Source organism: Homalodisca vitripennis, unplaced genomic scaffold, assembly GCF_021130785.1.
Source record: "Homalodisca vitripennis isolate AUS2020 unplaced genomic scaffold, UT_GWSS_2.1 ScUCBcl_124;HRSCAF=1272, whole genome shotgun sequence".
In the NCBI taxonomy this organism is placed as follows: domain Eukaryota; kingdom Metazoa; phylum Arthropoda; class Insecta; order Hemiptera; family Cicadellidae; genus Homalodisca; species Homalodisca vitripennis.
The window spans coordinates 164,350-308,528 of record NW_025776283.1 but is presented as its reverse complement, the minus strand read 5'-3'; the positions used below and the strand labels follow the sequence as shown (position 1 = coordinate 308,528).

At 35.1% G+C, this 144,179-nt stretch overlaps 1 protein-coding gene across 1 annotated transcript; it reads left to right on the top strand.

Moving 5' to 3' along the window:
- The first annotated feature begins 59,155 nt into the window (after nt 1-59,155).
- LOC124370415 lies at nt 59,156-59,848 on the top strand. Its single transcript, XM_046828699.1, has one exon. The coding sequence runs from the start codon at nt 59,156-59,158 to the stop codon at nt 59,846-59,848; it is 693 nt and encodes a 230-aa protein (XP_046684655.1).
- The last annotated feature ends 84,331 nt before the right edge of the window (nt 59,849-144,179 follow it).

The following is a 144,179-nucleotide window of genomic DNA, read 5'->3' as shown; positions in this document are numbered from 1 at the left end:
CATGTCCGTTCTGCAAAAGAGAAATTTTAAGAAAAAACTATGATCGCCATTATAATTCTAAAAGTCACGAAAAAAACAAGCAAATTTACGATAATGAACTAAATTATTTAAGACAATGGGCTAGAGAAAATAAAATTGCCGATCACGAAAACATGTTTAATATTGAGAAATTACGTGAATTAAAGAGAAATTTCAAAGTTGAAAAGAAAAATCTCGACCTATTTAATGATGAAAAACTTCATTCAATAGCTGAAAAGTTGGCTATCGGTACTAACGATAAAACCAAGTCTGAAATCATTGAAAACATTGATAAAACTCTTCACGAAAAACCTGAAAATATCATAGATGTTGAAGTTTTATCCTCTGTGAAAGGTCTTTTCAAGCAATACATTTTAACGAATTTGAGCGATAATTTTATGTCAATTTACAAATATCTTTCAATTATGCGCCCAGAAATTAAAGATTTAATAGAAAAATTTCAAGAAAATGTTAAAAATATGAAGGGCTATCTCTCTTTGGAATGTGAATACGAACGAACTTTAGTGAATGGTGAACCGCAAACATGTCCAATGTATTTTACTATCAAAGCAGACGAAATCTTTGACGTAAACGACTTTATTACTAAGCAATTTAATAAATTAACACATCGAGAACAAACGAATAATCCAAATAAAGGTTCCGGATGGACATTTAAAAGTTGTAAACAACTAGTTTTGAGCCTTAACAAACACGAAATGATGAATGCAGGATCATACATCGATTTACCAAAGAATATCAAAGATAAAAAAGCTTGTATAAATATAAAAAATAGAGATGATTTTTGCTTTATTTACTCAATAAGATGTGCTATTGAAAAACCAGAAAGAGACTGTGAACGTGTAAAGCAATACGAAAAATTTGTGAATGACGAAATATTTTCAGGTTTTGAGTATCCAATGTCTCTGAAAGATATACAAATATTTGAAAAACGAAGCTACAATTCCAAGTATAAGTATCCAACAATGTCTATCAATGTCTACAGTTTTGATGAAAATATTAACATTGTTCCGTTACAAATTTCTGAAAAATATGACGCTGAAACAAACATTGATTTATTGTATGTTAAACAAGATGATAAATCTCATTATGTTTTGATAACCGATTTAAATAAGCTTGTTTCTTCGCAGTTGTCTAAACATAAAGAAAGAAAATTTTTGTGTAGAAGATGTTTAAGCCATTTTTACAAATCTGGAGATTTAACAGATCACTTAGAAATTTGTAAAAATCATGAAGTTTGTAAGCCAATTATGCCATTTCCAGGTCAAACAACTAAATTTACTAATTATCAAAAGAAATTTAACCATCCGTACGTAATTTATATGGACTTTGAGAGCATATTGGAAAAGATTCCGACATGTAAGAACAATCCAGAAAGATCAACTACAACCAAGATTCAGAAGCATATTCCTTATGGTTTTACTCTATATTTAGTGTCGAATGTGACCAATCGCATGTACAAACCGATATGTTATCGTGCCAAAACTGAAGAAGATTTGAAAAACGTCCCGACAAAATTGTTTGAAGAACTCGATAAATTATCAAAGTACATAGCCAAAAAATATAATTCAAAGAATACGAAGCCTATGAAATTGACAGAAGAAGAAGAAATTTCATATCAAAATTCAAACGTTTGTCATATCTGTGAATGGTCTGCTTATGATATTGGGTCAGTTCAGTATGGTTTTACTCCTGATAGTTGAAAAGATAAGAGTTATAATAAAGTAAGAGATCATTGTCATTTAACCGGCAAGTTTCGAGGCGCAGCTCATGCATGTTGCAATCTGAATTTGAAATTTCCACAAAACATTCCAGTTTTCTGTCACAATATGAGTAACTATGACACACATTTGTACATAAAAGAATTAGCTAAGAAATATGGAAACGTTGATTTGATCGCAAACTCAGAAGAAAAATATATAAATTATTCAGTAAATTCTGGATATGGCTATGAGTTCGACAATTATAAGCCAAGAAAGTTTGTAAAGTTTTCGTTTGTAGATACATTCAGATTTATGGCCTCATCTATTGAAAAATTAGCGAAAAATTTAAAGAAAGAAGACTTCAAACATACAAATCATTTTATACAGGATGGATTGAATGAAATTATAGAAAGACAGCCAAATGACGACGACGAGATTTTTAAAATATTGTCTGGAAAAGGAATATTTCCCTATGAATTTATCGATAATATTGAAAAACTTGATTACAAAGAAGAGCTGAAAATTCAAGATTTCTATTCACTTTTGACAGACGAGAGCATATCTGAGAAAGATTATCAACACTACTTAAATGTATGGAACAAATTAAAAGAGAAAAATCTAGGGAATTACTCTGATTTGTACAACATTCAAGATGTTTTATTGCTTGCTGATATATTCGAAAATTTCAGAAACATTTGCCTTAATTGTTATAAACTCGATCCGGCACACTATCTAACAGCTCCCAGTCTCGCATGGGACGCAATGTTAAAATTAACGAAAATTGAGCTTCAGCTAATTAACGATTATAATATGTATTTGATGATTGAAAAAAGCATTCGCGGGGGCATTTCTCAGTGTATTAAGCGATATGTTAAAGCAAATAACAAATATTTGAAAGATTTCGATAAGACAAAGCCCGAAAACTATTTGTTATACGTTGATGCTAATAACCTTTATGGGTATGGCCTAATGCAAAAACTGCCGTTTAGTGATATCAAGTGGATGGATCCAAAAACTTACACAACTGCAGAATGGAAAGAAACAATTTTGGAACTCACTGGCGACGAAGATTATGGCTATATTCTCGAAGTTGATCTTGGATATCCAACGAATTTACACGAACATCACAAGGATTTACCTCTTGCTCCAGAACATTTTAAAAACAAACTTTGCACAACTCTACTGGATAAAAATGAATACGTTGTTCATTCGAGAAATTTGAAGTTCTATTTGGAACAAGGTATGATTTTGAAACATGTGAATAGAGTTATTGCATTCGATCAGAAGCCTTTTATGAAAGAGTACATTGATTTTAATACTAATATGAGGACCAAAGCTACAAGTGACTTTGAGAAGGATTTTTATAAGCTGATGAACAACTCAGTTTTTGGAAAAAGTATGGAAAATGTGCGAAATAGATGCGATATTAGACTAGGAAATGAAGAATTTTCAATGAAACAGGCCAAGAAAACGAACTTCAAAGCTTCACTATCTTTGACGACAACTGTATAGCGAGTCACATGTACAAACAGAAAGTAAAATTTAACAAGCCGATTTACATAGGGTTTTCAGTACTTGATTTGTCAAAGTTGTTAATGTATAAATTTTATTATGAAAAATTAAAGAGTTTTGATCCAGATTTGAATCTGTGTTACATGGATACAGACAGTTATTTTCTAGAATTGAAACGTGATCCTTACAAAATTATTAAAGAAAATATAGATGACTTTGATACAAGCGATTTTCCAAAAGATCACGACTGTTTCGCTACTAAAAACAAGAAAGTTATTGGAAAATTTAAAGACGAGCTAAATGGCGAAATCTTAGAAGAATTTTGTGGATTGATATCGAAAATGTACTCGTACAAATATCTAGACAAAAATCCAGTAAGATGCAAAGGGATTAAGAGAAGCGTTGTAAATAAAACAATAAATATCGAAAACTTGAAGAAATGTTTGTTCGAAGATAAAGAAGAATTTAGGGAGATGACAGTAATCAAAAGCTACAAACATGAGTTGTACACCGTCACTATAAACAAGTTAGCACTGAACGTTAAAGATGATAAGAGAATTGTCCTAGAAAATAAGATCGATACAGTACCGTATGGATATAAAGGCGAAATTAAAACAGATATTTTAGATGAATTAAATAAACTTGGAAACTTTGATATATAAATGGAAGATGATTTAATACATTGTCACAAGTGTAAGAAAAAAACGAAAAATATCGATGCTAAGATTGTTCAAACTCAAAACGGATTGTATAGAATTGCAGCAAAATGTTCAAAATGTAAGACAAATAAGAGTAAATTTATAAAGAATCCTTATGAAAAACAAGTAAAGAAAGAATTGAAGAATAAAGAAGAAATAGAGATTGAAGCTAGAGAAATTCATGCACCAGTACGAAAAAAGTTTAAAAAGAGAAAAAATTATAACTTTAGGAATTGACGATTTATGGGCAGCAGATTTAGTAATAATGTCTAACTATTCGGATCAAAATGATGGATTCAAGTATATGTTAAATGTTATTGATACTTTCTCAAAATATGCTTGGTCAAGAGCTATCAAAAGAAAAAACGGTAAAGATGTTTCAAAAGCCTTCGAAGATATAGTAAAAGACGCGATAAAGATCAATCACAAACCACCAAATCTACTTCATACAGATAAGGGTTTAGAGTTTAAAAATAAAGAATTTAACGAAGTTTTGAGAAAATACAACATTAAGATTTATCATACTGAAAACGAAGAGAAATCAAGTATTGTAGAGAGATATAACAGAACTCAAAATGAAAGAATGAAGGTTCTTTTTGAGATTAATAAAAACTTTAAATGGATCGATATTCTTCAAGAAATCGTAAAGAAATATAACGATACTGTTCATAGCACAATCAAAATGAAGCCTAAAGACGTAGATAAAGATGCAGAAAAAGAGTTATTAGAGTCGGTTTTTAAGTATGTTCCACCAGAAATTCACACGAAAACTAAATTTAAAGTCAATGATCATGTAAGAATTGTTAGTAAAAAACAAACATTTTCGAACAAATATAAGAACAATTGGTCAAGAGAAATCTTTGTAATTTATCAAATTAATAACACAGATCCTGTAACTTATAGTATAAAAGATTTAAATAATGAAGAAATAACCGGAAATTTCTATGAATATGAATTGAGAAAGTCAAAGCTGTAATTTTTTCTATATAAATGGAGTCTCAAAAGAAATGTACACAGTGTCAAGAATTTAAAGATTTTGAAGCTTTTTATAAAAATAAGAATAAAAAAGAAGGATTAGGGTCTATGTGTAAGGATTGCCGTAGTAAATATGAGAGAGAATTATACGAAAAAATAGAAAAATTAACGTTAGAAGAGAAAAAATGTTGCGTTTGTAAAGAAATTAAGAATATTTCAGAATTTCACAACTGCATTATAGTAAAGATAAAAAACAAGCTTTTTGTAAGGATTGTGCTATAAGAATTTTCCGAGAAAGTCAAAATAAACCGACTCATTGCGAATGTGGAAGAGTTCTTCAATGGTTACCTAGTTATGCTAAACATTTACAAACAAAATATCATAAGTCAAGAGTTTTTAATAAAATTTAGTAACATTTTCATCGTGTAATAATTTTTTCTATATAAATGGAGTCTCAAAAGAAATGTACAAAGTGTCAAGAATTTTATAAGGAAAAGAATAGAAAAGACTGTTATTGTAAGGAATTATATGATAAAATGAACAAATTAACTTTAGAAGAGAAAAAGTGTTACTTTTGTAAAGAAATTAAAAATATTTCTGAATTTAATAACTGGCAGTATAGTAAAGATAGAAAAGATGCTTTTTGCAAAGATTGTGCTAAAAAAATTTTCAGCGAAAGTTATAAAAACGAAATGCCTTGTGAATATGAAAAAAAATTCTACGATGGTTACCTAGTTATGCTAAACATTTACAAACAAAATATCATAATTCGAGAGTTTAACATTTTCATCGTATAATTTAGATATTCTATAAATCAGTCGAGATTCTGCCATATTTGTAGTAAAATGATTTCCGTTGTATAAAATATTCAAAGATTCTTTCATTTGGTTGTAGAGATTTATACTATTTGGATCTCCTTGTCTTAATAAAATTTCCATTTCTGGGTAATCAATTTCAAGTTCTTTCAATCTTTTCGGTATTTCTCTCTTTTGAGCTCTGATAACGTAATAAGGATATTCCCACATGTGATTCTTCTTAATTAATACAAAAACATGGTGTTTTTTCTTAGCAAAATCTTTACAAACAAGGTCTGGTTTCATTAAGTCAATTTTTACACTTTGTTTTGCGATTATTTCCGTTTTTATTTCATCTTTAATTTGCAAGTGTTTAACTTCGTCCTCTAAATATTTAATCTTGTTTTCAAGTTTGTACTCACCAAATTTACGAATACTTGGCAAAACTTCTTTTGTAACCCACTTTTTAAACAATTTCGATTCTGGCTTATTAGATCTCAAAATTAAAGAATATAAACCAGATTCATTAACGAAAATAGTATGTTTTTGAATATTTTCTCGGGGTCTATGGGATAGACTCCTGTAATTTATACATTCAAAAGTTGTTTTATCGTCATTATCGACATTATTTATGATAGCTTGTCTCGTATTTTCATATTCTAATACTTCTGCAACATCTTTAGCCTTAAACCAGATCTCATTATTTTCGTCAACAATCGTTACAATGTCTTTATTATTGAATGTAAGTTGATTATTGAGTAGGTCTACAACTGACTCCATTTAGATAGAAAGAAATTTAACTAGTTACTTGCAATCTTAAATAAATTGTTGTTTTACTCTCATTTTTCAATAGATTTCCTTCAGAGTCTTGAATAGTCAGAACGATTTTTTGAATTCTTGTAATATTTTTTCTAATAGGAATATAATCGATTTCATTTGGTTTTTCACTGATTTTTGATCCATAAGCAACATTTGGGAAAAAAGTGTACAAAATTTCAGATTCTTTGTGTAAATGTTCGGTATGATTTTCAAAACTAGGTTCAACGAGATTGCAGTGCACTTCAATTACATCGAAAGGTCTAAATTTTGGCGTTTTATTTCCTAAATATATCTGATTTGGCTCAATAGTTTCTTGAACAAACCCTAATAAATCTACAATAATTGCTGAAAACATTATTCTTACTGGTGATTTTATTTGAATTTTATTAGAGAGATAATTTTTTTGCATTTCAAACTTGTTTTCGTCAAAGTTTAAAGATTTATCTGATTGTTTGAATGTTTTTAGATAATTTTTAAGGGAATTTTTTATTTGATCGAAGGTATAATATCCTTTGTTTAAACCATAATATTTTGTTATGTTCTTCTCACTAAATCCTATACAATAAGGAGAACTTTCACTAATATTTATTACAAAATTGTCAGAATAAAAACCGCTTAAACCGATAAAATAATTTGATTCTTCCTCTAAGTGTATAGGATGTTCCAAGTTTAAAAATAATTGAGAGCTTTCTGAAGTCAACTTGAACAGCTTCATTTTCGCTATTTAAATGGAGAAATTTTTAAAGCAAAAAGATCAGATAAAACTTCAAACGTTTGAAGAAAATAAGAAAGATCAACCAATCAGATTGTTAATTGTTGGTTCAAGTGGATGTGGAAAAACAACTTTATTATTGAATTTTATCTACAATAGGTTGATATTCCAATTTATACGTCTTTAGCAAGTCTTTGGAACAAGACGCATATAAAAAATTACAAGAAAGATTTGAAAATATTGAGAAGAACTTAAGTAAGAAAATATCATATTTTTATAATGCTTCCGAGGACATAGTTCCATTAAGCGAATGTAAACCGAATTCTTTAATCGTTTTTGATTATTGTATTTTGGAAAATCAAGACGTTATCAAGGAATATTTCGTAATGTCTCGTCACAAAAATATATCCTGTATCTATCTTTCTCAATGCTTTTCAAAGGTTGATAAACAAGTTATAAGAAATAATCTGAATATGTTGTGTATTTTTAAGCAAGATGATCACTATTCGAGAAAGATTTATAACAATTATGTGGGATCTGATATGAGTTTTAACCAATTTAATGAGCTATGTGATAAAATTTGGAAGGAAGACTACGGATTTTTAACTATTAACTAGCTGTTTCCCGCGGCTTCGCACGCGTCTCTTAAGCTTTGCCCGTATATTTCTTTGCCTTCAAATAGTGTTTGGATATTTTAATATACGTAACTACTGTGTTGTAATTGCAGTTTATAATGTGCAGGCGCTTTGATAACTTTTATATCTTGCAGTACAGCCTGGTGGTTAGTTACATCAATGGGCATTGCGTATAAACCTTCTACATAGAAAAATACAAATTTTCATAGTGATCGGTCCAATAGTTTCTGAGTCTATAAAGGACAAACACACAAACATTCACTTTTATATATTATGATTGCAGAAACAGTTTAAACAAAATTTGTCGTTTCTCTTAAGCTTACTCTATGCTTTAAAACTATAAGTGTAAAGAAATTTATATATAAATATATTTTTTGTCGCATTATATATGTTTACAAAGAACAGCTGATTAAAAATTTGAAAAGACTCTTTCACTTAATAACATATGTTTGCTGCAATGCATTTCTTACGGGTATTTCTGTAACCAGTGGGGCGGAATCCTGAATCGGGAAAGGGATAAAAAGTATCCTATAACCTTCTACAGATCAAGACGAACAAATTAAAAAAAAAATTAGGCGAATCCGTCCAGCCGTTTGTGAGTGATGCTGTTACACACGAACAGTTTCATTTTTATATATATAGATCTAACTTTGAAGCCTAAAAATGGTAAATATTTGAATAAATTTTCTAATATAAATGCTGCTCAGTGGTCTACTTGATAAAATATTTGTTATAATTATTTTTACATTATCTTTACTTTTTATTTACATTATGAAAACAGCTGAAAAACGGTAAATCTGTTCACGTTCATGTTTCACGTTCGTGTTTACGGTTCACGTTCGTGTTTACGGTTCACGTTCGTGTTTCACGGTTCGTGTTCACGTTTTACGTTCCACGTTCATGTTTTACGTTTCGTGTTCACGTTTTTCTGCTATTTTCATGTTTTACGGTTCGTGTTCACGTTTTATGTTCCACGTTCATGTTTCACGTTTCACGTTCATGTTTTACGGTTCGTGTTCACGTTTTTACGTTCCACGGTCATGTTTTACGTTTCGTGTTCACGTTTTACGTTTCGTGTTCACGGTTTTACGTTCCACGTTCACGTTTTACGTTCACGTTTCAAAATTTTTCTTAATAAATGGCGAACGTAACTTCTGAAGAGGCGAAAAAACTTGATCTTAAATATAAAAACTTGATATATATATATATATATATATATATATATATATATTTATGTATTATGAAAGAGCGTTACTATAGTGTAACACTGTGCAGCAAGAGGGTAGTAATAGAATCACTGACACTGTCACAGTTTTATGTTTTTATACAATATTAAATTTTTAATAACATACAATTTCAATAAAAATTCGTTATGTGTACTTACTGTAACTACATATAAGAATGTGTCCCAAAAAATTTAATTCTTTCCTTTAGTAAAGTGGAATTTTATCTTTTTTTATTGAATTTTCGTTGGATCCGACAAAAAGGTGCCAGTTGCGGATTAATATAGAATTCCTCATCCTTTCAGGAGAATAATGGGGAGTAAACTGAAGCATGAAGAAATTCTTCGCTACATAGAAACTGAGCCAATTCCTTCTGACGCCGAATCAATTGACGGCTTAGAAGATGAGGAATCATCACCATCAAACCCAACTGAACCGCCTGATCTTGATGAAATTTCTGATGTTCTTCCACTACAGAATGATTTTTCTCTAACTGAATTTCATCATGACTATTGTCTTATCCCATCTCCGATGGAACTTATAGGTTTTGGGGCAAGTGAGACCATCTCAGAATCAACCACTGTTATTATTGAAACAGTGACTAATGAAAGATCAAGTTCATTAGAAAGTCCTATTCGCTCAAAAAGCCCTACATACCAGGATAATGTTAATGAACAGGATGAACCCGCTCATATTCTTATTGAAGTGCCAAGCTCAGATTCTCTTCCTTCTACAAGCTCAGCCGCATGTCAGGAGGAAACTGTGGAGCAAAGTAAACTTACACCAAATCCTGCCAAAAACAAAAAAAGAAATTTAAAAAAGGTGGCTTGTAAAGTGAGTTTGCCCGAAGATGTTCCTATGGCTAACTCAATGCTTAGCTTAGCGTCAAGTCCTGCCCTATGTACAAACTCTGTGCAATCTCAGGAAGGTACTAAACAAAATGGGGCGGGTCCTTTACCCCCAAAAAGTAAAAGGGCAAAAAAAGGAACTGTAAATAGGCAACCTAAAATTAAATTCGGTTCTGCAGTTCGCCCACCACCTACATGGCGTTTTTCAGATCAAAATAAGCCAACTATGTCTGGATCAATGGGTCATAATTGTGGACCTTCTGAACGTATACAGGCAATGGAAAACCAATCTCCAATCTGTTTGTTCAAAACAATGATTTCAAATGAAATGATTGAGGACATAGTTTTCCAAACTAATCTTTATGCAGAACAGTCTGGAAAACGGTACACTCCAACCACCAAAACTGAAATGGAAGTATTCTTAGGTATTAATATCCTTATGGGTATCAAGCGTCTACCCAGATACAGGGACTACTGGTCGTCAGAACCTGATTTGAATGATCCCTTTATAAGTAAACTGATGCCTGTCAACAGATTTAGTTGGCTGTTGGGTAACCTTCACTTAAATGACAACGCATTTTTGCCCCGAAAAGGAGATCAAGATTACGATAAACTTTATAAATTACGTCCATTCCTCAATGCAATAGCTGACAATTTTCGGAGTAACTTCATCCCAGGGCAAGTAATGGCAGTCGACGAATCAATGATCAAGTTTAAGGGGAGGAGTTCCTTGAAACAGTATCTACCCAAAAAGCCCATAAAGAGGGGGTACAAACTTTGGATTCTTGCAGATAAATCAGGTTATATTGTTGAGTTTGAAGTTTATACTGGGAAGCTTTACCCTGACATTTCACAATCTAATATAAAATTAAGTCCCAATATTTCGATCCCAAAATTTTTATTTAATTTAAGTTAAAAAAAAAATAAATCAATGTAGCTTTAAAAACGCTACAGACCCGTGCAGTAAACACACCACCCAACTGGAAAAATCGAGTACCCGATGCTATACGAAAGACCGGTTCTTCTCACCAGCCTGTAAAAAGTACAAGACGTCGCTGTGGTGTGTGCAGCACCAAAAAGAAGCAAGTGTTGACAAGCTGGCTTTGCAATGTGTGTCAAATACCACTGTGTATAAAGTCTCAAAAAAACTGTTTCCGTGTCTTCCATGAAAAAAAGTGAAATATGCACTAAGAATGGTCTCAAGACTGGACTTTTAGAATATAGAATTTCTTATAATAAGTTTCAAGATTCAATATGTACTAAATTTGTATATTACTAAGACTCCATTTATTTATTTAATCCTCACTTTTACTTATTTTTTAAGATTATGGTGATCCAATGAAAATAAACCCCCTGCTGCACGGTGTTACAAATATGTAACACCCTCTTATCAGTAAATGATAAAAACTAAAATATTTATTTACGTGTTCTCTTATGGCCTAGGTGTTACAATAAATTATAAATGTATTGTAAACTTGGCAATTTCAAAAAAAAAATCTTCCATGCAGGTAGGGGTCAGAGAAAACGGATTTTCCCGTGCAGGAAAGAGTTAAGGTAAACAATGTTAGACCTTTTACCTGTATAAAGTAAAATTATGCCATGAAGTGATACTGCTTACTTCAGAAACCCATTTGATACTGCTGGTCAGTTTCAGGTAATGTTTACAAATAAATATTAAATGCACTTCAAACGTTGAAGCATTGTTCAATATTAACTATCTTAATTGTCAGGACCCAAAGTACAATATGTGATTTTGTTAACATTTACAATTCCATTCATCCCTTTGACCATTTCCAAGTACACTATTCAGTAGTAATCTGAATTTACAACATTATCAGGATCTTTATAAGGTAAATAATGTTAGACCTTTTACCTTTATAAATTAAAATTATGCCATAAAGTGATACTGCTCACTTCGGAAATTTATTTGATACTGCTGGTCAGTTTAAGGTAGTGTTTACAAATAAATATTAAATGCACTTCAATCGTTTGGGTTTTAAGATAGTTTACACCTTTTATGGTATTCGTATTATTGATTGTAGAGTCACTCTTGGAACAATTAGCCTCAATACTACATTGTATAATCAAGTTTTGTTTTGCATTGTAGCAATTCCAGTTTATTTAAAATAATTTCACCTCGCGAACTCGTGTTAACTTTTAAGACAGAGTCTTCAATATTATCATCTTCAGAATTAGGATTTACAGGAATGGAGTTAATATTTACAAATTTTTCTGCAAGGTCAATATCATTTTGACCCTCTTCCTCACGATTTTTGATTGGATTTGTGTACTGAGACTTGGTTTCTTCTTTTCAGAAATTTCAGCGTTAGTTTGTTCAATGTCTTCAAGTGTTAGTGGTATCAAATAAAGACAGTCCACATTAGCATCAATATCTTCTTGTGGTTCATTATTTTCAAAAAGTAGGTTACAGTCGGGGTCTTCAAAATTACCATCTTCTAGATTAGGATTTACACGAATGGAGTTATTATTTAAAGGAGATGAGTTTAGCACCCTCAAAGATTTATCGGCGTTACTCTCAGATACATTTTATAAATTGTTGATATTTACAAATTCATCTGCAATGTCAACATCATATTGACCCTCTTCCTCACAATTTGGTGATTGGGTTTGTGTACTAAGAATGGATTTCTTCCTTTCAGAACATTCAACGTGAACAATAGATCCAGGAAAGTAGAGTTTAATATTTTCTATGATGTCATCAACGGAACTTTCATCACTGGAGCTGTCCCTTGGATTAAATTCTTCTTCTTCTTCCATTTCTTGCCTGAAAAAATCGTTGTTTTGAAATGCAGCAATAAAGTATGATACCTCACAATTTGGTGATTGGGTTTGTGTACTAAGAATGGATTTCTTCCTTTCAGAACATTCAACGTTAACAATAGATCCAGGAAAGTAGAGTTTAATATTTTCTATGATGTCATCAACGGAACTTTCATCACTGGATCTGTCCCTTTGATTAAATTCTTCTTCTTCTTCCATTTCTTGCCTGAAAAAATCGTTGTTTTGAAATGCAGCAATAAAGTAAGATACCTCATGTGTCTGTGTGATTGAGCCATTTATATTATATTCATTAATACGTGAAGCAAAAACTTTGGATCCCTTTTTACGAAAAATGCGCGGACCGATTTTTATGGTTGAGGTGTCTATGAAAACGTTTTTATGCGTAGGTGTGAAGAAACACATTTAAATTTTGATTTACAGTAACAAAAAGCAAGGAATCGCACAAAGTCTCATACATTTTGCCTTATTAACATTGACATATTGTTAATATTCTAAACAGCTGTTTTACAAATTGCAGAACTATCAAACATATTTTCAAACTTAAACTTTAAATGAATTAGCATTGAACTTCGACCACCTGACGGCCTCTACTGATGGCGAGAGAAATGAAGAGACCTGGCCCGTGCCGGCGCACAGCTGTGTACTAGTGTGTTGCCGCGCGGTAATTTCAGGCGCTTCGCCCCACAGCCAACCCTGCGAATTGATTATCATAGCAATGGAACAGTGAAACAATAATGGAATTACGAAACAAGGCGCGGCAACATACTAGTAGTAGCGCCTGCAAATTTCAGATAGGCCAGAATCCAAGTCTCTTCTTTTCTCTCGCGATCAGTAGTTAAGGTTTAAATGATAGCAGGACAATCTTAAGAAAATTGCGATTTATAAAATAAGCCATCTAATCATAACAGGTCTGTATTGTGATACCTCGTTTATCTGAAGACATCAATTTTTGAGACCACGTATGTCAGTTACACATTTTTAGGTTAGGTTATTTCACTTATTAAATGTCTAGCGTAATGTCTGTATTAATCTAGCAATGCTTTATATTTAGGTTAACTAATTAAGTTGTAATTTATCTTACCTTAGTTTAATAATAACAATTAAGACACTCAAACAAACAAACAGTACAGCACAACGTGACTAAGACTATTATCACCACTACAAGACTGACTTAACCCTTTTGAGGCCAGCTCCGCCCGCCCGGGTACTGCGCAACACGGCCAGTGCCGCTCGCGCGGGTACTACCCAAAAGAGCCAAGGCCAAAAGCACTGTTTTCGCACTCTTGTAGTTAAAGCATCATAACTTTTTTGTTTATCACCCAATCGTAATGGTTTTTTTTTGTTTATTAGCCTACTAAATAGCGCTTAGTATTTTGGCAAAGAAATTGCACTTAGATTGCAAAATATTGTTGTTTAACAAGAAAAGCAAACGTATTTTTAGTTTATGTATTTAGTCTTTTTCACTTTGAGATATAAAAATAGGATGAAAGAAAAATATTTTTGCTGTGGGAAACAATTTTAATTTGTTACTCACTTATATTTGTATACACACACACAAAATTATATTGTTATATTAAAAAAAGTTTTTTACATTAATTTAAAAAAAAACTGTTAATATCTAAAAAAAATATTTTTTTGGAAACTGTTTATTCACACATTAGTTGTTGACAATATTTTGTTTTGACTGACTATAACTACAAACTATAACTAATATAAACATAAAAGCAACTTTAAAAACTACAATCTATATTTTACTATGGAGAAAGACAATAATAAAAATGAAATATAAAAAAGAACTTAGGCTACAAATTTTGTGTTTAGCAAGTATGTTTAAGAAGACACAAAGGGTGTACACCCTTGTTACACTTTTTACAAATAAATCGGGTCTTTTTTCTTGTCCCCCCTTTGCTTGTGCTTGCTTTGCTGCATACAGCACAATTTCTTTCCTTTTTGTCCGGCAGTTTTTGTAAAGGCTCATCACCAACGCCCGCTCTCTGCCTAGGGAGTGCCGCTTGGTCACCAAGCCACTCAGCTGCAATACCGTCAACAATGGACACAGTAAACTGAACTCTAGACATGGGCTTGTCGGTATTCTCTTTGTAAAGTATGTACAGGTTTACAATCATTCTGCCAATTACATGAAAAGTGACCTTTTTCCAATACTTCAAAGTACGGCGTTCGTCTAGATAACAATAAAGCATCTGGTCAGACGAGTCTACGCCACCCATGTATGAGTTGTAGTTGCGAATAACCGACGGTCTATTTGTAATAAAAACCTTGTTTCCTTTTTTCTTACATTTGCGATCGCTTTTTGCCAAAGCTTTTGTCGAAAGCAGAACAACTTGTTTCTTTTGGGACTTTTTTAGGCGGCTACCAAGCATAAGCATGAATTCTTTTCTGCAGTACTTGTTAGTACCAACATTTAGTTTTTGTTTCATTTTTGCTGGTATGCCTTTTCGGTTCAGACGTATAGTACCAGTCATATTTGTCTGTTTTGAATACAATTCTCTGGCAAGGGGGATGGACGTAAAATAATTATCAATAAAAACGTGAAACCCCTTTTTTAATAAATTGCCCATTTCTAACAGTTTCATAACAACATTATGGCCTAGCCCTTTTGCAGTCTCTTTGTTTCCATTACCCTTCGCTCCCTTGTAACAAAATAATTGTAAGCAGTAATTCGATACACTATCGCAAAGGAGCCACAATTTTATCCCCCATTTATGATGATGTTTATTGGGCATGTATTGCAATAACTGAGTATGATTTTTTGTACCCACCAAGCTCTCGTCAACTGATATATGTTCATGCGGTGTATAATATCGCTTGAACACTTTATTTGCATGGTCAATAATAGGGATGAATCTACTGCAAGGATCATAGCCAGGCTGTTTAGGTTTTGGTAAATTTTTTACATCTACCAGATGAAAAAACCTTAGAATTGCCTCAAAACGATTCCGTGCAAACATTTTACTAAACCAGGGAACATGTTGGGAGTCAGATTTTGACCAATACATGTCAATGGTTGGTTTTCTGTTCAATCCCATATTGATAAGTACTGCCAAAAATCCTTTTATTTCTAGATAACTGTCCGGTCTCCAAAGTCGATTTCTGGCTTGGGGACCCAGTCTGTTGTTATTCTGTTGAATGAAGTTTCTAGCGTAATTATTTGTATGAGTAACTATCAGATCTAAAAACGCTAAGGGGAAAAACAGATCGAAGTATGAGATGGGAGGAGAATTTCGAGGTGGGCAATGTTTTGGACCGGGATTCTCTTGGTAGCTAAATATATGAGCGAATCCGGCCGGGGTCATTGTTCTCCAAAATATCGTCCCACCCGTCAATTTCGTGATTAGAATCTGAAGACGACTCACTCAAACGATGATCGTCAGGAAGATGGCCTCGTCCTCGTCTTTGCCCACGTCCTCCAGTAGCCCGTGAAGTAACTGCAGGAGAGCCGTTGTTCTCAGCCAAGTCCTCATCCTCATCAGAAGACGATAAAACTGACCTATTGACTTCACGACTTGTAGCTACATAACCAAGGAAACGTCTAGGCCTACGATCGCTATTTGGGTCGAATGAAGGGTCCTGGTCCGTATCATCGGCCTCACTCACACTTGAATAGTCAGTTGATTGATCCGGAAGCTCGGTTGCTGAGATATTTACATTGGAATTATTTACAGAGCTATTTACACTATTGGTTACACTTGAGGTAAAATCCCCAATTCTCAAAACCGATTCATTTTCATCACTGTCATTTTCTGATGCCGAACTCGGGATGACGTTCAACTCACTATCTAGTACGGTGTAATTAGACCTAAACCTCAACATCCAAAGTAAAAGTTTTCCTCCAACACCAAATTGCTCTACATAGTCCCCTTATTCTATGGTAAAAAGTTACACCATTTTGAGCGTCGGGTTTGGGGGTGAGGGGGGGGGAATTTGAAAAATCACTAGTTTTTTTAGTTTTTCATAAATATTTCAAAAACTAAGCGGTTTATCCTAAACATTGTTATATACAAAAATGTTCTACGTTAAATTTTAAATAAGAATGGTCCTTTTCATAATCACTCTAAATTGTACGGTTCAAGAGTTACAGACGGTGTAAATGTTAACTTTTTCGTAATTTTGATAATTTTTTTAAAAAATAAGCTTTGTAAAAGAATGTTGCTATTTCAGTGGCCTGTGGTATGTTAGTGATAAGCCCTTGAAGGAACGACAACCTCACCACCTTATCAAGGGGCACTCTTTTTTAAGGGAAAAGAGGCTTCCACAGGCCTAGGCCATATAAACCTGTGGTACGGAGAAACCCACCCTGAACTTTCTACGAACATTGCAACATAAATTCACTTCTTAAGCATAAATATCTTTCAAATTTGGAATGTTCAATGTCTTTATTAACTTCACTCATCCTCCAGCACATTATCCTCCTCCTCTAGCTCGTCGTCTAAGATGTTATTATTGTCCATGTTATCACATGCTTGGCCTGAGCAATTGCTGCATATGCTAGTGCAGTTTAGACCACTCCTTCTGCATTCACAATTACGAACGCATTCATCTTTGCAAGTACACATTATAAGGGACAGTAATTCCTGGGGGGCTGCAGGACGTGCTGTTGTAATTGGTGTCAGGTGGTCGCCAATCTTCTTCCAACCCCACTCGAGTGGATCCTTATCTTCATTCAGCCACTGTTGTACCTGGTGGTAGGTCCTAAATGAATGCTTTCTGGACGCTCCTGAAGTGGGGGGTAGTGCATCCAACTTCAGTAATGCATGTATAGGCTGTTTTGCAATCGCTTTCAAGTAGGACTGGTAGCGAAGACAATCTAGATCTTCAGTGTTCTTGGCTCCAAACATTTCAAGTAGGAAGTAATTTCCTGCCTCAGCCACTGCACTGGGGTCGGCTTTGGGGTTGTTGAAGACCAGAAGTTTTTCACGAAGAACGTTGTTGGTTTGAACTTTCCTATAAGGTGCAATTTTTCCCTTCTTATAGACAGCAGACACAGTGTCACATCCTGTGAAGGCGTATGTAACCAGAAGTACATCTTTCATATCCCCAATGCCTTGCTGAATGCCAGAAATAATGTACACTTTTTCCTGGTGATTTCCTTTTTTAGGTACGACCATTTTCAGTTTATTCCCTGAAGGTGCGTGGACAGTCAACAGTACTAATAAGTCCGTGTCATCACCAATAACACACGTTTGAAAATCTTTCTTCGCTTCATCAATAGCTGTTAAGACTACTAATAGGTCAGCATCACCCGATGCTTGAAGAACTGTGCAACCACATTGTTGCAAGTGCGATGAAAGGAGGGTTATTAGACCCATCTTGTTTTTAGCACTAGCTAAAAATTCATTTTGATTTATGTTGACATGGATTGAGTCTTCCACTTTGACCACAATGTTGGAACGTGATCTTCGTAGGTGTTCTTGATCCTTTGTGTTACTTCGTTCGTAACCATAAAAAACAACAGTCGCTTTTCCATAATGAGTACATACGTAATCACTATATTGCTCGCAAATCTGTTTAAATGTAGCAGGCTGTTGCCAGACAACACGATGTAGGAGGTGGCCTCCGTCAATTATATAGGACACTTTCACTGGGTCATCGATGTTTGATGATTCTTTTGAATCTGAAACCAAAACCGTCACCATTAATGATTTTTCCCCCTTCCTCATCAAGCCAGATTCGTCAAACAGTGATGGAGGATATGCACAGAGTTCAAACTGAAAAATTTCCTCTAATTTCTCATCACTCCTTACTGTACACACCATCCGATGTAAGAGAGTGTTAGGATTTACACATACCATGTCGTTGTTAATTTTCACCGACTTCGTTATAGAGGCTAGAGACTTGACAGCAAACTTTCTTTTCATGTGTATTTCTTTAAATGTTTTGTTTTCAATAGCTTTGATGGATATGGCTCCTATTTCAAATGCTTTATCGGTGCAGAAGACAGAACCGCCATTGGTTGCGGCCCGCGGTCCAAGGTCACTATGATGGCGGCCACGCCTGCTTGTACTACCACGTTTCTCCTAACAATTATTTTTACTTTTTCAACCTTCTATGGTGCCTCTTAGCCACTTTTTGACTATAATACTGTAGTATATTATTACTCTTTAATTAAATCATTTACTTATTTCTATATAGCTTTATTTGGAAAAAAACCTTAAAAATTATATCATTTTTATTTTTACACCGTCTGCAACTCATGAACCGTAAATTTTACAGAGAATATGCATAGGACATTTTTTGTTTAAAATTTCATGTAGAATATTTTTGTATATAACACTCTTTGTGCTAAACAGCTTAGTTTTCAACCAATTTCCAAAAAACTAAAAAAATACTAAATTTCCTACTTTTCCTCCCCCTCCCCCCCAAATCCGACGCTCAAAATGGTGTAACTTTTTACCAAACAATAAGAGGGTTATATAGAACAATTTGGAGTTGGAATAAAACTTTTACTTTGGATGTCAAGGTTAGGCCTTTTTTTAGGTTAATAACACCGTACTAATCACTAATATAGTTAGGGTCGTGAAGGATAACGTTTATAGTACCTTCACTTAATGGTGATCGACCCATAATGGAAAAAGCACAAAAAAACACGACGCAACTAGAAGCAGCGACAGAGCATGACTAACAGGTTAGGCGGAAGGAGGCGCGCGCAGTGTAGCCACCACGTGTGTCAAATCAGCTGAGTCCCGCCAAATAATCAGCTGCACATCAGTAGACATTTCTACCAACTGACTAATGTAACTGAACACTACTACTTTAGTTCCTCATAAAACTATTTTATAGTTTAAATAGTATCTAAATGTTTATTTTCACCGTTTAAACATACTTTTTCTTGACGTCCGATGTAACGGACGTTGGCCTTTTTAGCGTGGTTTTCAGACGTCCGATGTAACGGACGTTGGCCTTTTTAGCGTGGTTTTCGGACGTCCGATGTAACGGACGTTGGCCGCAAAAGGGTTAAATACGTGGTCTCACCAGAAATAAGCCAATGCCATTACAATACTGCACTTACGAGGTATCACAAGATAAATGCGCGATTTTTTTCTGAATCCATAGATACCAATACTGTAAAATTTAAAAAAAATGGAGATACGAGGTATCACTTCTTAAGCGACGATAAGCCGATTCAGATACGAATATCAGACATAGAGTAAGTAACAATACACCATTTTACTCGTCAATTCACGTAGAACGTCATAATCCCGAATATTTTGGCTTTTGGTTTGTACTAAGCCAGCGAAATAAAAAAAGTAACATCCTACTTAATCGGATCCGGAGGTTTTGGCGAGAGCCGGTCGATCCGATCTAATCGGACGTCGGAGTTAAAAGCGTATTTCATATATCCGATATTATCGGATGTTGGAGTTAAAAGGGTTAAAACAAGAACTGCCAATTCCACCCGGTATTCTTCGGCTAAGGGTGGGCTTCTAATGAAAACCAAGAAAGAAAACTAACTAGCATTTAAACTAAACTTAAAAACAAAATATAAACTATAATGACTGGCAAAAATAACAAAGAAATAAATTAAACAAATAGCAGCGTATCATAGATGTTGACTAGTGGTATATTCATCTCATTATGGAGGCCATTTTTTAGAGAGCAGGAAACCCCTGGAATCTGGTGTCTGCGACCACCCATGATGAAAAGGACAGCAGGAGTTAAGAGTGCCTCTCCTGGACCCTGAAAGCATGTTTCAGTCTAGTACCCTTTTATATGCTTAAAAAATTAATAAATATTATTTAAATAACTTGTTCCAAAATTAATTAGTATAATAAAACTTATTTGTTGTCAATTAATTTAAAATCAAAATTACCAGCTAAAACAAATTATAGTTTTTTATACATATAGAGGAAAAATAATAATTTAAATTAAATTTAAGACCTTAAAATAAATATTTATAAATCCTCTGAAATTAACTAAATATATAATTGGATATATTATAACAGTTAACTGAAAATAAATATTCAAACATTTCAAAATAGAGTTTAAAAATTCAACAGCTCACAGAGATTCCAACTATTGTCTAAAAAAGAGATAAGCCTTACTAAAAGAAGCCGGTGACATTGAACAACACAAATAAGCTAAATATAAAACTTAAGAAGACTAAAACATTGGGTTATTTTGATTTTTTATAGAAGGTATATATGAAGGGTGCAGGAGAAAAACCAACTTTGTCCAAAAAAAATCGATTTACAGATTATGATGCCATTCGATAGTCTGTGGTCCATATTTTAACATGCCAAAAGCTGCAGGAGAATAACTAACTGAGTTACAAGATACAGCCATTTAAAATGTTGTAGCCGCAGGGGAAAAACTAACTCAGTCCCATCTGGTTCAGGGGAAAAAGCAACTGAGTCCACAGTCAGCTGACCTTAGCGCATGCGCAAACAATCCATACTCTGTGGTTCAGCTGTAGCAGGACTAAACAACAACACTCCTTATTGTCTCTGTTGTGTGTTAGTTTGTACTGTTGAAGTTGAAGTTTTAGGTTATTAGTGTTTATTTGGTGTGCGTATTTGAATTAGCGTTGGTGAATATTGTGTTTAGTGCCCATATCACTTGAAAATGATTGACGGTGAGCTGCAAAGTGAAAGTGATGATGAAGCCCACTAGGGTAAGTGAAGTAAAAACTACGAAAAAACGAAAAATAACTGGGAGAGTTTAGGGATGTCGCCAAAAAGCTACGGGCTTGCTCATATGAAACGGGTGAAGATTGCCGTTGTAAAAAACGATACGAATGTTTCTTCAACAAGTTACACCAGAAGAGAGAAATTCCTTAATTAAACAATTCAATGACATAGGGCGTGAAGGAGGTACCAATGCTTCAAAACAGCTACTTGGGTGGGGACTAATTGCGTTGCATCCTCTGTTTCTCGGAGGAGACCTCGGCTAGCGACGAAAACCAAGCTAGAATGAACGAAGGTTCTTTTTCATACAAAGTTAGAGTTGTGAGAGATGAGTCTGCCGTTGAGATCCCTGTTTTGTTTTAAGGCCTTTCAGTCTCTTTTGGTGTTAAAAACCTTTTAGGCTACACAGAATCAAAGCAGTCAATAATGACCACTGGTAAATCTCCCGTAGATAACAGAGGAAAACATTTTTAATCGACCTCGTAAAGTCCCCCAGAGGCTACACGCGAAGCTATGATGAGCTTTTTTTGTTCTTTAAAAGGTAGACGGGCTCATTACAGCCTTCATGACAGTACCAAAGTGTACTTACCTGAAAATTTAAATGTCAAGGAGCTTCTGTCAATGTTTTTTTAAATAAGAACCCCAGCATGGAAATTTCCTACGAGACATTTCGACAACACCTTTGTCACTGAGTTCAATAATCGGGTTTGGATACCCAAGAACTGACACATGTTGTTTTTGTGACGAAAATAATGCAAAGGTTTCAGGAATTGAAAGAAAGATTGCTGCAGTGTCAGTTGAAGAAAAAGAATCCCTACTTGAAGAAAAGAAAAAACTGGAGGAAGAGCAAAAACTGCATATTACTAAGGAGCAGATTGGTTTTACAAGTTGAAACGTAAAGCCAAAAAATCAGCAAAAAAACTACGCAATGAAGTGGAAGGCTATTGCGATTGATTTCGGGAAGAATCTACCGACCCCCAACATCTCCACTAGTGAAAGTTTATTTTTAGACGACACAGTTGACATTTTACATCTTCAATGTACACATCTTGTCCCACTGGGGAATCCATCATTGTACACCTATGACGAGACTGTTGGTAAGAAGGGATCTGATGATGGTTGCCTCTTTTTTGTACGATTTTGTCCAAAATTACCTGTCAATGGAAAGTGAAAACCCTCTACATCTTTGCTGATTCATGCGGAGGTCAAAATAAGAACCACACTGTAATGAAGATGTTGCACTACCATCACAACTGAAGAGAAACGGTTTGACAAAGTTTATAGTGACTTTCCCAGTAAGAGGACACTCTTATATGGAAAATGACAAAAATATGGGATTAATCCCTAAAACAGCAAAAGCTGAAACACCTGACGGTTGGAGATCTGTGTTGGAGAACGCTCGAGTAAAACCATCACCCTTCACAGTGGTTTCTTGCCAACAGAAAATGTTCAAAAAATGGGGAGTAGTTTTTTGGCATCCAAAGACTACAAAAATAAGTTTCTCTTTGCCGTCAGACCGGTAAAACAACTTAGATTTTTCCAAGATAAATGTCTCAGCTTAGAATATCGGAACGGATACAATGGGGCCTTTTTCACATCATCCATAAAGAAGAATGATAGAGAGAAAGAAAGAGAAGAAAAAACAAAGAAAAAAGAAGAACTTGCCTAGGCCTGAGCATATGGCTGAGCCTGAACAATCCTACAATGCACCCTTTAGCACTGTCAAAGGAAAAGTGCAAACGACCTAAAAGTCCTTCTAAAGTTTTTGCGAAGAAGAAGGTTTCAAAGGAATATTACATGAACCTTTTTGTGGGAAATGAAACAGCGATTGAGGTTCCAGCCGTTGATGTAGCCGCTCATGAGACTGCAGAAGCTAACTTTTAAAGGTACGTTTTGAAATCTATATCTTATTCAAACTGTTTTACTATTTTTTCCAATAACTTTCCGTTTAGGCAGTGATTAATGAAATAATTATGTTCCTAAAAAAACATTCTAACACAAAATTATTTGTGAAAAATAACAAACCTAAGATACTTTGTCTTTGCAAATATTGAATTATTCACAATTTTCTTTTGTTAGTATTTACAGTTGTGAGGATTAAAACTATATCCTATTAGTTGGATATATTATTTGGTTTTTTTCATTGTGTTTTAGGAAGAAACCTCAAGTGAAAATGTAACCTAAAGTGGAGGTAACCAAAAGTGTGTGGAGCTAACTAAAAGAAAGACGTTGGACCATATCCAATGAAAATGACAGACTTTCACAGTTTTTCAAATATTTACATATATCTAAGTTTTGTTTTGTCCTTTTTTCAATCAAATGTGATAATAAACCAGAAGTTAAAAAATATTGACTAGTTTGTTTCATTATTTACAGGGGAAAAACCCAATTGAGTCCATCGTGTGCAGGGGAAAAACCAACTAAGTCCATGGCGTTGTTACCGGGACAATTTTTTAAAAATTAAACTAATTGTTGCAATGAGCCTAATTTTTTTATATTTTATAAAAAAACAGTTATACTAAACCTAGATCCAGTTTTTAAGGTCAAAAAGTTATGTTCTTTTTTTACAGACCGTTTTGAAACTTTGTTTTTGCTCTCCTGAAAAATTTTAGTTTTGTGACTAAGTTGGTTTTTCTCCTGCACCCTTCATATTGTAGCCTAAAATACAGAAACAATTTTGTAAACATTAATAACTCAAGAAGTTACTGACAGAAAAGGTTCGAATTTGGTGAAAAGCAGGGGATAGGCACCTTACAACTAAATTATTAACCCCACCCCAAAATAATAACCCCAAAGGAAGTTAGCCTTAAAATCCCCTTTGCCAAAGAATAAAGCGCCTAGGTACTCTTGGTGAAAATTTTAAAATTAAAATACAACAAAAATCTGGTGGCTAAAAGGTGGCAAATGACCTCTTAATAAGCTAGCAAACTTCAAAAATAAGTTTTAAGACCTAATTACACTACAGGAACATTTATCCCTCAAAAGGTTCTAAATTTAGCAAAATGAACCTTCAGCAGTCTCTCTGGGTTTGTTTTCAAAACAACATAAGTAGTTACACATTAATAAACATACATTATTGGCTTCAAAAGGAAGTTAAACATAGCCTTTAAAACATAGCCTAGAAAAAACTCAGTTATTGACAGAAAGTAATACGAAAATCGAAATTAGATTGGTGAAGGCTTTTAATAGAATAAGAAAAATAACTTACAAGCCATATTAATTCCAGTTTAGAGCCAAGAGTTCCAAAATATCAAAAGAAACCAAGATTAGCATGTGCTTAACCTTCACATACTTTTAACACTAAAATTAAGAGTGAAATATAAGCTTACTCGTCAGTGATAAACGTAGAACTTACGCCAGCATGTTAGTGGGAAAATTGAAAACGTAATAACATAAAATAATTTGAAAAGACAAAAGATTTACTACAAGTCCTTTCTCTAACAAGCAAGAATGTGAACCGGCTTACAAGGCAGTAACTACCATGAGTGAGTTGAAAAGGGGTAATATTCCAAAAACTAGAATTTTGGCAAATCTAAAAATACTTTATAGCTTTTTTGGTTTTAAATTTAGAAATAAACAATCAACAGTAAAGTTGTAGCACATATTATGGTGAGTTAATTTATAAATTGTATTACAAAATATGTTAAAAAATTCTAGTACAAATTTAATTTTATATTGTTGGAATATTTCCTTTTTTCAACTCAATTAAATTTTGTTGGTTTTTCTGAATAGTAATCTTAACCTTAACAGAAAAAACACCAAAAGTCTGTCATAAAACATATTTTATTGTTACTTATGTCAAAAACACATTATGGAAATGATAACGAAAACATCGCTGAAATCAAGTTAATGAAGCTTTGAGATTATTTAGGCATCCAAGTCATAATTGTCTGCATCATTGCTGGTGGGCCAGGCCAAGCGCTCCGTATAGAATTGCCTATGTTCAGGACTGAAGAAACATAATTAATTTTCTTTTTCTTTATTGGAACTTGTCCACAGTATGCATGTGTAGTAGGAAGTTGAACAACATCTACACATGCTTATTTATCTTGATTGATCTTATTGTCTTATGCATCTTGAATGATACAAAAACTGCTCCATCTATGAACTCAGAAGTCTGTACATAGCCTCTTTGCTTACTATTATAAACAATATGCCTGTATTTGCTGATGGTAAAGGCCTGTTTGTTACTGTCAGTACTGATGGAGGTTTTCTTAAAATAATGGGGCCACCACTCTTTAAAATTTAAAATATCTTTATTTTGGACATCAACAACTTCATAACCAGGATACTTTTTTTTTGCTTTGCATATGATCACTTTGTAGTGCTCTGGTGAGTATATACGATCATGCTTCTTTACTGCTTTTTTTCAGAACACCAAATGTTCTGTCACAGGGCATAAAGCTATGCCCTCGAATAGGGTAGTACTGGTTGATGGTTTCAAAGCCTACACCTCTTTTGAGTTTAGCACTCTGTATGTCATTTGGGACATTTTTCCTATCGAGGCGCAAAGTCCCGGTGCAATAGGTATTCCGTGCAAGGAGTTTTGAGGCCAGCAAGTAACTATTGTAAAAGTTATCCATGAAAATGGAGTGGCCATTATTTAATTTTTCCTGTAACAAATACAAAACAACCTTCTCTGTGTGACCTTTCCCCCCTACTTCCAAATCTGATGAGCCACCATATACGTGAAATTTTAGAATCAGTCCAGAGTGTTCTGTCAGTGAGTACAACTTCACAACATACTTATGGCGCTTTCCTTTTATGTACTGGCGAAAATGTAGACGGCCTCGCCAAAGAATCATCGCCTCATCTAAAGAAAGTTCCTTTTGTGGATAGTAAATGTCATTCATTTTGTTATTAAAATGACCAACAACAAATTTGATTTTATCCATACTAGTTTCTTCCTGGTGGTTAGGATTGTGAAAATACAAACATCGTAGAATATTCAAAAATCTATCCCTTGACATCACATGGCGGAAAACTTGTAAACTAAACCAGCTTATCAGTCTTCCAATAGTCCTGGAGACGATTTAGTCGAATTGTTCCAGTGTGCAAGAGAAGTCCGATAAAGTGCAATAACTCGTCCATTGTAATGTCTTTCCATTTGTTTATTCGAGAATTTGGTGTCAGATCTGGTTTTTTGAACACTTCAAAGGCATAGGCATTTGAAAACTTGATTACGTTTTCTAAGAAAATGTCATCAAGCAAGAGCCTAAAATAATCTATTGGTTTACCTTGGCCAGGACAAGGTACTAGAAGTCCAGACAGGCGGACAAAAGTAATGGGTCTCAATCCGGAAGTTGTCAAAGCCCATACAAGGGGGGCTGTGCCAATGTCTAGGTCATCATCGGAACTATAAGACACATCAGAGGATTCACTTGACAGATCATCAGAATCACCATCCACTAAATTCTGAATAGGATCCAAATTTTGGTTTGCGAGAGGCACTTCATCGTCACTGTCGTCGGCAGAGTGTGCACCACTTTGTGTCGAAGTTCCAGGAAGATCCATTTTCAATGAAGTAAACAATTCTAAGAACTATATTTACACTCACTAAGCACTCAACACTTCACTATTTCAAAGAGAAAAAGAAAAGAAACGGCGGTCGCCGGTGACCGCACCGCACTATGCCCGAAACCGAAACTAATACGTCCACTGACACGACCCGATGTCTAACTGAGAAGCGACGTAGTTTCACCCAGCTCAAACGAGTGGCTGAACCACACTGAAACTACAAACAGAGAGCGGTGCGCGCGGTCGCCGGTGACCGCCGCGCACTCTAGCGAGGGTATTTGGCGGTCACCGGTGACCGCGCCGCACTCTATGTGTTAAAATATGGTGTCACGTTATCAGTACAAAGAATAGACAGCGGATCGCTGTCAAAGAAAATTATCACATTAAGACAATATTACAAAAACAACAAGCAACAGAGGACTAAAACTAAATAACAAAAGTAGCCGAGAGGCTGTAAAGGGGCCCAATAGTTAAATATATCAGATAAAAAATAACGATAATAAATATAACAAATATTTAATGCTAAAACCAGGTAAGTTAATGAAGGTAGGTTGTAAAGGGCCCACCCTCACCAATAACAAATAAATAGAAATAAGGCAAAAGACACGTTGGTCATCAGTGCCCGTTACCTTACGTGACACCTACATATTAAGATAGTGGTGTCTCTTACCTCACAGAAATTTTTAACTGTAAAGGGGCTTACCCTTGATTAAAACACAGAAATTTTTCTAACAGAATTTAAAAGATTGCACTTAGGCGTTGCTAGTTAAGAGTTTTAAAACTAAATAACAACTCAGGGGTGAACTGTAAAAGGGCTCACCCTTGCCTAAAACTAGCGGTTAAAATACGTTTACTAAAACTAATCAGGTACTATAGGACTCATATTCTGGACATTAATTTGGTGCTCTCCAGAAAACCAAAGAGCTTTGTTAAAACATCTTCTTTGTCACCAAGCAACTCATCTAACCGGCCTGGCAAACGATGTGCTCTCCTCTGCCCGGCGTAGAGGCGGCAGCCTATCAACACGTGGCTGACGTTTAGCGCCATGTTACACTCCGCACACAGCGGTGGATCACCACGACTCATTAGGAAACCATGAGAGAAGCGAGTGTGTCCGATACGGAGTCGACACAGTACAACTTCCTCTCTACGGTTAGTGCGGTAAGCAGTACACCAAGGCTTTACTGTGTATTTAATCTGCCGAAGTTTGTTATTGGCCATTTGATCCCACGATATATTCCACTGATGTTGTAGTCGTGACTTTACAATCGGCTTTAGATCGGACGCGATTGATCGCCTAGTACATGGAGTCAGAGAGATTGCCTCCTTTGCTGCCCTATCTGCGATCTCGTTACCAGGTATTCCGGTATGTCCAGGTACCCATAGTAACGTAATTGCGATACCCCGCGACATTATCTCGCTTAAAGCGTAGCGGATCTTACGGACCAGGACATGTTTGGAGTACATGTCCTTGATAGCCAGCAGACCGCTTAGCGAGTCCAAGCACACTACCACCCTATTTGTTCTTGGACATACAATATTTAAAGATTTCAAGATAGCAGTTAGTTCTGCTGTGTATATTGAAGATTCAGGAGTGAGGCAGAATTTGTGCTCTCTATTGGAAGTGACAAAGGCACAACCCGTTCCTGCCTCACTATTTGAGCCATCCGTGTAGATGACATCGCAGGGTGAACAGGATGACAAAATTTCTCTACAGGCGCTTGTGGACAACAGTGATGCGTCTTGCTTGTCCAACTGTAATAACGACAGTATTACATTGGGAGTTCTGACTGTCCATGGTGGCCTATCCATCTCGTGACATACTTCAACATCAATCGCTCTCATGTCCACTTCTGCGAGATGTAACAGGATTCTAATGCCAAAAGGTGCGGGGGAGGACGTGGTGCGCCTATACGATGGTGATGTTTGTCTTCTTGGTGATAGCGCATACGGAATTACTCCTTGGTTACTGACTCCTTTTGACGAACCAAGAAATGCAAAAATGTTCCCAATTTAGTAATAAGTTGTGCAGTGCTTCACAATGTAGCAAAACATTTACATGCTTGGGAATTGGAAGAAGAAATCTAAAATGATGTGGCTTAAGAAAATGTACCTGTATATAATTTAGATCGGAATGAAATTAGAAATAGACGACGTGGTCAGCATAAACGATTGGAAATTAGTAATAATCTGATTATATAAATACAAATTTTTGACATGGAAATAAATTTAATCCTATTTCCTTTACTCCAATTGCAATCCCATATGTGAAAAGTAAAATAAAAAAGTAATAAAAAAATATTAAAAAAACTAAAATATGTTTAACATGGCCTGCTGGAAAATCAAATGGACATATACCACCAGCCTATGAGTCCTCCACCGGTCAAGCCATACCTGACAAACTGTGTACGGCTGCGTAGGCTAACACGCACTACAACGGCCGCGGCCACGGCCACGACAGCGGCCAGCCGCTCGCGGCCAGTTTAACATTAAGAACAATGTAACAACACGCACCAAGCGGTTGCGGCCACGACGCGGCCACCTGGCCGCCGCGACCAGAATTTTCTGTCTTGGCCGCCGCGGCCACATGTTTTTACGCGGCCAATGAAAACACGCAGTTAGATGAGACAACGCGCACTGTCAAGCGACCAGTGCGCGGCCAGATACAGTCGAGGTGAGTCTTGTTTGAGGTTAAGTTTTAGATTTGAAATGGCTGAGGTTGAATTTGATACCGAAAGGTTCATTTTAGCTATTAAAGAAAGGCCATCTTTGTGGAATATGTTATTAGACGAGTATAGTGACAAAAACATAAAGAAGAAGATGTGGGAGGAAGTTACTCTTTTGTTTGGGGGCAGTGGGTGCTCCAACACAACTGAAAAAAATAAACTATGTAAGTAAATTTTTAATTTATTACACATCACTAAAACAACTTAACATTGTGCCTATTCAAATGTAATAATTATAGTATATTAATTAAATAAATAATATTATGTGGTGTAACAAGACAGTTGGTACCCTGTATGTCAGTACAATAATTTAGTTTTATGTTGTTTCACGTGTGGCAATATGTTTTGCAAGTTGTATGACGTAGAGGGTGAGCTGATTCTAATAAATGGCTCTGGTTGGTCGGCTGGCATCATACCACCTCACCTGATGCTCGTGTCCAATCCCACGCCTCAGCCCCTGCTACCTTTGTATCGCCCCAGTCCTCCCCAGACCATGAAAAGATGCGGTCGGTTCGGCCAGTGCGTTAACTTTCAAACATGTGTTTAATTTACCAGCCCGGTTACCTCTAGGCTATGTTCCGACTACCACCGTAATGTCGAATCACGACATTACAAACTGGCGACGAGGCAGTTTAAAGAAACGCGCAGCAAGAAGACATTGATCATTCGGGAGTGCAAAGATGTCGGTGTAGACAGGTGCACGGACGCTTCAGTGTAGTAAGGTACACAAGTGCGGTGTAGGAAGGTACACACAACAATTGATTCGCATCAATTTCAGTGCAAACATTAATGTCGGATTGTGTTAGTGAAATCGCGCCTCTTTTCATAGACAGTTTATTTAACGGAGATCCTGAGTTCAACATGGCGACCGGAATAATAGGCTCGTTGGGACCCTATGACAGTGCGGAGGAATCTTGGTCATCTTATGTCGAAAGGTTCGAACTTTTCATAGATTGCAATGACATTAAAGCTGAAAAGAAAGTGAGTACCTTGTTAACAGTCATAGGTGTTAAAACGTATAATTTGTTAAAGGATTTGTGTACGCCGAACAAGCCTAGTTCTAAGACATTCAAGGACATTGTGCAAATTCTACAAGATCATGTCAGTCCTAAACCGTCGTTCATTGCGGAACGGTACAAATTTAGTTTACGCAACCAACATGAACATGAAACAGTTGGTGAATACGTTGTGCAACTAAAAAAACTATCAACATACTGTGAATTTCAAGACAAGTTGCCGGACTACTTGCGAGATCGCCTGGTAAGCGGTCTGCGGAGTGATACTATCAAGAAACGCCTGATTGGAGAAGTAGACTTAACCTTCGACAAAGCGATGCAGCTGGCCCTGTCCCTGGAGGCGGCGGAGCGGCAGACGACGTCCATGGCTTATACCAGCAACATGGCGGCAGGGATGAAGATGCAGCAGTTCAGACCATCTCCACATCAACATCAACATCAGAGGAAACGTTTCCAGCCTAGGAGGGAGGAGAATGTGTCAAGTGATAAAATGTGTTGGTGTTGTGGCAAAGGTGGCCACGTCACAAATGTGTGCAGGTATAGAAATTACAAATGTAATTTTTGTAGTAAGATGGGTCATCTGGAGAAAGTGTGTAAATCAAAATTAGGCCTAAATTCAGGTAAATCAACCACTTCAAATTTTAATAGTAATAAGAAGTTTCCCCAGCACAAAGGCAAAGGCAAAAAGCAGAATTTTCAATATAAGCAACATTATGTATCAGAAAGTACACCTAACCCTAGTCAAATTACTGCAAATGTAAACTATGCACAATGTAGGCCTAATGTAAATGATGAAGTTTATGATTTAAGTAACTTGTTTTCTATACAAGATAGGCCTAACGAGTTTGTAAGCCTAGGAAGATTAAATCATGTGAGAGTTGATCCGATCAAGGTTAACCTCAAATTGGAACATAGGTTAGTAGTTTTCGAGGTTGATAGCGGAGCTTGTGTCAGTGTTGTCTCTGAGAATTTTTATAAGGCTAATCTTAATCACATTCCGCTAAAGAGTACCAGTCTAATTTTAAGTTCCTACACGAGTGAGCAAATTCAACCCTTGGGTAAGTTATTAGTAAATGTTGAGTACAACAATGTTAATAAAGCTCTAGAACTCTATGTAATTGCAAAAGGTGCAAACCCGCTTATGGGGAGAGATTGGATCAGGGATTTACAAGTATCAGTAACCATACCTCTTAATGTAAACAGTCTAGTAGGACAGTATAAGGAAAACAATGTACATGTAAACAAACCACCTATCGATAGGCCCAGTTCCGACAATGATATTGTCATGAGTTTGTATCAAGAATTTCCAAATGTGTTTACTGAAAGCTTAGGTTGTTATACAGGAGACCCAGTTAAGCTTAATCTTAAACCAGAGGTAAAACCAAAGTATTTTAAACCAAGACCAATACCGTTTTCACTAAAATGTAAAGTGGACAAGGAACTAGATAGGCTAGTTGAGAATGAAATTTTGACACCTGTAGACAGTAGTGAATGGGGTACACCTATTGTCCCTATCTTAAAGAAAAATGGACAGTTACGCATATGTGGTGATTTTAAGGTATCTCTTAACCAATACTTGGAAATAGACAGATATCCAGTACCTAGAATAAAAGAGTTGTTCACCTCTTTACAGAAAGGAGTAACCTTTTCTAAATTAGATTTATCTAATGCTTATCAACAAGTCAGACTGGATGACAGTTCTAAGAGGTTATGTACCATCAGTACACACCGAGGTTTGTTTGTTTACAATCGTATTCCGTATGGAATATCTTCTGCACCTGGTATTTTTCAACGTATCATGGAACAGCTATTGGCAGGTATTGAAGGAATATCATGTTTTTTGGATGACATTCTGATAACTGGTAAAAATCAAGCTGAACACTTAGCCAGGTTAAAGGCTGTTTGTCAAAGGTTAAGTGAAAATGGTTTGACAGTGAGCAAAGATAAATGTCAATTTTTTTGTCCATCCATTGAATATCTTGGTCATGTGTTGAGCAAGGAAGGTCTTAGCACCTCTCCAGCTAAAGTTGAAGCAGTCTCAAAGGCACCTGTGCCTACTAATGTCACTCAGCTCAAGGGATTTTTAGGATTAGTTAGCTATTACTCCAAGTTTGTGCCTAACCTGGCAACCCTGGCAACTCCAATGTATCAGTTACTAAGGAAAGACACACCCTTTGCATGGAACGCAGCCTGTAAAAAATCTTTTGATGTAATTAAGCAAAAATTAATTTCAGCTCCTATATTAGCTCATTACAATCCTGATTTACCTTTAAAGTTGTACACAGACAGTAGTTCATATGGGTTGGGCTGTGTCCTAACTCAAATCCAAAGTGATAACAGTGAAAAACCTATTTGTTTTGCATCAAAGTCGTTAAACTCAGCAGAGCTCAAGTATTCTGTCATTGATAAGGAAGCACTCGCAATAGTGTTTGGAATTAAGAAGTTCAACCAATACTTGTTTTGCAGAAGGTTTACTCTCGTCACAGATCATAAGCCTTTGATATCAGTGTTTGGTCCCAAGAAAGGATTACCAGCGTATGCAGCTAGTAGGCTACAACGCTATGCCTTGTTTTTATCTGCTTATGACTTTGATATTGAATACATCCGTTCCAAGGCTAACGGACATGCGGACGGTTTGTCAAGGTTACCTTTAAATGTAAATGACTTAAGACAAAACCTAGAGGAACCAGATCAAGTAAGCTACATAGGTACTTATTTACAATATATTGAGGAAAGTGAAATACCCCTTAACTTTAAAGATGTTAAGCGAGAAACCCGTTTAGATCCTGAATTAAGTAAGGTTTTAAATTATGTTTGTCATGGTTGGCCAGAGAAGGTAATTAGTGAACTTAGTGCTTATGCGCAAAGACAAAATGAGTTAACTATAGAACAAGAAATATTGATGTATGGTCATAGAGTTGTAGTACCGAAAGTGTTAAGAAAACAAATGTTGAATGAATTGCACACAGGTCATCTTGGTATTGTAAAGATGAAGTCCATAGCTCGTGGTTATATGTATTGGCCAGGAATAGATAAGGATATTGAGTGTCTAGCAAGCACGTCCTGGGTATGACGTTAAACTGCCCACACCCACCTAACCATTTCCTTAATTCCTACCAAATCCCCCTCCAGGGTCTTTTAAGTACCCGTCCTCTGACCGTTCCAGTACATGGCTCGCTGGGAGTGCTTAAGCCGGCACTAGGTGCCCTATCTGGTGTCGGTGAGAGCTGATGTGAGCTTGTCTCTGCCGAGGCGTAAGTCATGTACTGGTTCAGAAGCCAGCCACTTCGGTCCTTGGTCAGGAAGTGTTCAGTAGGCAGGGGTGTCGGAGCCCCTGTTGCCACGTGCGAGTCCAAGTTGTGCGCGTATTCCCGGCTTGGTAATCGATGGAAACCGGGCCTCGGGGAACTGAGGTAGGGTTGTCCCCCAAGCTACGGTTTGTGGGACACCCGAGGGCATGCCCGCTCCCGGTGAATCGGCCCGCACTACTAAACACGATGCGCTGGTGAACTTATCTATGGATATTCAAAACACCCCACCCTTAGGGCAAGAATTTGGAGGAAGAGACAACGATCCAGAGAAAAAGCGACAGTTGTCAGATTCTGAAAATGAATCGTATATCAAACAAAGGAAAGTGGAAGAAAAAGTAAGAGCTGAAAATATGAGCATTCCTACTCCACTATACTTAATCGTGAGTCATAAGGATGAGGGCAAAACTCTTACGAAGGTTAGTCCTTTCCTTATTAACAAGGCTTTTGTTTCCTCAGGCGGTCAGCCTAAATCCGTAAGCAAATTAAGGAATGGAACTATCTTGGTGGAGGCTGCCAACCACATCCAAGCCAAGAAATTCCTTCAGATGACAAGCTTTTTTGATCAGGTAGAAGTCGTCGTTCAACCGCACTCCTCACTGAACACCTCCAAGGGGATCGTTTTCTGCCGTGACCTGATGGAGTGTAGTGAGGAGGAGATCAAGGACGAGCTGCAGTGTGAAATGGTGACCGATGTGGTCAGGATGCTTCGGACGGAGAATGGGAGAAAGGTTCCTACTCCTGGTCTAATTCTGACCTTTGCATTTCCCCAACCCCCAAAAACTATTAAGGCTGGGTACTTGTCCCTGACTGTACGGCCATACTTCAAAAATCCGCAGCGGTGTTTCCGTTGTCAGAGATTCGGGCACTCTACTAAGACGTGCTCGGGCCCTGAGACTTGTTCCCGTTGCGGCGATGAAGGCCACCAAGAGGAAGGTTGCAAGAACGACATCAGATGCGTGAACTGTAAGGGCAAACACGCCGCCACCTCGAAGGAGTGTAGAGTTTACATAGAGGAAAAGGAAGTATTGAAGATTGTCACTCTTAACAAACTCTCCTTTAATGAAGCCCGAAAAGAGTACAGGAGAAGAATCGCTCCAACCCCTAAAAAGGGAGTCTCGTACTCCGAAGCTGCTTCAGCCCCCGTCCAATCCGCGCAGTGCCCGTCATGTACTGCTTTAGAAGGTATGGTACTCAATTTAACAGAGCAGGTTGCCGCTTTGGTTAAACAGCTTGCAGCCGGTACCGGACAACATCCGTTGGCATCCACCAGTAAGCCTTCCCAAGCAGTCCACACGCCCCTTAAGTCCAACACACAGACTCAAGCTCGCCCAACAGCTACTTCTACTTTCAGGGATAAGGTGCAACAAAATACGAAACCCACCTTATCTTTGGAAGAGAGGAAAAAACTCGCCGACAAACTAAAAAAGAATATCCAAGAAAAAGCAGAAAATAGATCCAAATCCCTAGTAAAAAAGACTAACTCATCCTCGTCCAGATCCTCACAATTATCACTTGACGATGATATGGTTGAGGACCCTTTGGAGATGCAGACGGAGTTCCAAACTGTTCATGGTAACTTCCGTCCTGTATCTAAACAAAGAAAAAAAATTACGATGAACTAGCACAAAATAAAATATATAATATAATATAAAATGCTGTTACAATGGAATATTAATGGTTTGAGAAGCCACTTTGAAGACTTAAAACTACTTATAAAGACAAGAAAACCTAAATTTATTTGCCTACAAGAGACTAAATTGTCTCCTCATACTCATTTCAAACAAAATGGTTATGACATCTTTCGCCTAGATCATCACCAACAAATTGCCTGTGGAGGTGTGGCTATTCTAGCAGATTCTTCTGTTAATGCTAGAGCTTTGAACATCGTCACAAACCTCCAGGCAGTAGCAATATCAATCGATGTTCCTTTTAAATTAACCATCTGCTCCATATATATTCCACCTCCCCCTTTTGATTTATCTCTTGATGATCTACGTGATCTCTACAGCCAGGTCCCGTCTCCTTTCTTGATGGTTGGTGATTTTAATGCACACCATCGCTCTTGGGGTTCCAGCCATTCTGATCGGAGGGGTAACATGGTTGCGGGATTGTGGGATGAAGTGGCAGCGGTCGTTCTCAATGACGAGTCGGCCACTTACATGTGCCCTAGGACTGGCATATGGTCGGCAATCGACCTGTCAATCTGCAGTCCGGTCGTGGCAACTCGAGTGCATTGGTCCGTACTTCCCGACCTGTCAGGGAGTGACCATGCGCCCATTGCCGTGGCTTTTCAATCCTTTCCGTCTTTGACAGGCAGGTGTCCCAGGTGGAAAATTAAGAGGGCTGACTGGAACGAGTACAAAAAGAACATAGTTTCTCAAACTACTAATATCGAATTAAACGACATAAATACAGCCACTGAATTATTTACATCTAATATTATAACATCCGCAGAGCGAAGCATTCCAAAATCCTCAGGTTCACCAAACAAACGCCAGGTTTCTTGGTGGTCTGAAGAATGTTCGGCGGCTCTAAAGGAACGTCGAAAATGTTTAAGACAGTTCAACAGATCACCGAATGAAGAAAATTTAAGTAGGTACAGAAGAGCACGGGCAAAAGCAAGACAGGTTTTTAGACAGAGACGGCGGCAGTCCTGGCTGGACTACACAGATCAAATAAAACGAACTACTCCTGCATCTGATGTTTGGAGGAAGCTTCGATCTGTTTGCTGTAAGACCTCCCCACCTTCTCTTATTGCTCTGAAAAATGGTACCGATGTGGTAACTGATCCCTTAACAGTTTCCAATTTACTCGGCTCACATTTTGCGGAAATTTCAAAAACGTCATCTTACAATAGGGAGTTTCAAAATTTCAAAACAAATACAGAAAGACATCCTCTAAATTTAAATATTAATAACAACTCTCCTTTAAACCTTCCCTTTACCATTGATGAACTTGATTCATCACTAAAGGCGACATCAAATTCTGCTCCAGGTCCCGATAACATACATTATGCCATGTTGCGGAACCTGACGGAGGATGGAAAACAAGATCTTCTGAAATTATATAATAGAATATATTTAGAAAACACATTCCCTAATTCTTGGCGTCGCTCTCACATTATCGCTCTCCAAAAACCGGGCCAAGATAGAACTTCTCCAGGAAGCTATAGACCAATTTCTCTTACTAGCAGTCTCTGCAAAGTATTCGAAAGGATGGTCAACAGACGTCTTGTTTGCTTTCTGGAGAAAAATAATCTTCTTTCACCTTCCCAGTGCGGATTCCGACAAGGCCGGTCTACAAGTGACCATCTACTTGCCTTGGAATCGGCAATCCTGAATTACTTTATTAAAAGAAAACAGTTGATCGCGGTATTCTTTGACATTTCCAAGGCTTATGACAAAGCTTGGAGAAGGGGGATATTAAATGCTTTAATATCTTGGGGTGTAGGGGGCCACATGGTTTCTTTCATACAGGGCTTCTTGTCGGAAAGAACCATACAGGTCAAACTTGGGACAACCATTTCCGATTCATTCACGCTGGAAAATGGTATTCCACAAGGTAGCGTTCTAAGCTGTACTCTGTTTGCCATTGCAATCAATAACATATCGTCTTGCGTTACCCCTCCTGTGCGCTGTTCTTTGTTTGTAGATGATTTTTCTATTTACATTTCTACAAAGAAGCTAGCGGTGGGGGAGAGAGCTTTACAGCTTACCATCAACAGGCTTGAGCAGTGGTGCGGAGTTACGGGTTTTTCTTTTTCGCCACCTAAAACAAAAGCCATCGTTTTCTCCAGAATGCGTACCCTTGAGCAGCCAACGCTCTCTTTGCTGGGTCAGACAATCACTACCTGTGACAATATCAGATTCCTGGGTCTCACATTTGATACCCGGCTAACTTGGGTGCCTCACCTGAAAGATCTAAAAAATCGATGCATGAAGCGCTTGAACATACTGAGAGCTTTAAGCGGAACAAAATGGGGGGCTGACAGGACATGCATGCTCAGGTTCTACAAAGCCACCATCCGTTCCTGTCTAGATTATGGATGTCAAGCATATGGGTCCGCAAGACCCAGTGCTCTCAAAATGCTTGACCCCGTCCATAATTCTGCTTTAAGACTGGCCACTGGAGCTTTTCGATCTTCTCCTATTAACAGTCTTCTCGCAGAAACGGGAGAACCCCCTCTTTCGCATAGACGACAACAACTGTCCCTAAACTATGTTCACGCTCTTTCAGGGAAGCCAGAAAACCCTGCGTTTGAACCGGTCCTGCGAAATCCACTCTATAATTCTTTCCTAGCGAGACCAAATCTTCCTTCACCCTTAGGCGTTAGGGCCAAATCCTACGCTTATGAAATAGGCCTAAACGAATACCAGTTTAAAGTCGTTCATCAATGTGATATCCCACCCTGGAGCGTCTCAATGCCAAAAATTATTTTAAATCTCTCTAGGTTTAAAAAAGTCTCCACTCCAGAAACAGTCTACCAACAAGAATTCCGTCAAATATTAGGCAGCCTCGCACCTTGCGATGTTGTCTATACTGACGGGTCAAAGGAACGTTGTAGAACTGGATGTGCTTTCGTCACTGGGGTAAGACGATACGGATTTCGTCTCCCCAACGACTCTTCTATTTTCACGGCTGAATTAACAGCCATCCAAAAGGCCCTAAATATAACGTTTTGTATGACTAAAAAATTGGTTATCTGCAGCGACTCCCTTAGTGGTATACAAGCCATCAGCGACATGTTTTCAAAACACATCATCATCCGCGAAATATGGCACTCTTTGTCTTCCCTTCAGTCCGAAGGTGTTGCTGTCTTTCTTGTCTGGGTACCTGGACACATTGGAGTATCCGGAAACGAGCTGGCAGATAGAGGAGCTAAGGAAGCATTACAACTCCAGCCTTACACCGCACGGATGATTTCTTCCGACATTACCCCGGTAGTGAAGGCCAAACTGAAAGCCAAATGGAATAGCGATTGGCGGGCAGTCGTCAACAACAAGTTACGGCTTATTAAAGACTGCGTTGGACTCTGGGAAACAGCGAACCGCCTGTCTCGTCGTGAGGAGGTTGTGTTGTGTCGTCAGCGGCTAGGCCACACGCTTCTCACACATGGCTTCCTCATGAGTAGAGATGATCCTCCGGTCTGCAACACATGTGACACTGTCATTACTGTCAAACATGTGCTTGTTGACTGCCCTCGCTATTCGGTACATAGGCGCAACTCGAATCTGCCGGCTTCGTTGAACGATATTCTTTGTGATGACGAGACGGCAACTCAAAGATTGCTGTGTTTTCTGAATGCAACGTCGCTGATTAATAAAATATAATTTAATGTTAAACTTATTTATTCAGATTATCTATTGTTGTTAATATTTATAAATTTTATTATTTATTTTATGTATCATTTATCTTGACAGCTGCCAAATTAGCCCCTTTACAGCTAACTTGGTGGCAGTAAATTGTGTTAAGTTTTTACAGTTTATTTAATTAATGTTATGTACCTTGTCCTTATTTATGTTCTATTTATCTTTTAGTCCTTATATAGGTTAAGACCTCTCTACAGTCTTTCCCTTGTTATATTTATTGTTATCTAGTTTTAAGTATAAATTATTTACTCACCTACTTGTTGTAATTCCTATTTTGTTATATACAATGTAATCTGTATGCACCTAATTGACACTACCAGATACGAGTAGGTGTCAATTCTTTCTTGAGGGCAATGATAACCTCAGCGTTTTTTGCCCCTTATAAAAAAAAAAAAAAAAAAAAAAAAAAAATGTCTAGCAAGCAGTTGTAAACCATGTCAAAGTGAAAGGCAAAATCCATCAAAAAGTGTATTGCATGTGTGGGAGTATCCCGAACATCCATGGCAACGGATCCATTTGGATTTTCTTGGTCCATTCAATTCTAAATTATATTTAGTAATAATTGATGCACACAGTAAATGGCTCGAAGTCGAGGAAGTCACTTCTACTTCCGCTAAACAAACAATAAACAAGTTGAGACCTATGTTTGCGAGGTACGGTTTACCTCAACATATTGTATCAGATAATGGCCCACCTTTCATTTCATTTGAATTTAGCCAATTTCTGAAGTCAAATGGAATTCGGCATACTTTCACACCACCTTACCACCCAGCCAGTAATGGTCAAGCGGAAAATTCAGTTAAGACAGTAAAGAAAAGATTGAAATGTGCTTTACTTAGCAACGACAATTCTGAATTAGCTTTATGTAAATTTTTACTAGCTTACAGAAATTGTGTACATAGTACAACCAATGAGTCACCAGCAAAACTTATGTTTAATCGTAATTTACGAACAAGACTAGATTTAATCAAACCTAATTTACTTGAAATTGTACACCGTAACCAAGAAAAACAAATTGTAAATTTTGGTGGAAGCAAAACTCGTGAATTATTGGTAGGACAGCCAGTACTAATCAGAGATTTTAGAAGTAAGGGTAAATGGACGGAAGGTAGAATTCATAAAAAACTAAGTCCTGTATCTTATTTAATCATACTAGATAATGGTATTATCTGGAAACGTCATATCAATCAATTGCTAGGAATGCAGACACAGTTAGATTTAAATGACAATGAATTAAATCCTAGAGATATATATTTGCCAAGTACAGTGACTAGTAAGAATCATCTTGAAGCTGGTAGTCGACAGTCTATGTCACCCCCTGCGTTATTTTCGCCCAGACCAGGTAGTAGTTCCGAAATAGCTGGCACCCCTCCATCGAGTCGGAGTGTGACCTTGTCACCCCCGCACCGCCTGACCTTGTCTCCAGCCAATGAATACAAACCTTATAAGAAGCGCAAAGCCAATGTTAAAAAGTCTGCCAATTTTTATTTGAATTTGGCAAGCTTAGCGCGTCCACCGCTAGGCAGCGTGAAGGGCGCTCGTGGCGTGGCGAGCTAGAGTGAGACAGAATACAGAGCGGGAGCGAATGAGAAGACAGCGCGCGGCCAGTTAGACAGAGAGAGAGAACAAGCTAGAGCGAGAGGGAAAGAGGGGGAAACAAGCGCTCCTAGCGGCGGACGCGCTAAGCTCGTTTTGGCGGGAAACCAACTTGGCAGACTATTCTCCATAAGTTTTGCGCTTCTTATAAGGTTTGTATTCATTGCTCCAGCTGAGGTACTACCAGCTGATCGGTCACAACAAACCACACCTGTCATACGCCGCTATCCGGCTAGGCAGAGAAAACCCGTAAGCAAACTAAACTTATAATTATTCAAAAATGATTTTTATGATATTATGTGAGTGTATATCTATTCTGATTTCTATGTATTCTTATCTTGATTAATTGATTGAAATGGGGTTTATTGAGGATACAATAATTATCCATGTTTTGATATTTTATTAGGTGTGCTATTATTACGTTATGTACTTGATTTCATTATCCGTATTCATTTCTACTTGTGTGTAAATTGTGTTTCATGACTTATCATATTTCTTTTATTACTTGTATTCATGTTGTATTATCTTTCAACTTTTAGGGGGGAAGAGTTATAGTATATTAATTAAATAAATAATATTATGTGGTGTAACAAGACAGTTGGTACCCTGTATGTCAGTACAATAATTTAGTTTTATGTTGTTTCACGTGTGGCAATATGTTTTGCAAGTTGTATGACGTAGAGGGTGAGCTGATTCTAATAAATGGCTCTGGTTGGTCGGCTGGCATCATACCACCTCACCTGATGCTCGTGGCCAATCCCACGCCTCAGTCCCTGCTACCTTTGTATCGCCCCAGTCCTCCCCAGACCATGAAAAGATGCGGTCGGTTCGGCCAGTGCGTTAACTTTCAAACATGTGTTTAATTTACCAGCCCGGTTACCTCTAGGCTATGTTCCGACTACCACCGTAATGTCGAATCACGACATTACAATAATATTAGTTAATTTCCACTGCTCTTGAGTGACATAGAAGTAGTTTTGCGATGAGACTGTCCTTCTCACAGATAGTTCTTTTGCCACGGCACTGCTCCTTCATTGACAAAATATTCAGCTAGGATGTTTCTTGTGTTTGAGTTGTACTGACGATTGCGATGTGTACTTTCAGAGTCATCGTTGTCAGTTGGGAATTTGTACAATGTGTCCACAAACTGTAAACCATCCCTACTTCGTACATAATTGTGCAAAATACAACACGCTTTAACAATGTCTATAGCCAAATCAACATCCACATTCAAAGGCCTGTGAAATATGCGCCATTTATTGGCTAGTATGCCAAACGTACACTCAACATATCGTCTGGCTCGACAGTGGCGATAATTAAATGTCCTTTTAGTGTCATTGAGCTGTTTTCCAATGAAAGGGCACAACACTCTGTGTGACAATGAGAAGGCGTCGTCGGCAAGAAACACAAAAGGGATGGGTGTAGACGACGAACTTGAAATCGCTCTGTCCTCTGGGAGATCAATGGTATCAGCAAGTATTCTTTGGTGTAATGCAGATTGTTGGAATATTGTAGAGTCTCCACACTTTCCATAAGAGCCAACATCTATAAAAACAAATTTATAGTCAGCATCTGTCACTGCCATAAGGACGATGGAAAAGTAATGTTTGTAGTTGAAATACAATGATGCACTATTTGGGGGTTTCACAATCCTTATATGCTTTCCATCAACCGCGCCTAAACAATTTGGAAACAAAGTTTGCTCGGTTTTCAAATTCTGAAGCAATTCTCAACCAGTCTTCTTTGGAAGGTTCGGGTAGGCATTCATTTTTGAGAACATTCCATAACGCTGAGCAAACTCTTGCAACAATCTCTTTTATGGTAGTAGCTCCAAGTCGATAGGAATGGTTAAAGTCCACAAATGAATTTCCAGTGGCGAGATACCTTGAAAAAAATACATATACAGTTATTTTATGTAAAAATCAATGCTACAAAATGTGGCAATAAAAAATATTGAACACCTACGTGTTGATCTCTGCTTGGTAATTTTTAATTTCAAATTTCGCAATGGATTAAATTGAAAGCACCAACTGCTTTGGCCCCCACTTCTAAATGGTTAATTTACAAAATTGGAAAAATCGAAGTGTTTTTTTATAATTTAAAAATTTATTTTTAAGCAATTTTCTAAGAAAAATATTTTTTGCTGATTTTGTAAAACGCGTTTTTTAAAGAGGTATTAAACACATTTTTTTCATTATTCAGTGAACTTCGATTAATCGAGCTTCTTTCGACCGAGACTTCTGTTGCACCGAGAGCCGCCAACAGTTGGCCTTGAGTAGCGACAGAGTATAGAGGGGAGGGGAGCTCCCTTAACGTTGGGCTGCTACTTTCAATTTTGAACCGTATAGTTTAAAAGTTGTATTGTTTCAATTTTGAAAATTCTTTCAACTAATGTGATTTATTTTATTGTATGTGAATTTAAAACATCAAACCACTTTATCAATTCTAGTACCCAGTAAATTCTTAATTGCAGAAATTTAAATGTTTATTACATTTACTACTCAGTCTATTAGTTTCAACTATAATGTTTCTATTAACCGAGATTCTCATTATCCGAGATTACTACAAGCCTGTAATCCCCGGTTAATCGAGGATCTACTGCACTTGTGTTATTTACTTATTACCCTTCTTATAAGATTGAAAAGAAACAACCAAATTGTTTTATTACAGGTATGACCCTTCAGAAGAAGTGGAAGAACATCAAAGATTCATACGCCAGAGAGAAGCGGAGGCTGAGTGGAGTAAAAAGTGGTTCGGCTGCTGAGAGGAAAACACCTTACGTGTTTTATAATACACTTACATTTTTAAACACCAACAATCCCCCCACAAACACACATTCAAATGTTGATCGTCAGGATCCGGATAATACAGATCTTTTACATTTAGACATTGAAGCCCCTGCCGCGAACCCAGATCCAACCGGGCCGTATGAAACGCGGGTTTTAGCAAAAAAACGTAAACCTAAAGACGAAGTGGGACAACAATTGGTAAAAATACTCAAAGATTCGGCTGAGGAACGGCGTAACCGTGAAATTGAACTGACATCTGATGAGGACAGGTTGTTCCTCATGTCTCTAGTTTCAGATTTAAAAAGAGTTCCTGAACACTTAATACTATCTGTTAAACGTCAGCTTATGGCAGTTCTGGAACAAAATCAGGTAACTCCAGCAGGAAGAACTTCATATACAGGGTACGCACAAAATCAAAATTACCAGTACCCGTCTCACTCGGGCAGTAACGCTCAATTCGCTCCAGGCTACTCCACAACCCCATATGGATATCCTTCCCGCCAACACACTTCAACCCCATTATCATCTGGAGCATCTAGTGAATACAGTGGAGGTGACATAAACAGTGCTGAGTCTCCAATATTCACATGTTTCGATGCAACTGAATAAACAATCACACTTCAGTTTGGATTTACTACATAGTTTTTGTATAATGATTATCTCTTGGTTTTGTCATTTGTTTTATTACATAATCATTAATTTGTATTAATTAATATAAATAAACATACCTTAATGTAACCAGTAGTTTTTCTTCAACTCCTATGCATGGCCGCATTGATGTGTCTGTTCCCCTTATACTATCTGCAATCTTGTTGAGTAGCTGATCAAAACTAGCAACAGACATTCTTGTATAGTTGAAAAATTTCTCTTCATATAGCCGTAACTCATAAAAGAATGTAAAAAACTGTCCTCTTGTAGGCCTTGATTGCAGCATAGGGTGTATCCAATACCTCCTTCTTCTACGTTTAATGTAGTGCCTGTACACATGCACTGTTACGGCTATCTCTTCGACGTCCATTAACGCAACTGGGACACAGCGGCCAGAGCAGACAAGGAGAACTACTGGCCGCGCGGCCAGCCGCCGTGTTGGTCGCTGACACTGGTCGCTGGTCGCGGTCGTGGCCGTGGCCGCGGCCGCTGTAGTGCGTGTTCACACTAAGGCGCATTTCCACGGTCCGTGGTCAGGCCAGACGCTGTGGGCGGGGCGAGGCCGAGCCACCACAAGCACTACGATTCTTTGATCTTTACCGCTCCTAGGGCGCAGTTCCGTCTGATCAGACCACGGGCCCTGGGAATGCGCCTACGTTAACGCATTTAACCAAGCCGTTTGGTTTCATACCTACATCACGTATACGCGCACATGTGACGTACATCATTTACTTATTTTATTTCTTATTTTTATTTATTTTATAATTTTTTTAGTTTTTATTTTAATTTTTTTACATAAAAGGAATATTTTAGGAAAGGAAACAGGATACAATTTATTTCAACAACAAAAATTCCTTTAAGACATCGTCTTCTTCAACCACAACGCGTTGTTCAACGGACTCCGTTCGTTGTGCAGCTCTTAGGTTCAACTCCGTTATCATCATTTGTTCACGTTCAGCCTGAAGTCTTGTTAGCTTAATTTGTTCAAGTAATAATAAACGCTGCAGTTCACCAGTTGTCAACTTTGACGTCTCTTCAGTTTCAGCTGAGAGTTTTAATTTTTTTTTCAACTTCGTCGCACCGCTGTTACGTTTGCAAGTCACTGGTGTGATGGGCTGGTTTGATGCTAACATGTCAACGGGGTCATCTTCGTCTTTCCTATTATCATTCTCCTCATTGAGTTCAGGCAATGGCGACGTAGAACTTGCTCCCCAGTCAGTTTCCTCTCCCCAGGTTGTTGAACGATTGATCACAGAAAGACAAATTACTTAGTTCTATTTTATTAACAATGTTGAAAACTTGCGCTTTCACTTGGGCAATCTGTTGAGGTGTGAATTTCTTCACCGTTCCTGCCATCGATTTAAAAAAACAAATCAACTTCATCTTCGGGAATTGGAGGAACCTGCGGTGTCATGAGTTTTTCTACACATTCAAATAATTTTTTTGTCCATCCATTCTTTCTTTTATCATATTCACAAGTGTAGTTTGGTTTTTAGTCTTCTTGCCCACTTCTTGTGAAGACTTTTTCACCTGTTGTTGGGGCGGAGGTAGAGCTGTTTCATCCAACTCAAAAGTCTGTCCAGCTTCCAAATCTTCATCTGATCCACCATCACTTTCCCCTCCAGATGTAGTGTGACTGATAGGTACTACATCTTCATTATCAGTAGCAGTGATTGACTCCGCAATTGTATTATCAGTAGCATCTGCGTTCGTCAATCCCCTGAAAATTACCGACGCCACGTTTACAATATTGCATTAGCATGTATACAAAGAAAATCAAATTAATGACTCTATCAGTGTGTTTATAATGTATATTGATGTTTTAAATGCATGTTACTTACTGTCTCTCTTCTTCCATACTGTCCAGGAAGCTTAACGTTTCCCAATATGCAGCCCTTTTCTCCTTAGCCGCCTTTCCAGTTCCAGTATGGTTTTCTTTTCGGCTGCGAATAAAATTGTCACGAATACTTTTCCATCTCTTCTTGCATACACCTCCTGAAAATGTTCGAAGTGTTTAGTTCAATTTACGTAGACGACATATATATATATATATATATATATATATATATATATATATATATATATATATATATATATAATTTGATGTTGTAATGTAGACCTACTACGCGCTTTGTAGCACATGGGATGCATGATTGTATTTAAAATTACTGTCACAAATAAGGAATTTGGGAACTTGAACTCTAATTGTTATAGCCGTGACAGTTTCTTTATATCTGTCTCACGACGGCTGCAATATATTGTTACCTAAGTTTACCTAGATTTTTATGTTATTTTGTCTAAATGCGTGGGGGTTTTCTTTTGTTCCAGATTTTTGGCTACAGGAGAGTCTTTTAGATCACTTGCTTTCCAGTTCAGGATATCACCAAGTGCTATATCATGTTTCATACCTCAGGTGTTAGTTTCAATGAAAAATAAACTAGAAAAAGATCATCTTCCTCAGTCGACAACTATTGATTGGGAAAAGAAATTAGAGGAATTTTGGGAGCGATGGGATTTTCCAAACTGTGTTGGCGCTATCGATGGGAAGCATGTGAGAATAGTATCACCTAATTCTTCCGGTAGCCTTTTTTTACAATTTTAAAAATTTCTTTTCAACGGTTCTTTTTGCATTAGTCGATGCAAACCGTAAGTTCCTTATGGTGGATGTTGGTGCTTATGACAAAGAAGGAGATGCAGGAATATTCCAAAAATAAAAAATGGGTAAACTTATCAATGAAGGTGCCGTATGCCCACATCCAAAAACACTGCCTTCTGCGGATATGAAGCTTCCACATGTCATAGTAGGGGATGAAGCGTTCAGGTTAGACATGTTATGAAACCTTACCCTCACAAACAGTCCCTAGAAGATAGGTATAAAAGACAATATAACTACGTTTTAAGCAGATGTAGAAGAGTCACGGAGAATGCTTTTGGCATTATGTGTTCAATTTTTAGAATATTCTTCACGCCTATCAACTTGAAACCAGAAACCGTAGACTTAGTAATATTTGTATGTTGTTGCCTTCACAACATGTTAAGGGATGACTTTTTGGCCTGTAATCTCCCTACCTCTGAAGATACAGCCAATGTTAAGTGGGAGATGCCTGAAAAGAACATGATACCTATAGCCTGGGTTGGTGGTTTCGCTAAAAGTGAAGGGTTTCAAGTAAGGAGCAGTTTCACAGAGTATTTCAATTCTCAGTTCTATAAACAAAGATTAAGTACTGTACTGTCTGCCAAGAAAAAAAGAAAAACAAAATAACAGATGTTAAAGAAAGGTGCAACTTGGGTGTTTAAAACGAAAAATTGCAATTGCACCCATGATAAGTACAATGTTAAACTCGAATTATTTAATGCGGGCCCATTTGTTTAGATTTATTCTGTTTAAACGAACTTGAAAGTTTGAAAACATTGTTCTTATGATGAGAATCGCATTTCTACACAACTCCACAGTTCCGGGTGATGAATTCTTAAACTTATGCCACTTTTTAAAATCTATATGTGTGCATTCGTTTGTAATTTATAATAATTATTAATACAGTAACTGTATTTAGAACTTATAAACAAATATTTATTACCTGTCTTTGATAGTTTCTTCCCTATTAACTCCCACTCCTTGTCCTTCTTCAACACATTCTTGTATTCTTTTTGTTGTAAACTCCACAATATAGGTCTTTCTTGAACTTCAAACACTAAAAGTTCGTCTTCTTCCTCGGAAAACTTAGCCGATTTAGCACTGGACGGGATGGTCTCCATGGTGTTGCGCGGCGCAATGAAGGTGACTGACTGCTCTCGGAGCAGTGGTGTGGCGTCGTTGCGCGGCGCCGTATATCGCGCCGACGCAGTGACGCGCCTAGGAAAACAATTCCACTTGATTCTGTACAAACCAGTGCTTGGTTACGCGACGCAGTTAGATGCGCGGCGCAGGATAAGGCTGGTCGTCCACTGGAAGCGTATTCAAGCGTCTTCACGCTCGCGCGATACAAGCGTAAACAAGCGGCTTCGCGCGACAGATCCCACAACCATGAGTCAGGTAAAGCCGCGTCCACTGCAGGCGCCAACTCCTGCGCAGCTACAGGCGTACTCACGCTCGCGCTACACATCCCGTCTGGATGGGATCTGTCGCTCGTACACGCTAGTACGCCCAGAGTCCAGAGAGAAGCCAATCGTCCACTGTGTGTTTGATTTTGTTTTTATTTATAGATTGTTATATTTTGTGTGTAAAGCCGCGTTTACACCGGAGCTGACAACATTGCTGCCAGCAAAAGCTGACAACATTTACAAAAATCGTACTTTTAATTCCGTCAACATTTGCTGCCAACAATGCTGTCAGCACCGAAAAGTGTTGGCAGCATTTACCCACCAGTAGTCGGTAAAGATCAAAGAATGTTGTCAAACATATGCTGGCAGCAATGTTGACGGGACTAAAAGCGACCGTCAACAATGTTGGCAACACTTCCCTTAGCGCACGTGGTTGGCCGCCATGTCGTTCCGACAGCGTCAGTACTACTCTAGTTGCGACTGTTGATGGTAGTACGTCTGTGTTGTTTGGTGTCCGTGTTTCTCAACTCAATATGAACAGCGACAGCATTGAGAGTGAAATTGATTGGTCCCGTGAAACAGTCATGCAATTGATTGACCTATATCGAGAGCAACCAGTTCTTTGGAATCCGATGGACCCTGATTTTAAAAATAAAAACCTAAAGAACTATGCATGGAATCATGGGCGTCATTTCAGCTTTTTTAACTGGGGTGGCAAGATCTACTGGGGGGTATGGAATACCCCCCAGGTGGAGGGGGGTCCGGGGCCCTCCCCCGGAAAATTGTAAGAAACTGGCTTTAAATTTGTTAGTATTTTAAGCTTTTTCAAGCTATTTTTACAAAATTTTTACTGCTAACAACTTAGCCTAAAACAATAATTTTTAATGAATTGAGTTATTAACTAAACCACAAGGTCCACAAGTGAGGTAATTATTGTTCACACACAACTCAAAAGTGTGCCCAATTTTAATTTATGTGTGCCCAGCCCGTTTGTTTTTTATATAAAAGGAAAAAATCAAGTAAACATGATCAAACAAATTTCACTTTATTCTATGTAACCAGACTGCATCCCACAAGTTAGTTTTAAAACAAAATGAAGCCTTCTCTTCTGGCTTGAATTGAAGTCATCAATTACTTTTGAAAATGTCTATTTCTACACTCCTTTCAATAGCCAAAAAGGGCTAACGAAGACAACCTCTCCTGGCCCAATAGAGTTTCTAGTATATGTCTTTAACCGCCGTAAGCATGAAAAAGGATCTCTCACACGATGCCGAGTTCATTGGAATTGTATAGTACAAAACGAAAAAGTTCCAAAAAGCATAGGGAACACACTTTTCAAAGATGTTTGTACAAAAACGTCAGCTCTTTCTTGGATACTTTTGCTTCTTGATTCCTCCGTTCTGTTAAAACAGTTTAGTTCAGACAGAAGAATGGCATAGTCTAAACTATAGTATTTACACACATACTGTTACACTGGCTGTGTCTATATCACTTCCACCTAGAACTTTTGCTTAAGTGGTTAAGTACATCTAGGTTGTTTTCTTGAAGCCTGGCCTCTATCTCCTCGCTTAGGATATCAATAACTGGCCAGAGGATTGAAACTTTGTAGTACTGTTGTACAGATTCAAATGGAGCTTTTACTCCCACCCCCGATTTTTGAGGGAATTTTGCCCTTTCTTGGCAACTCGGCAGCTCTAAACCCGCACGTGTCAGCAATTTCTGTGCAGTGATTTGAACAACTTGGTGAAAAACTCATCTGTTCTGAAGGATTGCAAAACTTCAAGTGTGCTGTTTTTTACAGATTTCACAACTTCATAGGTCACACTGCTTGACTGAAGGGTCTTTGACAGTATGTCACATTGTGTTAGAACTCTCCTGAGTAATAGAAGGTCAAATACAAAGTTGAAGTCCTCCATATTTTTCAACAAAGCATTGGCTTGTCCACCACTGTCAGGGTCTGTTTCAGAAATCTCTCGTAGTGTCGTAAGAGTGGCATCAAAAATTATCTAACAAAGAACGCACTGCTTCGACACACGGCAAGCCCATTCTGGTATCACTCAAAGACTTCAATTGTTGCTGTTCCACCACTAAAGCTTTTTGCACTTTTTTGAATGTTTTCAAAAACAGCATGTCTTTTAGTTGATTTCTCAATGAAGTTGTAAAGACTTTGAAGCACAAAGAAGGTGTTTCTTATTGAATTCACGCTTGTGCAACAGCTTACAATGCACAAGTTCAATATATGTGCATTGCAGTGAATGTACATTGCCATGGGGGCTTCTTGTATAATTCTAGCTGCCACTCCTTTGTAGGGACCCCTCATGTTCGAAGCCCCATCATAGCACTGAGCACGCAGATGTTTAATATTCAAGTCCAGTGAAATCAAAACGTCCTTAAGTACATTTGCCAGTGTATCGCCATCAGTTCTTCTAGCACGGTAAAACCCCACAAACGACTCATGAACTTCTAGTTTTATCATTAACATGTACTCAAGACAATAGCTACTTGCTCGTGCTTTGCTATATGTCTTGGGTCTCATCAGCTATAATGGCAAAAAACATTTGCATCTTTAACTTCTTTGGCAATGTGCAACTTAATTTGTTCCCCAATTATGGACAGAAGCTCATTCTGGAAAGTCGCTGAAGTATATTGAAAATTTTTGCGATGCTCTACAAAGAATTTGTTTACTAAACTATTATCTTTGGAAACGAAGCCTCATCAGCTCCAAAAAGTTTCCTCTGTTTTTTGAATCTGTAGATTCGTCATGACCTCTTAGAGCAATAGATTGTCTCCCACAAAATATCAGGGATTCACACAAAGCCTCTAAGTACAATCTGTTTTCTTGTACTTCTTCTGAATACTTTTGATTTACTTTTTCAATAACAGTGCCACTTTTGTCGGCTTCTCTTAAAGAACTGAGTTTAGTGTTACTACTTCGATGCGAGTTACTCTTTTCATGATTCTCAAATACTTTTTACAGCTTTCTTCCATTTGGAAAACCCACTGAGTGTAAATACATTTTCTGCATTTTTTTCTTCTGGGCTGTTAAAACGAACGGCAGGCAAAACAGAACGCTTTGTCAGTTAGAGGACTGTATTCCAGCCAAGGATACAGTTTATACCACTCTGGCCTAAATTTCCTACCATCCGTTTTTAGGGAAATTTAATTCTCGTGGTTGGAATGAGCCTTCCCTAAAAAAACGCCTTAGCCAAACCTGGGCCATGAGCAGGATCACGTTTATTAATTAACAGTGATTGTCAATTGGTCAGATGAACTAGAGGAACAGCTAGGACTCTGCACTTCATCTGTAGGAGTAGTTTGTGGTATCTTCATTTGTAGTTGTGGTTGTTAACTGAGCCGATGACGAATCTAAAACGTCTACTACAGCCGGTTCTGGTTCATGTTCCAAAACAACTCCTTCTGGTTAGTTCATCTTCTAACCGTTTCTTTTTGTTTGCTGGGCCTGAGCTAAAGTAGGACAGCAACGAACTGCTGCCCTTTTTTTGTTCTTCTGAGCCTGAAAAAAACCCCATTAAGAATAGCAAAAGAACATTTAAAATAATGGCAAAAATGCTACTAGGAACACAGAGTCCTAAACCTAAAATTAATACAAGTCTAATATAACATGCATAGGCTTTGCACAATTTTTTTGATTTTTGGGCGCTATTGTGTGTGACACTATTTCTCATCTCTTTGTTTTGACATCGTACCATTTGATAGGGGATTGAAAGGGCAACAAAAAAAGATGCCCTGACATTTGACTTCAAGTTTATGGTTTTCATACAATTTAGGTTAAGAAATTTTAAATGGCAATCATTTTGAAACTAATGATTGAATTAAATTGGTAATTCTTCTGAATATGGATATTGTATTAGATAAAAACCATGCCAAGTTTGAGTTAAATTCGGTCAAAACATTCTCGAGATATAAATAAAAATTTAATAAAACAAAATGGTAGATATCTCAAAAACGGTGTTTTTTAAGAAAAACCATTATTCTTCATTTTTACTTTATTTTGATTTATCTACCAAAGGTTTTGTTTTGTAATTTTGGGAAATTTTGTGTAAAATTTGTATCGGAATAAACACAGCCTAACAGCCAATGAGTAAAAACAGTCATACTTTTTATTTGCATACTGTAAACTGTACTTAAGAAGCTGTAGGCGTACACGAAAACCCAAGTCTGCCTACATTACCAGGTTTCGAAATAGTTTAAAATTTGCTATTAATCTGGTATTTTTATTACACATAATCCTTTTTTTGCCTAAAGATAAAGTTCATTTAGTGCCTTACTCTACGAGTTGATTGTAAAAACATGTATTTTAAATAATTGCAAGACCATAAAAGATCTGGATGTTTTACTAATTATTTTGTATGACCTTTTTAGTCATTTGGCTCTTCGACACAAACGTCTGCAGCCTGACAGCCACGGCATTGCAAAAAACAGCTGTCAAACACAGGAAGGCGGGAGTTATTAAAATGACAGTAACATAACCTAATTAGAGGTATAAGCTGAAATTACTTTAATTTCAGGTGATTGGATGGTATCGTTGTTATTTTTTACATATATAGGTTAAAGTAGTGTTGCGTTAAATGTGAGGTTATATGACATCGGTAAAAGCATTTAGGTGGCCAAACAAACAAAAATAAACCTAGTATTCCATACCGTACTATAAAACAAGCTACTTCCCTTATATATGCAAAAACTTCTCCTATACCAACCAATTACACCTATAAAATGTTTAAACAACAACTAAAACCATAACCGTAACAATGCAGAAACTAACTGGCAGAACTAATAAAGTTAGAAGTTGAGGTTATGTTTTTTGGGGGCCATTTATTGAAATCTAGTCAGTAAAAAGATTTTCTATTTTTCAGCATTAGGCCTAGTTGGATGTAAACAAAGATGGGGAAACTCCAGAAACTGACCAACACCTAAGTTTAACCTACGAAATAAGAAAATAACTGAACTAAACTTACCATCTCTTAGTCCATGCAATCATACGACGGTTCACTTGAAATGTAATTCACATCGTACTGCAAACTGCACTAATCGAATACATCTACTGAGGAGTAAGGTTTAAAGTAGGCAGGCGACACGACAGACGTTGTCTGCTTCTAGCTGTAAAGACAATTTACTACAACAGGTGCCCTGTTGCCAAATCTCCCTCGCCAACTGTGTATTACAGAGTTGCCGTTTCCAGACGGCAGACGAGAAGCAGCCTACATTGCTCATTCTCGCTCTTCACGCATTTAATGTTCCTTATTTCATTTCGTAAATTCTACTACACCAATATTTCATTTTAAGTTTATGATTTACAAGTTTTTAAAAGACGTGCTATCTTTCTGTGCTAAACTAAGCAAAATTAATGGAGAATTGCCTTCAAAATTCTGGGGTGGCAAAATACCGGGCTCCACAATTCTGGGGTGGCAACTGCCACCCCTTGCCACCCCCAAAATTACGCCTATGCATGGAATGACATTTCGCGGGAAATAAAAGCCAGTAATACGGAAGTACAGGCAAAAGTGAAAACATTGTTGGCACAGTTTCAAAGAGAACTTAAGAAGAAGAAGAGTGGTTCGGGGGCAGACGAGTATAAAAGCAAGTGGTGTTATTTTAAAGCGATGCTGTTTTTAAAGGATAAAACTACTGCACGGAAGATTAAAGAAGCTGGGATTGCCACTGACGACAAAGAGGCTGCCGATGAAACAGTGCAGGCAAGTAGTTAACAAGATTATTTTATCAAATTGTCACATATTTTAATGTCACTTTTATAGGTTAAAAAAGTTAAACATAAACACAACGGTCTAAAATTTGTTACAAATTATATAATGTAATTAACACTACTTTAATTGTTACTTTGTTATTGTTGTAAATTCAACTATACGTTATAATATGTGCAAACGTCCTTATGTACATTTGTATTTTAGGCCTAGTAGTTGTTTTGCCATGGCACTGAACCCTCGTCACTTTGAAAGTAAACACTGATTTCATCACGTATTTGTTTGGCCAGCTGGGAAGGTTTTTTTGGAATCTTCTTTAAACGAAGTAGAGTGTCTCTAGGCATTCCATCAACTCTCCATTGTCCTGGCACTAATGATCCTGTAGCTAGGTCCTCGACATCAAAAGCTCCGGGAGGTGTATACGTTGAAGCTGATGACATACTTCTTCGCAAAAAGGTAATGCAGGTGACAGCAGGCTAAAACAACTGTGTCTGCCCGCTCTGGTTCCAATAACATTGGTTTCCTCAACACACGGAAAATAACACTCAATATTCCGAATACATTTTCCACTACTCTACGGCCCCTGCAGTGGCGATAGTTGAAGACACGTTTTACACTTGCCTTATCATGCAATCCAGGAAACGCCTTCATGATGTTAATTTTTAAAGGAAAGGCATCGTCAGCCAGGAAAAAGTAGGGTACCGGTAAGTACTCCCTTCCTGGAAGGAAACTTGGGTCGGGAAGATTCAAAGTCTTATTTTGAAGGTGTTGTTTTAAGGTACTATTGCCAAACACTCCACCATCAGATAACCGTCCTTGGCAACCAACAGAGACGTAAGTAAAGCAATAATTTGCATCAACAACAGCCAGGAGAACAATGCTGAAATAACCTTTGTAATTGAAATATTCACTTGATGTGTTGATGGGTGCCTGTAGCATCACATGTTTCCCATCCATGCTTCCAATGCAGTGCGGAAAATTCCATTGCGAGTTGTACTCTTTGGCATGATGTAGCCATTCTTCTTTAGTATTCGGCAACTGCAAAATGAAATGTATTTTAAAGAGGTCAGTGATCCATACAGTCAAGATATAAGTGCCAATTAATATACTTAATACAATAAGGGTTTTCTCTGTTACGTCCCTTTTTTTATGTGATAACGTTTTTAAATGTGATTGTAATTTAACAGCTGATTACCTTCAGATGAATTTGTAACTAAAGTCAGATTGTAAACAGAAATATATCGTTTATAAAATTTTTCATAAAACTTTGTAACTGTGAGTTTAAAATCATATAATCTCTTCGAATTGTAGGTGAGTTTCTCATAAACAGAAAAAAAATTTAAATGCGCAATTTGCGCACAGGCCCCCTAGTATACCATAATCTTATAAAAAATAAACGTTTATTTCAGCAAAAGATTTAAAACTAGTGATTTTTACCTACTCTGTCAACTCAAGGTAATGTCAACTGTAAAGTAATGTGGTTTTATTTTTAGGAGGACATTGCAGAGGAGGGCAATGACACATCAATCACAACTGCCGACAACACACCTAAAACAGGAACGGATCCTCCTCGAAAATTGACGAAGAAGAGGAAAGCTTCAATTGTGGATGAAGCTTATCAAGTAATGAAAAAAGTGTCTAGCCAGTTAAATCAGCCAGGAATTGAAGACGAGTTTGATATCTTTGGAAAAAACGTTGCGTGTCAATTACGAAAACTTAAAAACTCTCGGGACCAAGCACTTGCGAAACACAGGATTAATACCATTTTGTTCGAAATGGAACTTAAACAGTTACCGATGGGTCCAGAGCCATCAAGATCAACCAGTGCATCTTCCTACATTCAGTCATACGATCCATTAACATCTAATGAAATCCAATCATCCATCAACGCTGCAAGTCCCATTTCTGCTGAGTGGGCTCCTCAACATGACGAGTACAATGATGCTTATTGTGATAAAATTATTCAATCTATAGGTTTATCATCAAAAAGTAACTAAATTTCTATGGAAATAAAGCTGTTTTGATTTTATTTGTATTATTTATGTATGTAATTAAACTTTGAGTGAAATATTCACTAAGTTTCTTTAAACCAACCCATTTCCAAAACAACTATTATTACTAACAGCATAATATAACCAATCACATATGTATTTGATTTTTGGATATGGAAGGAGGCAATCATGGGACACTTGGTTATATACAAGTATTCACTTACCTTTATATTATCCTTCAACTCATCAATCAAAGCTGCACAAACTTCAGGTATTATTCCAGAAATTGTAGATTTTGACACTTTAAACAGGTAACTGAGACTAGAGTAAGAGTCTCCACTGGCCAAGTATCTCAAGGTCACTGCAAGTCTTTCTCGTGCAGGTATTGCTAGCCTGTAATTGGTGTCTTGTCTCGCAATTTTAGGTCCAATAGCTGTGAGAAGGTTTTCAAAGTCGTTACTTGTCATCCTCAAGAAGTTTTTAACGCTGCCGTCACACCTCAACTCTCTTGACAATGGATTAATATCGTCCTGATTTAAATCTGAAAGTAAGTCACTTCCACTATACACAGATCTGGCCCTAAGGGAAGGCCTTACCCAATATCTCTTTGGTCTTTTCTTTTTACCTATGATGACGCACGCTGCTGCTACCGCCGCAAGTTGCTCGAGTGTTGACATCTCGGAATGCAGAATGCAACTAAACGCACCAAAGCGCAAAAATGTTGTCAACACATGTTGATCAGTTTCGGAATTCGCCAACATTTGCTGCCAGCATTTGTTGATAGCAATGCTGCCAACAAAAGCTGGCCAACATTTGCTGACAGCATTTGGTGTAAACGCGGCTTAATAGTGGTTTTATTACAAAAATGGAAGACAATACCGACAAGTTTATTAACACAGTAAGATTGTTTACACCGTTGTGGGATATGAAGGACAAGCGGTATCATTCAAGGGATATCCAAAGAAAGCTTTGGGCAAAAGTAGCTCAAGAAGTTGGAGAAGAAGGTACGTTTGTTGACTTTAGTATTTAGTAATATATAAATATACTGCATGCTGCATCAATTATAATAACCTTAGATTTGCCTATGTTAGGTTAAATAAAGTTAGCTAGGGTTTTGTAAACCTAGCCTACATTATTATAAGTACATTATATCAATAATGTAACAAAGACAGTATTAGTAATATTATAGAATGATAACCTAACCTAACCGCCACAGTGCGAAGTATAATAAAATTTTAAAGTTTGCTTTGTATTTTAAAAGAAATTCAATTAATTGCAATATAAAAAATATTATCGATCCAAAACGTGTCATAAATGATTTTGTATAAAATATTTTACTGTATTATAAATGCATTATTAAGATGTAATACCATGAACAAATTGTGATTGTGTACTGCTTAACAACATTTACTTCAAGCAAATTCATTTGGTAAAATAAATAATCAAATTTTTTTATTATTTACAACTTTATTTTATAGTACAAGTAACAGTATGTAAAATACTCCTAATTCACAATGTGCATTAAACTTTGTCACCACTTTATACAGTTTCCAACTCAGAAAAAAAAGCCACGAACTTGTCCCTTACTGTATAGGCTGCGTTAGAGCCCCTATTTTCACCCAAAGAAGTAAATCTAACAGGTCTGCTAGTAGTGTTGTCATCATTACTATCTTCTTGGCCATGTGGTAATACTTGTTGTTCGCCTTCTTTGTCGATGACAATGTTATGCAACAAGCATATGCATTGAACTATGGTGTCAACAAAGTCTGGCTCCACTTTAATGCCTTTCAGCAGCAGTCTCCATTTGTTGCTAATTATACCGAATGTGCATTCAATAACCTGGCGAGCTTTAGAGAGCCGCCTGTTGAACAGCCTTTTAGCCGGATCCAAATTGTCTCCTGGAAACGGTCGCATGAGATAAGTGGGTACGCTTCATCGCCAAGAATAACATGGGGAACCTTTATGTTCGTTCCTGGCAATGGAGCGAATGATTGTGAGCCTAACGCTCCTTTTTCAAGATTTTCTGAAAGATACGAATGAGAAAACTTTCACTTTCTTTGCCATAACCGCCAACATCGACAGCAATAAACTTATAGTCAGGCCCGGCAACACCTTGCAATACAATCGAGAAATATTGTTTATAATTTCTAAACATGCTGCCAGAATGTCGTGGGTTTCGTATACGTACATGTTTACCATCAACACAGCCTACACAGTTTGGGAATCTCCATCTTTCCCAAAATCTTTGTTTGATTGATTCAATCTCTTGGTCTGTTGAGGGAAAAGCCATGTGGGTAGCTTGCAATTTGTCCAAGATTGCCTTGCTTGTTTCCTTAACAATCCTCCCAACTGTTACATCAGACATCCTATAGGTGTACCCCAATGTCTTGAAAGATGATCCTGTTGCAAAGTACCTGTAATGAAACAAACCATTATAGCACAGAAAGTAAAACAACTATGTCAGGGAATCCTACGTCGGATAGTGCAAAGATTGCCAATGGTTGGAATAAGCTAAATGACGTTAATTATATCTCAATCCATGGTTAATAGAATTTTTTTTTCAGTGGCTGAATTGAAAAAGAGGTGGAAGGGACTTCGAGATGCATTTAGAAGAGAATACAAAAAATTGCTTGTCCAAGATTGCCTTGCTTGTTTCCTTAACAATCCTCCCAACTGTTACATCAGACATCCTATAGGTGTACCCCAATGTCTTGAAAGATGATCCTGTTGCAAAGTACCTGTAATGAAACAAACCATTATAGCACAGCAAGTAAAACAACTATGTCAGGGAATCCTACGTCGGATAGTGCAAAGATTGCCAATGGTTGGAATAAGCTAAATGACGTTAATTTTATCTCAATCCATGGTTAATAGAATTTTTTTTCAGTGGCTGAATTGAAAAAGAGGTGGAAGGGACTTCGAGATGCATTCAGAAGAGAATACAAAAAATTGCTGAAATCAGGTCAAGAGGCACCTGTGAATTTGAATCCTCGTGGCCATTTTTTGATCAAATGCTTTTCTTGCGTGACGTTATGGAACCTAGGCAGCTCAAGGGGAACATTCCTCCTCCGGTAAAAGATACTGAAACTGAAACTCTAAGTATAGATGCTATTGAAGAAGACCTAGAATTAGAGAGCGAAAAAGATGATTCATTGATTGAAAACTCCAACAGCAACTCTGCAGTTCATCTCAGCGAACCACAACTAGCGCCAACTTCACTTCAAAAAATGGGACTACCCCTAACAACTCCGACTAAGGGAAAACTCAAAAGATTGGATTTCGACAGAAATAACAGTGACCGAGGATCTCCAGGAAAGAGCAGCTCAAATAAAAAGAAGAGGTCAGTAGATGTCAATGATGCGCATTTCCTAGAAATTGAGAAAGCTAAGCTCAAATTGTTTGAAACATCTGCTTCATTGAAAAATGACAGTGAACATCAGTTTCTTATAAGCCTGCTACCTTATTTGAAAAATATTCCAGCAAGCCGGCAACTCCAAGTAAGGAATAAACTTCAGCAGGTTTTGATCGACGAACAAGAACGCAACAGTTTTGTCGCAATCAATTACAAGGATCCCTTGCCTTCAACTGTGAATCAATCACCTGGACATTCATCTTGGAGTAATAGTGCGTACACAGGATACAGTTCCGATGCTACATCCGAATCGTCGTGGGATGTTCCACCAGTAAACTCTCCATTGCAAAATTTTGTAACAAATTTTAAGTAAATTTCTCAAAGTTCAAATGTTGCCAACCAATGTAGCTCAAGTTACAATTCACAAATTTTTTTTTTTTATTATTGATTTGTTTTATATACAAACCACAAAAAGGAAGTAATTACTTATTTAATACAAATTAAACTGTAACGAAGTCTTAAGTAATAAAATATTATAATGTGTTAAAATAGTTTAAATATTCCACTCACCTTAAAGTCACACTTAGAAGTTCACTAGGTGAAATCGTCTCCCTAAAATTTGATTCCTTTGAAATACTATGCTCTATACTATTCAAAATGTAATTAAAAGTGTCTCTTCTCATCCTATAATAGTCAGAAAATTTTGCGGGTTCTCTTTCCAAATCGTTATGTAAATGATTATACTCGCCCATTGTCTTCCTCTTCTGATAAATTGGACTCATCCAACAATACCTTTTCTTACTAGCTGCCATCCGACGCCTCCAGAGGTAAGTACTGTCGAACAAGTATAACTCCTCTACAAAACTATAAGGTTACAAAACTAGATAACTAACATAACATAACAAACACACGTCTGTCTGTAAACGCCAACTCACGTACACTGACAGCGCATATTCGCTTCCAGTGGACGAGGCCTACGCTCGTCGCTGCCCAGCTTGTAGTTGTTCCTTGCCTCTCGTGTACGCGCGAGCGTGAAGACGCTTGAATACGCTTCCAGTGGACGACCAGCCTAATACGCGGCGCTGTATAATGCGTGTCTAGGAAAACGTAGCTTTAGGCAACTTGGATTTATTTAGCACAATACTATAAAGTCTTTCAATAACGCTACAAAAATAGCTCTATTGTCACAACTGGAAGTCACACCACTTTCATCCATAGCTGCAAGAGGACAAAAACAAACGGGAACGACAACTGACTTGTGAGTAATGACGGGGAGTCGAGTTAGGCGAAAACAGAACAAGTCACAACAGGAAAGGATGCGTGTAGTCTGTGTGGCGCTACAAGTATTTACTTGCCTTTCTTGTGCACTCAGTTGTCTCGCGAGTAAATACTTGCTAGTATACCCTCGGGTTGGTGAATACACGGTTACAAGTAAACTTGACTCTTTATTCACATCGGTTTACTCGGGATTAAATATTCGTTACACTTTACTTGTAAGTAAATACTCGTCGTACTCGTTTTTATTCACACCGCAAATTGGCTCGGCGCTTGTGCACCAGAAGCTCAGCTACTGCACCACGTTTAGCTGTTTCATTAAGTGTAAAAGATTTTATGTTTATGTTTAAATCTCCACAGGTAGAGCAAACATCTACAGTACTTGTGGCCTACCAAATGAATAGGAAAAGTTTACTTTAAAGTATTTCAAATAATAATTATTCACACTTAACGGAGTTTTTTAGGTTTGGATGTTTTTCAATAAATAGTTCATACATTTTCGTCACCGTCAACTCAGAATCCAAATAATGAACTGGCATAGGTGTATAGTGTGTTACTTTGGTAGGGAACGAGGAAATATGTTCATGGATACATGTAAAAACAGTTTGTGAATTTACATTAGCCCTGTTGAAATACTTTCCCCTCCCATTTTCCGGTGTTTTGTTGGATTCCTTGAGATGTGTTAGGCGTGAGACTGCTTTGTTAGAAATAGCATGTAAACTAATATACGGCAAACAGGAAATCGCTCATTGCCTTTCATTGCAAAATATCTGAAGGATAAACTGGCCTGTTTTGAGTTTTCAGTCTTCAGCCGATGTCTTGCTACATTAAATCTATCTATCAATCCAATTAGATAAGTATCTTGCTCGTTTTTGGGATGGCCATTGTAGAGGTTATTTAAAATAGATTCCGTGTTCAATTAAAAAATTTGCCATACACAGACCCGTGCTGGCCCGAGGGGACACGGGGACGTGTCCCCTTGCGCCCTCGCCTTAAAGGTAAACCGGAGCCCTCTTGAAACTAGACGAAAAATTACGATTTTGTATTATAATTAATTTTAAACTTATACAACGTTCGTAATATTTCCTATTGCGAGATACTGGAGTCTTAAAAGATGTTTAATTATGTTATTTAATAACTAACAGAAAACTATGGCGACGCCCTTGTAATCTAGTAATCGCAAAAAATATTTTCCATGTGAAGAGAGGGTTGGCACATCTGCCGGCATTACGCACAACAACCTGCTGCAAGGCGCGCGCAGGGCGCCGGCGCGACGACGGCGAGGGCGGTGACTGGTGACTAACTGATGACGTCTGCTTTTGCTTCTGCTCAGTGATTCATGATTCTTGTTGATAGTGAGCTTGTGTGGTGTGTCTCTTGTGGTATGAATTTCATCGATTTATGCTGTCGCAGTTTTGTTAAATAAGGTTAGTAAACTTTTAACTTATTTGCTTAATGTGAAATTGTATGCAAAAATAAACTATACCTACCCAGCGATAGGTTTATGTCAGATAGCTATATTTTGTTTTCGTTTCGGCTAAAGTCTCGTTCGTGAGAAAAGGTTGTCTGTTTGCAGTTAAACACATCTTATAATTAGGTCTCAGTTAGAGCTGTTTAAATTGATCATTTACTATAGGCTTAACCTCGTGACATCCCGACTTATTATCAGTATCACTAAATTTAATTAAGAGTTGATTTGAATATTGTCTGTTATAAAAACTTCGAAGTTTTAGAATTAAACACTTCCTCAACCAGTGTTTTTTCATAACCCTTTACTTTGGAAATACCATGAAAACTGAATTAGGTGTTTGGTACAGCTTAGTGCAAACTCAAAATGTCAACATGAGCGACACGGGCTGATAGCATGAGTAGTCGAGTAGGCCTAATATTTGCCTTAGTGAAAAGTGGTTATGTCAGTATTAGTAACAAATCTCTCGTCACTAGAGCGCTCGTGCCATTGTAGCCGTATCAACTGGAGCTTTATGTTTCATTTTTCGGTAATTGGGGGTTTATTTTCCAATTAAATAATGAAAATGCATTTTTCTGTCATTGACTTAATTGATTGGTCTTATATTTATTTATTAGTAGTCTACAATATTTGCTAATGTTGCCTACACATGATCATAAATTATTTACAAGCAAATATTCTTTTGTAAAAAATACTAAGCATTAACGGTAAAATTGAATAAAAGTTTTAAGGAATATATAAATAAAAATGCATATGTTTAAAGTACGTATACAGTTGTATACTAAATTTTTTAAGATCACTTCAGCTCATTATTTAGACTAATTAATAGTTTGAGTTGGTTATGTGAAGAGAAATTTGTGCAGACTATTCGTATGAAGAGAACTGCTCTATTCGTTACTAAAGTAGAATTAAAGCCAGAAGCCGATTGGTAAGTCTGCGTCTTCGAAGATTCTCGGCAACGTTCGGTGACAGTGTTGCCACGTCGCGTCGGGTCGTGCGGCACGCAGAACAGCTGGTAGGGTAGTAGCACGGCGTAAACCGACATGAGCTAAATATTACTGATTTTAAATAAGTGTTTTAGGTCTTTTTAACGACGATTTCCATAATGTCAATAATTTGCTGCAAGCCATCGATCGCTACTGGAAGCGATGGTTTTTCAATTTCCAAGATAAAAATGTGCTTGTAAATTAATTGTAAATAATGGAAATAAATTCATTATGCACTTCATTTCATTAATTCATGTACGTGGCATTTTTATCAATATGTGGATATTCTGAATTAATTTATTTTTGTTAAACTGTCTCGATGTTTGAATAGCCTCATATAGTTTTCGGTATAAATCTGCTTCAATCTGCTGTGCTATTAAACTACACAGAACCGTGTTGTAATATTCAAGTCACTAAAACACTGAGAAACAGGCATTAACGCATCAATGCCACTCTCTTTTCAGTATATAGAAACGAATGTACCACTAATCTCAATAATGACTGAGCTAAGGTTTAATTCAAATTTCAAAACATAAATTGAAATAGTAACATGTAAAGAAAACTATTTGTTATTTTTTTTACAATAAGCGTCAATGGCTTCTTCACGTATAAAGTGGATTTAATTTCTTGAAGAATTCAAACAACTGCACTTTGCAGGCGCGCGACTGCGAGTAACAATGATCTGTGGTGCCAAACTTTAGATAACAAATAATCTTCGAAATACTGTTGTAGTTGTGTTTACTATGAATTTTACAAATATAATTGTTATTATGTTCAATACATTAAACAGTTAGTTAGCCATCAAGGATTTTATGAGACCTTAAAACGTGTTACTCTATGTAATAGCTTTTACATTCAAAGCTAATTTGATGTAATTAATTACAGTTTCAATTCATTATTTATTAATTGATTATTATTAATTAATGATAGAGCGTATAGTCCCACGTCCTGCTGGAAGGACCTTCCGGAAGTACTTTTGTACGCAGCGTTGCGTCCTGCCCGCAGGACTTAAGGCACTTATGGCGAATGTTTGAACTGTCCTTCCAGCAGGAAGCGTCCTTCCGGCAGTACTTTTGGTAACCAGAGTGCATTAGTGGCAGTAATACTTCAGATATGGTGTTGGGCGAACAATAAACTACTGTAAATTTTGTAAAACTGTTTAATATGACTCTTACTGACTAATACAACAACTGCCTTGTAATCTATTTTATAAATGTAAAATAAATGTATAAACATACGAAGTATAAACTTGTTCCGTTACACAACAGAGAGAGAATACATGAATAAATTAAAAGTATAGAATAAGTAGTAAAAATTCAGATCTACACAAGAAAACTTTATTAAGTATTTCAGCTAATTAGTAAAATTCATTATGTATTCATATACTTAGGAAAGATATTGAAAATCTTGGAACTTATTTTCTAATATATGTTTAGCTATCTCAAAGAACTAAATTTAAAAAAGTATGCTTTCTATCTTGATAGCTACATAGTCATCTTTTTCAATACATATCTAGTTCTTACGACGTAAGGGTATACCATTTTTTATATGGTATTCAAAACAATCTCTGCCAGTTTGTGGGCTACACATGACAGCATTAGGTCCGCATTTCTTGCAAAAGTAGCTTGCTTTCATTTGCTTTCCGTGCACTCTCGAGCAGATTAGACACTTCCTTAGAACTCGTTTCCGTTCGTCTTCTTTAGAAAGGTTAACAAGGACGTGCGAGATTACCTCCACAGGTAAATTCACTTCATCGATTAACAAAGGTTCTGCAGGTCTTGTTTCTGGTGGAAGGCCAAATTGGTTTTTTATTAATTGCACGGCTAGTGCCTTAGTGAAGTCTGTGTGAGACTTCTTTTCAATGGCAGGTCTGTGAAGGTTATATGCTAAAAAGGCATTAGTTTCCATAATACTAAATATACAAGCAAACATTCTATGACGCCACTGTTGAGTTTGCCACACCGTTTCTAGTGCTAGTCCATCTTGGCGAATGTGGTTATGTATGTCTATGGCAGGAGCTCCCATGAAGTAATCTTCTACTAGTTTTGGACGTGCTACTTCTTTGGTGTAAGGTTTTCCGTCGTCATCATATCTTTTTTTTATACATGGTTTTCCAGGTAAAGTTGTAGAGCAGGTACCTACAAACGTATGAACCTTACGGTCTCTCCATCCTACACAAATAAGATCTACATTTTCCGAGCTTGCTGTAGCTGATATAAAAGACCCCTTTACCTTAGGGCACCTCAGGACAGTTTGCTTCAGAGGATAGTTTCTATAGGCGGTTTTAACCATCCTTAAAAAATACATCCTCTTTCCTTTAACTGAATAGTGGTCTTTACAGAAGAAAACCAAGAATCTCCTACAACTATTCGACCAGTTCCATGCCACGGTTCAGTCAATCGTAGCGTTGTTGCAGTTCCGGCACCAAAGTCCTTTTGCCATTTTTATTTTTCATTTCTTCTTTCCCCTCATTGATTTCCAACCCAATCATGATTCTTGATGTGCTATCACAAATAGTTTTTACTTCACAACCAACTCCTTTAGGTTTCCTTTTAATTTTCATCACAGCAGGCATGCCATTTTCACGGTAGTTGCCTTTCCCGTACCAAGCAAACATGAATTCATCTACAGTTAATTTGAAACCTGGGGAAAAACTCTGCCTCCAATGTGTTACGGACATGTTGATGAGAGGCCTAACTTGATACCACCTATCTCCATTCCTTTTATGTTCAGGCATGGCAAATGCCATTGCCATTAAAATTTCTTCAAAACGATGCAGACCAATCCCAAACCTAGAACCAAAAGCTGGAGCAGGAAAGAGGCCGTCGGTTTCCGTAGACCAGTAGTTGCAGCGGACCCCTAACATATTTATACTCATGGCGTACAAAATACCAATTGACTTGAAAAACTCATGTCTCGAAATTGGTTTTCTTCTATCCCTCAAATGAGCATTTGAACAAACTAAAATATTGTTTATCCAAAAATCCATTTCATTGAGGGATAGAATTTCTCGATTAGTATTGAGCAAGTGAAAACGAGGTTTGTATTGATGGTCCTTGAATTGATCAATATTTACATGTTTACCAAAATCCCACTCAGTGTCATTAACTAAAACTAAGTTTGAATTATTATAGATTTCCTCTGCATCTTGTGACGTGTCTTTTCTCAACACAACCATTGACTGTTAAGAATGACACGTATCGCATACCCTAGATGAGCCCAATCAAGCGGGGATTCGATCCAGGGGTCTAAATTTTATTCTTATGGATTATGTATGTCAGTTGGGTTCAGACATATTGCTATCACCTAAGGTGGTGGTAACGTTCAAGCATTTAGTAAATCATCATTACCCAACTGGCCTTGAAAAAATTAAGAATTTGAAATAAAATGACATCGTTAAATAAGATATTTACTATCATCAATTAAAGAAAAGACAAAAGTGTAACTTCCTAGATCTCTATCTAAATCAAAGCTACCTCAAATCGCAACACACTGTATGCTATGTAAAATAGTATGAGCAAAAGTAATATCAACAGTAAGAACAATATATAATGTTTGGTCAGTATCGTATTTACAAATATTAAGTAAGAAAAGTGTAAGAGAAATAATAATAGACCCAGAGCAATAATCTATTTGTTAGGTCCGTATTGCACGAACATAGGTTAAGTAAGATAGTAAGTAAAGTAAAGAACCAGTAATACCAATAAACAATTTAAAGGTTAGGTCCGTATCGCACGAACATAGATTAAGTAAGATAGTAAGTAAAATAAAGAACCACTAATACCAAATGTAAAGGTTAGGTCCGTATTACACGAACATAGGTTAATTAAGATAGTAAGTAAAGTAAAGAACCACTAATCCTAAATTTAAGGGATAGGTCCGTGTTACACGAACATAGATTAAATAAGATAGTAAGTAAAGTAAAGAGTCAATAATACCAATAACCAATTTAAATGTTAGGTCCGTATTGCACGAACATAGATTAAGTAAGATAGTAAGTAAAGTAAAGAACCAATAATACCAATAAACAATTTAAAGGTTAGGTCCGTATCGCACGAACATAGATTAAGTAAGATAGTAAGTAAAGTAAAAGAACCACTAATACCAAATTTAAAGGTTAGGTCCGTATTACACGAACATAGATTAAGTAAGATAGTAAGTAAAGTAAAGAACCACTAATCTTAAATTTAAAGGTTAGGTCCGTATTTCACGAACATAGGTTAAGTAAGATCGTAAGTAAAGTAAAGAACCGATAACCAATTTAAAGGTTAGGTCCGTATTGCACGAACATAGATTAAGTAAGATAGTAAGTAAAGTAAAGAACCACTAATACCAAATGTAAAGGTTAGGTCCGTATTACACGAACATAGGTTAAGTAAGATAGCAAGTAAAGTAAAGAACCAATAATACCAATAAACAATTTAAAGGTTAGGTCCGTATTACACGAACATAGATTAAATAAGATAGTAAGTAAAGTAAAGAGCCTATAATACCAATAATCAATTTAAATGTTAGGTCCGTATTGCACGAACATAGATTAAGTAAGATAGTAAGTAAAGTAAAGAACCAATAACCAATTTAAAGGTTAGGTCCGTATCGCACGAACATAGATTTAGTAAGATAGTAAGTAAAGTAAAGAACCAATAACCAATTTAAAGGTTAGGTCCGTATCGCACGAACATAGATTAAGTAAGATAGTAAGTAAAGTAAAGAACCACTAATCTTAAATTTAAAGGTTAGGTCCGTATTTCACGAACATAGATTAAGTAAGATAGTAAGTAAAGTAAAGAACCACTAATACCAAATGTAAAGGTTAGATCCGTATTACACGAACATAGATTAAATAAGATAGTAAGTAAAGTAAAGAGCCAATATTACCAATAACCAATTTAAATGTTAGGTCCGTATTGCACGAACATAGATTAAGTAAGATAGTAAGTAAAGTAAAAGAACCACTAATACCAATTTTAAAGGTTAGGTCCGTATTACACGAACATAGATTAAGTAAGATAGTAAGTAAAGTAAAGAACCACTAATCTTAAATTTAAAGGTTAGGTCCGTATTTCACGAACATAGATTAAGTAAAAAAGTAAGTAAAGGAAAAGAATACCAAGAATAATACGTTATAAGTAAATTTTGTGTGGCACAACATATAAAAACGATACAGAATATTAATGAAAGGTTAATTATGTATAGTATAGTAATTGAAGTAATATATTACCAATAGCAAGAAGAAATCGATACGTCCGTATCTCACGAACAAGTCGGCAGGAGTGAGGTTAAGATCGCAGCGCAGTGTACGTCTTATCGTCGTGATAGAATGGTGTAGAATGACCTCTCGCTCCTCTGCTGGCCGGTCCGTCTGACTAGTTTGCGTTGTAGCGCATGCGCGACTTATCGTTCATGCCGCAACCCGTCAAGCGGCGAACATGTCGTGGCACGATAGCTGAGGCGAACTTGTTTTATCTCGATCCCGTTAATCATTGTTGACGGGAAAACTAATCCCACAATAAATCTTGAATGGACGACCCAAGGTAATAAAAAAAATACACTGTACATTTTAGTACCTCACACCCCCCTCTTTCTTTCGGGAAGAGAACAAAGCGAACACAATTAAACATCTTCTTAGTTAAATTCCACAATTTTCTATTTTAAAATGTAAAACTATATTAATAAGATCTAGAAACTAAATTAGACAAAGGAATTATTTACTTAAAAATATAAACAAACTAACATTCTTTTCTTCTGAACACAACAAATTGTGTACTAAATTATAATAAACATGATTTAAAACAATAGAAAGAACACTAAAAAAGAACACCATTTGTTGATAAATCTACATAAATGTAGTAATAAATTTGAAATGAAAACATGAAAACGAAACTTAAAATGGCTAACCTTTTATAATAATTTTTTTTAAACTAGAAAAACAAACTGTTTTCAAATTGATAAAGAGACACACTTCACTGCAGAAAGTTCAGTTGCCTTGAACGAAAAAAAAAAAAAACAAAATATTAATCTTAGGTTATAAAAAATAAAAACATTTCCTTCTTGGTGGCTAAAATATACTAATGGAATAACCAATTCAGCGCAATTCCGGTGGCAACTTTCGCACATCTATTCTGACAAAAGTGCCGTCCGGATTGAATACCCGAATCCTTTTCGGACGATATCGTTTTTGTTTGTTTGAAGCAGCCTGCACGTTTCTGACGTTCAACGAGCAATCCAGGACATGCTTGTTTATTTCTTCTGGGGCTTCAGTTTTCTCCGGTGGTGGTGGTTGGATTGGTTGTGGAGTGTCTCGTATTGTGGTAATGCAATTGGTGCTGGAATTTAAGTTTGTCTTAAGTGACGTTTCTTGGAAATCTATTCCTAGTTCGTTGTCTACCCGTTCCGAATCTACCATGATGGAAAGGCATGGAGAAGATGCTCTCGACAACGTCACATTGCATTCATTTACCATCTCAAAGTCATCCTCGGCGGCGGCTTCTTTCTGAATGTTAACATCTTGATACGTATTTGGCGTTGGACTTTCCTTTTTCAGTTTATCCATTTCATGGCACGAAAGACACTCAGTTCTATTGGAGGTAGATACTGCGTTTTTAACTTCACTATCAGGTAGATTTGAAAAGGTAACCGAGGATTCGTTTCCCTCATAATTATTGTCGATGGCTTCTTTGAGGGCTTCAAGCATCGGGTCCCATGCCGTCACTACAGTCTGACGACCTTCGGCGAAGCATACTGTGAGCTCGGACGTTTCAGGCTGAGTAGAGGGAAATCGACAGTCTATTTGATTTGTAGTTATAGCAGAGAAATCCTTGTCTGATTCCTTATGTATAACTAAATCTAACAGTTTATGTTCATATGCCCTCAAATTTTTGATTAAGTTTATATTGCTATCATTGACGTTATTTTGCGTTTCACGTTTTGAAGACGGCGTGTTTATATAAACTAAATTTAACTCCTTTATTATATCCATCCCCAATACTAACGACGAAGTAAGGTTTGGAACATACAAGAGTTTTGCCTCAATATGGGATTCGTTAACCTCCAAGTTAACCAAATACGAGTGTTTTACATAGGCTTTAAAACCATTGGCCATTTGCAAAGGTATGTTTGTATTTAGGGGTTTTATAGAATTATATTTTAAATTATCTACTAAATCTTCGCCTACTATGCTAACCATAGCACCAGTATCAATCAGAGCCTCAAATGTTTTTCCAAGAATGTTAACAGTTATATATAGTCGACAATCACGTAGATTCCCAAGTCCGAAACTACCCGAGTAATGTGTTAATTCTTCGGCACAGGAGATTTTCCCCGTTGGAGGTCGTGTTGGGCAATGATATCGGGATCTCAGCTGACGCCCTTGGTCTGGGATCCACAAGGCGTTTCCCGAATAACATCGGCAATCCGTTGTTTTGATCCCTTCCGTTTTGCAGTTATAGCATCGGAGCCTCTTAGATTTAGTACACTCACTGAATCTGTGTCCAGTTTCTTCGCAGTTCCGTTTCTTCGCAGTAGACGTTTTAGTCGTTGTGGTAGCAACATTTGCGTCTTTAAGAGGGCTAGTAACAGCAACATCTGTAGTTAAAGTTCCAGTCTGTGAGTGTGACTTATTATCCTCACTCTTAGGGTCAGTAGTTTTCGAACGACCAGTAAGCAGTATATTTGAATCAAACAGAAGACATAAGAGCCTCCAGATTCGGAGAAAGCTCAATGGAAACATGATGTATCAATGTAGATACGGTATGAGTAAATAGTATAGGAGTCTAGATATTTAGTTTTATCGGTTATTTTTTGTGTGACGAATACTATAATGTAAACAATTAGTCGAGTCTGTCCGAATATCCGTCCCTGTTCGGGCGCCAAAATGTGACGTGTCTTTTCTCAACACAACCATTGACTGTTAAGAATGACACGTATCGCATACCCTAGATGAGCCCAATCAAGCGGGGATTCGATCCAGGGGTCTAAATTTTATTCTTATGGATTATGTATGTCAGTTGGGTTCAGACATATTGCTATCACCTAAGGTGGTGGTAACGTTCAAGCATTTAGTAAATCATCATTACCCAACTGGCCTTGAAAAAATTAAGAATTTGAAATAAAATGACGTCGTTAAATAAGATATTTACTATCATCAATTAAAGAAAAGACAAAAGTGTAACTTCCTAGATCTCTATCTAAATCAAAGCTACCTCAAATCGCAACACACTGTATGCTATGTAAAATAGTATGAGCAAAAGTAATATCAACAGTAAGAACAATATATAATGTTTGGTCAGTATCGTATTTACAAATATTAAGTAAGAAAAGTGTAAGAGAAATAATAATAGACCCAGAGCAATAATCTATTTGTTAGGTCCGTATTGCACGAACATAAGTTAAGTAAGATAGTAAGTAAAGTAAAGAACCAGTAATACCAATAAACAATTTAAAGGTTAGGTCCGTATCGCACGAACATAGATTAAGTAAGATAGTAAGTAAAATAAAGAACCACTAATACCAAATGTAAAGGTTAGGTCCGTATTACACGAACATAGGTTAATTAAGATAGTAAGTAAAGTAAAGAACCACTAATCCTAAATTTAAGGGATAGGTCCGTGTTACACGAACATAGATTAAATAAGATAGTAAGTAAAGTAAAGAGTCAATAATACCAATAACCAATTTAAATGTTAGGTCCGTATTGCACGAACATAGATTAAGTAAGATAGTAAGTAAAGTAAAGAACCAATAATACCAATAAACAATTTAAAGGTTAGGTCCGTATCGCACGAACATAGATTAAGTAAGATAGTAAGTAAAGTAAAAGAACCACTAATACCAAATTTAAAGGTTAGGTCCGTATTACACGAACATAGATTAAGTAAGATAGTAAGTAAAGTAAAGAACCACTAATCTTAAATTTAAAGGTTAGGTCCGTATTTCACGAACATAGGTTAAGTAAGATCGTAAGTAAAGTAAAGAACCGATAACCAATTTAAAGGTTAGGTCCGTATTGCACGAACATAGATTAAGTAAGATAGTAAGTAAAGTAAAGAACCACTAATACCAAATGTAAAGGTTAGGTCCGTATTACACGAACATAGGTTAAGTAAGATAGCAAGTAAAGTAAAGAACCAATAATACCAATAAACAATTTAAAGGTTAGGTCCGTATTACACGAACATAGATTAAATAAGATAGTAAGTAAAGTAAAGAGCCTATAATACCAATAATCAATTTAAATGTTAGGTCCGTATTGCACGAACATAGATTAAGTAAGATAGTAAGTAAAGTAAAGAACCAATAACCAATTTAAAGGTTAGGTCCGTATCGCACGAACATAGATTTAGTAAGATAGTAAGTAAAGTAAAGAACCAATAACCAATTTAAAGGTTAGGTCCGTATCGCACGAACATAGATTAAGTAAGATAGTAAGTAAAGTAAAGAACCACTAATCTTAAATTTAAAGGTTAGGTCCGTATTTCACGAACATAGATTAAGTAAGATAGTAAGTAAAGTAAAGAACCACTAATACCAAATGTAAAGGTTAGGTCCGTATTACACGAACATAGATTAAATAAGATAGTAAGTAAAGTAAAGAGCCAATAATACCAATAACCAATTTAAATGTTAGGTCCGTATTGCACGAACATAGATTAAGTAAGATAGTAAGTAAAGTAAAAGAACCACTAATACCAATTTTAAAGGTTAGGTCCGTATTACACGAACATAGATTAAGTAAGATAGTAAGTAAAGTAAAGAACCACTAATCTTAAATTTAAAGGTTAGGTCCGTATTTCACGAACATAGATTAAGTAAAAAAGTAAGTAAAGGAAAAGAATACCAAGAATAATACGTTATAAGTAAATTTTGTGTGGCACAACATATAAAAACGATACAGAATATTAATGAAAGGTTAATTATGTATAGTATAGTAATTGAAGTAATATATTACCAATAGCAAGAAGAAATCGATACGTCCGTATCTCACGAACAAGTCGGCAGGAGTGAGGTTAAGATCGCAGCGCAGTGTACGTCTTATCGTCGTGATAGAATGGTGTAGAATGACCTCTCGCTCCTCTGCTGGCCGGTCCGTCTGACTAGTTTGCGTTGTAGCGCATGCGCGACTTATCGTTCATGCCGCAACCCGTCAAGCGGCGAACATGTCGTGGCACGATAGCTGAGGCGAACTTGTTTTATCTCGATCCCGTTAATCATTGTTGACGGGAAAACTAATCCCACAATAAATCTTGAATGGACGACCCAAGGTAATAAAAAAAATACACTGTACATTTTAGTACCTCACAATCTGCAGGTAAATCAATAATATTGTTTGATCCGCTATCAAGGTCTTCATCTTCATCATTAGATTCATCGGATGATGATGACGACGAACTGTTTTCAGCACTGGTCAGTTGAACGGTAGTCTTCCTCCTTTTACTTTTCTGGGCATCATCTGAAACAAAGAAATTGTTTCAGATGATGCCTTTTTAATAATAAACAAACATTTATCCGAACTTTTAATGTGACAAATATTACGAGTTTTACGTGTGCCAAAAGTCCGTCATCTATACTTGTCCCCTTTGAAACTATCCTGGTAATGAATACCTTTACTATTCAAGTACGACCAAAATATACTAAGAAACCCAGTTTTAATTTATCAACTATTAATAAATGGTAGAAAGTGAAAAGTTTTCTCTTACCTGATAGCGTTGCAGGTGATATGAGCTGGCGGGGTAGGCCTATAGCGGCGCTGGCAGCAGGCGTCACACCGGCAGTGATGACAGCTCAACCATCACTCGAGAACAAGTCTTTTAGCAAACATCTAGTTGTGTTTTTGTCAATGTCCCACAGAACTGTTGCACAACTACACGTCACTTTAATTACAGTACCATTACACTTAGTGGTATCATAACTACTACCAAATAACGAGCGATTCCATGCATTTCCACTATTTGGAGTATCAAAATTTGATTTTTATTTATTTTGGTTTATTGTATCTTTTACTTTATTTTTGTACACAAGGTTCCAAAATTGTGTTGTATTACGTGCTTGTTTAAAGAGATTTTTCCTCAAGGAGAGTAACAAATCTCACAACCGTTACAGTGTTTTTAAAATGATTTTTTCATGTGTAAAAATACTCTAATTACAATTATTGTTTAATGATTCATAAAACCTACCTATAACAATTTCAAATCATGAAAATACATTCATAGATTTATATTAAAGTAACTATTTTAGGTGATATTGTTGCAAACATAGTATCATTCCCAGAAAAAAAGTACAATTTTGAGTATTTCTAAAGTATTCGATGACTAACTTCAAACCTAACATTTTTTTAAGACAACCCATAATGAGTACTATTTAAATATAGAGGTTTTTCAATAAAAAAAAATATACAGGTCATGATTTAAATTTTTTTTGGCGTGTGACGGTTGTGAGGTAAGTGTGACGGTTGTGAGTGTTTCCTGATGCTTGTGAAAAAAATGCAATTTTTCGTTAAAACTAACCATTGAACTATAATATCATCGATGGTACTCAATTTTCTGTATTATTTATAATTTTTTGTTATTAGTTTAATGATATTTTTCTCAGTTCTTTTACAGAAAAGGAAAATTATACACGGATTTGGATTTGGAGCGGGGGTGACTTTGTGCCTGCCGGGGTGACATTGTGACACATGTTCTCTTTTTACTATTTTAAATATTGCGCCATTAGTGTGCTAGCTACTGGGCAAGACAAAGCATTGCCAGATGCCTGACAAGTGCTGCTACCTACCAATCACTGCATGTACTTCTGGACAAATTATTGAGCCAGCGTGGAGTCTGTATCAATTAAAACCACATTTTTGTTCAACAGAGAAAACCTGCAAACTTTCTACCATGAAACATTTTACAGAATTTCAAGCATTTAAATAGGTAAGTATAGTAATAGCCTTGTTTGTCTGCAGCAATGTAATGTTTATAAAACTGAAATACATATTTTTGTTTCATAAATATACAGACTTAACCTAAAATTCAAAGAACTGCAGGGTGACTTTGTGACAGCTGCAAGGTGTCACAAAGTCACCCCGCAATGCTTTTTTCTAAAGTTCCAATGTTTTTTTTTCAGTTTATCATCCAGTTGTGCAAACTGCTAATACCGTAACATTGGAGTACGATATGCCTAGAAAATATGTCAGAAAAATTGGGGCTCGTAATTACCGAAACTACACGGAAGAAACTCTGACAGAAGCTGTGAAAATGGTTTTAGACAAAAGGCTGTCTTTGAGGGAAGCATCTAACAGGTCAGTAATACACTCGGCCAAAGTGATTGATGTGACCTATTTTTATGATGCACTGCATATATTATTTTAGTGTTTTATTTTCAGGTTCAATATCCACAGAAACACTTTGTGGCTGAAAACTAAAGAGGCCTGGAATGTTCCAGTCGAAGTACCTAAAAAAACACCAGGTGGTCAGCGAATCTTCACGGAAGATGAAGAAAGGAGATTTGCAGTACATGCAGTTTCCATGTCAACGTATGGCTTTCCAGTTTCTTGTTTTGATCTCCGTTGCATAGTTAAGGCCTACCTTGATAGGACAGGGCGACAAGTGCCTGTTTTTGAAAAAAACTTTCCTGGCAGAGACTGGGCTGACTCTTTTATGAAACACCACAAAGATTTCATTTCACAAAGATCAGCCAAAAATATTACCTATGCAAGGGCTGCAACCGATGAAGTAATAATTGGCGAATTCTTTTCAAACCTTGAAAAAGAGGAGATTGCTAGTGTACCTCCTGAACAAATTTGGAACTATGACGAGACTAACCTTGTAGATGACCCAGGAAACAAAAAGGTTATCACACGGCGAGAGTGCAAATATCCAGAACAAATTAGGAACTCATCTGAGGCTTGTACATCTTTGATGTTCTGTGGAAATGCCGCAGGGAACCTAGCACCCTTATATATAAATTATAAAGCAGAAAAAATTTGGTCCACTTGGACTGAGAATGGACCGAATGGGGCTAGGTATAACAGAAGCAAATCAGGATGGTTTGATCATCAGGTGTTTGAGGACTGGTTCGTGTCACTCATGTTGCCCATTTGAAAAAACAAGAAGGTGTGAAAATATTGATTGGAGATAATTTGAGCTCCCACATAAGCCTGGAGGTGCTTCGTCTCTGTGAAGAAAATGAAATCAAATTTATAGCCCTCCCACCTAATACAACTCATCTTCTTCAACCACTTGATGTGGCATTTTTCGGCCCATTAAAACGACTCTGGAGGGAAATACTTTCCTCTTGGAAACAAACAACTTCAGGATGTAGATGTTCGTCAATTCCAAAGGATGAATTTCCTGGCTTATTAAAGAAGCTTGTAACTGCTTTGGAACCTAAAGTATCAAAAAATTTAAAGTCTGGTTTCTGAAAAACGGGAATAGTTCCTCTAAACAAACAAGAATTCATTTCGAGGCTTCCTAAAGCTAGCCTAGACAAAAATGTGGGAGACATGACAAACCTAATCGGAGAATCCTTTCTTCATGAAAAGAAGACAAGATGAGACACAACCAAAAGGAAAGAAAAGGCGCAAGAGGTTAAATGTACCTGCAGGGAGGAGCATTGGAGCATTAGATGTTCTCAGTCCTACCAGAATGAAACTGAGGAAAATGTGACTTTATGCACCGAAAATCCAACCATAGTGAAGGCACGGAAGCAGAAGAAAAGAAAAACTCATCAGCCAGAAGATGAAAGTGATGTCAGTGACACATTTACTTTACAAGATTCCGATTAACTTGATCTGGACTTGTTCCGTGAACAGCTGTCTGATCTCGATGATGATTATTGTTTAGAAGGAACGAGTAAAGATGCAAATGAAGAAAATTTTGCAACAGGGGAATTTGGTGAAAAGAACTTTTCAGTCGAAGATTACGTAGTCGTCAATTTTGATGGTACTCTGTTCCCAGGAAAAGTAATCGAGAAAAGATGGTGGTTACATTGTCTCTGTCATGGAGCGATCTAAAAAGAATTGGAAATGGCCATCAAAACCAGATGCAATTTTTAATGATAAAGAAGAAGTGTTGTATGGCATACAACCCCCAAAACAGATTAGTAGCAGAGGATTTTATCAAGTTTCTGGAGTGGGTTGCTAGCCATGTTGAACTTCAACATAAGAAACAATAATTTGTTTACAAAATTTTGATCTCAAAAACAGTTTTATGATTCATTGCATATTTGTCTTTACTTATTTTGTACTTGTTTTTTGCTGTACAATAAAGGTTTGAGGGGTTGCTTTGTTACAACATCTTTTCCTTGTACTTTTAATAGGAAATATAATCCGTCACAAAGTCACCCCACAATTTGGGGTGAGATTGTGACAGATATTATTAATTATAATTTGGTGATACTTCAAGAATGGATTGAAAACCACATGTTAATATGTAGCCAAAACGTGTAGCTACATATAATGATAAATATTAGTGAAATCCAATTGTAATTATCCAATTTACATTTTAAAAACTCTAAAAAGCGTCACAAAGTCACCCCCGCTTACGGTAGTTTATTATAAATTAATGCAAAAATTGTACTGAAACAAAACCTAGAGTAGTTTTTTATAACATAATGAACCTAAAGAAAAAAATTTAAAACATAGTTATAGAACAAAACAAAATTAAAATGAAACAGAATTTGAGAATACGATCAAACTGTGAAACTTTACTGGAGCACAGCCTATGTTGATAGACTATTTATTTCACGTTTAAAGTTATATCAAGGTCTTTAAAGGAAAAGATTCCTCTGTGTGATTGTGACCTCTGTTAAAACTTGAATTATATCTTTGAGTTGGACTGAGGCGATGTCCTCAGCATCAGGGAAAATAAATTTTCCACCAGTTGTTTTTCTCAAAAATGTCACCTCGCAGTCACCATCAGCATACATTTTTGTCACTTGTCCAATATAATGGGTAACAGTCTTTTTGTTACAAAATCTCACTAGAACAAAGTCACCATCGGAAAGATCGTTGACAACACTTTCTGGTTGATTAGGAGAAGTAGGGCTTGTAGAATTGTCCAACGTTTCATCTTCATCCAAGCTATATACTTGATGATATAAGCATGATATGATAAAGCACAAATGGTGCACAGAAAGATCAGTCTTCATCAGTATCGTAGAGATTATCTACGAGATCCTCATCTTCTTCTTGAGGCACTTGCTCTTCTTGGTTCTGAGGGATTGTTTCAGGTTTTAACATATGGTAGAAGGCGTGGTGCACTGGAGGCACAAACTGTAGCAGTGTTTGTAGGTCTCTCAGTTTTGCATGTTTCAGTGTTGATGAACTAGGAGCTGTCTGCAGAAGTGGTAGCATCGAAGGCAGTTTTCCACTTTTCGGGGGTTTCATGGACAAAACTTTGAACGGCTCTAGCGATCCAACAGTAGATTTGTGAAACAGAGTTCCCGGCTTTGATTTGTCAAAGTGTAGTGTTTGCATAGTTCGTATTCCAGTCACCTTCTTGATGTAGTATTGATCTAGCTGTTCAATATCAAAAAAATCATCTTCAGTCATATGCTTCACAATGAACTTCCGACTGGTTGAGCTAACTCCATCCAATGCTGAGGAACAAAAATGTCTCTTTGACATTTCTTTTTCTTGATTTCTATTAGTCCAAAATCACGATCGCACTCATTATAAGAGTGACCAGCTACAAAAAAGTGGTGATTAACCGTCTGGATTTGAGAGTTCTTCACTAGGTAAAGCCAAAACTTGGTGGTTTTGTGGCTCTTATTTTGGCCCCCACAGTTGTCACTGAAGGCCACAATATGCTTAATGTTCTGAGGTAGGCCAAGTATGTAGCTGTGGAGTCAAGAGGCTATTTCTTGGCATCCTCTACTAGCTGTACCTTTGTGCCACATATACATATTGGCCGTACCATCTTTGAGGTTGTGAACACATAAGTTATATGTCCAGAGCTGCCTCAAATAATAAGCCTTGGAGTTTTGAACATGTGGCGTTGGCATCATCTTTTGAAGATCGAAACAAATTACTGCAGTATCTTCACGTTGTTCTGCAATGCATTGATCCTTTACTTCTTTTACGGCTTCTGCTTTTCTCAAGTGGAGTTCTTTTTGGTTTTCAGCTAAACGCTTTTCGTCAGGAGTACCATAATCGATTTTAATTTTCAATCTATCACAAGTCACACATGTGTCCGTTTGAGGTCTATGGAAGCTTAAGTTGAAATGTGTGTTGAACACATGACGATAGAAGCTATCTGATTCTGGCTGAACATGTTTTTCTTCTAAACAAAATGTTTTGTACATGCTGTACATGGTTCGTATGTTCAGCTGCGGGCTTAAGTATCTCCTATTTGGAGCTCTGGCTCTGCTGTAGTGGCTTGTGTATTTCGGAAATCTCTTTATATGTTCTTCAATTATATCAACCCTTTCTTTTGGAATCTTATTGGCAGGTTCCTTTTTACCTCGTTTATCACGAGGTGCAACATCTGATGAAGCTTCTTTCTTCTTCACAACAACATTTCAGCCTTTTGTTCGAGATGTCCAACGTCTTCAAAATGAACGCTTTGCAGACTCTTGTTTCACCTAAACTGAAAATGCAAGTCACATTTTTCTTACTAACAGCGTTTGCTTTGCTTCTTTTGACCTCCTCCAATTTCACACAACCATGTAAGTATGCTGTTTGTAACTCCCAGTCCCCAAGATTCCAATAGGAATCAAAAATAGTTTTTCGTTGTTCACCTGACACATTATTGTTACACTTATAACGACAGTTGTGGTCAAACTCTTTTAAAATTTTCATTTCATGTACAATATTTTTCCGGTCAACGTAGGATTTGCCTGTGTTTCTCAATTTTTTAGCTTGTTCCCGCCGCCACATTGACACTCTCCTTACTCGTTTTTCTCCCGTTGTGGAAGGGTCCTAACACTTCTTCAGGTATTTGGCTTGATCCTAGAACAAGAACCATTTCTTTCAGGTGACAATTTATAATAATCAGTAACAAAATAATAGTGGTAACATAAGTTTTTCCTTAGTGCTATAGTAATCAAGTTTTTGACTGATTATTTGACCGTCATAGGGTAAATTGGAAGAAAAAGGTCCCAACTTCAGTGTCTTTAGTAAACTTATGTAAACTATTCAAATAAAAAAAAAATCATTTCAACCTAGGCGTAGCCCCCAGCGAGCCGAAGGCGAGTAAGGAGTTATAAGACTGTAAAGACAGATTATAAGGACTTTAAGTTTGTATATTACTGCCTGCTAAAATCATAACAGCGATAGTCACACGTCAAAATAATATGCATGGTATTTTTATAGGACTAAGCCTAATGAAGTAATCGCCGACGTTACATTACACTTCTTATAAAATAATCATGGCCAAGCAGCCAGGTTTATCGTTTAACGGACCTGATGAGTCACTGTGATAATCCAGATGTTCTTGCATTTCCCGTTCTTGTAATACCCTCCTTGGCCTTACAGTTTTACTTGATGTTCCAGGTTCCATAAAGACATCAGTAGGCCTAGGCCTCGGATCTGTAAATTATATTTACCTCAATTAAACACAAATTTTAGATAATGTAACCAAAGTATAGCAAACAAATAAATTAAAATGTTACCTCATTGCACTTTCTATAAAACAACAACATTAATTTGATGATAATCACTAAAAAAACTCACCTAAATTGTCACCATTAGGGGTTGGTTCTTCATCCATTTCAATACAATTATGACGCAACTGATTACAACACTTAAGTGATAATAGCAATTAATGAATTAAATCAAATCTTATCAAAAAACAGCTGAAAATTATTAATAATACTGACACACATAAGTAACAAACAACACATCGCTGTTCCGGAACTACAATGACGTAACTGCAATTTTTGGGAAATTTGAGATTTAGTGCGTAATATTATAACAAAGCCTCAAAGCACATTGTGGAACAACGACGTAACTGTAGTTCGTCTTCTAGTCACCAGAAAGTAGTTGCGTCGTTTTTGAAATATCAGCTGTTTGGGCCCTCCAATCAGGAGAACAACACGCCACGAGTGTCTGTTGAGTGAGTGACTGCAAGGATGAAGCATGTCTGCTAGTGGAACATTGACGCAACTGTAAGGAAAGACAAAAACTCTATGCTACATTGGCTTCAATTCCAGTTCGACATCGACGTAAGTGTATTTTATGCCATTATTACTGTGATTTATCTTAACCTTTATTGTCATAACTGTACTTTACGTCGTTAATAAACATAGTTGTTGATGAATTATATTGCGTAACTGAAGTAAATGCTTTTTTTGCTGCGTTGGCCTGAATAATTTATATGCTAACTGTTTTCTATTATCTTCAATATTCCATTCAACTAAATTACTTATTACTTTTAGACTACTGAAATGTGTTCACACAGTACAGTTATATTATAAAATAGTAAATGAATGAAGCAAAGATAGCAATTGATTTAACACTACAAGTAAATACGGCTCTTTAGCATCGGTTTGAACATGTAGGCCTACACGGATATTTCTACTCCACACTCTTTTTATTTTGGCCTATATATTTTTGTGTTGAGATCATTTTGTAATTTGTTGTGACATCAAATTTATAATTTAAATATTTTTTTAACAAAAGATTATGTTCATAAATGGTATTATTGTTTGTAATGTAATATGTTTTTTAATTTTCTTACTCTCGTTATGCAAGTGTCTTTGCATCTGGTTTTTGTAAGTATTTTATCTTAGCTAGCTTATCTAGCTGATAACTTTTACCAGCTTTTTTTATAACATTTTTGTACAAAATATTTTGGTGCATAAATTCCTGTTTTGAAGGTTTTATTTGTTTTAGGACCAATAATGGCTGAACGGACAAGGAAAATAATGATTATGGCTAGTATGATGATGGACGAAGAGGAACAATTAAATACAGAAAATAATGGGCTAATGAACAATTTTGAGGGTCAAACAAATGAAAGTGGAGCAGAAGACCCACAGCCACCAATTTTACCAAAATGCATTAAATGAGTTTACAACTGATAACCCTCAGCCAACCACTTCACAGGTTCATTCGTTAGTTAAACAACAAACAGAACGATCAGATTGGGTAGTTGGTTACACAAGTTCAACAAAAGTTAATTTAAGAAGAGTTGAATCCCGTAAATACTTTCCCAGTCCTGCTAGTGACTCTGAAGTCTCTGAAAAATTTTTTTCATCAGACTCTAGTGATGATTATGAACTCTCAAGTGGCGAAGAGTCAAGTATTGACAATTCAAATGCTCCACTTGTCTCCATAAGACCTAATGACAATACAACAGTTAATAATGATGAAACAGAAATCATTAATGTAACAAAAAAGGTAAAAAGAGAACACGACGTGTAAATGACTGGAAAAAGGTAAAAAATAAATTACTTAAAAATTCTGGACAAAGTTACACTTCAAGGACAGGAAAAACTGTTGACGCTCGAAAGATGGGGCCTACTTGTAAAGAGAAATGTATTTTATCTTGTCCAAAGAGATTGACAGAACATTTTAGATCCCAGCTCTTTAAAAATTACTGGGAATTAGGCTCATTCCAGCACCAGCGAGACTTCTTGATTTCGTGCATTGAACCACATATTCCAAAATATCGCCGCATATCTGCCGCAGAGCCAAGAAGGACTAATTGTGCTTTTTATGAAATGCACAATGATAAAAAAGTAAGAGTATGCAAAACGTTCTTGATTAACACTTTAGGAATAGTAGAGAGGACGATTCGTTCTTTAATTCAAGCCAAAGTAAGTGGAATTGGAATTGCACCTCAGGATAAAAGAGGTAAACATGAAAATCTTAAGAAGATCCCTGAAGAGGTTTTAGGATCTGTCAGAAATCATATTAATTCAGTTCCTCGCATTGAGAGCCATTACATAAGGAAAAACACCTCAAGAGACTTTATAGATGGTGGGTTGTCTATTGCACAGGCACTATTCTGCTGAACGTTCTGCTGCTAACAAACCAGCAGCTAACTACGATACATATTCACGTATATTTAATACTGAATTTAATATAGGTTTTTTCTTGCCAAAAAAAGACCAATGTGATGAGTGTGAAGCTTACAAAAATGCCATTGGAGAGCAAAAGATACAGCTAGAAGAGAACTTTCAAAAGCATCAAGAAGAAAAAGAACTAAGTAGAGCGGAAAAAGCATCAGATAAGGAAAAGTCTAAAAATGGTGAAATAAAACTAGCTGTGTACGATTTGCAAGCAGTCTACCAGTACCTATAGGTCAAACATCAGCATTTTTCTACAAGTTACGGCTCAATTGCTTCAACTTTACAGTGAGTATCAGTACTATTTTATTTGCATTAACAGCTTTATTTTTTGCATTATCTACAATTACATTGTATTATTCAAGACATTTTCAAATGCAAATCGAAATATAGAAAGAGGAATTCTAGTATTTTAAATTGTTGTGTTTGCATAGTTTAAATATTTCTGTTCAATCTCCAATTATGTCATGACAAAGTCAATATTTCCCCCTTTTTTACAGGTATCTGAAATTGGAACTGACACAAGCTTTTGCTTTTTTGGCATGAAGGACTCGGAAATAGAGGTGCGAATGAAATAGCAACCTGCGTGTATAAATATATTGAAGAGGTGTCAAAAAACAAACCTGGTCAAGAAATAATTTTTTACTCCGACAATTGTGGAGGACAACAACAAAAATAGGTAAGAGCAAAGAAAGTGCCTGTGATTGGTTTTTTTTACTGAATTTACTAAGTGATTGATAATAAGAATCTCCCAGAATGATACACTGGTTTTAGCCTTTCTGCAGCATATATTTAAGATATAAAAAATATGCTTTAGTAATAAGTGTTACATATCGTTTTTTATAATAATAATATTATACACTTACTGGAGTATTGTTTTTTTATAATTTTTACATGAATAAAAAATTTGTAATGTTGATTTTTCTTTTTCTGAGGTTCACTCCACGTAGATTTTACAAGACTTGATATATTAAGATACTTTAAGTTGATACATCAGTTGGAGGGTTAAAAGACTCAGACTTCATTGACTCAATGACAAACTAGTTCTAGATTTAATAATATACTGAAACTTGGTATTTTTTTTTAGGTACATGATATCAATGTATCTGTATGCAGTGGAGCATCTTGATGTGAATGCAATTACCCATAAGTACCTGATTCGTAGACACACACAAAATGAAGGAGATGCAATGCACAGGATCATTGAAAGGACTGTGAACAGATCCAAAAAATCGGGACCAGTATACGTACCAGATCAATACGTATCATTGATCAGAAATTCGAAAAAGAAAGGGAATCCCCTTCAAGTCAGGGAATTAGGCTATGAAGACTTTATAGATTTTAAGGATGCACATGACCAGATGAAACTAAACATGGCTATGGACATTGATGGAAATAAATTTAAGTTATCAGAAGGCAAAGTATTTCGCTTTGAAAAAGGCAGTGACAGTTGTGTGTACAAGCTTAGTTATAAGCAAGAAAAATGGAGTGAAATTAGGTTCAAAGAAGATAGGAAAAGGCGTTCAGTCGCTCAGGTGTCTAAAACATTACTTTTAAATCTGCATACAAAAGTAAAATCGCTTTGCCTGACAGAAAAATAAAAGACAACTAGCTTGTGTGATAGCAATATAATTCCTCACTATTACAAAGCTTTTTAACAATCTCTGTAAATGTTAACTCATGTCAGTGTTTTCAGTGTATTTTATGAAGAAGACAAAACCATTATGTTTTTATAATTTGTTTATTATTAAAATTCACTTCTTGTGATGGTTGATTTTTGTATCATTTTGCAAAACTTTTATGTTAACTATTACATAATTTACACTATTTTATTCTGGTAAGAAGGTATCAAAACAATAAAAGTATGTTCTTTGGACTTCGAGTTTTTTATCCTCGTAATATACCTAAAAATATATTATCTTTGTTATTTTACATACATTACTTACTAATTTGCCTAATTAAAGCTATGTTTAGTTAATAGGAAATAAAATTATAGCAGATACGTCTTCTGCAACAACAAAATAATTTTGGAGCAACAATGACACAAATGTAAAATTAGGTAAATTAAGTTAAAAATTGGGGTTAAAATTATTAATGAAATTATTTCAAGTATTTTAATATAAAATTAAATAACATATGCTACACATACATATATTTATTTATTTTTAATCATTCATATAATTTCTATTGTTCGCAATTCAAACAATTTATTTTCTTCTTTTGGGCCTCCTGTAAAATTCAAGTTTTAGCACTTATGTCATTGTAGTTCCGGAACAGCGCCATGGTTTTCGCTTGCCTTCAGTGGACAAGGGATCCAAGTGGCATTTGGACCCCTAGCGCTCCAACGGTTAAACAAAGAACCCGAAGTGTTTTAGGGATCAACTGTAGCAGCACGTGTCAAGGATAGAGCTTAGATCTCTTGTCCACTCAATAGAACAATATTTTTACAACAGTTTCCAGCCAATAACTCAAATTCTTAAAAAATGTCACTTAGACCCCTTGGCTTCTGGGGTCCTCATTTACTTTATAATCAATTTTAAATAGCATAACATAACCTCAAGTCAGGTAGGGGCGGTAGGCCTATATAATCTAAAGTCAGTTTTTAGGTTAACATTTACATTTCTTTACTAGGCCTACTTTTAAGGGATTGTGCAATTTAGACATCCAAGGCACTTAATATTGTTGCTAAACTTAAAAACCTAGGCCTAGACTACTTACCAGACAGATCCGATTCTGATGGAACATAATCATCAGTGGAAGCATTGTAATACAACACAAACTTGGCTCACTAACACTATTTTCTATATCAGTTTCCATTCTCCTGATACATCAACATAAATTGAAAGAATTATCGATATAACCTTTGCTTATGAACATCACAACCTAAGATAGCATAAGATAGTCACAGCTTCAGTTGATTCATCAGATTTGCTGAGCAGGGTTGATTTCCGTTGTACTCTGGTGGTTCGTTCCAGAGGTCTTTTTGAGAGAGTTCATTGTTCAATGCAGTATTCCTACCACAGTGCTCTGCCTCGTTTTCATCGACTGAGAAACAGCATACCAATCAACATCGACCTGTTTCAGTGCTCTGAGACTCGCCTTAGGGTAAAAACATAGTGGAGCGGCGAGGCTAGAGTGTAGCGGAGAGCGTAGCTGAGAGTTTTTAACCCCTATGCATATACTTAAGCGGCGAACGTAGAGGGGCCTAGAGGCTTCAGTTAGCAGAATTTCGTCGGACAGTGTCGACGATTTGTTGTATGAAAGTAGTGCCTTGAAAATGATCAGGCAGTAGAAATTGTGCAGTGCATCCTGTTAATCGGGAGCGTAAAAAGTTTGGAGAGTATCACCACCTCTTTCCACAGTTAAAAAATACCCGGATCGCTTTTTTCCAGTATACGAGGATGGAGTATATTACTTTTGAACATATATTGAACCTAATTTGTCCTCATGTGGTGGTAAAATGTATTATTTTCATAAAGCAGCCTATTGAATGTGAGTATAAACTACTCATTACACTGAGGTATGTTTTATTATATGGTTAAAGTACGAAGTAGGAACTATAGCTCTAATGTATGTACCACTCTAGTACTACAATACAATACTGGAAATGTGTTTAGAATAGTAAAATACAGCAAAGCTGCATATTTATTAAGCAAAGAACAAAAATGGTATAACATTATTGTAGTAACTTTTAATTTGTGTCATATCTAAAAAGAACAATTAATTTCGAGGCCACATCTCCTGAACACCACATTCAGCAACTGTGCCATCTCCAAGGTTATACAAAGGGAACGGGCTTTCACGGGCTGAATTTGATGCACGGAACCCAGAGAAATAAGTACGAGTATAAACAGGAGTAGAAAGTGATGAAGAATCAATGTCCATACTGCAATATGCATATTTCATTACTAAATTTTGGACATCATTTCGAAACATTAATTTGTTCATTCCAGCGATCAACTTGAGATGGGCTTGAGACATTCGAAAAACTTAAGATCTTCGTAATCAATATTTTTATTCTGTTCCTTTTCCTGTGCACGTTTTCTTTTATTTTATTCTAGAAGTGAAACCTTTCTTTCTTCAAGCTGCACTAACTTTTTATTTCGTCTTGAATAGTTGATTTTTTTGAACGTTATTTGTATGAATGAGCCCTCTGGTTTCCTTGTTTGTAGGATTGGTTGGAATAGAGTATTTTCATTCTGTGTCCCTTCAGTGCCATTGTTCTCGTCATCCTCGTTATCAGGCGACTCTGGACTATCAGGATTACCACTCACCTCTGCTACTTCGCTTTGATCTGCTTTCCTCTTTTCAGCCCGATGTTCACTTACTGTTATATTTCCACTTGCTTTAAATTGCCCTTAAAAATCCAAAGATATATAATATGGCCAATTGGGTGTATAGAGAGTATCTGCTCCTTGACCTGATCTCTCTTTTTGCGTTTTTCCGGAACTCACTTCTGTAGCAATCACGCATTCCCTTCCATTTTTTGCGCTTCTTTAACTGAAACAAAAAAGCAGATTTAGGATTTGTAAGCGTAAGCTTAAAAATATTTGTATTATTCCTGTATAGCGTTTTTCATTTCAAATACCTGGCTACTGGCGCATCCTTCAAAAGCTTATCGTTCGCTTTTAGAATTGGAGCCTCAACAGTAAGCAAAATTGTCAGCGAAAATGTTGAAAGAACTGGAATGTGTTGCAGCTAATTCACATGCTTGTACATACGACAGACACGTTCCTGCACTAGTCGTTAGTTTTTCGAACTTTGGAATTTTCCAAATTGTATAGGATGCATAGATGTAAAATATGTCAAAATTATCTGCCCTCCACACTCTGGGACAATGTTTCACAACTACAAAAGGTTTTATTCAATAACTTCACAAGGTGTATGTGACGCTTGATATCGATTTGATATGATCGATGTTGGAGGATTTGGAAAGCAGAACGATGGAGCAACATTTGCAGCTTCAGATATGTACTTACAGTTGAAAAATAACCAATTAATTATTCCAAATTAATGTTACTTACCAGCGACACAAGTTAACCCTAGAACTGGCGGTCATTTCATCCTGTAGTGTCAGGCTGTTTTGGAGCTTCGCGCAAGGTTTTTTTTTAAAAAATCATTAAAAACATAAAATAAAAGCAATATAAATAAAAGTATATATTTTTGTGTTCAGGATTAAACGTATATATACTGTATATATATATATATATATATATATATATATATATATATATATATATATATATATATATTAAACACTATATTGTAAAATTAACCATAAAAAATTTTCTAATAAACACTTTTTTAATGAAATATAACGTTTACGAAAAATATTTCTTAAATTTTGGGGGGATCATACTTAGCAAATGAAGTTATAGTGAGAAATATTTAAAAGTGAGATAGCCATTCTGTGTCAAATTTTATATAGTTCAGAAAAACATAAACATTATACACATTTAAGAAAGAATCATAAAGCTATAGAACAAAAAGCAGCGATGCGCACAAATTCTAAAAAATAGTCATTTAAAAAATATAACTGAAAAAACAATTTTTAAAAAACAACTAAAAGAATACCTATTAGAGGGTTGTTTTTATTCGGTTGGGGAGTTCCTAGCCTAAACTCTATTTTATTAATCATTTGTATTCTTTTATTATTTAATGTAAAATTAGTTCCTACTCAGCTTGACTTTCATACAAATATTGTATTTTTATATGTTAATTATTAATAATGTACTACTGACTTTTGTCATACATGTAATACATGTCTACGACAATAAAAAGATTGAAATTGAAATACGACACTAAAACACGCATAAAACTATTAATATCCACAGCTCGGCACGAAAGTGATACCAAACGGCCGCGGCAACATGGCGGTCACAACAAACGGCGTCGCGTTTTCTTTTACGTTCAAAATAACAAGCTTGCTACGTCATAACCATAATACAAAGAGGAATAAAACTTATCTGTCCCCTAGCATTTTTCTTCCCGAATCCAATGGTGCGTGATTAAATCGATACGTTGCCGGAGTATATTGTAAAAAGTAACTATACTAGGGAATGTTTGACCGACAAAATGTTGTCGATTAACAGTTGGAGGGAAGTGCCTATGGGTTTTCTTGGTGACGAGGCTTATCCTCTATCCCTTTATTTATTAATACCCTACCCATGCGACAATCTAACAATGGAAAAAATCTCATACAATTATAGGCACTCACGGCGAAGAAAAACTCTACATTTCTAGTGCATATTTGGAGTTCTGCATTCCAAATGGAGAATGCTCTCAAAGAGTATTGAAACTAAACATGAAACTACCGATCACATAATTAAGGCTGAGTATGTTCTTCAAAACATAATAATTGACAAAGAAGGATTTGAAAGACATTTAAGTAATACCTGGTGACGACGCTCGTGTAGCTCCCCAACAGGTACAAAGAAGAAGAGGCCGACAACAAGCTGCAGCAGTGATTTTGCGTGATACATTTAAGGCATACTTTCAGGAAAATTCTATTCTATTTTGGCAAGGCAATGAGCAATAATGTTATGTTTTGAGTGTATGATTATAAAGATTAACTTTAATCTCAATACATGACATGTTTGTGTTTCGTTCCAGTTGCCCAGTTCTCCTATGCCTTGAATGCTGTCGAAAAATGGCATGAGTAGATCGGCTCTCTCTCCATCGTAGGGAGTAATGCTAGACAAGAATAGCTCAAATGATGGTCTACTTGCCGCTCCAATTGTCATATCCACAGCGAATGGTGATATCTCTGTCCTGTTTAGCATAGAATTGCCCGCGATGGTTTCGTCCGGGCAGTCCTGAAGAGACCTGACTTTAGTTGAAATGGCGTCAAAAGCTTCTTGGAACTCAACGGAGTTTCCTTCAAATGTTACATGATTGTTGATTTTGGAACGTGCTGCTTATGTGACATTCAATATACTAATCTTAGTAACCTAAGATTAAATTCAGGAAACTCTACAAAACTATACGGAGTTGAATTGAGACTATACGATTGAATTTATCACTTATTATAGCATAATACTATTTGTTCTTCAAAATCCCAAAATTTGTTCTAATAAAAAAATGAATTTTCCAATAACCAATCGATAATCTATCAATCAATACCCAATCATTACCAATCTAATCATTCAATCATCATCGTTCGATGTTAGTGATTAGTAATCCATATACATGATATACAACTAATCAGTAGATTATCAATGTCTAATCAATTGACAATATCAATTTACACAGTAAGGTATAAACTAATGTAATGTAAAGATTTTATATAACACACTGGAATAGCTTTTAACTTGTGATATTACAAATTAATTTTAAAACATCGATATTTATCAATAACAGCAATTAATTATACCCAAAATATTATTTTTACCATAGATGACACTTTTGTTTTAAAGAGTGCTTTGTGTTACAAAGATTTAATAATTAATTTTTATCTGGAAACATTGGCATTTCCTATTAAATATTATTTAATAAGTATTCTTATCCTAATTTTAAAAGAAGATATAGGTGCCCTGGAAGTGACGACCTGACATTAAAGTACACATTGTTACTCCATGTTATGCCTCGTCCACACCTAGCGAACGTTCGGTGAACATGTTCGTTGAACATGGTTGCAGCCGTGATCTGACAACGAACATTTTAAAAGTTCGTAGACATTTTGTTCGACGAACAAAAATTTTTGTGTTTGGACGAACAAACTAGAGTTCGCTCTGAAAAGGCTCAGTCTAGCAGGAGTAGTGTGCAGTGATGGTTGACCGGGATCTGGTGTATCGTCGTAAGCGACTAGCATGTGTTGCCGCGGCTTTCGTTGTGATCAACCAGCATCAACCCCTTCCTCGCAGGTGGTGGCAAAGACAACTATTACAGAGAAGGTATGAGTATAGTGGCCAAGATTTACGCTCATATTTGATTTCTGGATGTTTATTTACAAACTTTACTCAAGTTTCAAATGCTGATTTTGAAGCATTGGTTCTCATGATTGGGCCTAAGGTTGCAAGAGCAAATACTAACTTCGGCCAAGCAATAAGTGTTAACGACCGCTTAGCTGTTACTCTTCGTTTTTTAGCGACAGGAGATTCGTACCACTCTCTTATGTATTTGTCTAAATTATCAAAACAAGCAATATCCCTGATTGTCCCTGAAGTATGTGCTGCTCTAGTTGACTGCCTCAAACAGTACGTGCAGACACCTTCCAAAACTGAAGACTGGGAGAAGATAGCAAGCGGATATAAGGAAACTTGGCAGTTTAATCAGTGTCTTGGAGCTCTAGACGGAAAGCACATTAATTTACAAGCACCAGAAAATAGTGGATCTACGTTTTTTAATTATAAAAGTCAACACAGTATTGTACTGATGGCCCTAGTAGACTCCAACTATTCGTTTGTATACGTTAATGTAGGGTGTCAAGGCAGGATATCAGATGGGGGCGTATTTAAGAACTGTGAACTTTGGAAAATTGTGGAAAACGGAACTGGTTTGCCCAAAGATAAACCATTACCCGGAAGAGTATTTGCTGTCCCCTATGTAATAGTTGCAGATGATGCTTTTGCTTTACATCATCATATTTTAAAACCGTTCCCGGACACCAAGAGAAAAAAAGTAAAAGAAGAGTATTTAACTATCGATTGTCTCGAGCTCGAAGGTGCTCTTAAAATGCGTTTGGTATTGTAAGTTCTGTCTTCAGGGTCTTAAGAAAACCTCTACTCTTGAATCCAGAAAAAAGTACCCTTGTTACTTGTGCTTGCATCTATTTGCACAACTTTTTACGGCAGAGCAAGTGTTCAGTTAACATTTACACTCCTCCTGGTTCTTTAGACAGTGTTGCGCCTGATGGAAGTATTATTCCAGGACTATGGAGGAATGATACAGATGGACTACAGTCATACTACCCACTTCCTCGAATCGGAAGAAAATCAAGTGACTTTGCAAAGGCCGTGAGAGAAGAGTATGCTGAGTATTTTGTCTCAGATGGTGGCAGTGTTGCGTGGCAAAACGACTACACTTAAATTTGTGACAAGGCCTACAGTTTGCACAGACTATTATTAAAAACGTTTGAGTCAGATTAATCAAACTGTTGTAAAATACTGTTGTAATCTAATTTTTAAATTTTCGTATTTTTATAACTTTAAACTCATTTAATGTTTTCATTTTGTTATATATATATCAATATATCAATTGATATCTTTATATCAATATAAAGTTTTGAATAGAACATTTTCTTATTGTGTTGCAATTTTCAGTAGGTATTAAATTATTTTTCTTTCAAGAAAAGAAAATGTAATTCAAGATACTGTTTTATTGAATAAGTTTAATAGTAATTAATTTTGATTGATTTGTTTTATTTAAGAAAAATTTACTTAAAACCTTAGTTAGAGCAGAAAATGAAGGGCATCAAGAATATTTGAAACTCTAAGTAAATGAGGTGATGAACAGGCAGACGAGGCTCAAAAGGCTGCGAGAAACAAGAAGAAGGACTAAACAGTAGCCAGTGAATGTTATAAAAAAGAAAGTACGACAGTAGCCATTGAATGTTATAAAGGAGAAAGGACGAGTAAGTAGAAGTTATAGTCGTTATAGTTTCGTATTTCAATACAAATATAAGAATGTAGATAGATGTTGGTCAAATATTACAATCCACTTTTTTTAGTACGGTACCTTTTACATTAATATAAAGTTTTTAATAGAATATTTTCTTATTGTGTTGCAATTTCCAGTAGGTATTAAATTATTTTTCTTTCAAGAAAAGAAAATGTAATTCAACATACTGTTTTATTGAATAATTTTATAAGTTTAATAGTAATTAATATTGATTGATTTGTTTTATTTTAGAAAAATTTACTTAAAACCTTAGTTAGAGCAGAAAATGAAGGGCATCAAGAATATTTGAAACTCTTATTAAATGAGGTGATGAACAGGCAGACGAGGCTCAAAAGGCTGTGAGAAACAAGAAGGACTAAACAGCAGCCAGTGAATGTTATAAAGAAGGAAGTACGAGTAAGTAGAAGTTATACTCGTTATAGTTTCGTATTTCAATACAAATATAAGAATGTAGATAGATGTTGGTCAAATATTACAATCCACTTTTTTTTAGTACGGTACCTTTTATATTAATATAAAGTTTTTAATAGAATATTTTCTTATTGTGTTGCAATTTCCAGTAGGTATTAAATTATTTTTCTTTCAAGAAAAGACAATGTAATTCAACGTACCGTTTTATTGAATAAGTTTATAAGTTTAATAGTAATTAATATTGATTGATTTGTTTTATTTTAGAAAAATTTACTTAAAACCTTAGTTAGAGCAGAAAATGGAGGGCATCAAGAATATTTGAAACTCTAAGTAAATGAGGTGATGAACAGGCTGACGAGGCTCAAAAGGCTGCGAGAAACAAGAAGAAGGACTAAACAGCAGCCAGTGAATGTTATAAAGAAGAAAGTACGACAGGAGCCAGTGAATGTTATAAAGGAGAAAGGACGAGTAAGTAGAAGTTATACTCGTTATAGTTTCGTATTTCAATACAAAAATAAGAATGTAGATAGATGTTGGTCAAATATTACAATCCACTTTTTTTTAGTACGGTACCTTTTACATTAATATAAAGTTTTTAATAGAATATTTTCTTATTGTGTTGCAATTTCCAGTAGGTATTAAATTATTTTTCTTTCAAGAAAAGAAAATGTAATTCAACATACTGTTTTATTGAATAATTTTATAAGTTTAATAGTAATTAATATTGATTGATTTGTTTTATTTTTGGATCTGTGAATAAGATAAAAGGATCTGTGAATTACCGAGAGGCTCCTAGTTACTCAGTTAGGCAAGCAAAACAGTCTATCCGAGAAGTTAGAAAAGAGCTTGAAAAAACCATTCAAACAATGGAGACAGCAGATTTCTTTGTAAAAGCGCAAGAAGAGGAAAAAGAGGACCATCAAGGTGCAGGATCGATGGTAGAGGAAGAAAATCCATCTCCAATTTCCCAAAATGAGAGAGAAAGATCGAGGAGTGATCTGGAATCCTCAGGAGAGGAAGAAGAAAGATATGAAGAGGGGGAAAATGTCAACATAGATGTTGCCCCTTTTCTCTCTTCTTTAAGCAATGAAGCTGTTGATCCTCAACTGATCGAATCACTTCGAGATATGAATTATCAAATTAATCAAGAAGTCATTCTATCGGTAAGTGAGGATCCGGCATTGACTCTACCTCCCGTTCCTACTCTGAAGAAACCTCAAACTTACAACAAGGAGCCACCATGTGAATCATTGCCGAGTGTTCCTATCTTACAGAGGAAAGAGAGCAGTGTCGATGATTCTTCTGTGGACTCAACTGAGCATATTCAGGCACAAAATTCCCATACCGGAGCTATCCCCAAGTCAAAAAGTAATCCTAACAAAAAGAAGGATAAGCGAGATAAAAAACAAAATCTCACAAGCTCTGATCAGTTATTGATCTTGGACAGTTGGGAAGTTCATCGGGATAAACAAACTTGGGACGATCCTGCTCTGGATTTGACCTTTGAGCAGGTATGTGACAAAGTGGATACTAAAATCCTGTTATTCAAGATTTTAAGTCATCAGCAGAGAATCCCGGAACTGAGCCACCAAGTTACGAACATAGGGAACTCAATGATTATCTTACAATCCGATCTGAATGATATTCAGACACGGATCGGAAGACTTGAGGAAACAGTGCCTGCCAGACCTGCAATCTTCGATACTATCACCCAAAACTTGGTTGACATAGAAGAGCGGCTAAGAGTAACACAGGAGAAGTTGATGAGAGCGGTGGGATCTGTCTCCGAAAGAAAAGCTCCAGTATCTGGACCATGCGAGACAAGGACAGTTGAAAAATCCTCTAAAGAGACTCCACCTGCTAGAAAGATCCCTGACTCAAACATCCCTAAAGATGTAGAGAAGATGAGCTTACTAGAGAAGTTGGCACTTTTGAAACAGGGAGGGAAGATTCTGCCTAGCCAAGGATCATCGACACCAGAAAAGATTACGACCAACATAAAGGCCACCAATACTCAAAAAAGAGAGGTAACTTTTACTAAACCGGCTCCTCCACTCCCTCTAGCGTCCATACCAATTCCTCCTGGTCCATGTAATAAATCAGCTCTAGTTCTCCAGAAGGAATTCTCCAATAAAGACTGGGAGTTGTGGCGCGCTCCTGTAATCCAGCTACTTGGAGGTCGGTACTTTTTGTGATTCAATGTTTATTGAAAAAAAAATTAAAAAAAAAAAAATTCGGCTATTGCCATTTATACAAATTTAATTAAATGTAAATAAAAGTCATTTGACAGGTATTTGGTCTTCCGATCATATGTTAGTTTGGTTATTTAAACACATATGTGACAGATACGGCCAAATACAAAATAATTGAATCGTAAAAAGTAAGGGCTCTGTGGTGTAATGGTAGCACATTCACCCGGCAAGTGAGAGATCCGGGTTCGAGTCCCGGCGGAGCAAGTACTTTTTGTGATTCAATGTTTATTGAAAAAAAATTAAAAAAAAAAAAAAAAAAAAAAATTCGGCTATTGCCATTTATACAAATTTAATTAAATGTAAATAAAAGTCATTTGACAGGTATTTGGTCTTCCGATCATATGTTAGTTTGGTTATTTAAACACATATGTGACAGATACGGCCAAATACAAAATAATTGAATCGTAAAAAGTAAGGGCTCTGTGGTGTAATGGTAGCACATTCACCCGGCAAGTGAGAGATCCGGGTTCGAGTCCCGGCGGAGCAAGTACTTTTTGTGATTCAATGTTTATTGAAAAAAAATTAAAAAAAAAAAAAAAAAAAAAAATTCGGCTATTGCCATTTATACAAATTTAATTAAATGTAAATAAAAGTCATTTGACAGGTATTTGGTCTTCCGATCATATGTTAGTTTGGTTATTTAAACACATATGTGACAGATACGGCCAAATACAAAATAATTGAATCGTAAAAAGTAAGGGCTCTGTGGTGTAATGGTAGCACATTCACCCGGCAAGTGAGAGATCCGGGTTCGAGTCCCGGCGGAGCAAGTACTTTTTGTGATTCAATGTTTATTGAAAAAAAATTAAAAAAAAAAAAAATAAATAAATAAAAAAAAAAAAAAAAAAAAAATTCGGCTATTGCCATTTATACAAATTTAATTAAATGTAAATACAAATATAAGAATGTAGATAGATGTTAGTCAAATATTACATTCCACTTTTTTCAATACCTTTTATATTAATATAAAGTTTTGAATAAAATATTTTCTTGTGTTGCAATTTTCAGTAGGTATTAAATTATTTTTCTTTCAAGAAAAGAAAATGTAATTCAACATACTGTTTTATTGAATAAGTTTATAAGTTTAATAGTAATTAATTTTGATTGATTTGTTTTATTTTAGAAAAATTTACTTAAAACCTTAGTTAGAGCAGAAAATGAAGGGCATCAAGAATATTTGAAACTCTTATTAAATGAGGTGATGAACAGGCAGACGAGGCTCAAAAGGCTGTGAGAAAGAAGAAGGACTAAACAGCAGCCAGTGAATGTTATAAAGAAGAAAGTACGACAGCAGCCAGTGAATGTTATAAAGAAGAAAGTACGAGTAAGTAGAAGTTATACTCGTTATAGTTTCGTATTTCAATACAAATATAAGAATGTAGATAGATGTTGGTCAAATATTACAATCCACTTTTTTTAGTACAGTACCTTTTATATTAATATAAAGTTTTTAATAGAATATTTTCTTATTGTGTTGCAATTTCCAGTACGTATTAAATTATTTTTCTTTCAAGAAAAGACAATGTAATTCAACATACCGTTTTATTGAATAAGTTTATAAGTTTAATAGTAATTAATATTGATTGATTTGTTTTATTTTAGAAAAATTTACTTAAAACCTTAGTTAGAGCAGAAAATGAAGGGCATCAAGAATATTTGAAACTCTAAAGTAAATGAGGTGATGAACAGGCAGACGAGGCTCAAAAGGCTGCGAGAAACAAGAAGAAGGACTAAACAGCAGCCAGTGAATGTTATAAAGAAGAAAGTACGACAGGAGCCAGTGAATGTTATAAAGGAGAAGGACGAGTAAGTAGAAGTTATACTCGTTATAGTTTCGTATTTCAATACAAATATAAGAATGTAGATAGATGTTGGTCAAATATTACAATCCACTTTTTTTAGTACGGTACCTTTTATATCAATATAAAGTTTTGAATAGAACATTTTCTTATTGTGTTGCAATTTTCAGTAGGTATTAAATTATTTTTCTTTCAAGAAAAGAAAATGTAATTCAAGATACTGTTTTATTGAATAAGTTTAATAGTAATTAATTTTGATTGATTTGTTTTATTTTAGAAAAATTTACTTAAAACCTTAGTTAGAGCAGAAAATGAAGGGCATCAAGAATATTTGAAACTCTAAGTAAATGAGGTGATGAACAGGCAGACGAGGCTCAAAAGGCTGCGAGAAACAAGAAGAAGGACTAAACAGCAGCCAGTGAATGTTATAAAAAAGAAAGTACGACAGTAGCCATTGAATGTTATAAAGGAGAAAGGACGAGTAAGTAGAAGTTATAGTCGTTATAGTTTCGTATTTCAATACAAATATAAGAATGTAGATAGATGTTGGTCAAATATTACAATCCACTTTTTTTAGTACGGTACCTTTTACATTAATATAAAGTTTTTAATAGAATATTTTCTTATTGTGTTGCAATTTCCAGTAGGTATTAAATTATTTTTCTTTCAAGAAAAGACAATGTAATTCAACATACCGTTTTATTGAATAAGTTTATAAGTTTAATAGTAATTAATATTGATTGATTTGTTTTATTTTAGAAAAATTTACTTAAAACCTTAGTTAGAGCAGAAAATGAAGGGCATCAAGAATATTTGAAACTCTAAGTAAATGAGGTGATGAACAGGCAGACGAGGCTCAAAAGGCTGCGAGAAACAAGAAGAAGGACTAAACAGCAGCCAGTGAATGTTATAAAGAAGAAAGTACGACAGGAGCCAGTGAATGTTATAAAGGAGAAGGACGAGTAAGTAGAAGTTATACTCGTTATAGTTTCGTATTTCAATACAAATATAAGAATGTAGATAGATGTTGGTCAAATATTACAATCCACTTTTTTTAGTACGGTACCTTTTATATCAATATAAAGTTTTGAATAGAACATTTTCTTATTGTGTTGCAATTTTCAGTAGGTATTAAATTATTTTTCTTTCAAGAAAAGAAAATGTAATTCAAGATACTGTTTTATTGAATAAGTTTATAAGTTTAATAGTAATTAATTTTGATTGATTTGTTTTATTTAAGAAAAATTTACTTAAAACCTTAGTTAGAGCAGAAAATGAAGGGCATCAAGAATATTTGAAACTCTAAGTAAATGAGGTGATGAACAGGCAGACGAGGCTCAAAAGGCTGCGAGAAACAAGAAGAAGGACTAAACAGTAGCCAGTGAATGTTATAAAAAAGAAAGTACGACAGTAGCCATTGAATGTTATAAAGGAGAAAGGACGAGTAAGTAGAAGTTATAGTCGTTATAGTTTCGTATTTCAATACAAATATAAGAATGTAGATAGATGTTGGTCAAATATTACAATCCACTTTTTTTAGTACGGTACCTTTTACATTAATATAAAGTTTTTAATAGAATATTTTCTTATTGTGTTGCAATTTCCAGTAGGTATTAAATTATTTTTCTTTCAAGAAAAGAAAATGTAATTCAACATACTGTTTTATTGAATAATTTTATAAGTTTAATAGTAATTAATATTGATTGATTTGTTTTATTTTAGAAAAATTTACTTAAAACCTTAGTTAGAGCAGAAAATGAAGGGCATCAAGAATATTTGAAACTCTTATTAAATGAGGTGATGAACAGGCAGACGAGGCTCAAAAGGCTGTGAGAAACAAGAAGGACTAAACAGCAGCCAGTGAATGTTATAAAGAAGGAAGTACGAGTAAGTAGAAGTTATACTCGTTATAGTTTCGTATTTCAATACAAATATAAGAATGTAGATAGATGTTGGTCAAATATTACAATCCACTTTTTTTTAGTACGGTACCTTTTATATTAATATAAAGTTTTTAATAGAATATTTTCTTATTGTGTTGCAATTTCCAGTAGGTATTAAATTATTTTTCTTTCAAGAAAAGAAAATGTAATTCAACATACTGTTTTATTGAATAATTTTATAAGTTTAATAGTAATTAATATTGATTGATTTGTTTTATTTTTGGATCTGTGAATAAGATAAAAGGATCTGTGAATTACCGAGAGGCTCCTAGTTACTCAGTTAGGCAAGCAAAACAGTCTATCCGAGAAGTTAGAAAAGAGCTTGAAAAAACCATTCAAACAATGGAGACAGCAGATTTCTTTGTAAAAGCGCAAGAAGAGGAAAAAGAGGACCATCAAGGTGCAGGATCGATGGTAGAGGAAGAAAATCCATCTCCAATTTCCCAAAATGAGAGAGAAAGATCGAGGAGTGATCTGGAATCCTCAGGAGAGGAAGAAGAAAGATATGAAGAGGGGGAAAATGTCAACATAGATGTTGCCCCTTTTCTCTCTTCTTTAAGCAATGAAGCTGTTGATCCTCAACTGATCGAATCACTTCGAGATATGAATTATCAAATTAATCAAGAAGTCATTCTATCGGTAAGTGAGGATCCGGCATTGACTCTACCTCCCGTTCCTACTCTGAAGAAACCTCAAACTTACAACAAGGAGCCACCATGTGAATCATTGCCGAGTGTTCCTATCTTACAGAGGAAAGAGAGCAGTGTCGATGATTCTTCTGTGGACTCAACTGAGCATATTCAGGCACAAAATTCCCATACCGGAGCTATCCCCAAGTCAAAAAGTAATCCTAACAAAAAGAAGGATAAGCGAGATAAAAAACAAAATCTCACAAGCTCTGATCAGTTATTGATCTTGGACAGTTGGGAAGTTCATCGGGATAAACAAACTTGGGACGATCCTGCTCTGGATTTGACCTTTGAGCAGGTATGTGACAAAGTGGATACTAAAATCCTGTTATTCAAGATTTTAAGTCATCAGCAGAGAATCCCGGAACTGAGCCACCAAGTTACGAACATAGGGAACTCAATGATTATCTTACAATCCGATCTGAATGATATTCAGACACGGATCGGAAGACTTGAGGAAACAGTGCCTGCCAGACCTGCAATCTTCGATACTATCACCCAAAACTTGGTTGACATAGAAGAGCGGCTAAGAGTAACACAGGAGAAGTTGATGAGAGCGGTGGGATCTGTCTCCGAAAGAAAAGCTCCAGTATCTGGACCATGCGAGACAAGGACAGTTGAAAAATCCTCTAAAGAGACTCCACCTGCTAGAAAGATCCCTGACTCAAACATCCCTAAAGATGTAGAGAAGATGAGCTTACTAGAGAAGTTGGCACTTTTGAAACAGGGAGGGAAGATTCTGCCTAGCCAAGGATCATCGACACCAGAAAAGATTACGACCAACATAAAGGCCACCAATACTCAAAAAAGAGAGGTAACTTTTACTAAACCGGCTCCTCCACTCCCTCTAGCGTCCATACCAATTCCTCCTGGTCCATGTAATAAATCAGCTCTAGTTCTCCAGAAGGAATTCTCCAATAAAGACTGGGAGTTGTGGCGCGCTCCTGTAATCCAGCTACTTGGAGGTCGGTACTTTTTGTGATTCAATGTTTATTGAAAAAAAATTAAAAAAAAAAAAATTCGGCTATTGCCATTTATACAAATTTAATTAAATGTAAATAAAAGTCATTTGACAGGTATTTGGTCTTCCGATCATATGTTAGTTTGGTTATTTAAACACATATGTGACAGATACGGCCAAATACAAAATAATTGAATCGTAAAAAGTAAGGGCTCTGTGGTGTAATGGTAGCACATTCACCCGGCAAGTGAGAGATCCGGGTTCGAGTCCCGGCGGAGCAAGTACTTTTTGTGATTCAATGTTTATTGAAAAAAAATTAAAAAAAAAAAAAAAAAAAAAAAAAAATTCGGCTATTGCCATTTATACAAATTTAATTAAATGTAAATACAAATATAAGAATGTAGATAGATTTTAGTCAAATATTACATTCCACTTTTTTCAATACCTTTTATATTAATATAAAGTTTTGAATAAAATATTTTCTTGTGTTGCAATTTTCAGTAGGTATTAAATTATTTTTCTTTCAAGAAAAGAAAATGTAATTCAACATACTGTTTTATTGAATAAGTTTATAAGTTTAATAGTAATTAATTTTGATTGATTTGTTTTATTTTAGAAAAATTTACTTAAAACCTTAGTTAGAGCAGAAAATGAAGGGCATCAAGAATATTTGAAACTCTTATTAAATGAGGTGATGAACAGGCAGACGAGGCTCAAAAGGCTGTGAGAAAGAAGAAGGACTAAACAGCAGCCAGTGAATGTTATAAAGAAGAAAGTACGACAGCAGCCAGTGAATGTTATAAAGAAGAAAGTACGAGTAAGTAGAAGTTATACTCGTTATAGTTTCGTATTTCAATACAAATATAAGAATGTAGATAGATGTTGGTCAAATATTACAATCCACTTTTTTTAGTACAGTACCTTTTATATTAATATAAAGTTTTTAATAGAATATTTTCTTATTGTGTTGCAATTTCCAGTACGTATTAAATTATTTTTCTTTCAAGAAAAGACAATGTAATTCAACATACCGTTTTATTGAATAAGTTTATAAGTTTAATAGTAATTAATATTGATTGATTTGTTTTATTTTAGAAAAATTTACTTAAAACCTTAGTTAGAGCAGAAAATGAAGGGCATCAAGAATATTTGAAACTCAAAGTAAATGAGGTGATGAACAGGCAGACGAGGCTCAAAAGGCTGCGAGAAACAAGAAGAAGGACTAAACAGCAGCCAGTGAATGTTATAAAGAAGAAAGTACGACAGGAGCCAGTGAATGTTATAAAGGAGAAGGACGAGTAAGTAGAAGTTATACTCGTTATAGTTTCGTATTTCAATACAAATATAAGAATGTAGATAGATGTTGGTCAAATATTACAATCCACTTTTTTTAGTACGGTACCTTTTATATCAATATAAAGTTTTGAATAGAACATTTTCTTATTGTGTTGCAATTTTCAGTAGGTATTAAATTATTTTTCTTTCAAGAAAAGAAAATGTAATTCAAGATACTGTTTTATTGAATAAGTTTAAGTTTAATAGTAATTAATTTTGATTGATTTGTTTTATTTTAGAAAAATTTACTTAAAACCTTAGTTAGAGCAGAAAATGAAGGGCATCAAGAATATTTGAAACTCTAAGTAAATGAGGTGATGAACAGGCAGACGAGGCTCAAAAGGCTGCGAGAAACAAGAAGAAGGACTAAACAGCAGCCAGTGAATGTTATAAAAAAGAAAGTACGACAGTAGCCATTGAATGTTATAAAGGAGAAAGGACGAGTAAGTAGAAGTTATAGTCGTTATAGTTTCGTATTTCAATACAAATATAAGAATGTAGATAGATGTTGGTCAAATATTACAATCCACTTTTTTTAGTACGGTACCTTTTACATTAATATAAAGTTTTTAATAGAATATTTTCTTATTGTGTTGCAATTTCCAGTAGGTATTAAATTATTTTTCTTTCAAGAAAAGACAATGTAATTCAACATACCGTTTTATTGAATAAGTTTATAAGTTTAATAGTAATTAATATTGATTGATTTGTTTTATTTTAGAAAAATTTACTTAAAACCTTAGTTAGAGCAGAAAATGAAGGGCATCAAGAATATTTGAAACTCTAAGTAAATGAGGTGATGAACAGGCAGACGAGGCTCAAAAGGCTGCGAGAAACAAGAAGAAGGACTAAACAGCAGCCAGTGAATGTTATAAAGAAGAAAGTACGACAGGAGCCAGTGAATGTTATAAAGGAGAAGGACGAGTAAGTAGAAGTTATACTCGTTATAGTTTCGTATTTCAATACAAATATAAGAATGTAGATAGATGTTGGTCAAATATTACAATCCACTTTTTTTAGTACGGTACCTTTTATATCAATATAAAGTTTTGAATAGAACATTTTCTTATTGTGTTGCAATTTTCAGTAGGTATTAAATTATTTTTCTTTCAAGAAAAGAAAATGTAATTCAAGATACTGTTTTATTGAATAAGTTTAATAGTAATTAATTTTGATTGATTTGTTTTATTTAAGAAAAATTTACTTAAAACCTTAGTTAGAGCAGAAAATGAAGGGCATCAAGAATATTTGAAACTCTAAGTAAATGAGGTGATGAACAGGCAGACGAGGCTCAAAAGGCTGCGAGAAACAAGAAGAAGGACTAAACAGTAGCCAGTGAATGTTATAAAAAAGAAAGTACGACAGTAGCCATTGAATGTTATAAAGGAGAAAGGACGAGTAAGTAGAAGTTATAGTCGTTATAGTTTCGTATTTCAATACAAATATAAGAATGTAGATAGATGTTGGTCAAATATTACAATCCACTTTTTTTAGTACGGTACCTTTTACATTAATATAAAGTTTTTAATAGAATATTTTCTTATTGTGTTGCAATTTCCAGTAGGTATTAAATTATTTTTCTTTCAAGAAAAGAAAATGTAATTCAACATACTGTTTTATTGAATAATTTTATAAGTTTAATAGTAATTAATATTGATTGATTTGTTTTATTTTAGAAAAATTTACTTAAAACCTTAGTTAGAGCAGAAAATGAAGGGCATCAAGAATATTTGAAACTCTTATTAAATGAGGTGATGAACAGGCAGACGAGGCTCAAAAGGCTGTGAGAAACAAGAAGGACTAAACAGCAGCCAGTGAATGTTATAAAGAAGGAAGTACGAGTAAGTAGAAGTTATACTCGTTATAGTTTCGTATTTCAATACAAATATAAGAATGTAGATAGATGTTGGTCAAATATTACAATCCACTTTTTTTTAGTACGGTACCTTTTATATTAATATAAAGTTTTTAATAGAATATTTTCTTATTGTGTTGCAATTTCCAGTAGGTATTAAATTATTTTTCTTTCAAGAAAAGACAATGTAATTCAACGTACCGTTTTATTGAATAAGTTTATAAGTTTAATAGTAATTAATATTGATTGATTTGTTTTATTTTAGAAAAATTTACTTAAAACCTTAGTTAGAGCAGAAAATGGAGGGCATCAAGAATATTTGAAACTCTAAGTAAATGAGGTGATGAACAGGCTGACGAGGCTCAAAAGGCTGCGAGAAACAAGAAGAAGGACTAAACAGCAGCCAGTGAATGTTATAAAGAAGAAAGTACGACAGGAGCCAGTGAATGTTATAAAGGAGAAAGGACGAGTAAGTAGAAGTTATACTCGTTATAGTTTCGTATTTCAATACAAAAATAAGAATGTAGATAGATGTTGGTCAAATATTACAATCCACTTTTTTTTAGTACGGTACCTTTTACATTAATATAAAGTTTTTAATAGAATATTTTCTTATTGTGTTGCAATTTCCAGTAGGTATTAAATTATTTTTCTTTCAAGAAAAGAAAATGTAATTCAACATACTGTTTTATTGAATAATTTTATAAGTTTAATAGTAATTAATATTGATTGATTTGTTTTATTTTTGGATCTGTGAATAAGATAAAAGGATCTGTGAATTACCGAGAGGCTCCTAGTTACTCAGTTAGGCAAGCAAAACAGTCTATCCGAGAAGTTAGAAAAGAGCTTGAAAAAACCATTCAAACAATGGAGACAGCAGATTTCTTTGTAAAAGCGCAAGAAGAGGAAAAAGAGGACCATCAAGGTGCAGGATCGATGGTAGAGGAAGAAAATCCATCTCCAATTTCCCAAAATGAGAGAGAAAGATCGAGGAGTGATCTGGAATCCTCAGGAGAGGAAGAAGAAAGATATGAAGAGGGGGAAAATGTCAACATAGATGTTGCCCCTTTTCTCTCTTCTTTAAGCAATGAAGCTGTTGATCCTCAACTGATCGAATCACTTCGAGATATGAATTATCAAATTAATCAAGAAGTCATTCTATCGGTAAGTGAGGATCCGGCATTGACTCTACCTCCCGTTCCTACTCTGAAGAAACCTCAAACTTACAACAAGGAGCCACCATGTGAATCATTGCCGAGTGTTCCTATCTTACAGAGGAAAGAGAGCAGTGTCGATGATTCTTCTGTGGACTCAACTGAGCATATTCAGGCACAAAATTCCCATACCGGAGCTATCCCCAAGTCAAAAAGTAATCCTAACAAAAAGAAGGATAAGCGAGATAAAAAACAAAATCTCACAAGCTCTGATCAGTTATTGATCTTGGACAGTTGGGAAGTTCATCGGGATAAACAAACTTGGGACGATCCTGCTCTGGATTTGACCTTTGAGCAGGTATGTGACAAAGTGGATACTAAAATCCTGTTATTCAAGATTTTAAGTCATCAGCAGAGAATCCCGGAACTGAGCCACCAAGTTACGAACATAGGGAACTCAATGATTATCTTACAATCCGATCTGAATGATATTCAGACACGGATCGGAAGACTTGAGGAAACAGTGCCTGCCAGACCTGCAATCTTCGATACTATCACCCAAAACTTGGTTGACATAGAAGAGCGGCTAAGAGTAACACAGGAGAAGTTGATGAGAGCGGTGGGATCTGTCTCCGAAAGAAAAGCTCCAGTATCTGGACCATGCGAGACAAGGACAGTTGAAAAATCCTCTAAAGAGACTCCACCTGCTAGAAAGATCCCTGACTCAAACATCCCTAAAGATGTAGAGAAGATGAGCTTACTAGAGAAGTTGGCACTTTTGAAACAGGGAGGGAAGATTCTGCCTAGCCAAGGATCATCGACACCAGAAAAGATTACGACCAACATAAAGGCCACCAATACTCAAAAAAGAGAGGTAACTTTTACTAAACCGGCTCCTCCACTCCCTCTAGCGTCCATACCAATTCCTCCTGGTCCATGTAATAAATCAGCTCTAGTTCTCCAGAAGGAATTCTCCAATAAAGACTGGGAGTTGTGGCGCGCTCCTGTAATCCAGCTACTTGGAGGTCGGTACTTTTTGTGATTCAATGTTTATTGAAAAAAAATTAAAAAAAAAAAAATTCGGCTATTGCCATTTATACAAATTTAATTAAATGTAAATAAAAGTCATTTGACAGGTATTTGGTCTTCCGATCATATGTTAGTTTGGTTATTTAAACACATATGTGACAGATACGGCCAAATACAAAATAATTGAATCGTAAAAAGTAAGGGCTCTGTGGTGTAATGGTAGCACATTCACCCGGCAAGTGAGAGATCCGGGTTCGAGTCCCGGCGGAGCAAGTACTTTTTGTGATTCAATGTTTATTGAAAAAAAAATTTAAAAAAAAAAAATTCGGCTATTGCCATTTATACAAATTTAATTAAATGTAAATAAAAGTCATTTGACAGGTATTTGGTCTTCCGATCATATGTTAGTTTGGTTATTTAAACACATATGTGACAGATACGGCCAAATACAAAATAATTGAATCGTAAAAAGTAAGGGCTCTGTGGTGTAATGGTAGCACATTCACCCGGCAAGTGAGAGATCCGGGTTCGAGTCCCGGCGGAGCAAGTACTTTTTGTGATTCAATGTTTATTGAAAAAAAATTAAAAAAAAAAAAAAAAAAAAAATTCGGCTATTGCCATTTATACAAATTTAATTAAATGTAAATAAAAGTCATTTGACAGGTATTTGGTCTTCCGATCATATGTTAGTTTGGTTATTTAAACACATATGTGACAGATACGGCCAAATACAAAATAATTGAATCGTAAAAAGTAAGGGCTCTGTGGTGTAATGGTAGCACATTCACCGCAAGTGAGAGATCCGGGTTCGAGTCCCGGCGGAGCAAGTACTTTTTGTGATTCAATGTTTATTGAAAAAAAATTAAAAAAAAAAAAAAAAAAAAAAAATTCGGCTATTGCCATTTATACAAATTTAATTAAATGTAAATAAAAGTCATTTGACAGGTATTTGGTCTTCCGATCATATGTTAGTTTGGTTATTTAAACACATATGTGACAGATACGGCCAAATACAAAATAATTGAATCGTAAAAAGTAAGGGCTCTGTGGTGTAATGGTAGCACATTCACCCGGCAAGTGAGAGATCCGGGTTCGAGTCCCGGCGGAGCAAGTACTTTTTGTGATTCAATGTTTATTGAAAAAAAAAAAAAAAAATTAAAAAAAAAAAAAAAAAAAATTCGGCTATTGCCATTTATACAAATTTAATTAAATGTAAATAAAAGTCATTTGACAGGTATTTGGTCTTCCGATCATATGTTAGTTTGGTTATTTAAACACATATGTGACAGATACGGCCAAATACAAAATAATTGAATCGTAAAAAGTAAGGGCTCTGTGGTGTAATGGTAGCACATTCACCCGGCAAGTGAGAGATCCGGGTTCGAGTCCCGGCGGAGCAAGTACTTTTTGTGATTCAATGTTTATTGAAAAAAAATTAAAAAAAAAAAAAAATAAATAAATAAAAAAAAAAAAAAAAAATAAAAAAAAAAAAAAAAAAAAATTCGGCTATTGCCATTTATACAAATTTAATTAAATGTAAATAAAATATAAGAATGTAGATAGATGTTAGTCAAATATTACATTCCACTTTTTTCAATACCTTTTATATTAATATAAAGTTTTGAATAAAATATTTTCTTGTGTTGCAATTTTCAGTATAAAATTATTTTTCTTTCAAGAAAAGAAAATGTAATTCAACATACTGTTTTATTGAATAAGTTTATAAGTTTAATAGTAATTAATTTTGATTGATTTGTTTTATTTTAGAAAAATTTACTTAAAACCGGGTTAGAGGGCATCAAGAATATTTGAAACTCTTATTAAATGAGGTGATGAACAGGCAGACGAGGCTCAAAAGGCTGTGAGAAAGAAGAAGGACTAAACAGCAGCCAGTGAATGTTATAAAAAAAAAAGTACGACAGCAGCCAGTGAATGTTATAAAGAAGAAAGTACGAGTAAGGCTATTGCCATTTATACAAATTTAATTAAATGTCAAATACAAATATAAGAATGTAGATAGATGTTGGTCAAATATTACAATCCACTTTTTTTAGTACAGTACCTTTTATATTAATATAAAGTTTTTAATAGAATATTTTCTTATTGTGTTGCAATTTCCAGTACGTATTAAATTATTTTTCTTTCAAGAAAAGACAATGTAATTCAACATACCGTTTTATTGAATAAGTTTATAAGTTTAATAGTAATTAATATTGATTGATTTGTTTTATTTTAGAAAAATTTACTTAAAACCTTAGTTAGAGCAGAAAATGAAGGGCATCAAGAATATTTGAAACTCTAAGTAAATGAGGTGATGAACAGGCAGACGAGGCTCAAAAGGCTGCGAGAAACAAGAAGAAGGACTAAACAGCAGCCAGTGAATGTTATAAAGAAGAAAGTACGACAGGAGCCAGTGAATGTTATAAAGGAGAAGGACGAGTAAGTAGAAGTTATACTCGTTATAGTTTCGTATTTCAATACAAATATAAGAATGTAGATAGATGTTGGTCAAATATTACAATCCACTTTTTTTAGTACGGTACCTTTTATATCAATATAAAGTTTTGAATAGAACATTTTCTTATTGTGTTGCAATTTTCAGTAGGTATTAAATTATTTTTCTTTCAAGAAAAGAAAATGTAATTCAAGATACTGTTTTATTGAATAAGTTTATAAGTTTAATAGTAATTAATTTTGATTGATTTGTTTTATTTTAGAAAAATTTACTTAAAACCTTAGTTAGAGCAGAAAATGAAGGGCATCAAGAATATTTGAAACTCTAAGTAAATGAGGTGATGAACAGGCAGACGAGGCTCAAAAGGCTGCGAGAAACAAGAAGAAGGACTAAACAGCAGCCAGTGAATGTTATAAAAAAGAAAGTACGACAGTAGCCATTGAATGTTATAAAGGAGAAAGGACGAGTAAGTAGAAGTTATAGTCGTTATAGTTTCGTATTTCAATACAAATATAAGAATGTAGATAGATGTTGGTCAAATATTACAATCCACTTTTTTTAGTACGGTACCTTTTACATTAATATAAAGTTTTTAATAGAATATTTTCTTATTGTGTTGCAATTTCCAGTAGGTATTAAATTATTTTTCTTTCAAGAAAAGACAATGTAATTCAACATACCGTTTTATTGAATAAGTTTATAAGTTTAATAGTAATTAATATTGATTGATTTGTTTTATTTTAGAAAAATTTACTTAAAACCTTAGTTAGAGCAGAAAATGAAGGGCATCAAGAATATTTGAAACTCTAAGTAAATGAGGTGATGAACAGGCAGACGAGGCTCAAAAGGCTGCGAGAAACAAGAAGAAGGACTAAACAGCAGCCAGTGAATGTTATAAAGAAGAAAGTACGACAGGAGCCAGTGAATGTTATAAAGGAGAAGGACGAGTAAGTAGAAGTTATACTCGTTATAGTTTCGTATTTCAATACAAATATAAGAATGTAGATAGATGTTGGTCAAATATTACAATCCACTTTTTTTAGTACGGTACCTTTTATATCAATATAAAGTTTTGAATAGAACATTTTCTTATTGTGTTGCAATTTTCAGTAGGTATTAAATTATTTTTCTTTCAAGAAAAGAAAATGTAATTCAAGATACTGTTTTATTGAATAAGTTTAATAGTAATTAATTTTGATTGATTTGTTTTATTTTAGAAAAATTTACTTAAAACCTTAGTTAGAGCAGAAAATGAAGGGCATCAAGAATATTTGAAACTCTAAGTAAATGAGGTGATGAACAGGCAGACGAGGCTCAAAAGGCTGCGAGAAACAAGAAGAAGGACTAAACAGTAGCCAGTGAATGTTATAAAAAAGAAAGTACGACAGTAGCCATTGAATGTTATAAAGGAGAAAGGACGAGTAAGTAGAAGTTATAGTCGTTATAGTTTCGTATTTCAATACAAATATAAGAATGTAGATAGATGTTGGTCAAATATTACAATCCACTTTTTTTAGTACGGTACCTTTTACATTAATATAAAGTTTTTAATAGAATATTTTCTTATTGTGTTGCAATTTCCAGTAGGTATTAAATTATTTTTCTTTCAAGAAAAGAAAATGTAATTCAACATACTGTTTTATTGAATAATTTTATAAGTTTAATAGTAATTAATATTGATTGATTTGTTTTATTTTAGAAAAATTTACTTAAAACCTTAGTTAGAGCAGAAAATGAAGGGCATCAAGAATATTTGAAACTCTTATTAAATGAGGTGATGAACAGGCAGACGAGGCTCAAAAGGCTGTGAGAAACAAGAAGGACTAAACAGCAGCCAGTGAATGTTATAAAGAAGGAAGTACGAGTAAGTAGAAGTTATACTCGTTATAGTTTCGTATTTCAATACAAATATAAGAATGTAGATAGATGTTGGTCAAATATTACAATCCACTTTTTTTTAGTACGGTACCTTTTATATTAATATAAAGTTTTTAATAGAATATTTTCTTATTGTGTTGCAATTTCCAGTAGGTATTAAATTATTTTTCTTTCAAGAAAAGACAATGTAATTCAACGTACCGTTTTATTGAATAAGTTTATAAGTTTAATAGTAATTAATATTGATTGATTTGTTTTATTTTAGAAAAATTTACTTAAAACCTTAGTTAGAGCAGAAAATGGAGGGCATCAAGAATATTTGAAACTCTAAGTAAATGAGGTGATGAACAGGCTGACGAGGCTCAAAAGGCTGCGAGAAACAAGAAGAAGGACTAAACAGCAGCCAGTGAATGTTATAAAGAAGAAAGTACGACAGGAGCCAGTGAATGTTATAAAGGAGAAAGGACGAGTAAGTAGAAGTTATACTCGTTATAGTTTCGTATTTCAATACAAAAATAAGAATGTAGATAGATGTTGGTCAAATATTACAATCCACTTTTTTTTAGTACGGTACCTTTTACATTAATATAAAGTTTTTAATAGAATATTTTCTTATTGTGTTGCAATTTCCAGTAGGTATTAAATTATTTTTCTTTCAAGAAAAGAAAATGTAATTCAACATACTGTTTTATTGAATAATTTTATAAGTTTAATAGTAATTAATATTGATTGATTTGTTTTATTTTTGGATCTGTGAATAAGATAAAAGGATCTGTGAATTACCGAGAGGCTCCTAGTTACTCAGTTAGGCAAGCAAAACAGTCTATCCGAGAAGTTAGAAAAGAGCTTGAAAAAACCATTCAAACAATGGAGACAGCAGATTTCTTTGTAAAAGCGCAAGAAGAGGAAAAAGAGGACCATCAAGGTGCAGGATCGATGGTAGAGGAAGAAAATCCATCTCCAATTTCCCAAAATGAGAGAGAAAGATCGAGGAGTGATCTGGAATCCTCAGGAGAGGAAGAAGAAAGATATGAAGAGGGGGAAAATGTCAACATAGATGTTGCCCCTTTTCTCTCTTCTTTAAGCAATGAAGCTGTTGATCCTCAACTGATCGAATCACTTCGAGATATGAATTATCAAATTAATCAAGAAGTCATTCTATCGGTAAGTGAGGATCCGGCATTGACTCTACCTCCCGTTCCTACTCTGAAGAAACCTCAAACTTACAACAAGGAGCCACCATGTGAATCATTGCCGAGTGTTCCTATCTTACAGAGGAAAGAGAGCAGTGTCGATGATTCTTCTGTGGACTCAACTGAGCATATTCAGGCACAAAATTCCCATACCGGAGCTATCCCCAAGTCAAAAAGTAATCCTAACAAAAAGAAGGATAAGCGAGATAAAAAACAAAATCTCACAAGCTCTGATCAGTTATTGATCTTGGACAGTTGGGAAGTTCATCGGGATAAACAAACTTGGGACGATCCTGCTCTGGATTTGACCTTTGAGCAGGTATGTGACAAAGTGGATACTAAAATCCTGTTATTCAAGATTTTAAGTCATCAGCAGAGAATCCCGGAACTGAGCCACCAAGTTACGAACATAGGGAACTCAATGATTATCTTACAATCCGATCTGAATGATATTCAGACACGGATCGGAAGACTTGAGGAAACAGTGCCTGCCAGACCTGCAATCTTCGATACTATCACCCAAAACTTGGTTGACATAGAAGAGCGGCTAAGAGTAACACAGGAGAAGTTGATGAGAGCGGTGGGATCTGTCTCCGAAAGAAAAGCTCCAGTATCTGGACCATGCGAGACAAGGACAGTTGAAAAATCCTCTAAAGAGACTCCACCTGCTAGAAAGATCCCTGACTCAAACATCCCTAAAGATGTAGAGAAGATGAGCTTACTAGAGAAGTTGGCACTTTTGAAACAGGGAGGGAAGATTCTGCCTAGCCAAGGATCATCGACACCAGAAAAGATTACGACCAACATAAAGGCCACCAATACTCAAAAAAGAGAGGTAACTTTTACTAAACCGGCTCCTCCACTCCCTCTAGCGTCCATACCAATTCCTCCTGGTCCATGTAATAAATCAGCTCTAGTTCTCCAGAAGGAATTCTCCAATAAAGACTGGGAGTTGTGGCGCGCTCCTGTAATCCAGCTACTTGGAGGTCGGTACTTTTTGTGATTCAATGTTTATTGAAAAAAAATTAAAAAAAAAAAAATTCGGCTATTGCCATTTATACAAATTTAATTAAATGTAAATAAAAGTCATTTGACAGGTATTTGGTCTTCCGATCATATGTTAGTTTGGTTATTTAAACACATATGTGACAGATACGGCCAAATACAAAATAATTGAATCGTAAAAAGTAAGGGCTCTGTGGTGTAATGGTAGCACATTCACCCGGCAAGTGAGAGATCCGGGTTCGAGTCCCGGCGGAGCAAGTACTTTTTGTGATTCAATGTTTATTGAGAAAAAAAATTAAAAAAAAAAAAAAAAAAATTCGGCTATTGCCATTTATACAAATTTAATTAAATGTAAATAAAAGTCATTTGACAGGTATTTGGTCTTCCGATCATATGTTAGTTTGGTTATTTAAACACATATGTGACAGATACGGCCAAATACAAAATAATTGAATCGTAAAAAGTAAGGGCTCTGTGGTGTAATGGTAGCACATTCACCCGGCAAGTGAGAGATCCGGGTTCGAGTCCCGGCGGAGCAAGTACTTTTTGTGATTCAATGTTTATTGAAAAAAAATTAAAAAAAAAAAAAAAAAAAAAAAAAAATTCGGCTATTGCCATTTATACAAATTTAATTAAATGTAAATAAAAGTCATTTGACAGGTATTTGGTCTTCCGATCATATGTTAGTTTGGTTATTTAAACACATATGTGACAGATACGGCCAAATACAAAATAATTGAATCGTAAAAAGTAAGGGCTCTGTGGTGTAATAGTAGCACATTCACCCGGCAAGTGAGAGATCCGGGTTCGAGTCCCGGCGGAGCAAGTACTTTTTGTGATTCAATGTTTATTGAAAAAAAATTAAAAAAAAAAAAAAATAAATAAATAAATAAAAAAAAAAAAAATAATAATAATAATAAAAAAAAAAAAAAAAAATTCGGCTATTGCCATTTATACAAATTTAATTAAATGTAAATACAAATATAAGAATGTAGATAGATGTTAGTCAAATATTACATTCCACTTTTTTCAATACCTTTTATATTAATATAAAGTTTTGAATAAAATATTTTCTTGTGTTGCAATTTTCAGTAGGTATTAAATTATTTTTCTTTCAAGAAAAGAAAATGTAATTCAACATACTGTTTTATTGAATAAGTTTATAAGTTTAATAGTAATTAATTTTGATTGATTTGTTTTATTTTAGAAAAATTTACTTAAAACCTTAGTTAGAGCAGAAAATGAAGGGCATCAAGAATATTTGAAACTCTTATTAAATGAGGTGATGAACAGGCAGACGAGGCTCAAAAGGCTGTGAGAAACAAGAAGAAGGACTAAACAGCAGCCAGTGAATGTTATAAAGAAGAAAGTACGACAGCAGCCAGTGAATGTTATAAAGAAGAAAGTACGAGTAAGTAGAAGTTATACTCGTTATAGTTTCGTATTTCAATACAAATATAAGAATGTAGATAGATGTTGGTCAAATATTACAATCCACTTTTTTTAGTACAGTACCTTTTATATTAATATAAAGTTTTTAATAGAATATTTTCTTATTGTGTTGCAATTTCCAGTACGTATTAAATTATTTTTCTTTCAAGAAAAGACAATGTAATTCAACATACCGTTTTATTGAATAAGTTTATAAGTTTAATAGTAATTAATATTGATTGATTTGTTTTATTTTAGAAAAATTTACTTAAAACCTTAGTTAGAGCAGAAAATGAAGGGCATCAAGAATATTTGAAACTCTAAGTAAATGAGGTGATGAACAGGCAGACGAGGCTCAAAAGGCTGCGAGAAACAAGAAGAAGGACTAAACAGCAGCCAGTGAATGTTATAAAGAAGAAAGTACGACAGGAGCCAGTGAATGTTATAAAGGAGAAGGACGAGTAAGTAGAAGTTATACTCGTTATAGTTTCGTATTTCAATACAAATATAAGAATGTAGATAGATGTTGGTCAAATATTACAATCCACTTTTTTTAGTACGGTACCTTTTATATCAATATAAAGTTTTGAATAGAACATTTTCTTATTGTGTTGCAATTTTCAGTAGGTATTAAATTATTTTTCTTTCAAGAAAAGAAAATGTAATTCAAGATACTGTTTTATTGAATAAGTTTAATAGTAATTAATTTTGATTGATTTGTTTTATTTTAGAAAAATTTACTTAAAACCTTAGTTAGAGCAGAAAATGAAGGGCATCAAGAATATTTGAAACTCTAAGTAAATGAGGTGATGAACAGGCAGACGAGGCTCAAAAGGCTGCGAGAAACAAGAAGAAGGACTAAACAGCAGCCAGTGAATGTTATAAAAAAGAAAGTACGACAGTAGCCATTGAATGTTATAAAGGAGAAAGGACGAGTAAGTAGAAGTTATAGTCGTTATAGTTTCGTATTTCAATACAAATATAAGAATGTAGATAGATGTTGGTCAAATATTACAATCCACTTTTTTTAGTACGGTACCTTTTACATTAATATAAAGTTTTTAATAGAATATTTTCTTATTGTGTTGCAATTTCCAGTAGGTATTAAATTATTTTTCTTTCAAGAAAAGACAATGTAATTCAACATACCGTTTTATTGAATAAGTTTATAAGTTTAATAGTAATTAATATTGATTGATTTGTTTTATTTTAGAAAAATTTACTTAAAACCTTAGTTAGAGCAGAAAATGAAGGGCATCAAGAATATTTGAAACTCTAAGTAAATGAGGTGATGAACAGGCAGACGAGGCTCAAAAGGCTGCGAGAAACAAGAAGAAGGACTAAACAGCAGCCAGTGAATGTTATAAAGAAGAAAGTACGACAGGAGCCAGTGAATGTTATAAAGGAGAAAGGACGAGTAAGTAGAAGTTATACTCGTTATAGTTTCGTATTTCAATACAAATATAAGAATGTAGATAGATGTTGGTCAAATATTACAATCCACTTTTTTTAGTACGGTACCTTTTATATCAATATAAAGTTTTGAATAGAACATTTTCTTATTGTGTTGCAATTTTCAGTAGGTATTAAATTATTTTTCTTTCAAGAAAAGAAAATGTAATTCAAGATACTGTTTTATTGAATAAGTCTATAAGTTTAATAGTAATTAATTTTGATTGATTTGTTTTATTTTAGAAAAATTTACTTAAAACCTTAGTTAGAGCAGAAAATGAAGGGCATCAAGAATATTTGAAACTCTAAGTAAATGAGGTGATGAACAGGCAGACGAGGCTCAAAAGGCTGCGAGAAACAAGAAGAAGGACTAAACAGCAGCCAGTGAATGTTATAAAGAAGAAAGTACGACAGTAGCCAGTGAATGTTATAAAGGAGAAAGGACGAGTAAGTAGAAGTTATACTCGTTATAGTTTCGTATTTCAATACAAATATAAGAATGTAGATAGATGTTGGTCAAATATTACAATCCACTTTTTTTAGTACGGTACCTTTTACATTAATATAAAGTTTTTAATAGAATATTTTCTTATTGTGTTGCAATTTCCAGTAGGTATTAAATTATTTTTCTTTCAAGAAAAGAAAATGTAATTCAACATACTGTTTTATTGAATAATTTTATAAGTTTAATAGTAATTAATATTGATTGATTTGTTTTATTTTAGAAAAATTTACTTAAAACCTTAGTTAGAGCAGAAAATGAAGGGCATCAAGAATATTTGAAACTCTTATTAAATGAGGTGATGAACAGGCAGACGAGGCTCAAAAGGCTGTGAGAAACAAGAAGAAGGACTAAACAGCAGCCAGTGAATGTTATAAAGAAGAAAGTACGACAGAGGAGCCAGTGAATGTTATAAAGGAGAAAGGACGAGTAAGTAGAAGTTATATACTCGTTATAGTTTCGTATTTCAATACAAATATAAGAATGTAGATAGATGTTGGTCAAATATTACAATCCACTTTTTTTTAGTACGGTACCTTTTATATTAATATAAAGTTTTGAATAGAATATTTTCTTATTGTGTTGCAATTTCCAGTAGGTATTAAATTATTTTTCTTTCAAGAAAAGAAAATGTAATTCAACATACTGTTTTATTGAATAATTTTATAAGTTTAATAGTAATTAATATTGATTGATTTGTTTTATTTTAGAAAAATTTACTTAAAACCTTAGTTAGAGCAGAAAATGAAGGGCATCAAGAATATTTGAAACTCTCTATTAAATGAGGTGATGAACAGGCAGACGAGGCTCAAAAGGCTGCGAGAAACAAGAAGAAGGACTAAACAGCAGCCAGTGAATGTTATAAAGAAGAAAGTACGACAGGAGCCATTGAATGTTATAAAGGAGAAAGGACGAGTAAGTAGAAGTTATACTCGTTATAGTTTCGTATTTCAATACAAATATAAGAATGTAGATAGATGTTGGTCAAATATTACAATCCACTTTTTTTAGTACGGTACCTTTTACATTAATATAAAGTTTTTAATAGAATATTTTCTTATTGTGTTGCAATTTCCAGTAGGTATTAAATTATTTTTCTTTCAAGAAAAGAAAATGTAATTCAAGATACTGTTTTATTGAATAAGTTTATAAGTTTAATAGTAATTAATTTTGATTGATTTGTTTTATTTTAGAAAAATTTACTTAAAACCTTAGTTAGAGCAGAAAATGAAGGGCATCAAGAATATTTGAAACTCTAAGTTAAATGAGGTGATGAACAGGCAGACGAGGCTCAAAAGGCTGTGAGAAACAAGAAGGACTAAACAGCAGCCAGTGAATGTTATAAAGAAGAAAGTACGACAGGAGCCATTGAATGTTATAAAGGAGAAAGGACGAGTAAGTAGAAGTATATACTCGTTATAGTTTCGTATTTCAATACAAATGTAAGAATGTAGATAGATGTTGGTCAAATATTACAATCCACTTATTTTTAGTACGGTACCTTTTACATTAATATAAAGTTTTTAATAGAATATTTTCTTATTGTGTTGCAATTTCCAGTAGGTATTAAATTATTTTTCTTTCAAGAAAAGAAAATGTAATTCAACATACTGTTTTATTGAATAATTTATAAGTTTAATAGTAATTAATATTGATTGATTTGTTTTATTTTAGAAAAATTTACTTAAAACCTTAGTTTGAGCAGAAAATGAAAGGCATTAAGAATATTTGAAACTCTTATTAAATGAGGTGATGAACAGGCAGACGAGGCTCAAAAGGCTGTGAGAAACAAGAAGAAGGGCTAAACAGCAGCCAGTGAATTTTATAAAGAAGAAAGTACGACAGGAGCCAGTGAATGTTATAAAGGAGAAAGGACGAGTAAGTAGAAGTTATACTCGTTATAGTTTCTTATTTCAATACAAATGTAAGAATGTAGATAGATGTTGGTCAAATATTACAATCCACTTTTTTTAGTACGGTACCTTTTATATCAATATAAAGTTTTGAATAGAACATTTTCTTATTGTGTTGCAATTTTCAGTAGGTATTAAATTATTTTTCTTTCAAGAAAAGAAAATGTAATTCAAGATACTGTTTTATTGAATAAGTTTATAAGTTTAATAGTAATTAATTTTGATTGATTTGTTTTATTTTAGAAAAATTTACTTAAAACCTTAGTTAGAGCAGAAAATGAAGGGCATCAAGAATATTTGAAACTCTAAGTAAATGAGGTGATGAACAGGCAGACGAGGCTCAAAAGGCTGTGAGAAACAAGGACTAAACAGCAGCCTGTTAATGTTCTAAAGAAGAAAGTACGACAGCAGCCAGTGAATGTTATTAAGAAGAAAGTACGACAGCAGCCAGTGAATGTTATAAAGAAGAAAGTACGAGTAAGTAGAAGTTATACTCGTTATAGTTTCGTATTTCAATACAAATATAAGAATGTAGATAGATGTTGGTCAAATATTACAATCCACTTTTTTTAGTACGGTACCTTTTATATTAATATAAAGTTTTTAATAGAATATTTTCTTATTGTGTTGCAATTTCCAGTAGGTATTAAATTATTTTTCTTTCAAGAAAAGACAATGTAATTCAACATACCGTTTTATTGAATAAGTTTATAAGTTTAATAGTAATTAATATTGATTGATTTGTTTTATTTTAGAAAAATTTACTTAAAACCTTAGTTAGAGCAGAAAATGAAGGGCATCAAGAATATTTGAAACTCTAAGTAAATGAGGTGATGAACAGGCAGACGAGGCTCAAAAGGCTGCGAGAAACAAGAAGAAGGACTAAACAGCAGCCAGTGAATGTTATAAAGAAGAAAGTACGACAGCAGCCAGTGAATGTTATAAAGAAGAAAGTACGAGGAAGTAAATATATACTCGTTATAGTTTCGTATTTCAATACAAATATAAGAATGTAGATAGATGTTAGTCAAATATTACATTCCACTTTTTTTTAGTACGGTACCTTTTATATTAATATAAAGTTTTGAATAAAATATTTTCTTATTGTGTTGCAATTTTCAGTAGGTATTAAATTATTTTTCTTTCAAGAAAAGAAAATGTAATTCAACATACTGTTTTATTGAATAAGTTTATAAGTTTAATAGTAATTAATTTTGATTGATTTGTTTTATTTTAGAAAAATTTACTTAAAACCTTAGTTAGAGCAGAAAATGAAGTTCATCAAGAATATTTGAAACTCTAAGTAAATGAGGTGATGAACAGGCAGACGAGGCTCAAAAGGCTGTGAGAAACAAGAAGGACTAAACAGCAGCCAGTGAATGTTATAAAGAAGAAAGTACGAGTAAGTAGAAGTTATACTCGTTATAGTTTCGTATTTCAATACAAATATAAGAATGTAGATAGATGTTGGTCAAATATTACAATCCACTTTTTTTAGTACGGTACCTTTTATATTTATATAAAGTTTTTAATAGAATATTTTCTTATTGTGTTGCAATTTCCAGTAGGTATTAAATTATTTTTCTTTCAAGAAAAGACAATGTAATTCAACATACAGTTTTATTGAATAAGTTTATAATTTTAATAGTAATTAATATTGATTGATTTGTTTTATTTTAGAAAAATTTACTTAAAACCTTAGTTAGAGCAGAAAATGAAGGGCATCAAGAATATTTGAAACTAAGTAAATGAGGTGATGAACAGGCAGACGAGGCTCAAAAGGCTGTGAGAAACAAGAAGAAGGGCTAAAGAGCAGCCAGTGAATGTTATAAAGAAGAAAGTACGACAGGAGCCAGTGAATGTTATAAAGGAGAAAGGACGAGTAAGTAGAAGTTATACTCGTTATAGTTTCGTATTTCAATACAAATATAAGAATGTAGATAGATGTTGGTCAAATATTACAATCCACTTTTTTTAGTACGGTACCTTTTATATCAATATAAAGTTTTGAATAGAACATTTTCTTATTGTGTTGCAATTTTCAGTGGGTATTAAATTATTTTTCTTTCAAGAAAAGAAAATGTAATTCAAGATACTGTTTTATTGAATAAGTTTATAAGTTTAATAGTAATTAATTTTGATTGATTTGTTTTATTTTAGAAAAATTTACTTAAAACCTTAGTTAGAGCAGAAAATGAAGGGCATCAAGAATATTTGAAACTCTAAGTTAAATGAGGTGATGAACAGGCAGACGAGGCTCAAAAGGCTGCGAGAAACAAGAAGAAGGACTAAACAGCAGCCAGTGAATGTTATAAAGAAGAAAGTACGACAGGAGCCTTTGAATGTTATAAAGGAGAAAGGACGAGTAAGTAGAAGTTATACTCGTTATAGTTTCGTATTTCAATACAAATGTAAGAATGTAGATAGATGTTGGTCAAATATTACAATCCACTTATTTTAGTACGGTACCTTTTACATTAATATAAAGTTTTTAATAGAATATTTTCTTATTGTGTTGCAATTTCCAGTAGGTATTAAATTATTTTTCTTTCAAGAAAAGAAAATGTAATTCAACATACTGTTTTATTGAATAATTTTATAAGTTTAATAGTAATTAATATTGATTGATTTGTTTTATTTTAGAAAAATTTACTTAAAACCTTAGTTTGAGCAGAAAATGAAAGGCATCAAGAATATTTGAAACTCTTATTAAATGAGGTGATGAACAGGCAGACGAGGCTCAAAAGGCTGTGAGAAACAAGAAGAAGGGCTAAACAGCAGCCAGTGAATGTTATAAAGAAGAAAGTACGACAGGAGCCAGTGAATGTTATAAAGGAGAAAGGACGAGTAAGTAGAAGTTATACTCGTTATAGTTTCGTATTTCAATACAAATGTAAGAATGTAGATAGATGTTGGTCAAATATTACAATCCACTTTTTTTAGTACGGTATCTTTTATATCAATATAAAGTTTTGAATAGAATATTTTCTTATTGTATTGCAATTTCCAGTAGGTATTAAATTATTTTTCTTTCAAGAAAAGAAAATGTAATTCAAGATACTGTTTTATTGAATAAGTTTATAAGTTTAATAGTAATTAATTTTGATTGATTTGTTTTATTTTAGAAAAATTTACTTAAAACCTTAGTTAGAGCAGAAAATGAAGTTCATCAAGAATATTTGAAACTCTAAGTAAATGAGGTGATGAACAGGCAGACGAGGCTCAAAAGGCTGTGAGAAACAAGAAGAAGGACTAAACAGCAGCCAGTGAATGTTATAAAGAAGAAAGTACGAGTAAGTAGAAGTTATACTCGTTATAGTTTCGTATTTTAATACAAATATAAGAATGTAGATAGATGTTGGTCAAATATTACAATCCACTTTTTTTAGTACGGTACCTTTTATATTTATATAAAGTTTTTAATAGAATATTTTCTTATTGTGTTGCAATTTCCAGTAGGTATTAAATTATTTTTCTTTCAAGAAAAGACAATGTAATTCAACATACCGTTTTATTGAATAAGTTTATAAGTTTAATAGTAATTAATATTGATTGATTTGTTTTATTTTAGAAAAATTTACTTAAAACCTTAGTTAGAGCAGAAAATGAAGGGCATCAAGAATATTTGAAACTAAGTAAATGAGGTGATGAACAGGCAGACGAGGCTCAAAAGGCTGTGAGAAACAAGAAGAAGGGCTAAACAGCAGCCAGTGAATGTTATAAAGAAGAAAGTACGACAGGAGCCAGTGAATGTTATAAAGGAGAAAGGACGAGTAAGTAGAAGTTATACTCGTTATAGTTTCGTATTTCAATACAAATATAAGAATGTAGATAGATGTTGGTCAAATATTACAATCCACTTTTTTTAGTACGGTACCTTTTATATCAATATAAAGTTTTGAATAGAACATTTTCTTATTGTGTTGCAATTTTCAGTGGGTATTAATTTATTTTTCTTTCAAGAAAAGAAAATGTAATTCAAGATACTGTTTTATTGAATAAGTTTATAAGTTTAATAGTAATTAATTTTGATTGATTTGTTTTATTTTAGAAAAATTTACTTAAAACCTTAGTTAGAGCAGAAAATGAAGGGCATCAAGAATATTTGAAACTAAGTAAATGAGGTGATGAACAGGCAGACGAGGCTCAAAAGGCTGCGAGAAACAAGAAGAAGGACTAAACAGCAGCCAGTGAATGTTATAAAGAAGAAAGTACGACAGGAGCCATTGAATGTTATAAAGGAGAAAGGACGAGTAAGTAGAAGTTATACTCGTTATAGTTGCGTATTTCAATAGAAATGTAAGAATGTAGATAGATGTTGGTCAAATATTACAATCCACTTTTTTTAGTACGGTACCTTTTACATTAATATAAAGTTTTTAATAGAATATTTTCTTATTGTGTTGCAATTTCCAGTAGGTATTAAATTATTTTTCTTTCAAGAAAAGAAAATGTAATTCAACATACTGTTTTATTGAATAATTTTATAAGTTTAATAGTAATTAATATTGATTGATTTGTTTTATTTTAGAAAAATTTACTTAAAACCTTAGTTTGAGCAGAAAATGAAAGGCATCAAGAATATTTGAAACTCTTATTAAATGAGGTGATGAACAGGCAGACGAGGCTCAAAAGGCTGTGAGAAACAAGAAGAAGGGCTAAACAGCAGCCAGTGAATGTTATAAAGAAGAAAGTACAACAGGAGCCAGTGAATGTTATAAAGGAAAAAGGACGAGTAAGTAGAAGTTATACTCGTTATAGTTTCGTATTTCAATACAAATATAAGAATGTAGATAGATGTTGGTCAAATATTACAATCCACTTTTTTTAGTACGGTACCTTTTATATTAATATAAAGTTTTGAATAGAACATTTTCTTATTGTGTTGCAATTTTCAGTAGGTATTAAATTATTTTTCTTTCAAGAAAAGAAAATGTAATTCAAGATACTGTTTTATTGAATAAGACATTTTCCTTAATAGAGTGACCGCAATCATACCTAATAAAACACAAAAACTGAGCACAGTTAGCAATGTCAGTTGATTCGTCGCATTGAATCGAAAAAACGTGCTTTCTTTTATTTGCATCTTTAGCTGGTTCTGAACATCTTTCACCATGTCTGATATTCGTCGTGACACAGTGTCATTTGATAGTGGGATTTGTTTAGCTTGTCAGCTTCTTGAGGATTAATTATATTTGAAACCATATCCGTTAAACTGCCCACTCCCACCAAACCATTCCCCCAATTCCTACCCAATCCCTTAAACTGCCTACCCTGTGTCCCTTCTCTTCGCACCAGGGTCTATTCTATGGTCTGCATTTCTTCTTTCTTTGTGCAGCCCTCGTTTTATCTTACTTCTTTCCTATCTATGTTCTATCTTCTTATTCCATTTTTCTCCGTAGGGGAGCGGCCTGCCCGGACGCTTTAAGGTTGGCGACCTTTCGTACCCCTGAGCTGGTGCCAGACTATTGTCCGAACCTGGCACCTCACCCTATCTAACCGAAAACTCCTAATCCTGCCCCGACTGGGTCGTGTTGTTGTTTGCTGGGAGTGCCGGAACTGCTGCACAGATCCTCGAGCATGCCCGTGTTCGGGGCTGTGTGGTAGCAGAAGGCTGATGTGAGCTAGCTTTGCCGAGGCATAACAATATACATGAACCCTGGTGCCAGCCACTTCGGTCCCTGGTCAGGAAGTGAGTAATGGACAGATATGTCGGAGATTTCTGTTGCCACGTGCGAGCCCGAGCCGTGCGTGAATTCCCGGCTCGGTTAAACGAGATAACACCGGGCCCCGGGGAACTGGGGTAGGGCTGCCTGCCAAGCTACGGCTGACAGGTACCCTAGGGTATACCCGTTCCCGGTGCCTCGGCCTGCACCTTTACTCACGATGCGCTGGTAAACTACTAATTGAGTAGTCCATTTCCAAAACCAGCTTTCCGTCAAAAAAATCTAAATTGAGATAATGGTTGCCATGGTAACTTTAGTGAATTTGCTACCGTTTTGAAATATTTTAAAGTTGCAAAACCTGCTAAAACAGCAAGAAAATTGGATTTAAAAATTGATTTCATTTCCAAAACCTGTTATTTACACTCAAGCTTCAGTATCAAAACCTGTTATTTATTCATACATCTTTACTGTTCCAAAGCCTGTTATATATCAATAAATGTAAATGGCGTCAAAGTAAAACATTTCCAAAACCAGCTATTTTGTTCACTCATATGATTAGGCGCATTTCAAAATGAAGTTTTTGCACTCTTATAAAATAATTATTTGAGTTTTACTTATGAAATATTTTACTACCAGTGTTGGCAATACTGCAGAAACAAAATATTTAACGTATTTTTCTACCAGCTGTGCTTTAATTTTGCCGCCAAGATCAAGATCTATAACAGCGTTTGTTGTTTGTTATGGTTAAGTTGAAAATTATATTGTTCTCAGTTATTTAGTTTGTTTTTTAAGTTTTATCTAATGGAATCTGAGGATACAGTCTTAGATAATCTACAAAATAGTAGGCCTACTGATATTGTGGAAAATGTTCAAAACGACAAAAAAAAGGGAAGCTGTAATAGACTTTATAAAAACATTCCATCCGATTCAGAATCATTACTCAAGGGGGAAAATTAAAATACGTCAATATCTACCAAGTGAACTATCAGTAAAAAAATGTGGGAGATGTATACAGCTAGGGAAAAAGATGAAAATCTTTGTGTTGAATATGAATCTTTCAGGAATGTTTTCAATGAAAATTTTAATATTTGTTTTCATGCCCCGTATAGTGACAAATGCTCTACTTGCACTAGTCTTGAGAATAAGCTGAACTTAGAACGCAACAAAGAAGAACGAGACAATCTAAAGCTGCAACTTCTTGCTCACAAAAGAAGAGCTGATACATTTTTTAAAGCATTGCAAGAAAAGAAAGAAAATGTGTTAATCTTAAGTTATGACTGCCAAAAATATTTAGTTCTTACTAAAATACTAGATCAGGAAGCATATTATCGACGCCAGATGTATTTGTACAATTTTACAGTTGTTGAAGGAGATTCAAAAGCCAATTTAAGTAAGGAAAAGACTTTTGCTTATGTATGGTGTGAAAATGAATATGCTAAGGGATCAGTTCAAACTGCTTCTGCCCTGAACCATAGACTATGTTCTACAGATATGAATGGGATCACTTCTGTCCATCTCTTTTCCGACGGTTGTGGTGGCCAAAATAAAAATAGCACTATAATATTCATGCTGTCTGACTGGTTATTAAATACAGCTCCACAACACGTCAAAGAAGCCGTTCTCTTGTTTTCCATCGTTGGCCATTCGTTTATCCCACCTGACAGGGTTTTCGGAATCCTTGAGCGACAGTTCAAAAGTCATAGTGTTATTGAAAATCCTGATAAATATCTTGAAATGTTCCGGAAAGTTACAACAGTTATTCAACTTGGAGAAGACTGTGAGGTTATTGATTGGAAACAGTCTTCAGATGAAGTTTTTAAGAGGATGACTGACTGGCATTTTCAATTCCAAAAGTCAAAAAAGATTGTTTTTAGAAGAAACAAAACGTTGACAACTGTTTTGGTTCGAGGAGAACCTTTTTATAATTTTGAAAGTGGGAAGGGCAAAACTCTTTGCAGAAGAGGAAAAACTTTGAAGAATATACGATCAGAAAAAGTGACCAAAGGAATTCCTGTAAAATCCGCCAAACTTGATGATGTGAAACGACTTCTAGAACTTAATTTTGGAGAAGAATGGAGCCAAAACGAACTTTTGCAATACTATTCAAATTGATTTGTTCAGCAAGCCAACTTAAATACCGGTACACCTATTGAGCATGAAGATATTGGCTTCGATTTAATGGAGGATGAAGATGAAGTGGTTGCATAGAAACCTTTTTACATTGATGTTGTGGACAGTAAAGTGACATTTTCATGATGTTGTTGGTTAAAGTTCTTTTTATTTTTATATTGTCGTTAAGTCTTCACAACCATGAAAGGGCACTATTAAAATAAAATCATCAAGTCTTTTGTACTTATTAATAAATATGAATAAAATTAAAATTTGTCACAGGTAATTTATTTATTCAAACCCTTTTTAACTGTTTATGGAAATTAAAATCATTTTAACCCTTTGAAGCACAGTGGCATCATAGTGAAACCACCTATGTTTTTATTTCTTTTCCTTTCCCGCATAGTGGTGCATATACGAAACCACCTTCCAGAAGTGATTTAGGACGCATTCTAGCGGCAAATTACGTAACCGCTCCACTAGATTCGCCCAAATCCCGGCAGGAGCGTTGTTTGCCACGACTGGGTGAAAGAAGAGTCCATGCCTTGACTGAGTGTGACATATTTGTATTTCTTTTGTGCTTTGATCACTTTTGGTAAGTACAAACATATATTTTCAGTATAAATGTACTTAAATATATACATATAAACTATAATAATTAGATTTGAGATGCCAGGCGAATAAATATTAGGCGTTATTGTGGTGGTTTCACCACATGACCACCATGCATTTGGGGTCGGCCGTCGTTTATACTACGTACCAGTTGCTAAACCTGTTTTATATTGTTATTTTTACTATATAAAACTACTTATTACATTTTTTACAACTGCTTATTGATTTCAGGGGGTACTATAACCATGGAGAACAAATCCATAGAGGCTTGGCTGGCAGAAACTGAAGACATCCCATCTGACCCTGAATCAGAGGACGACGAAGATCAAGTATACCCGGATGTTGCTGAAGGAATATACACAGTTGCAGAAAATGGAATCTTAGAGGTAGATTATTTGGACCTAGCCCAAACAGCTGAAGGTAATGAAATCCCGATTTTAATTATTAATGAAAATGACTTTCAAGATAATCATAGTGCAGAGGGGGTAGAGCCTGGCATTCCCGAAGGTAATGCAGTCTTGGACGTTCAAAATCAGCCTATGGACGTTCAATTTGATGAGGACTCTGAGCCTTTGGCTAACAGACTTTACAAAGATAGTGTTACGTGGTATCAAAAGTACTACTCACCCAATAAGTCGTATGATTTCAATGAACGCACAGGTCCCCTAATTGACGCTTCAACCCCAGTTGATGTGTTTTCAGCTCTTTTTCCCGACGATCTAGTTGACAAACTTGTGTTTGAAACCAATGTTTACGCTACCCAAATAGGTGGGGGCGTTATCAGATTTCCAACAACAAGGAAAGAAATGAAAGTGTTTCTAGGCCTAAATATCCTAATGGGAATAAAAAAACTTCCCTCCTACCGTGATTACTGGTCTTCAGAGGCAGATTTGAGAGATGACTACATATCTTCATACATGTCTGTGAACAGATTTGGCTGGCTTTTAACAAATTTACATATAAACAATAATAATGACATGCCCGAACGAGATTCTCCTAATTATGACAAACTATATAAGATCAGGCCTCTCCTAAACAAGCTTCAAGAAACCTACAAAGCATGCTATGCTCCATCTCGATTTCAATCAATTGATGAGAGCATGATTCCATTCAAAGGTCGGAGTGGAATCAAGCAATATATGCCAGATAAGCCAACCAAACGTGGGTACAAAGTTTGGGTGAGGGCTGATGAAAAAGGCTTTATCAGCCAATTTCAAATCTACGAAGGTAAAAGGGCTGGAATAGTTGAAAAGAATCTTGGACAAAGGGTAGTAACAGAACTCACTGAAGAATTAGTAAATAAGAATTATGTAATATATTGTGACAATTTTTTTAGCTCAGTCAATCTAATGATTTACTTACAGAAAAACAATATTCAAGCTTGTGGTACAACAAGAGCTGATAGACAATTTTTTCCAAAAGAGTGTTTGCCTGAAGGGAAACATATGAATCAAGGAGAACATGACTTCATGTCAACTATGACTGGAATTGTAGCTGTCGAATGGAAAGACAAGAGAGGTATCTACTTTCTTTCTAATTACCACAATCCTAACGAAGTGACAACTGTAAACAGAAAACAGGCAAACGGTGAAATTGTAGCTGTTCCATGCCCTATATTAGTAAAGGACTACAATGCTCACATGGGCTATGTCGATAAGGCAGACATGTTGAAATCTACCTACTCAATAGATCGCAAGTCCAAAAAGTGGTGGCACAGAATCTTCTGGCACTTTCTGGACACAACCATAGTAAACTCTTTTATCATATTTTCAATGCTATCCCAGGGAAAACCACTGACACTAAAAGAGTTTAGGAGAAGCGTGTCAAAAGCCCTTCTGGGAGTACCTCGTGGAGAAACTAGAGGAAGACGAAGTTCTTCAACTCCAATCAACAACTACAAACCAAAGGTTCCACAAGAACTTCGTTTTACGGAAAATGCACACATGCCAGTAAGAGGAACGTCTCGACGTTGTGCTCAATGCTCCAGCAAAGAAGAAGTTCATCGGTCGAAATGGGTATGTGAAACGTGTGGTGTTGCCCTTTGTTTGAGTGAACTAAAAGATTGTTTCCGAGCCTATCACCGAAAGGAATAAATAAAAAGTGTCCACATATGAAGTAATAATAACATTATCAACACAATCAGTTTTGGATTGTTAGAATAGTCATTTATTGATTGTATTAAATAAAAGTTGGTGGAGAAAATTTAATTTTATTTGCATACACCCAAAGACCGTACTTGCATAGTGGTTATGCAGTGAAACCACCCAAAAATAAATATAAATTATGATTGACAAAATCTAAAAATAAATGTACTGTACTTACAAAGGTTATTTCTATAGGGAAACAATATAAAATCACTAAAATATTCATTTTTTGTAAAACGTGCTTCAAAGGGTTAACTGGTTTTGGAAATGTACCAAAAAGAAAATGGCTTCTTGTACAGTTCCAAAACCAGTTATATTCATTATCTTTTCCAAAACCAGCTATATACAAAACTCAATATTTAATTACTAAAAAACAAAAGTCTTGTGATTATACAGACTTTGTTAAATAAAAAAGGACATTTTTCTAAAATTTTTGGTGAAAAAATCAAAAAGATATGTTAATTAGTAATGTTTTATACGTTTTTAATACTGTAAAATTACAAAAATTCTAAATAACAGGTTTTGGAAATGGCCTACTCAATTATGGATGTGGGCAATGAACCTCAACTCTATGGGCAAAACACACACCGAGTAGTAGAAAGAGAATCAATTAATGATTTAGACAAAAAACGTCCCCACTCTTCAGAATCCGAAGATGGGGAAGAAATAAGTAAGCAGATAAAACTAAGTAACACAAACAAACAGTATCTTCCTACGCTACTATTCCTTGTGTTTAAACACAAAAACGAGAGCGAAAATCTGTCCAAAGTAAGTCCTTTTGTGATCAACAAGGCATTAGTCGGAGCAGGCGGTTCCCCGTCATCGGTCAGGAAACTTCGTAACGGAACTATCCTGGTTGAGGCAGTGAACGCTCTACAAGCTCAGAAGTTCCTCTCCATGAAGACTTTTTATGATCAGGTTGATATCACTGTACAGCCTCATGAGTCCCTAAATTACAGTAAAGGAATAGTTTTCAGTCGCGAGATGTTGTGTTGCTCAGAAGCGGAGCATGTAAAATTAAAAATTGAAGCTAGAGAAGAAAAGGATGCAGATAAGGAGAAAGCTAAATTGAACCAATGCTATGTTTTCTGCTCAGATGTTCAGGCAGTTAAGCTCTGCCCAAGTGTAAATGCCAGTGCCTTATATTACAAGACAAAGTTAAATATTCACAACTTCACTATGTACAATCTTTGAGCAAAGTATCATATACTGATAAACATGGTTCAGTGTGTCTTAACTGTTTCCCTCCACCATCAGATTGTGACTTAACTAACAACAGTGATTTCACAACTGTGGTTTATAAACGCAGGAATAGTAAAGTTTCTGAGTGCGTAAGGAATGCAAGAGGGTTGCAGAATGTAACCTGCTCACAGGATACATTAGAGACATGTAATCCATTTGACATACTCAGCTCTACAGATGAGCAAGAAAGTATTTGTCATGATAAGGAAGGATCTGATAAAGTAGAACCAATGGAACATAAAAGAATGTTGTTATTAGCTGACAGTCACGGAAGAGATTTAGCATGGAACTTAAACAAACATGTAAAGAAATATGAAGCCTATGGTTTTATCAAGCCAGGTGGTCGTGCTGCCCAAGTCTTGAATCAACATAACATTGAAGGGGAAAAGTTAAACTCTGATGATATTTTAGTGATCTCCTGTGGCACAAACGATGTAGCACGCAATGAAGGTAACACAATGATTGACATTGTAAGTAACAGGTTGAAGAATTATAAAAAGTCAAAGGTTGTTCTCATAGACCTACCTAACAGATATGATTTGGCCAGCTGGTCCTGTGTTAATGCTGAAACACGAAGAGTCAATATTGAGTTAAAAATATTGTGTGATGGACTCGAAAATGTAACTTTGGTGGAGGCTAGCAAGGCGGATAGACAACTTCATACAAGACAAGGGATGCACTTTAACAACAAAGGAAAACAATGGCTTGTGCAGAAGATCTGTGAGGCTGTAGCAAGAATGGACGGAGAGCAGTCAGTATTTGAAGAGACGAGCGTATCTTTGCATGGAGGGGAATCTGAAGAACATACAAAGCCACCTGAAGAAGAGGAAGAGCATAATTTAGAACATTCTTCAATACCAGCACAGACACTGAGTTCTGGACATAATGGTTTTTTAGACAAGTGAGAAACAGTAGGCTAAATAGTTTAGTAACTGAACATAAAAAAGTACAGTTTGCACAAACAGGTTTTTTATTTTTAAATATTCAGGGTCTGGATGGTAAGATAACACTTTTAGAAAGTTTCCTGGTTAACTTAAAAAAATTAGATTTTATTTGTATATCGGAGCATTGGCTAAAACAATTAGAAATTAGTTTAACATTTCCAGTAGGTTATCGCTGTGTTAGTGCGTTCTGCAGGAAAGAGAAATTAAGAGGAGGGACAGTAATTTTTGTTAAAGATTATGTTCAGGCAAGGTCCCTTGATCTGGGAAACATTGGTGTGGAGGTACATTTTGAAGCTTCTGCAGTAATTATTGACAATTTAAAATTGATAGTGGTTTGTTTATACCATTCCCCATCAGGAGATGCAGATATTTTTCTTGATAACCTGGATAAAATGCTGTCACTTTTAACTCAATATCCCAATTATACAGTGGTAGCCGGTGGAGACGTAAACAATAAATTTAATATAAATAACTGTACAAAAACAGTGAAACAATTTCTTAATGTACTGAGACAAAACAATTTTTATTGCCTAAATTCAGCTGCAACACGGGGTAAGAATTGCCTGGATAATATTTTTATTAACTGTGCTAGACATCAGTTAGAGTTTTGTAACTTTTTTGATTTTCCATACTCGGATCATGTTGGTTTGTTACTTTGTATTAATTGTATAGATTTAAGTTTTAATAATTTAACTTGTATGCAAAAAGATTATCTTAAGTTTGTATTACCTAAATCTGCTGTGTTAGATTTAATAGACAGCCTTGTCTCATTTGACTGGAATAGTCTTTATCTCAAGTTTACATATAAAGATGCAAACCAGATTTTTGAAATGATATTAGAAGTAATTTTGAGGTTCTTACAATTTTTTATAGTCCTAAAACGAGCTGGAACCAGTTCTTCCAGACAAGTAAATAACAAGTGGTATACCACTGACCTTGCAAAAATGAAGGAAAAGTTATTGTTTTTAGGTAAACTGAGAACACATAACTCTGTAGCACAGTTGACAGTGTTGAAAAAGCAATATAAATATGCAATTAGTGAAGCCAAGCTTAAGTACAATGTAAATACAATTGAAAAAAGTAATAATAAATGCAAGGCCGCATGGAAAATAATAAATAATAATAGTAATAGCTCCAGACATCACAAAATTAAATTACCACCAGATACTTTTAATGATTATTTTATCAATTGTGTTAAGGAAGTTAAACAAAGCATAAGTAAACCAAGCATAAGTGTTAATGAATTAGTAAATAAGGTTAATATTGATCATAGACATTTTGAATGGAAATTAATTTCAGCGGATGATGTTATACATGCAACAAAAAGGCTTAACAATACAGATAGTAAAGATATATACAACATCTCTAATAATTTATTAAAAAATATAATACACACTATTGCTGAACCTCTGTCGTTTAGTTTCAACCAGTGTTTAATGGAAGGTGTCTTTCCAAACAAATTAAAAAAATCAAAAATATGTCCGATTTTTAAAAAAGGGGAGCGGGATGAACCCGAGAGTTATCGTCCAGTATCATTAATCCCTATATTAGCCAAGCTGTTTGAACTGATAGTATATGATCAGGTTAGCTTCTTCTTTGAAAATAATAACTACCTACAATTTTCTCAGTTTGGATTTAGAAAGGGAAGATCGACAATTGATGCTGTAGACAGGCTGGTAAGAGAAATTCTTTTGACATTTGAAAATAAAGCCTTTGCTCAGGTTACTTTTTGTGACTTGAGTAAGGCTTTTGATTGTGTAAATCATGATGACCTTTTATTGAAGTTGAAATATTATGGTATTTCTGGTACACCTCTAAAATTTTTTGAATCTTATCTTATGAACCGTTTGCAGTCAGTTTCAGTTAATGGTGAAACATCCAAGGATGTTTTTGTTGAATGGGGAGTACCTCAAGGATCTGTGTTGGGACCACTCTTATTTTTAATTAGCATTAATGATTTGCCAAACTCATTAAACACAAAATCATTTTTATATGCTGATGATACTACATTCCTAAATACTGCCAATAATGTGAATGAACTTAATTTACTATCTCAAGCCACTATAACAGATGCTGCTTCTTGGTTCAGAACAAATGGATTTTTGCTCAATGAAAATAAAACTCAAAAGATGTTATTTACGTTAAGAACTATGGACAGTAATAATATTGACAAGGATAGGGTTTCCAGGACTAAATTTTTAGGAATCTACATTGATAATAAGTTAAGTTGGCAGGCTCATATAGATTATATATCCTCAAAATTATCAAGAGTTATATATCTTTTAAAACAATTAACAAGTTGTGTACCAAGTCACTATCTGAAAACAGCTTATTATGCTTATTTTCAATCAGTTTTTCGATATGGTTTAATTTTATTTGGCAACTGTTCTAGGATCGATGAAATTTTAATTCTTCAAAAAAAAGCAATAAGAGTACATAATAACAAAATCAGATACAAAAGCTCACTGTAGACCTTTGTTCACTAAATTTGAAGTGCAAACAATCATAAACTTATATATATTTGATTTGATTACTTTCATTTTGAAGAATCATGACTTGTTAAAATTTACAAATGAAATTCATGACCACAATACTCGTAACAAGAATAAGGCAGTAATTGAGTATCACAGACTAAGCAAATCTTTATCTAGTCATATTGTATTGTCTATTAAAGTGTACAATAAGGTTATTCACCTTATAAATGAAAATTCAGTGAAGATATTTAAACACAAATTTTATAAGTGGTTACTCAACAATCCCTTTTATTCTTTAAATGAATTTTTTTTACTGTCTGTGATCAATTTTTAAACTAAGAATTTATTTTTATACTGTGCAACTGTACTTAATTATTTATTAACGTTTTATAATAAGTGTTTGTCTAATTTTATTAATAAATAAATTTATGTTTTGTTTATGTATGTATAACTTATATTGTTTCTATTGTTATTTTGATCTCTAGTTTTCATAGAGATTAAGTTGTTAAGATTTTATTAAGTAATACATTTTAACTGTTTTTTATTTATTGACTTATTTGTTGTAACTTTAAATATCCTTATATTATTTATTTAAGTAGGTTAGTGACGTGGCAATACTGCTCAATATAAATAACTTTGTCAATGCTTTTGTAAGCCTGAACGACAATAAAACATATTCTTATTCTTATTCTTTCCACAAAGGAGGTGCTGTACCATAGTTCTAATTTATTTATGCTGAATCGCGGTAGGAAGTAGGCTCTTGTTAACTAGACGCGGTGCGTGGACATTGTTTGTTCAGTTAGACCGGTCAATCAGCTGATCGAGCTACGGCGATACGTTCCGACCCGGCTCGCTGTAGAGAGAGAAGGGGTCAGTCGAGTCTTGGAGTTTCCACGAGAAGGTGTACCGGTTGAAGCTGAAGTTTTTTTCTCTAACCCTATAGTTGGGATTTAGAGTAATTATTTATCGCGTGTAAATTCAATTTCAAGTATTTAATTTTCTTTAGTGCGTTTTATTTTCCGTTCTGCCTCCGTAATCTTCAAAGTAGTAAGTCCCGTACCAGCGTATAGTTAATATCTTTTATTTTTATAATACTGTAATTAAAATTTCTAAAGTTTCCCAGCTTTCAGAGTCTGAAAATTTAATTCAATTTTTGAAGTATTGTGAATTAAATTTTGGTCATAAAGTAAGTATCAAGTTTTGTGTTATATTAATTTTGAGTATTTTGAGAAGAGAACTTTTTATTTTGTTTTGTTAATTTAAACCATTTTTGGAGAAGTATACATTTTTAGTTAATTTTTAATTTTAATACCTTTTGATCAGACTCTTAATTAGATTTGTTCGATTGAGTGACATTTTGAAGAAAATTGAATCAAAAGTTTGTAAACTTTGTTAACTTTTTGGTGAACTTAAATTTCGGAATAAATCAAGTATTTCCGAAAAGTTGTTTTAATTTATAAAGTATTAGTTCCACATAAATTCAATATATGTACTATAAAAACGGTACAGTGCAGTGCTTTTGGTTTGATGAGACAACTGCTGAACTTGTAGCATCAGTGTTTGCCACTTGTGTCATTGACACTCTGAAGTCTATCTTAAATGACGATCCTAAATCAGTAATCTTATGGTCTGACGGATGCCCGTATCAGAACAAAAATGCAGTGTTTTCAAATGCTCTTCTGCATTTGGCAGTTGAAAAAAACGTTTCAATAGAACAGAAATTTTTAGTAAAAGGACACACCCAAATGGAGTGTGACTCCGTACACAGCACAATCGAAACTGCATTAAAAGGCAAATCAATACACCTCCCAAGTCAGTATCATCAAATTTCTCAAGAAGCCAGAGTTAAACCTCTTCCATATAAATCAAAATTCTTGACCCATGATTATTTCATGGACTTCTCAAAGAAAGAAACTTTGATTTATCAATCTATCAGGCCTGGCCGAGGTAAAGGTGACCCAACGGTTTATGACATAGCAGCTATCAGATATAATCCTAACGGGAAGATTGAAACAAAGTTAGATTTCAAATCAAGTTATGTAGAGTTACCTAGACGACCAAAGCAAGGTATGTTTGTAACAGCATTCCCACCATTGTACCATCAAAAAGTACCTGTAAAGAGTTCTAAATATAAAGACCTACAAGATTTAAAGTGTGTCCTTCCACAGGACTGTCATGTATTTTACAACCAACTACCTCACTTGGAAGACTGATATTTTTTGTCTTAATGTATACAAACTGCTGTTTTATTGACGCTATAGTGTCATCAGTTTAGACCAACTGTAAAAATATAATATTAAATATTTCTACTTAAAGATGTACTTCCTTTTGTAACCTACAAAATGGAATTAAATATTGTGTTATAATGAAATGATTGATTTAATACCGCTTAACTGCTAAATATGAAGTACTTTTATAATCTAATAATTATATATATTGTAGTTATAATCTTAACTACAAAGTTTAAAAACCGCCCATCTACAAGAAACAATAAAACAATGTAGTAATACCGCCTAAGTGATATAACTAAATGCAAACTTAGAAAAAGTATTCAAAGTTATATTGTATGGTTTATACAACATATTTAAAAGGCTACGATAAAAGTTTTATGCAAAATCAACTGTCGTAAACTATATGGTGCAGTTTTTTGTGCCTCCTGTAAAGTTTTAGAATTGCATTTAGGCGGTATTGTTCCTTTACCAACGATATGTGGAGTTTAGTTTATCACTAACAGGTATGTAGCATGATTATTTCATTTGCTATTTTCTTATTAATTATTGTAAGTGTACAGTGGTTGCAATTGTTTTACACTGTTGTATCATAGTAATTTACATCTTGGTATACTATTATCACTGTCGGTATGCTGTATTTTATCATGTTTTACGAATAATTGCCTTATAAACGTCGATACCCATTTGGGGATCATGGCCAATTACATTGTCTACTACGATTTCAGGATGGATTCCCGGAGTTTTCTAAGTCTGATTGAAATCCAGTCTGTATTGTAGCATGATTATTTCATTTGATATTTTCTTATTAATTATTGTAAGTGTACAGTGGTTGCAATTGTTTTACACTGTTGTATCATAGTAATTTACATCTTGGTATACTATTATCACTGTCGGTATGCTGTATTTTATCATGTTTTACGAATAATTGCCTTATAAACGTCGATACCCATTTGGGGATCATGGCCTATACTGCATATTTTATATTATTAATTATTACATTGTCTACTACGATTCCAGGAAGGATTCCCGGAGTTTTCTAAGTCTGATTGAAATCCAGTCTGTATTGGAGGATCACGAATTCATAGAATCTATAGATAATGATTGTGATGTAGATATTGTGCAGTTGCCACCTGAAAATGTTGATGAGGTATCAGACCAAGAAGAAATAAATGAAGATGATACGTTACCCCAAGATATTCCTGGGAATGTAGAACTACATTTTAATATTAATAAAACAGTGCGTCAGTTCATCATGAACTGGAAACTGTTTTTGACGATGAGATTCATGAAAATAATATGACTGAAGATGAAACTTGTGTTGACACTCCGTCAGTTCATAGTGATTCTAAAACCGTTCCTAAAATTGAAAACAGCAAAAAACGTAAAAGGAAAGAAGTAAAACTAGCTAATCCCAATAAAAAGAAAGAATAAAAAGAAAAGACAGCTGAGCCTAAGAAAAACAAAGATAAAAATAAAAAACTTTCTGATTGGAAGAAAATTGATACTATCTTTGGCTGTTCACCCCCTTCTGAAGAAAGTAAAAACGAAAAAAAGAAAACATATAGAAGAAGTTCTGAAAGATAAGAGCTCTGTAGACATATTTGAAACTCTTTTTGATAATGAAATATGTGAGCATATTGTTCGGCAGAGTATAATATACACAACCCAGAAAAATGATCATTCTTTCACTTTTTCAAATGACTGCCTGAAAAAATTTATTGGATTTCTCTTGTTTACTGGGTATCACTCTGTTCCACAAGAAAAACTATTCTGGAATGTGGTCCTCGTCCACTTCACTATTGACCTTGTAAGGAAGTGTTTTCCAAGAAACCGGTACTTGGAAATAAAACGTAATTTGCATTTCAACGACTACTCACAAATACCTGATGCACCTAAAAAATCATTCAAAATCCAGTTTCTTTATGACATGCTAAATAAAATTTTTGTAAAGTTCGGTGTATTTTCCACATATCTAAGTATTGATGAACAAATGGTCGATATTACGGACATCATTTCTTAAAACAGTTTATTCGTGGAAAGCCAATAAGATTTGGCTATAAACAGTGGTTACTCTGTTGTGGAGAGACAGGATATTGTTTTCATGCAGAACTTTATGAGGGTAAGAAAATAGCTGACCAAGAGATGACTTCAGTGGGCTCATCCGTTGTGTTGTCCAAACTCGCTGTTGCTGAAGACCCAGGAAAACATGTTTTTTTCTTTGATAATTTTTTCACTAGTTTTGACCTTTGACTATTGACTATTGACCTTATGAAATCATTGAATGATAAAAAAGTTTGTGCCACAGATACTGTTAGAATAAACAGAATGAATAGTTGTCCAATAAAATCAGACAAAGATATGAAAAAAGAAGCTCGAGGAGAAAAAGACTGTTGGTTTGATGAAAAATCTAAACTTTTTGCTGTAACCTGGAAAGATAACAACAACGTAAAAGTACTATCAAACTATGAAGGACTGGAACCCCAGACTGTAGTTACTCGATAGTCCAAACTAGCAAAGGATAAGGTCCAAGTGTCTCAACCTAAATGCATAGGCACTTATAATAAATGGATGGGAGGAGTGGATCGCATTGACTGGTCTGTAAATAAGTATAGAGTAAAAATAAGAGGGGAAAATGGTATTTTCCACTCTTCACAAATCTTGTTGATATGACTCTTGTTAATGCATACATCCTCTATCACATTGCTGGTCACAAGATTACACTTCTTGAATTTAGGAGAAGTATTGCTCGAACCTATCTGAATTTGTCTTCTCTTTCAAACCCACGGAACCCAGGTAGATCTGCTTTACCAAAGTGATCAATGAAACAAGTGTTAAGCACTGTCAGATTTGATCCAATTGGACATTTTATTGAGAGAGCAGATGGAAAACAAAGAAAATGTGATATCTGCAAGTCAAATGCCAGTAAACAGTGTGCAAAGTGCAATGTAGGCTTGCACGTCCACTGCTTTGTAGAATGGCACAAAAAACAATGAAAGTTTTTGAAGATGTTTTTAGATTTCACTCTTGTCATATTTAAATATAACTTTTTTGTAAATATTTTATAACATTGTAAGAGTTTTGTAAAATAAATACATATTAAGGGTGCGGCAGTCAATCCCGCATTTTTGAAATAGGTGTAAAAAATAAACGGACGTAGATATCAAAATTATATTCATAAAATAGTTTTCTACATTAAAAAGCATTTAAGAAACATTGAAAATAATCACTGTTTGAAAATAACATCAGCAAGATGGCGGCCTTCCCGAGTACGGCATTCGCGCAGGCGATTTGCGAAGCTGTTCATAACATCACGAAGCATAGGCTGAGGAATTCTCTCAATTTCTAGCCGGATTCTTGCCTTCAGTTCACCAACAGTATGAGGTCTTTCTTCGTATACTTTACTTTTTAGGTAACCCCACAAGAAAAAATCACACGCAGTGAGGTCTGGTGAACGGGGCGGCCACGGAATCGGGCCATTGCGGGAAATCACTCGGTTTGGGAAAACTCCGTTAAAAACATTCATGCTCACGCGGGGCTGTGTGACTTGTTGCTCCATCTTGTTGAAACAATGTTTCTTCATTCACTTCATGTTGCCGAAGCTGAGGAATGAAGAATGTCCTTAACATTGTCGAATAGCGCTCAGCATTCACGGTAACAGATTGCTCTCTTTCATTTTCAAAAAAATAAGGGCCTATGATACCCGACGAGGACATTGCGCACCAAACTGTTACCTTAGATGAATGGAGAGGTTTTTGATGTAATTGTTGCGGGTTCTGGTCACTCCAATACCTAAAGTTCTGTTTGTTCACATATCCCGATAAATGAAAATGCGCCTCGTCACCCATCCAGAGGTTGTGAACAAGCTCACCATTTTCTTCAATCATTTCCAAAAAATGGTTACAGAAACGCAGTCGAGCATCAAAGTCATTCTCATTCAAAGCGTTAACCACTTGAATTTTGTAAGGATGGTGATGTAAATCTAACCTCAAAATTCTTCTGACGGTTCTGTCAGAAATTCCAAGTGCCGTACTCTGTCGACGCGCTGATCTCCGAGGGCTTCTTCCCACAGCAATTCGAACGCGTTCAATATTCTCTGGAGTTCGCACTAATCTCGCACTGCCACCTCTTTTCCTTGTCGTTTCACCAATATTTTCAAAGTTTTCGACCCACAACTTAATTGCGTTTACCGAAGGCACTGGTCTATTGCGATTAATTTGAAAATGCGCTCGGAAACGACGCATAGCGGCTATATAGCTACCACTTTGATAAAAAGCTTTCACGGCAAACGAACGTTGTTGCTTAGTCCACGACTCCATGTCTACTGAAATGCTATGATTGCTATGAATAGGAGAACACAATGGTGACCTTGGCTGCTCGGCCCCCACCACGCTCCTGCGCGCTATTTATAAATGCGGGATTGACTGCCGCACCCTGTATTCATAGTATCCATTACCGTGTTTTATTTACTTTTTACATAGCACATGCCATGATCGCCAAATGGGCCTTTTTTTAAATCACTAAAAAGTGGTAAATTTATACACAAAATTTAGTTTTATAGTTATGTTATGTTTTTTAAACCTAAAATAAAGAATTTTATTAATAAAATACTGATTTAAAACATTTAGTAGTTAATGGGTTAAGAAACATAGTTATTTGTGTTTTCCACTTCCCTAAAACCATAATATAGTTTTATTCAGAAGGATACAGATACAATGCATTAATAATGATGAAATTTTTATTGGGAACTCCAACTGTTAACTTCACTGATACTGAGACATTTCGTTGAGTGCAAAAAGAGATCAAGTAAATTAGACCTATGCAAAATCCTGATAGTATGTAAATTACATAATAGTTCTATAGATCTTGAAAACAAAAATAACACCTTACCAACACAGGAGGAATATGGTTTTACACACTGTCCCGGTGGCGTAACTAACGCCAATGCAACCAATGCGGTGCTTGGGGGGAAGGCCTTCAGGGGGCGCAGGCCCTAGAAGGGCGCAAAAGTGTTTTTTTTTTTTAATTGAAGCTAAATTTGTGGGTAACCAAAACATTTGACCACCGAGTTGTATTCGTTATTATTCTAACAGTACAATAGTATGAACTATTAATACACTATTTAAAAATATTCTCATGATGAGTATATTTGAAATGAAATATGATAACTAGTCCACTCAAGTCTAGGTTATCTGCGATGTTACTATGCCGGACTGATACGTTTCAGTTTGAATGTTGGGACACTACTGAGCCGCGCGCTGTCCCCACAACTCAGTTTTACTCCGTAACTTGCTGCGCATCTCAAGGTCAAGCGGCATGTAGTAGGCCGCCGCCGCCCCTCCCCTCTCGTGTGCCGGGTGCCTGGGCGAGTCCAAGTCTCGGCGGGGGAGGGGTGGCCGCTGCGCACTCACAGACTAGTCACCCTGTCCTGTCAGTCGGTCCTTGTTAGTACGATTGTGCGGTTCAGTAGTGTGAGTTTTATTACAAAACAATTTTGTCTGTGTATTTGTTATACAATTTAAATCAGTGGACCGTTTTTACAGTATAAATTTGTGCGTTTTTAATGGATTTCGTTATGATTGTTTGTGATTGAACGAAATGGACGGAAACAAAAGACCTAGTGGTGCCCGAGTTCCGAAAAAGGAAAAAACAAGAAGAAGAAAAAGTGAAGAAACTACCAAAGATTGACACGTTTTTTAAAAAACGGGATTTTGCTGATACCTCTCAAAGTCAATCAGGTGACGATGGTGTTGGTGAGAATGAATGTGGGCTTGGGGTAAAATATCCACGTCAGAAGATATCGTCGAATTGAATGTTCTTGCCGATAACCAAACTTCAGAAGTCCACCAAAATGTGAGTAAGTCTGCTGATTTAAATATTACATATACTGCTCCTTCTACATCAGCAACTGGCGGAAGTATTTCAGTACAAGAAAATACTGATGTCTTTGGTATAATCTGCAATGATGGTGGAGTAGAGAGTACAGACATAGCTCTTTTCTCAGAAGATATTAACAATGATGAATTGAAATCTCGGATTTTGAACTCCGAACCGTGTAGACCTCAAGGGCCATTCCCTAAAGACATTAAAACAAATAGATCCTTTTCGAAAGATTATTATTTTTCCGAAACGAAAACTGGTCAAAAAATTTGAGCGCTTTTGGCTTTGTTACTCTCCGTCTTTAAATGGCGTGTATTGTGAACCATGTTGGCTGTTTGCTAACAGACTTTGATAAAAACTTTAACAATGCATGGTCTACTGGGAAAATTAATGATTGGAGAAATCTGTCAACAAAAAAATTAAAGACCACGAAATTGAGTAAGTGCCATATTAATGCATGTATCGCATATGGAATAAGAAAAAAATAATAGAGATATCAAAACTCTTTTCTGTGACAAAGAAGATAAAACTGGTTGAAGTAATAAAGAGAATTTTTGGATGTTATCATAACAATGTCAACCTGTAATCTAGCTCTTAGAGGTCATCGATCTGAGAGCATAAAAAATGTTAAGAGTGAGTCAGGAAATTTTCTGAATATTATTGATCTCCTTTCTAGATACGACCTATTTTAAAGAATCACCTGGAAAACGAGGATAGTAGGGTAAAATACTTAAGCCCTTCAATTCAAAACGAGCTTATTTCATTTTGACATCTCATCAGATTTTGAGTGAAATATTGACTGATGTTCAACAGTCTCCATTTTTTTCTCTCATTTTAGATACTACACAAGACATTTCGAAAATTGATCAGTTATCAATAATCTTAAGATATGTTTTATACAAACCAGACCTAAATCAGCTTGAGATAATGGAATCCTTTTTTAGGCTTTGTGCAAGTACTAGACCAGTCAGCCGAAGGACTAGAGGATCTTGTAGTTAAATTTATAGAAGAAAAGAAAATATCTTTTGATAAGTGCCGAGGTCAAGGATATGATGGCGCTTCTGTCATGAATGGAATTTACACAGGACTGCAGACCAGAATAAAATCAAAGTCTCCTAACGCTGAGTATGTCCATTGTGCTAGTCACAATTTAAATTTAGTTTTAAACGACAGTGTGAAATCGATTTCAGAGATTTCATCATTCTATGATACAATAAACAGTATTTATGTATTTTTCGGCCAAAGCCTACCAAGATGGCAATGTTAAAAGAGTTGACCGACTCCTGTGTTTATCAAGTTAACCTTGAAAAAAACTCTGTCCTACTAGGTGGTCGTCAAGGTACGACGCTTTTAACTATCAATCAATGTAAATTTTGTCGCTGTGCTGAAGTGTCTATCGAAAATAATTTTGACTTCAAGCAAGAACAATGAAGTTGCAGAAGCAACTGGTTCTTATAAAGGAAATGTCTTCTTTTGAGTTTGTTTTGATGTTAGTGTTTCAAAGTCGAATTATAGAAAGAATCCAGATCACGTCGAAAACCCTACAGAGGTTCCGACGTTAATCTAGACGATGCAAAGAATCTCCTTCAGAAGTGTTTAAATACTGTGAGCCAACTGCGAGGAGAATTTCGACGATGTCCTAGATCAAGCCAGGAGGTTAGCTGCTAAGTGGAATATTGATTCGTCAATGACCTCCAAACGTAAAAAGAAAAGTAAAGACTTTTTTTGACGAACTTTCTAGTGACTATGAGTTTAGTGGTCCTGTGCATTGCTTTAAAGTTTGTGAGAGCTGTTGATATTTTAATTTCACAGTTAAACGAAAGGTTTAAATCTATGTTATGTATAACTGACACGTTCAGTTTTTTAAACCCAGATAATTTGTTTACGGTTTTTCTGACGAACAACTCGTACAGTCAGCCTCTGACTTTTGTAAAAAAATATGAATCTGATGTGACTCATGCTTTAGTTAACGAAGTCATTTGCTTTAGAAATATAGTCAAAGACGACATCAGAAGTAATAAAATAAGCAAAATCAGCCAGCTGGCTGATTATCTATTGATTGAAAAATAAGTTTATTTCATCAAGTGTGCCAAACGTATGTACTGCATTCATAATGTTTTCTTACATTACCCGTGACTGTGGCAAGTAGTGAAAGGTCTTTTTCCAAACTAAAAATAATTAAGAACTACTTAAGAAATTCTATGTCCCAATACTAGACTGTGTGACCTTAGTGTAAATTAGTATTGAACATGAGAGAGCTCGGTCTTTAGATGTAAAAAGGTTAGCTAGACGGTTCCTAGAAACAAAGAGCCGTAGGGGCTTTGTCTGGGAGTGGGAGTAGGAATTAAAACCCTCAATTAAAATGTCTATGTTTCATGTTTAGCATAAAATTAACATTAAGATAATGTTGGAGCTTCTTACATCATTTATATGTCACTGAATAAATGTAAAAATAAATGTAAAAAGTAAAAAGAAGTAGTCTTATTTTATCGTCCTAAAAAAGTACAATAATTAATTGAAAGTATGTAATGTGATCCTAGTCTTGTAGTTAGCCCTAATTGAAATGTTTGTACATAATCTTTGACAATCAAAACATGTAAATGTAAACAAAAGATTCATCATTGGTGTTAACATTTACCAGGTGTTTTGCCAAATTTAACTCATTAGTGTTTACGTTTACCAATTACCAGGTGATTGAATGATTGATTTAAATTTTACTAAGTTTGAAACTAATATGACCAAGAAATACAAACAGTAAAAAGTCATAACATCATAAGTTTTTTAATAATCCATTGATTATAAAACATTAAAA

What these genes read in the sequence shown, in the direction of transcription:
- LOC124370415 (XM_046828699.1), top strand. Translation starts at nt 59,156, where the DNA reads ATGGAACCTAGGCAGCTCAAGGGGAACATTCCTCCTCCGGTAAAAGAT.